At 45.6% G+C, this 144142-nt stretch overlaps 3 protein-coding genes across 14 annotated transcripts in view; 1 reads left to right on the top strand and 2 right to left on the bottom strand.

Moving 5' to 3' along the window:
- Positions 1–22653: 22653 nt before the first annotated feature.
- PECAM1 (platelet and endothelial cell adhesion molecule 1) lies at positions 22654–93156 on the bottom strand. Of its 9 annotated transcripts, none has more exons than XM_008693619.2 (17): positions 92896–93155; positions 78020–78175; positions 77907–77933; positions 67895–68188; positions 63893–64204; positions 60588–60863; positions 55681–55941; positions 54120–54395; positions 50315–50602; positions 49547–49654; positions 48381–48408; positions 47064–47140; positions 45010–45063; positions 43211–43273; positions 37381–37437; positions 28205–28227; positions 22654–23704 (listed from the first exon to the last, which is right to left on the bottom strand). In XM_008693619.2, exons 2-17 carry the CDS (start codon positions 78081–78083, stop codon positions 23675–23677), a joined length of 2238 nt encoding a protein of 745 aa, XP_008691841.2. In that variant the 5' UTR covers positions 78084–78175; positions 92896–93155; the 3' UTR covers positions 22654–23674. The 9 variants fall into 9 exon arrangements, with proteins under 9 accessions (XP_008691841.2, XP_040496327.1, XP_040496325.1 ...); XM_040640393.1 differs by having other exon boundaries at positions 78020–78170; XM_040640391.1 differs by lacking the exon at positions 92896–93155 and adding an exon at positions 87322–87382.
- Positions 93157–105475: 12319 nt separating this feature from the next.
- MILR1 (mast cell immunoglobulin like receptor 1) lies at positions 105476–126582 on the top strand. Of its 2 annotated transcripts, XM_008693625.2 has the most exons (10): positions 105476–105607; positions 105699–105740; positions 109690–109965; positions 115100–115387; positions 117225–117335; positions 119215–119304; positions 119856–119912; positions 120040–120108; positions 120535–120611; positions 126212–126582. In XM_008693625.2, the coding sequence occupies exons 1-9, from the start codon at positions 105553–105555 to the stop codon at positions 120582–120584; spliced, it is 1038 nt and encodes a 345-aa protein (XP_008691847.1). In that variant the 5' UTR covers positions 105476–105552; the 3' UTR covers positions 120585–120611; positions 126212–126582. The 2 variants fall into 2 exon arrangements, with proteins under 2 accessions (XP_008691847.1, XP_008691848.1); XM_008693626.2 differs by lacking the exon at positions 115100–115387 and having other exon boundaries at positions 105478–105607.
- A 6750-nt stretch (positions 126583–133332) lies between these two features.
- Positions 133333–144142, bottom strand: part of POLG2 (DNA polymerase gamma 2, accessory subunit) — an 18165-nt gene continuing 7355 nt past the window's right edge. For 2 of the 3 annotated variants that reach the window (XM_008693627.2, XM_040640390.1), the window contains 4 exons: positions 140716–140856; positions 137876–137956; positions 135525–135625; positions 133333–133536 (listed from right to left, as the gene is read on the bottom strand). In XM_008693627.2, the coding sequence (XP_008691849.1) occupies positions 133371–133536; positions 135525–135625; positions 137876–137956; positions 140716–140856 (489 nt within the window). In that variant the 3' untranslated portion in view covers positions 133333–133370. The remainder of the gene's footprint in view (positions 133537–135524; positions 135626–137875; positions 137957–140715; positions 140857–144142) is intronic. The other variant, XM_008693628.2, reaches the window with a different exon arrangement.

The following is a 144142-nucleotide window of genomic DNA, read 5'->3' as shown; positions in this document are numbered from 1 at the left end:
TGCCCCAGGGTTTACTGCCAGTGTAGAGAAAACCCAGCTGATACCTGCCCACCAGAGAATTACCTGAGAGGGGAGCTGCCCGGGAGGAACCTCCCCCTTGGTCACCATGGCTCCGCCCACACCAGATCCTTCCCGGGTCGCCTCTGTTTCGTAAGGAGCTAAACCAGCTGCCAAGCGTCCCCTCCTGTGAAGTGGAGGAAGTAGACCTGAGGCTCCCTGAGGTTGGTTGGTGCCTGGATCAGCTGCATTTAAGTCTTTTGGGGAACTTTGACATAATGAGTTTTGTTGCTTTCGCCCAGAAATTCTGACGCAGGCAGTCTGCAGGGGGAGCCTGGAAATTTGTAATTCCCAAAACCTCAGCAGGTTTGGGGATCTGAGAGTCTCCAGATGATGTCCCTTCCGGAATTGCCAGTCTCTCTCTTCTTCCTGCAAAGTCTGGAAAACTTCCTCCGGAGTACGGTGTTGTTTCAAATACATCCAAAAGGAACACACGTCATCGCGGTTAAAAGCAGGGCTCTGGAGGCGGATAGAAGATTTCCTCCTGGATCTGTCCCTTAACCTTGCTCACCCTTAGTTTCATCTGTGAAATGAAGATAATAATGTTATACCTACCTCACAGGGTCATCAGGCAGTGAAGATTAAATTATTTATTATAATCATTTAATTATCCTTATGTTTAAATTTAATTACAATTCGTTTATGTTTGCAAAGCCCGAAGCCCTTAAAACAGTATCTAATACACAAGAGCTATTATTAGCAGTGATTATTTTAACTATTATCATTACTACTATTATATACAGATGGGTATCTTTAAGTAATGATACTTTTAAAGAGATACAGCCCTTAAATCTTGAAAAAGAACCTGTGAGGTGTAGTTAAAATACAGGGTTCAAACCATCCCCCTACTTCCCTCCCCAAGTGAATCCAGGTGGAATACCCAGGACAAGGAGAAGCTTCACCATCTCCAGAGGTGATGATCTCTGGGGGAAGGATGAGTAGTGGGGGCCTGAGGGTCTTGGGGGCCAGACAAGGCCAGTTGTGGGGACGGGGCCCTGAGGCTAGTACATGATGATACAAATCACGGTTTCCTGAAGTGGGCATTCCTGCAGGCACCCTAGATGTTTCTGGTGGTCCAGGGGCCACTTGGTCATTAAGATCATGAACCACACCACTGTTCTGACCCTGTCCTTGATGGGTCAGCAGACACCAGTGCTCAGTGCTCTGGCTGTTCTGTGTCTTGTTTGAAAGCAATTAAAAAAAAATTATTTATTTATTTATTTATTTTTTGATGTAAAGTTCGATGATTCATTAGTTGCATATAACACCCAGTGCACCATGCAATACGTGCCCTCCTTACTACCATCACCAGCCTATCCCATCCCCCCACCCCCTCCCCTCTGAAGCCCTCAGTTTGTTTCTGAGCTCATAGTCTCTCATGCTTCATTCCCCCTTCTGATTACCCCCCCTTTCTTTATCCCTTTCTTCTCCTACTGATCTTCCTAGTTCTTATGTTCCATAGATGAGAGAAACCATATAATTGTCTTTCTCTGCTTGACTTATTCACTTAGCAGTATCTCCTCCAGTGCCGTCCATGTTGCAGCAAATGTTGAGAACTCGTTCTTTCTGATAGCTGAGTAATATTCCATTGTATATATGGACCACAGCTTCTCAATCCAGTCATCTGTTGAAGGGCATCTCGGCTCCTTCCACGATTTAGCTATAGTGGACAATGCTGCTGTGAACATTGGGGTGCATATGGCCCTTCCCTTCACTACGTCTGTTTGTTTGAAAGCAATTAACTGCAAATGAATGCACTGGACTGTATGTCGTCCTGCAAGGGTGGGAACTTTGTGTCTCTCATCACCATGTGCCTGGCTCCGAGAACAGTGCCTGGCAAACAAAATGTGCTAGTAAATAATATGTTGAATGAATGAGTGACTAGAAGTGGCTTCCTGGATTACTTATCCAGCTCTCGAGGGCTTGATGGGTAAGCCTGATGAAGTAAGCTGATAGAGATGTTTTGGCGAAGGTAAAAGGCTAGAGCACTGCCCGGAAAGACCCTACTGATGAGTGAGGAAGACCCCCTCCCCGCCCTGCCCCTGACGCCTGGGCTTCACAGTGCTGTGCTGGGGGCAGTCAAGGCTGGTAAGCGGGGCCCCTGCCTCCATCCCTGCTGGCTGAGTTCAAGTGCTCCTCTGATGCATGCAGGAAGGCTCACCTCCAGGGCTGTCGGTGAACTCAAGGCCAGCAAGGTGAAGTCTGAATGCGGTTCCATCACAGAAAGAAGCAACATCTCTGAGACATGGATGAGTGACTCATGGGAAGCAGGATCTGATTTTCAAAAGATGGCCCCCAGCCCCCATCAGGAGCACGTAGCTGTTCTCAAAGGGCAGGGCTCAGAACAGAGACTGCCGCTATTTCCTTCTCTGACAATCAACACATTAGAAGAGTCAGTCACCCAGGGGCACCGCAGCAGCCCACTGGAGATCTGGGGAAGTGAGAGCACCATCCTGGACCTTCACACAGTCAGGATCTGCCACTGTCCTAGCGTCCCAGCATGTGTGAGGAAGGAAGTTCTCCTGTCTTGGAGGAAGCAGCATGAGGCAGTAGAAAGAGCACTGTCCTGGGAGTCCAGGCAGAGGCCATCCCTGCTGTGAGCACAAGGTGAGCCATGATGGAATCACTCATCAGGGGAAGTTTCCAGAGCAGCCGATCAATGGATGGACCTCTCCCCTGGCTGACAGAAGGTTTCAAGGTCTTCCCACCCCAAGGGGACATCATGAATCCTAGGGGCCACCACAAGAACCAGCAGGACCCTTCTTCACAGCCCCAGGCTCTGGGCACGTCAGACTCCTCCTGGGACTTTGCTGGGGACCTGTCTCTGTGCAAAGAACCCCCTCAGCCTCCCTTCATGTTGGAGATTTAAGGGAACCCCCATCTGAATTGGACCCTCTTTCAAACAAAGCAACCATAAATAACAATAAGTAACATTTTTGAAATAATGGGAGAAATTTGAATATGAACTGGGTATTAAGGCTATTAAAGGAATATTATGACTTATGCTTGGTGTGATAAGAGTATTGTATACAGGAAAGTATCCTCACTTAAGAAAACTGTACTGAAGTATTTAGGGGTGAACTGTCACTGTGTCTGAAATTTACCTAAAAAATTATTCAGAAAAAGAATCCGGCAAGATGTTAACAGTCCTTAAACCCAGGTAAGTAGCATGTAAGGCTTTCTGTAGGTTTAGACATTTGTAGAGTATAATGTGGGAAGCACAGAAGTCACCCCCTCTGAGAAGCCTTCCCTGATCTCCCAGAACTGGACTGGGTGCCTCTCTCATGGGCTACTATTGTTCCAGGGCAAGAACTCTTGTCACCAGGGCACTTACTATCCTGAAGTCAAGCATCTGCTTCTCCTGCTAGGTAAAGACCCTTGGGCGCACATCCTGGAGTCTGGCAGAGAGCAGAAGCTAATAAGGGGAGGAGAAGGGAGGCAGGAGGCTACAGCCCAGCACCCATCTCAGTGCCTGGCAAAAAGCAAGTCTTTGACTCTCATTTATTAAGGTGAATTTTCTAAGAAGCAGCCTGCGCTCCTGTCTTCTTTCTCCTTGAAGTCTCCATCGGTGCGGCAGTCAGGACACAGGCTGGCTTTTGTGGCCACCTCCACTGACGTCTCATCCTGAACCGAAGTGTTGATGGAAATTGACATTAAGCATTTATGTCTACCACCCAAAACCTTGTGCGTGGATGTGCCTGACAGCGTTATTCGTAAGAGCCCAGACAACCCAAATGTCCATCAACGGGTGAATAGACAAACAAATGACCTAGGGCCCAGGGCATTAAGGGAAATAGGAGTGACTATCAGGGGGTATGGGGATTCTTTTGGGGGTGACAAAAATGTCCTAAGATTGATGGTGGTGATGGTGGTGCAACTCTGTGAACATACTAAAAGCCACCGAATTGTACACTTTAAAGGGATGAGTTTTATGACGTGTGAATTATATCTCAATCAAGCTGTTATTAAATATATATGCATAAATATTTATGGCCATTACCCAGTCTGTACCCCCTGGGCAGTATGGCAGAAGAAGATGGATGTGGCATTGGCTATCTCCCCAATTTAAAATGGAATAATAAAAGATGAACTTGGCAGCGAAGGGGGGTGGCTTAGTATGTAACAGGGCCCATAAATAAGACCTTGGCTTTTAGCTGTCAGATGCAAGGTGCTGATTAGGGTTGGTTATCTGTGACCCCACCAGGGGCAAGGTTTGATCTTAATCTATTTACTAAAGAGCAAGTGTGATGCTCTGGAGATAGGAAGGAAGAAAACTCCTTCCATCATGCTAAAAAGATCTCATTAAAAACGTAAATTATACTTTCTAGGCTTTGGAGGTATTCATCATACTGCTTTCCACGGGCATGCACAGATAGAGCTGTTTGAAGAATTCTATTAATTATCTTGGGAAAGAAAAGGAGGGGCCATCTCTGGAGCTGCGGGCACTGTGACTAACTGGAGGAGGGAAGGAAAGAGGACAGAGCTACAGTTCAGTACAGCTCAGGGACGGGGAGATCAGGAGGGGGCCGCGCAGCCTGGTGGTCCATGCCAGAACATGTTTTGTGGGCTCACACAGCATTAGAGATTTTCTTAATCAGTTGCTGTGAGAATGTAAGCTCAGGGACAGCAGAGATTTTTGTGTGTTTTGTTCATTGATGCATCCAGATGGCTGGTGCTCAGTGTTTTCTGTGCATGCAATGAATACATGAATATTTTAAAATTAGGAGATTTGGCTTCTGGGTCTGACCAAGACAGAGTACCAGGGACCATTAGACGAAATATATGAGACAATGGTTGTGAAAACATTGGACATTGGGCAGCAGAGGAGAGTGACCCTTGAGAGATGGGACACAGAGGAAGTGAGCCCTGCGATTGCCCCAGCTAACTGCCTGGAGGGTTTGCAGACCATGGAATTTGGCAGCCTCCCTGAATTGAGGAGGTGGAGCTGGGTGGCCAGGGCAGCTATTTTGCAAGGTAGAGACCTGGAGGAGAAAGCTTCAGAAAGAGAAAGTTCCAGAAATCTCCACAGGGTCCTGCTCAAGTCATCAGTTAACTGCTGATCAGCACAAACATGTGAAGAAACTACTAGAAGCCAGAGAAAGGACCACCCGAAAGGAACAGAGAGAACAATCTTTGGAGTTCATATGGGACCAGGAATAGTCCATGTTGCTACCAGCCAGAGTAGAAAACCTTGCAATTCATGGGGCTGCTAAAATTTGATGGGGGTGGGCCCCCTGGATGTCCCCATACTCTACTGGCAGCCGTACAATAGGAGCAAAGGGCCAACAGACGCACATTGGAGTAGAGAAGCCCTTTTGCCTACGGCGTCCCTCTAACGCCCCCTACTGACAAAGCTTAATATGGTGCCAGATGTAAAGAAGAAATGCTGAGTCCAGGACAGACCATGAAGAATCCATTTGTTTTTGCGAGGGAATAAATTGGTAACTGGTACAGCCACAGTCTGATATCCAATAAAAAATTATCAGGTATTCAAAAAAGGAAAAAATATGACCCCCAATGAGGAAAAAAAGTCAATCAATAGAAATAGATACAAAAATTGCGGATAGTACAATTGGTAGACAGGACATAAAAACATCTACAATACACCCTATGTCCAAGAAGGTAGAGGAGAAAGAGCATGTTTAGTAAAGCTATAGAAAATAGGAAAAAAGATCCCAGCTAAACTCCTAGAGATAAACAATGCAGTGTCTGGGGGGGAAAAATACACTGGATGGTATTAATTTCAGATTAGACACTGCGGGAGAAAATAGGAGTAAACTGGAAGACACAGCATTAGCGACTACCCAACATGACACACAGAGGGAAAAAAGACGGGGGAAAAGAGGATCAGAGAGTCATTTCCCTGTTTCTCTTAGCTCCCAGTGCAGGGACTGGGATCATTTTTCTTGAAGGGCAGATAGTGTTAGGCTTATGGGCCATATGGTTTCTGTTGCAACCACTCAACTCTGCCTATGTGTTCAAAAGCAATGGCAGACAATATGGAACAAATGGGCATGTCTGTGTTCCAATAAAACTTTATAAAAACAGGCAGCCAGCAGTGGCCTATAGTTTGCTGACTCTATCCCGAGAGCATCCGGTCGGCACCCGGACTGCTCATTCAGCAGCACTAAAACTCAGAGGGGCTGTCTGGCTCACTAGATGAGAGCCCAGCCCAGGCTTCTGCACTGTCTCCTTCTCTTCCTTCCTTTCTCTCCCCGTCTGACCTCCTCCTTCCAGCTCCCATCCCCCAGGGCTTCAAGTCTAGCTAGCAGATAAGTGAATTGTGGTTTGTTGAAAAATAGCCCTCCAAAAGATAGCCACATACAAATCCCTGGAACCTGTGGATGTTACCTTATATGGGAAAAGCATCTTTGCAGATGTGATTAACTTAAGGACCCTGAAATGGGGAAGTCCTCCTGCTTTACACCGGTGGGCCCTCTATGCCATCACAGGTGTCCTTATGAGAGAGAAGCAGAAGGAGAAGCAGAAGCCACACAGAGGGGAAGGCAATGTGAAGACAGAACAGAGGGAGACGTGAACGTGAAGATGTTGGCCCTGCAGTGCGGTGGCCACAGTGAAGGAACCAGCTGCCCCTGGAAGCTGCGAGAGGCAAGGAACAGAGTCTTCTCTAGAGTCTGCAGAGGGACCGCAGCCCTGATCATGCCTTGACTTCTGCCCAGTGATACTGATTTTGGGCTTCTGGGCTCCAGAACCGTGACAGAGAAAAAAAACCAAAAACAAAAAAAGGGAGCGTTGCTTGAAGCCACCGTGCGCGCCCATTTGTGACAGCAGCTAGCTAACAGATACGGCTGTCTCTAATTATCTGCAATCATGATCTGGGTGGGGCGCCTGGGGGGCTCAGTCCGTTGGGCATCTGACTCTGGATTTCGGCTCCGGTCATGATCTCAGGGTCGTGAGACTGAGCCCCGCGCTGGGCTCTGTGCTCAGCATGGCGTCTACTGGAGATTTTCTCTCTTCTTCTCCCTCCCTTTCTGCCCCTCCCCTCTCTAAATAGTAATAATAATAACCTGTGATCATCGATACAATTAAATGGCCTCCCCCCATCCCGGTTGATAGGTTTAAAGCCAAGTTAAAGGAGGCTTTCTGGAGGCTTTGCCTTAGTCCACAGCAGGCCTCTTGGGAATGGGGAGGCAGCCCAGTCAGGGAAGTGGCTGGCGTCCCAGGCAAGGAGTCAAGAGATCTGAGCTCAGGTCCCCCTCCGTCCTCCTCACTGCCTGAGGCCCAGGCAAGTCCCAGCTTTTGGTTTCCTTGCCTGTAAAACTCCCACACTGGGGTAGAGGAAGAGGTTTTCCTCCAGCTCCAAGTGCCATTAAGCTTGAAGGAAATGCCGATGAGAACACTCAGCACAAACATGGGGCTGGGGGGGCGGACACAGTAGTTCTCAGATTCTGCGCCTGGCAGCCACCCTGCTCCAAGTTTGAGGAATAACAATACTGGTAATTCCTCTTTACCGCATGTCTACTACGTGCTGGGCACTGCCAAGCATTTTATTTGTGCCCTTCTGCAAAGACAGGAGGACACGGGACGGCAGAGTTTGCACTTTTGGAAGCAGGAAGACCTGAGCTGGAATCTCGGATCTGCCACAATTAGCTGTATGGCCTTGAGCAAGTGGCTTAGCCTCAGGAAGCATCAGTATCCTCACCTGCAAAATGGGGCTGCGTTGAGTTATCTTCCTGGGAGGTCTCGAGGATCGGCTTTGCGTTCTGCAACATGTCTGGCGCAGTCCTCTTATTACGATTTGTCTTTTTTTTTTTAAGATTTTTTTTTTTATTTGATGGAGAGAGAGACAGCCAGGGAGGGAGGGAACACAAGCAGGGGGAGTGGGAGAGGAAGAAGCAGGCTCCTAGCGGAGGAGCCTGATGTGGGGCTCGATCCCAGAACGCCGGGATCACGCCCTGAGCCGAAGGCAGACGCTCAACGACTGAGCCACCCAGGCGCCCCTACCATTTGTCTTTTCTAACGAGCAGTGGATTCCTGGTGAACACACAGGTCCATCAGGGGAGATGTCTCTTGTGGTGGGAACATCTAAGTGCCACCGGCATCCATTCAAAAGGCAGCACTTCCAGCCCCCTGGCCCCCACAGCCGCAGTACTACAGAACCCTTCAACGACAGCACCCGGACACCCGCGTTGGTGGCAATCTTCAGGCAAGAGCTGAGCAACTAATTCCCCCACCTAAAATTTATTCTCCCTTCTTTTGTTATTAGAGGCTGGGGAAAAGACGTAATAAAAACCCTTTAAGTCTGGCAAAGAGAAACAACATGAAATGTGATTTGAAACTGGGAGTAATCGCTGTGTCTACAATTCTAAAAAAAATTAATAAATCAAAGAGAAGCTTTCAGAGGCAGGCTTAAGTCATACAGAAGGGCCTGAGTTCAACAGAGGGGTCTTCACACACCCAACAATTCAGGTTTTTTTTTTTCCCTAAAGTGCCGCTCTGCCTGGACTTTCTGTCCTGGTTACAATTCCCACCAAGCCCCAGACCCACTGGAGTAGATTCAGGGGCGCCCTCCACAGTCCATTCTGGCTCCATCAGGCCGCCCAGTCCTGCGATTTCCTGCCTCTCACAGCTGCGGGATATTCCCCCGGCCTCACCACCCACCTCCCCCAGAGCAGCAAAGAGAGTTCCCTTGCCTGCAGGCCTGGACTTGGCTGAGCACCTCCAGGCTGGCTCTGAGGGATCTTTCTGAAACCAGATAGAAAGATCTTAACGGGGACCGTCAACTACTTAGACCCTATTGTGTGTCCGCCATGTTGCTTGTACTTTCATTTCCTCTCCAAAAGCCCACCAGGTAGTTTTTATTGGTCCTACTCTACTGATGAGGCACCTTGCTTTGATGACTTGGCAGGGTCGCTGAGCTGGTAAACAGGGGAACTGGGATTTGAACCCAGGTGGGACTCTTAAGTGTGTACTGCTCTCATTTCACTGGTTTCCCTCATGGGCTTCCTAATGACCACAGCTGATTTTCCCAAACTCTGAAATTAGGGACACCACTGTGTAAGATGTTAATAATGAGTTTTCTTTAAAAAACAATATCAACAGCAACGAAGTGTGTATATGTGGGGTCTATAGTTAAATAAATTGGAGTCATTCCCTATGCTGCCTTGTCTTGGAAAATCCCTGAAATATTAGTCTATTAAAGGCTTTGATGTGTCCTACAAATGAAAAAAAAAATCAAAGAACACAATAACCTAGAGTTTTCCAAAGGCATTTTGCCAGGGGACCCCTTCGCACTGAGCATCTATCTGTCAATCTGAAGGAGGACTGGTGTTCCTTGGCACACAGTTTGGGAACCACTGGCCTTCCAGCTCAAACTGCAGGTCCTTAACCATTGCACAAGCCCCAGAGCTGGCCCTACTTGCCTCTCCCAAGCTCACCTCTTCCTGTGCCTGGTGCAGAGTTCTGCTCCAGCCACCCCTTGCTGCTCACATTTCTCAAATATGCGAGGGTGTTCATGCCTCCGTGTGTTTGCATGGGCTAGTTCCTCAATCCGGAATGCTGTTCCCCTTCCTTCCCTTCTCTATGCACCTCAAGGACTGGCTGAAATATCTCCCGCTCCAGAAGTGGTTTCCAAGGGCTTGTAACCAGAGTTAATTACTCCCTTGATTGCGGTGTACCCGCACTTACCTAGTACATCGTGTTTCTCCACGTACATTGAAGAATATTTGTTTTCCCATGGCTGTCTCCCGTGGAAGCCTGCGAACTTCATGAAGGGCCAGATGGTGCTTTCTTTATTTCCGAACCAATGCCTGGACGGGGCCCGGTACACAATCGGTGTTGGCCAGCTGACCTTCCTATTGTCTTCTGGTCTGTTTTCGTAATATATTTTTCTGATTATGAAAGAAATTCATGCCCATTGTGAGATTAATAATCATAAAAAAAACAAATTTAAAGAAAAACCTGCAAGAGGGACCAGGTGAAGAATTCTCAAACTGGTGTTAGCATAAGTATGAGCTGCGTGAGCTTGTTAAAAATAGAGATGCCCCACCTGGAGCTAGGCCACCTGGCTTCTGCCCCGGTGTGTGTGTGTGTGTGTGTGTGTGTGTGTGTGTGTGTGTACATGGGTTTAGTAAACTTCCAGTTGATTCTAATATGCAGCCCTCATTAAAGGTCACTGCTTCAATGATTTCCAATATTTTTGTACTATAAACAAGGCTATGACAAACAACTTCATAGATAAATATTGTCTGTGGGTCTATTTATTGCCTCAGGATAGATGCCCAGAAATGGACTCACTGAGGGTGGGAAGGTTTTTAAAGCTCTTGGAAGGAGTTATTCTTCAGAAAGACCGTGCTACTCCCCTCTCCCAGCAACAGCTAATGAGGGTGCCTGTCTATCACAACCCATAATTATGGCCACTTTGGACGAGAACGAATACAAGAATAGTTGCTATTAAATGTGAAAGAAAAATTGCCTCGCTGGGTTGTTCTTTACGAGAGACATTTAGCAAGCTTTTGAGGGGCAATTACTGTTCCCCCGGGCCTAGGAACACACGGACTCCTTTTCTTTTTGCTCACATTGGTGATTTTGCCCACATCGTGAGCGCCCATCACTTCCTCCGTCCTCCCGGGACTCACACTGCTGGTGTGTTTTCCTAGAAAAGCTTCTCTCTCTCTGTGAGGGGTGAGTTTCCTCCTCCCCAGAGGCTCAGCGAAGGGGCAGGTCCCCCGACCTGAGACGCTCATCCCCACCGTGCAGGCAAGGAGGGGGCTGCCCACCACCTAAGCTCAAAGCTCAGTGTGCTTGGCTGTCCTGTTTCACGCCTTTCCCCTTTCTGCTTCCAGAAACTCTGGTGAGGAAGGGAGCCCGTGGCAGAGCTTCTCAAAGTCTGGGCCTACCTGCACCAGAAGCTTCTCTGGGCCAGCTCATTCCTGCCTTAGGATGGAAAAGGCCCCCACTGCCTCCCTGTGCTCGAGGAGCCGAGGGTCTCCGTGGGCTCCAGTGCCGTAGAGAAGTTTGCAGGAGGAGAGAACCACCTGTGACTGAGTCCGAAGGAGGACAAGAGCCGTCTGAACACTACATGTGCTCATCCTCTGACCCGCCGTTCCCAGTCCAGAAATTTATCCCAGAGAATGCGCGCGTACGTGCATGAGGGTATTTGCAGGTTTTCCTGCTGTCTGCAATGGGGGGAAGTGCCCTTTAATGAGCCAGCTGGTTAACCAGTGAAGGTCCTTCCTTATTATGGGATACCAGGCAGTTGCACCAGGCAGTTAAAAATAATGAGGCAAAAGAGACGATGAGGCAGAGCCGTGCAGACGCCAGGAGACGATCTACTTAAAATGAACACAGCAGGCAGAGGAAAAATACGTTCAAAATGATCCCATTTAGTAAAAGAAAATACTTATTTTACTCAGCCAGCATTTAATGAGAACCTATTCCAGGCCGGGCACCATGGATAAAAAGGCAAGCGACACAAAGCCCCTGCCCTGGTGACTTGTGCACAGCCAGGGTCTATAAATGAACACAAACAAGACGGGAAGGACCTGTTCACATCGGTCATTTCTAGGTAGGGAGTACGGGAGCAGGGAAATGGTTTTAATGAGGGTTTTTCTATTTTACTCGCTGTGCTTCCATATTGTTTGAGTTTTTCCACAATAAATACACATCGGATTTATAATTTAAAATAATACAAAGTAAGGAATTGAAACGAATGAGAGATGCAGAAATGGAACTATCGGGCTGGAGCCCGATGTCTCACTTCTACTCTTCCTGTGGCCCAGAGAGGTGGGAAACCCATCGCTTCAGCCTTCCGTGGGCTCTTGGGCTTGACCTTCAAGTTGACCCCAGCTCTTACTACCTGATGCACAGGTCGCTGCTCTCCTTAAGGAGTTTCTTTCTTTTTTTTTTTTTAAGTTGAGAGACAGAGAGGGGGAGGGGCAGAGGGAGGGAGAGAGAGAATCTCAAACAGACTTCACGCTGAGCCCAACAAGGGGCACGATCCCGTGACCCTGAGATCATGACCTGAGCCGAAATCAAGAGTCTGATGGTTAACTAACTGAGCCACCCAGGGACCCAAGTAGTTTATCGCAACTTAAAGTGGGTCCAAAGATACTATTTTCCTTTTCTTATTCTGAAAGATTTTAAGCCTTCAGAAAAGTGATAAGAAATAGTACAATGAACATATCCTTTGCCTAGATTCACACTAATTGTTAACATTTTGCCCATTTGCTCCTCTGTGTGTTTATATAATTTCCATTTTTGCAGAATCATTTGAAAATTAGGTACAGACATCATGATGTTTTATTCCTAATATTTCAGTATGTATCCCCTAAGAACAGGGACATCCTCCATAACCACAGTATATTATCAGGCTTGGGAATCCTAATGTTTAATAATATCCTAGTGCTAATACACATTCCAAATTCAGATTTTCCAAATTGGCCCCATAATATTCCTTAATAGCTTGTTTTTTTCCTTTCCTTTCTTTCTTTCTTTTTCCTCCTCTCCCCCTCCCTCGCCTTCTCCTTCCCCTTCCCCTTCCCTTCCTTCTCCTTCTTCTTCAAGGCCTGGGATCCCATCCAGGATCATGTACATGTTGCATTCAGTTACCTGAAACTAAAGAGTTCCCTTTAATCTAGAACAGTTCTCAGCACATTTTGTCTTTTCTGGCATGGAGACTTTAAAAGGCCAAGCCAATTGTTAAAACTACAATTACTTTAACTATGATACCGTATTTGGATCCTAAACGTGATCTTTGTCCTGGAAATGTAAATTTGCCGAAGCCACCACTAGGTGGCGCTCTCAGCAGCCCTTGGACCACAAAAGCCCATGTGGAAAGGCAATGGAAGGCAAGCAAACCTACTTTGTCTCGATCAGATAAGGCTCTGATTTGGTAAAGCATATGATGTTAAAAATGCCCACATATTTATAAAGATGCTATTCTTTGGGCATGACTGCTCACATACGATTCATAATCCCCAAGGGATATTGCGCATCAGGGCTCTGATTCAGTGGGACTGTGGTGGGTCCCTAGAGCCTGCATTTCTCAAAAGCTCTGGCATGACTACGCCGGTCTGTGGGGCACACTTTGAGGAGCAGGGGTTTAGAACAAGCACGTGAACAAACATACCTACTTACAGTTAGGCAACTTTTACTTTTATACCATAATCAGCAAGGAAGCTGCTCCCATGTTCTCCTGCCTAGACCCCAGCCCTTTGGCCTCCTTGCTTCAACAGCAGGGATTTTGCTCTAGCTGTTCTCCCGGCCTAGAATGCTCTCCCCCCAGATGTCCTTCTGCTTGTGAAACTCTCTTGGTTCCCTTCAGCTTTTGCACAAATCTCACTTCTTAAGGAGGCTTGCCCAGACCACCTTACTGAATACCATCACCTGCCCCCAACTGTGCCTCCATTCCCCTTCACTCCGCTTGATCCCTTTTCCCGTGGCGCTCACCACCTTCTCCCGTACCCCATAATCTGCTTATTGTGTTTATTGCTTATTTCTGTGTCCCCCTTCTAGAATCTAAGTTCCACGAGGGTAGGAATCGTTGTCTATTTTCTTCACCAATATAGCCCAACCCCCTAGAGCAGTGTCTAGCACATAGTAGGTGCCCAAGAAAATATCTGTGCGTCCTCATGGGACCTTCATGATACCAGACCCCCATCCCCTCATTCTGCTGGTGAAGAAATGAGCTGCAGGTCTTTAGGCAAGATAAAGACTTGCCCAAGGTCACACAGACCGGAGGGGTATTGTCCCTATTCTTCTAAGTGAATCTAATTTAAAAACAGGACTTGTTTCTATCAGTTAAATTTGAAGCCACCTTTTAAATTTTTATTATTTGTCTTAGGCCTTTTCCAAAAAGATCTGAAGCAGCGGACAAGATTAAAGGTCATATAAAATGGAACAGTTAGGAATCAAAATGCAGGAGATATCATCTAGAGGAAGAGGGAGTCCACGTAACAGGCACTTGACGGCAGTTAATTACTCTAATGGGTGCAGGATTTGGCTCTAACTTCTTTGGCAGCTGAGCTCAACGGGAAGCACGTGGGACTACATAGTGTTCATTGTCTGACCTAAGAAAGCCTGAGCACTCAGTAGGGACTCACTTCCAGGAGGAACTGGTACAGGAGAACTTTGTGTAACACGCACTGGGCTCCAAGTTGGCCAATGTTCACAAAATATCCGAAGTCACGGTTTGAAGAATGCAATCCCCTGATCTGCAAAGACTGAGGGTATGGCATTAAGCTCTTAACGGTTCAAGTGAATTCTATTCTGATGTTCTAACTGAAAATAAAGATGGAAACTGGAGAATCTAGGAGAATGCAGAGTTCAGCACATCCGAGAACATGTTTTACAAATATCTGATGTCTTAAATCTTTGATAAACATTGAACCTCAGGCAATTCATGGATTGGATTTTCTTACGTTCAACAAATATTTATTGAGTTTCTGCCACAAACCATCTATTTTTCTCACTTCCCTGCGGGGAATTCCCGAGGCCCAGTATCTCTACGGCAGAGAGGACAGGAGAGGAACCACATCTGTTTCTCCAAGTCGCATAACATATTTGCTAGGGTTTGTTGTGGGTCCAAAAGAGAGAGACGGCACATAGGGCAAATTCACCTCTTCTGGCAACGGGGAAGTTGTGTCCGACCACCAAGCGAAGACAATGCTCTGTTTGCCGCTGATGCGTTTTCAAAACCCAGTTCTTTTACAAAGCCTCTGAATACTCTGTGAATGAATTCTAACCAACATATTTGAACAAATGAACCAATGACAATATAAACGTTTTCTTATAGACCCTTCGTCTTTTTTTTTTTTTTTTAATTTAAAGATATCCCGGGGCACCTGGGTGGCTCAGTCGGTCAAACATCTGCCTTCGGCTCGGGTGATGATCCCAGAGTCCCAGGATCAAGCCCCGCATTGGGCTACCTGCTCAGCAGGGAGTCTGCTTCTCCCTCTGCCTGCTGCTCCCCCTGCTTGTGCTCTGTCTCTCACTCTCTCTCACTTAAATAAACAAATAAAATCTTAAAAAAAAAAAAAGGTTTCCCAAGGCACTTTTTTTCTGCCTGGTACACCCAAAAATTTGTGTGTGTATGCGTGTGTGTGTGTGTGTGTGTGTGCATCATGTGTGATAAAATACACATAACATAAAATTTACCACTTAAACCATTTTTTTAATGTACAGTTCAGTGGTATTAAGCACATTCATAATGTTGTACAGCCATCACCACCATCCATCTCCAGAACACTTTTCATCTTATAAAACTGAAACTCTCTACCCATTAATAACCCCCCACTCCCCCCCAAGCCCTTGGTGACCACCCTTCTACTTTCTGCCTCTACAACTGTGACTACTCCAACTACCTCATATAAGTGGAATCCTACAGTATTTGTCTTCTTGTGACTGGTTTATTTCACATAATGTCCTCAAGTTTCATCTATGTTGTCACATATTGCAGAATCTCCCACCTTTTCAAGGCTGAATAATATCACACTGTGTGCATATGCCACGTTTTGTTTATTCATTCATCCATCAGTGGACACTTGGGTTGCTTCCATATTTTAGTTATTGGACTTGCGGCTATGAATACAGGTGTACAGATATCTCTTCGAACCCTGCTTTCAATTCTTTTGGGTAAATATCCAGAAGTGGAAATACTAGACCACATGGTAATTCTAATTTTAATTTTTTTTTTCGGAATAACCATCTTGTCAGAGTGGTTGCACCCTTTTAAGTTCCTACCAACAGGGCACAAATACTCCAATTTCTCCACATCTTCGCCAGCACTTTATCTTCTGGTTTTTTTGATAGAAGCCATCCTAATGAGTGTGAGGTGGTATCTCACTGTGATTTCGATTTGCATTCCCTAATGATCAGTGATGTTGAGCATTTTTTCATGTGCTTATTGGCCATTTGTAGATCTTCTTAGGAGAACTGTCAGTCCAAGTCCTTTGCCCATTTTGAATCAGGTTGTTTGGTTTTTGTTATTATTGAGTTTTAGGAGTTTTCTGTATATTCTGGATATGAATCCCCTATAAGATATATGATTTACAAATATTTTGATATACTTAATATATTTCCCAAGGCATTTTTTTCTGTCTGGTCCTTTTTAAAATAAAAGTCACTGTGACCACGTCTTCAACTGAGTCCCCACCGCACTGTGCTCTGCCCATCATAGATGCACTCACAGACACACACACACACAGACACACAGACACACACACACTATTCTTTCTCCACTTGGCATTGGTTGCACCATGTTAACAATCCTTGGATGTGAGAAGGCCCAGAGTTTGCCCCTGCAATGTGTCAAGTAGCCTTAGCCATCACTTGGTGCTAGGCTCTGCACTGATCAAACCCTGGGCTTTTGCCTGAATGGCCTGGTTCCCTCTGTTTCAGTTACAGAGATCAGCTGCTTCCATCTTGAACGAGAAGACCTGGTTGGGTTTGTCAGGAGCCTGCTGGGTACAAGGCATCGTGGTAACGGGTGCCATCTTTGAGGGCTGGGGAGGCCTGTGACAGGCTTCTGTTCTGTGCTGGCTATTTGTGGGCTCCTGTTTCTTTGGGGCGTCTGCTTACCTTGGCACCTTCCGCACAGCCATGGAACACGTAGAGCCTCGCACAAGCCAGATGCTCAGTGTTTGCTGAATAAAACTTGATAAGCACAAGCGATACGTGGGCTTTTTGGAGTCAGGCTGACTTGATTTTCACTTTTTGACTTAAATATCACATATCCATATGCCAACACCTTCCCACAAAACAGAGAGAAGCACCTGTGTTGGTCTTGGCACAGGATCTGTTCGGGGCAGGGCTGAGGCGTCCTTGTTCTCTAGTGTGCTGCGCATGTGCGTGTGTGCATACGGGTGAGCACATGCGTGTGTGTTCACACGCACACGTACTTACCTTGACCCAGGGCTGAACAAGCACATCACCTCAAGACAGCAATGGAACTCGGACAAACTCAGAGATGAGTGCAGTAGACCAACAGCTCCCACTCTGTTCAGGTGCAAGGATGCTTTGTTAATACAGAAAAGTTTGCAAAAGCTCCCACATGAGTTTGATCTTTTAGCATCTGTAGTTTGATTTAAAAAAATATGTCCCTATGCATTTGAGGACCTTTTGCAATGACTCCAAAGCTCTCCAGATCTGGGCATCCACTTCCTGAGTAGACACTAACACTGGAAAGGGATAATTACCGTGAACATTTGACATTTTAACATCTTTCCCCCTAAAAAGCATGACTGAAAAGCATGACTTCTCTAGGCAAAGTATCACAAGTACCAGAGACCATGTCTATCTGGTTCTCTGATGCATCTTTTTGCTTTTCCTAGGACCCAGTGCCAGGATCCTTCAAAGTCCCAACAGTGGGAGGTCCTCCTGTCTTGCAGATTCTGGCCCGAGCAACCCTGAGAAGGAGAGTGTTAGTTGTACCAGAAACTAATGGAATAGTTTCTGGCACTAAACCAGATCTTCCTGTGCCAAGAGGTTCCAGGAAAACTAGCACATCCCAGGACCAGGAGGAAGTAAGGCAGCAACTGGGGACTTTTTCCTAATGAATCCAATAAACCCTTGGAAAAATAATCCACCAATGGTTCAAATACAGACAGAAACCAAAAACAACTTTGCAGGCTTTTGGGGGCATTTTTTTTTCCTAAAGAGAGAGAAAAATAGAAAATATTCCATATGTTGACTCTTAAAATAAATGAGAATATAAAACTCATCTATAAATACAAGAAATATATAAAAGGGGCACCTGGATGGCTCAGTTGGTTAAGCATCTGACTCTTGATCTCAGCTCAGGTCTTGATCTCAGGGTCGTGAGTTCAAGCCCCACATCAGGCTCCACACCCAGTGTGGAAAAAAAAAAGAAATATATATATATATAATTAAAAATAGAAATTCCACTACTGGGTATTTATCCAAAGGGAAAAAAAGCACTAATTTGAAAAGATATATGCACCCCTATGTTTATTGCAACATTATTTACAGCAGGCAAGATATGGAAGCAACCCAAGTGTTGGATAGATGGATGGACAGATGAATGGATAAAGAAGATGTGGTGTGTATCTACAGTGGAACATTACTCAGCCTTAAAAAATGAGATCTTGCCATTTGCAGCAATATGGATGGACCTAAGGGGTGTTATGCTAAGCGAAATAAGTCAGACAAATACCATATGATTTCACTTAAATATAGAATCTAAAAAAACAAACAAAGCAGAAACAGACCCATAAATAGAATAAACTGATGATGGTCGCCAGAAGGGAAGAGGATGGGGGTCAGGCAAAATGGGTGTGTGGGAGTGGGAGGCACAGGCTTACAGTTATGGAGTGAATAAGTCACAGGGATGAAAGGCACAGCACAGGGAATACAGTCAATGGTAATAGTGCTGTATGGTGACAGATGGTAGCTACCTCGCTGTGAGTACGGCGTAATATACAGAATTGTTCAACCACTATGTTGTACACCTGAAACTCAACGTAATACTGTGTGTCTATTTCAGTTTTTTTAAAAGGAAAACTTTCACAGTGAAATAAAGAAATAAGAAAGGAAAAAAAAAGAAATATATAAACTTTGATTCAGTGTTATGGCCAAGTAATCGCAGATGGGGGAGAAAGGAAAAAGACGAAATGGGGCGGGGGAGGCAAGAAGAGGCAGGGAAAGGATGAGAGATGAGAGGGAGGACATGAAGAAGGTTAGAGACAGAAACACAGTGATAATTTCAGAGGCGGAAACACCAAACACAAGAGAGCAAAGCACAGTGAGCAAACACCAGACTGAGATGGCTCCAAAGATTATGCTATTTTCAGGTAAATCACTGGCGCCGCACCTTTCTATTTATAGGAGCGTCTTAGAAACATGGAAAGTCAGAGCTGCAAGGACTTGAGCTCATCTTGTCTAATTCCTTCTGTACTGGGTTGAATAGTGTCTCCCCAAAATTTATTTCTACCTCTAAGAACCTCAGAAATTGAGTTTCTTTATAAATGGTCATTAGTAAAGATGGGGTCATACCAGATTAGGATGGGTTCTAAATCCAATGACTGGTGTCTTTACGAGGAGGCCATGTGAAGACACAGACACAGATACAGATACATATGGAAAAATGCCTTATGTGACAGAGGCAGGGATTAGCGGTGTAGCTGCAAGCCCAGGGTCACCATCCATTACCAACCACCACCAAAAGCTAGAAGAGGCAAGGAAGGAGTCTTCCCTAGAGTCTTTGGAGGGAGTATGTGGACAACTTGACTGGAGACTTCTGGCCTTCAGAGCAGTGGGAGAATAATTTTTCCTTGTTTTAAGTCAGAGTTTGTGGTAATTTGCCATGGGATCCCTAGAAAATGAATACACCTTCTTTTGTAGGCAAAGAACCTGAAGATGTGTGACATCTCCAAGGTCACAGAGTCAACTGGTAGCCAGTCTCCTACTGCAACTTGCCTTTTCCTTCATCTTCTGTAAACATGGAAATCATTTTTTTCTTCTAGTCTCAAAGTTCATGATGAAATACAAATTTTTTCCCACTGAATTTTGAAATCTGTATGAAGGGACAATGCAGGCTTTAGAAATACTTTGGACTATTAAGTTTTTAAATTAATTTACTGCCTATTCCTTTGCTTTTACCAAAATAGTCCAATAGCTTATTACTCCTGAGAGATGAGGGCTGTCTCTTTTTAACACTGAAATCATCATTTGCTTCTTTATTTTGAGCAATTATCTCAAGGCAAGCCAACTTCCTTTGGGGATATTGCACTTAAAACTGTCCACAAAGTAGACTCTTTGAGAAGAAACGGGTTACCCACTCTTTTGGCTTTTCTTTCTTTCTTTTCTTTTTTTCTTTTTTTGAAGATTTTTAAATTTATTCATTTGAGAGAGAGAGTGCGAGAACACAAGCAGGGGCCAGGGTCAGAGGGAGAGGGAGAGGCAGGCTCCCCGCTGAGCAGGGAGCCTGACCCAGGTCTCTATCCCAGGACTCTGGGATCATGACCTGAGCCTAAACCAAAGCGGACATTTAACTGACTGAGCCATCCAGGCGCCCCTCCTTCGGGGTTTTTAACAGACATCAAATCATATGGAATGTACATGAGTTTTTAATTATTTTGTAGTTCTTACCCTTGTTTTGGACCTTGTCTCTGAGAAACTGATAAAAGCTGTGACTCTCTTCCGGCAAACTGCATACTCTCATAACTTTTTGTCCCTACTCTCAGGGTGTTCATAGCCGCCATATCCTACCGACCCCCACCCTGTGGGCCCCGGCTGTGGGGACGATCCTCAAATAGCTGGCCTTCCATTTCCCTGCAGCCCACATTTTCATTTGAGCCACACAGTGGTGAGCAAGGGCAGAATCTGGCCATGGCAGAGATTTTCTCTCCAACAGGCTAATGACACACATGGAGGCTCTTAAAAACAACTGGGCTCGGGAGCTGAGTTCTGGCCGAGCAACTTTCAGAAAGCTTGTCCTGAAGACTCTCCAACATTGGGTCAGGCCAATGTGGTGCCCGGCAGAGATTTCAGAGGACAATGGTGGCTTTTTGAAGAGGACTGATAGATCCTCAGGCTGGAAAGGCCCTGGCGCCAACAGGCTGTCCTCCCGCTATTCCTTGGGGACGCCACCCTCTCCCTCGCCTCAGGGCCTTAGCACACTCTCCCCGTGTCAGACATGCTCGCCCCGCTTCTTCCACTCAGTACCCTCTACCTGTCCTCAGGTCTTTGGTTAGACGCAACTTCCTCTTGGACACTTTGTCCAATTCCCTAAAGTCAGTGTCAGAAGCCCTTTCTCTGTGTCCCCATTGGCTCTGAATTCCTCCATTGCTGTCTTTGTCCAGTCTGTTGTAACTGGGGCTCTATTCGTCTCTATCTCTACTGGATTGTGTGTTCCAGGAAGAGCAGGGGCCAAGTGATTCTTATAATCTGGCCTATTTCCAACAGTGTCGGGAAAACAGAGCATGACGGAGACAAAGTAAATGAATGACTGGCTGGTTCAATGCAGGCATTACTGGCATTTTCGACTTGATGATTCTTTGCGATGGCAGACTGTCCTGCGCATTGTAGGGCATTCAGCAGCATCCCTGGCTTCTCCTCACCAGATGCCAGTGGCACCCCCACCCAGCTGTGACAACTAAACACGTCTCCAGACACTGCCCAGTGGCACTGGCAGGCAAAATCACCCTGGTAGAAAACCACTGCTTTGATGGATGAACGCTGACTGGAGTCACCTTGCATCTGTCAGGGGGTGAGAATACAGTTTATCAGTTCATGCTGATGGAGTGCTCAGTGTATGCTCCTGCAACGGGTGGCTGACCTCTTATGGATCCTCAGAAGAGGGGAAAAAATTCCACTACGTGTTTGCAAAGGAGTGGTAAGTCCTTTAATGACCTATTACAATGTGAGGACACGAGAGGGAGCTCTGACCGCCCAGGAGAACCAGACTCTTCTGGGAAGGGTGACGGATGCTCTTCTTCAGTGAGGAGCTCTGGCTCAGACGCTTGGTTACGCCACCGGGTTAGGACAACTGAACCGGGATCTTGGACTTAGATTTTTAGCTACTGAATCCACTGTGAAAGATCCCTGTGTGTGTGGTTTCCCTCTCAGAAGTGTAGAAAAGAGGGGAAAAACAAAAACCCACTTGCGCTCCATAAATAAGTCATAAGCAATAGGAACAGGGTCGTCCCAGCTTCCATGGCAGTGGCTCTGGTGGCAGCAGGGACTGAGGAGTTGACACGGTGGCTCTGGGCTCTCCCCAGATCATCAACACACCAACTGTCAGACTTGAAGTTCATCCTTTGCCTCCAACCTGAGTCTACAGTCCTGGAACCGGGGAAATTATGTCACATTTTTGTGATACGACTTTGTGTGTGTGTGTGCACGAGTGTGTGTGTGAGAGTGAGTCCACAGCTTTCATCTTATTCTCAAAGGAGTCTAAACCCTCCAGATGTTAAGAGCCATTAGTCCACTCTCCTCACTGTGGAGACGAAGACCGTGAAGCTTAGAGGTTACGAGGCTCCTTCACATCTCTGCGGCCGTCACATGGCAGAGCAGGACACACACTCCGCAGGCTCCCTCTGCCTTCAGGCCCAGTAGGGTGGTGCTGTGATGGGGGCCCGGCCTGTGGGCCAGTGAGGTCTGGTCTGAGGCCACTGAGGCTGGCTTAGAGGGATAGGAGGGTGCTTTGCCAGTAGGGTTACCAGATAAAATATGAGATGCCTGGTTAAATCTGAATCTCAGATAAATGAATACTTTTACAGTATAAGTACATCCCACAAGTTACATGGGAAATACTTACACTCAAAATATATTCAGTTTACCTGAAATTCAAATCTAACTGAACATCCTGAATGTTTTGGGTTTTTGTTGTTTTTTGCTCAACCTGGCAACTCCATCTGCCAGGGACAGCCTGGCAGGCTTTGGCTTGGGAAGCAAACACTGAAGCACCAGCCAATAGATGGTAATGACTCACCGTTTGACACTCAGACTACCTCTAGCCCTGCCTCCGACGAAGACCAGAGTCCCTGGGCCCGTGTGAGATGACCAGCTGATAAGGCCTGCTTGGTTCTTTGTGACTTCAGAAGGCCTGGAGTCCTCGAACACTACAGATATCCTATGTGCGTGTGGCTTCTTAGAAGATAACATTTCACAGGTCCGTGAAGAGTAAAGATCAAATTTATTTAATACAAAACCTTGCAGCTGTGTCACTGAGGTGGTTGGGGGAAACGGGTTCAGTTAGGTCTGCTCCCTAGTGAAATCCCGCCACAAAATGGCCGCAGCTACTCGTCCACCCGCTCGAGGCACCATCAGTCTCTATCTTAGACCAAGAGACCATAAGTCTCTATCTTAAGACCTCAGGAGACCATTTCTTTAGCAAGGAATAAATAAAAAAAAATTAGTAAGAAAAATACGCATTTCGTTTTTCTATTAGAAACAATATCTGCTGTAGGCCAACACCCTTCTGTCTTGCAGCCTTCAGCATGGTAGAGGAAAAGAAAGAAAGGGTATAGAAAATCAGCTTAAGAACATCTGTGCTCTGTCCAATGTCATTTTCTATTTTGTGCATTGCCCGGAATGAACCATAGCTTCACGCTGGCATCTCAAAGGGTCGCTCCCAGGCAGCTCTGGTTTCGCATTTGTGGCAGGCGAGGTCACGGAGGGAACAGGGTGCAGCTGCTGGCCGGTGCTGTGTACCTTCCAAGGAACAAGGACTACCCAGAACCACAGGCCTTTGAAGGACCAAAGGCAAAGAGAAAAACTAGCCCCTAAGCCAGGCCATTCGCTGGAAGTGATCGACTACAAAACAAAAATGGTTTGTGTGTGTGAAGATACTGGGAAAAGTTCTTTATCTCTGTACAAGATAAAATATTCAAGTTTCAAAATATCCCAATGGCCTGTTTACCCTGAACCTCCTTCTGCAGCTCTCCACTCCTGAGGATGCTCCAGCTTGGTGAGGGGGGGCCGGGTGGGAATTCACCAGCCCCTCTGGATCTCTCCACGCCCCACAGAAAGGTCGGAAGACGCCTGGAGAACGGGTGACTCGGCCTGAGGGGCTGCTGTGTTCGGCGGGAGCAGGGCGGGTTCATAAATACATGCACAGAGCTCTTGGAATACAGGGATGTCTGCTCTTCTGGGAACGTGGATGTCCCCCCCGGGGGGCGCGTCCGCTCCCGCGGCCTTAAGTTCCGTCAAGGGAGCCTTCCGTTCTCTGTAGAGACGAGAGAGAAGACAAGCTACGGTCACGCCCTTCCGGACGGAAGACGGGCCTGGTGGAAAGGACTGCAGCCGGCCCTTCACAAAGGAACTCCAAAGCAGCACTCGCTCTTCCCGTCCGCCCGCGCCAGCTCGGCAGGGCTGCGGCCTCGGCTCCCCGGGGACGCGGCGCACGTGAGCACACCCCGCGCCTCCGCCAAGCACCCGCCGCACGCACACCCGGGGCTGTGTCCCGCGGGGGCTGCCCTTCCCCGCAGAGCAAGACCAGGAGAGTTAAGGGAGACCTGGCTTCTTGCGCCAGCTCTGCCTCTCCCGGGAGATGAACCTTCTCTAGGTCTGTTTTTTAATTGCAGAGTCGACACGGGTCAACGCTGAAGACATTACACTACTAAGGGAAAGCAGCCAGAGACAAAAGACTGCACTTACATGAGGGACCCAGAGCAGTCGCACTGATAGGGATGGAAAGGAAAACTCTGGTTTCCAGGGCAAGTGGGGAGTTACTGTTGAATGGGTAGACCCTTGGTTTGGAATGATGAAAAAGTTCTGTGGCTGGATGGTGGTCGCGTCTGCACAGCCATGTGAATGTAACCTCATGTCACTGAACTGGACACTTAAAAATGGTTAAAGCGGTCAATTTTGTTGTGTATGTTTTGCACAATAAACTTAAAAAAAAAAAAGATTCCACCTGCCATACTGTCGTGTTCTCTAACTGCTTTGTATGGTACTTTTGACACCTACACATCCACCAGGGACCGGACCCCTCTCTGACCCAAGCACTGTTATCCATACCGAGGACACACGAATTGTATATCCCATCCACCACTGCCAAACGGTACGACCACATGGAAGAGGTCCTAACAATCTGCGGGAGTTCACCGGGGACTCACAGAAGGTGTCATGGAGCCAGCCTCCAAGGTGGGGCAGACTTAGACGAATGGATGTAGCAAGGGGGTGAGAGTGGAGCAGATGGGAAATGCTGGAGTAGAGGCGCCCTGGGCCCCGAAGGGCAGGCAGCAAGTAAGTCGCTGACTCTGGCCCCTCTGTGAGCACAGGGCACCCTGCTGCGGGGGGACCTCAAGGAGGCAAGTGTGGGGGCAGTTGTGGGGATTAGCCAGGGTCTTGGGCGCCCCATGGCCAGGTTGGTGGGGTCCTGGAGGCGGGGGTGGAGGTCAAGTCCCTGTTTTGTTCTGGCCCTGCCATGTCTGAGGAGCGTCTCAGACAGGATGCAGCTCCAAAGGGCTCCAGCTGGCAGGCCCAGGCTCTGTCTCCTCCTTTGCCAGCAGAGACCCTGGCAAGCGGGCCAAGACAGCAGTGTTGGCCCCAGGGGGCTGGAGGCCTGCCAGCCCTGGCAGCTCCCTTCATTTCATTTCTTCCGCTTTGCCCAGAGGGGTGACCCTGGTGTCCAGCCTTCCTGCAGGCCCCAGACCAAGTCCCTCCCTAGACGCCTCTGTTCTCCTTCGCCAGGCGAGGCGAGGACTGCGGATGGAAAGGGCTGGGCCACTATCAACCGGACCTCGAAGTAAAGGTTAACATGCTCACATCCAAGACCTGTCCTTCCCGGTACTTCAGTCAGAGGCCAGCTGTCAGCCATCCAAGTACGGCCATGAAATCACCGCACTTCTGCCCAGAACATGGTGTGAACGCTCTCAAAGGTCATTTTGCTTCTAACACCCCTGGGATTTCTACTTCCTGCTTCTAGAATGTGCCCCTTAGAGAGCACTTCCAATAAACCAAGTCTGTGCTAGATCCTCATTTAATCCTTGCAACAACCAGGGGTGGGGGGTGGTTATTTCTTCCAATTTACAGATGAAGAAACCAAGGCCTCAAGAGATTAAGAAATCTGCCCAAAGTGACGTGGCTACTGAACAGCCCATCAGGAAAAGGTTAGGTCAGGGGACGGGGGTGGGGCAGGGGGTCTCTGTTCCTAAGTCAGAGCCCGGCTTTGGTTGAATCCTGTGAAGAGGCATTTCAGGGCTAAGTGATGTAAATCCCCATCCATACCTCCTACGGCCAGAGTGATGAAAAGCACTTTAAAGGATAACCAAGCCGCATTTATATGGCAGTTTGCAAAACACTTGGCACACGTTTCTCATTTTACCCATAAGACCCTTCTAACGGGTGGCTGGCAGTGTTTTTTGTCGGTCTCATCATCAACGTTTTACAGATTGGGAGGCTTAGGTTGAGGAGGACAGGATCACCCCAAAGACGTCTGGAGAGCTGCACTCATAGTCCAGTTCCCACCTCGGCCCAGGGGCCAGCTGGCTCCCCGGAGGGAAGGAGGTCAGTTGTGACTGGGAGCCACCTTTTTGCTATAAGAAGGCAAGGCTGTCTGCAAGATCCCGAGCCCCAGGAAGGTCCAGATTCACTCCTTTAAGTACAAGGTGTTCTCTTTCACGTTATCTGTCTGCCTGGGCCACAAACACAATTTATAAACAAGGCAAAAATGGCAGAGGAAAAATGAAGTCAGAATGTGCCATTGAAGCAAGTCAAACAATACTAAATTAGTATTTGGCTAAGTGGCTATCTCATTGTTAAGATATTTCCTCCAATGTGTTTTCAGAAGCAACGGCCATTAAACAACTGGGAATGATCGCCAGGTTTGATTTCAGGAAGGAAATCCCCTCCCATTTCCCTGCTGGGCAATTCAATTAATTTTCTCCTGACCCTCACTAGCTGATTATTAGCAAAACTATACCTGCTGCTTTTATAAACAAAATGCATTCCCTTAAAGATTCAAAATCTCTCTCCCAATGCCTGGGCACCCCAGAGCTCCCGCCAAAAGGCTTTATTATTTGGGTGGGCAGGCCTGGTGGCGGGTGAGCTCTCAGGGGCATCCTGGGAGCAGACTTCTGGACCCACGGGCCAACTTCTGGGGAAAAGGAAAGTTCTATCTGTCCTGGAGCTCAGGGCTTTTGTCCAGAGAGACCACTTGGATTGAAGACAAAGTAAATAAGTTGGTCCCGCGGGTCCCGCAGACCTGCCTTGGGTGGACACATTTCTGGATATGTAGCAGAAGAGCATCGCTTTATCTGGGTGGCACACTGCCTGCGGAGCAAAGTTCTTACTTTCCATTCTCTCAAGGCCATGACGGCTGGAACAGTGATGTCACTTCTTCAAGGGAGTCTTGTGTCGGGGACTGACCAGAGAGTCTCGGAACCTACGTTCTAGTCCAGCTCTGCTATGACCTAGCTGGGTGACCCTGGCCAGGCTGTTCAGCCCATTCAGTCTTCAGTTTTCTCACCTATAAGTTGGGCCCCCTGTCCTTCCAATGCAAGTCTCTGGTTTCAGGAGTCTGGGTGGGTTCAGGCTAGAAAAAGACATTCATTTCATTCCTCTTTTCCTCAAATTGATAGCTTTCCTCCGTAAAAAGAATGTCAGTGGTTTCCTGCCCGTCAAAGGCATAATGAGTTCCCTATTTTATAAGAATTCAGACTCCAGCAAAACAAAGGAAGCCAGGGGGCCCATTGGAAGGGCTACCAGCAATTTCGCAGAGAGTTCTTCCCAGATCTTAAAGAAGCAGTTCCTCATTTCTCAAGGTACTGGCTGCCCAGTTCGTTAACCCCTGCACTGCTGAGTAGTTCATAGAGAGGTCGGGAGCGGGAAGACGGGAGGAGACAGGTCTTGGCAAAAGTTGAACTTGGACCTCTATATTTTTAAAAAATATAACCCGCTGCCAAGTAGCAGCTTCCTAAATCCTCAATTTCCTACAGAGCGAAACCTCGTAACGAGGTGTTGGAGTCCTTTGCATGCAAGCCCTAACTGACCTCTTCCTAGCACCTGCCACCCACGCCCTTTCTCCTCCCATTCTGAGCTGCTTGGCCTGCTGTAGTCAGACTCATTCCTCATGGCCGGCCTGTCCCAGCGACCCCCTCCTTGGAGGAGACCACTAACCAGGCCAGCCTCTCTTCCGCCTTTCCATAGTGTCTCGTGAGTTATGACTGGCTTGCTTTCTCAGCAGTGTTAACTTATCTAATTCCCTCATTGGGTCAAGGACCTTGACAGCAGAGAGCCTGGTGTACTAGGGTGACTGGCAGAGGCTCTCAGAGTTCAAAGTTTAAGTGAGCTGTTGGACCCTCGCCTCCTCAAGCATACTCCCCCCACCCCAGGCTGCCTCGCTTCCAAAGCCTGAACGTGGACTAGGGGGAAACGTACACTTCACTTGTGGGGAGCTAAGGGCCCTAGATTCCCAGTCCTGTCAGGGTGGTGATGGTGGTGGTGGTGGTGGGGATGTCTCCCTCCTTAGGAGGGCTGAGAAGTAATGATGGAGCAGTGGGAGAGAATATTTGAAATCACAACAGGCCCAGAACACAGGGCCAGGCTGACGACCAAGCCTTCACTGTTCCAGGCTAGTTCCGAGTTGCCAGGGGCTCCTGGTCTAAAACAGATGAGGCCGGTGTAGGGGTGTAATTAGTGGGAATGCAGAATCTGGGTGAGTCTGGAAATATTACACTGTTCAGTGGGCTATTTAAAAAATATTTATGAAATGTGTACTTACAGAATATCTGTTTTCCATGAAATCTGCAAAACAAAGGATAACGTGGAAGTGAGAGGGATGCAGAGAGGGCCTTAGGCTCCCTCCCTCCCACAACATATCAGGAGCTCCAAGGGTAGACTAGGGGTGCAGAAGGAGATCCTGGAGCCACAGGCTTACTGGGTACTCAGCTGGATGGCTCCTTTGCCCACAGACAGCTTCCTCTGGACCCTGTTGCCCCATGTGACAAGCATATAAAATCCTTGGCAGCTCAGTGGACATTTAAAACAGTTTAAAGATATTTTTTTAAAGTAATCTCTACACCCATGGTGGGGCTTGAACATGACCCTGAGATTAAGAGTCAGAGCCTCTACTGAGCCAGCCAGGTGTCCCTTAAATAGCTAAAAATAATAATAATAATACTGCATGTTATTTCAGGAAAAAAACCTGAAAACTACAGAGAAGTAGAAAGTAGCAGATAAACATGATCTCTGGTTCCACTCTTCAAACCCTGTGGACGCTTTTGTCCTCCAGTGATTTTCTCCTCTCAGGAGGCTTTTCTCTTGAGTTCTGATATACAGTATAGGCCATTTTATAGCCTATCCTTTTTACATAACACGATTTTACAAACATTTTCTAGCACCTTCTTAAACATAATTGGTAGTAGCTGTGTAATTATCATTAAATAGACGTGCAATTGTTTACTTATCCAGTTCCTTACTTTAAAAATTTAGGTTCTTTCCCAGTTTTTGCTATTTTCAATAGTGCTGCCATATCCTCTCTGGGAATAAAGCTATTTCCATATTTCCTACTAGTTTGTCCATTCCCAGGAGTGGGATCAAGGGAGCAGAAGGTATAAACGTTGCCTCCTGCTCTTGGGATATATGGCCCAAGAGCCCAAGGGCTGCCTGGAATGGCAGGGCCTCCCCTTCCCCTGGACAGCCTCATCTCAACACTGTCTTCTTGCCAGAGTGCCCGGGGTCTGGCTGCCCCTGCCTGGCTGCAGTGAGGAAGATGGGCCTGGCCAAATGTCAGGAAGATCAGAGTGAGGTGAAGAAAGGCCAACGAGAACAGGAGACATTGTGCTAAGGGTGAGCCACCCCCGCCTGTGTTAGTTAGAGATGGTTTTCACTACCACAGGCAAGAGAGAGCTGTGGTTTGCCCCTTTGGAAAGGACCAGGTCCCCACTAAGAGCAGTTTCTAAATGGGCAGGAGTCCACATGGTTGAGGCTGATCCCCAAACAGCCCCTTATGGACACAGACCTGAAGACAGAGGAAGCAGGGGGACTTCTGGTCTGGGGAAGGGAGGAGATGTGGGTATGGGGGATGCTTGCCATTCTTGCAGGTGGTGGAGGTAATGGCAGGAGGGCCATCCCCCATCCCCTCCGAGTCCTCAGTGTTACTACAGGGTTGTGCTCCAAGGGGCCTCAGTTTCTGCTCAGCTGCCTGACCTCAAACCCAGTCCCTTCTGAGTTTGGGGAAGTCTCAGGGCCCACCTGTCACAACGGGAGTCACAACCCTTCTGTTTCTTTCTCTAATTTAAAAATATCCTGTTTCCAAAAGTCCACTTCCCCCTCAAACCCTGTCTTATCACAGCTCTATTGTGCGTCCCCATGAGAGGGAACAGGGCCAGAAGTTCCTAAGGGGCCCCCTTCTGTCCTGGCTGGGCCAGAGGCAGACGTCAACGGCCAAATGGATGAATCAGCCTGACCGCGAAGTCAAGCCATTGTGTAAACTTCCACGCATTGAGTGAGGCCTGGGCAGCACTCCCACCTCCTACCCAAACCTGACCTGGAAGGACCCGAAGGACCCCATGCTTCCCACTCCCCCAAAGCCCCAGGGGCTCTGCAATCAGACGCAAGAAAGAAAGAGCCTTAAGCTGTGTTTCCTAAAGCAATACGAATATAAAATACCAAAACCTTGAATATGCTGGTAAATACTGAAGGAACCCTAGGTCTATGCACACTTGTAGTTTCTGCTTCTTTTTGGTCATAGAGCAATCACCATAAAAATAAAACCTCGTGGGGGCCCCTGGGTGGCTCAGTCAGTTAAGCTAAGTGTCTGCCTTCAGCTCAGGTCGAAATCCTGGTGTCCTGGGATCAAGCCCCATGTCAGGCTCCCTGCTCAGTGGGGAGTCTGCTTCCTCCTCTCCCTCTGCCCCTCCCCCTGCTTGCTCTATCTCTCTCTCTCCTCTCAAATAAATAAATAAAATCTTAAAAAAAAAATCTGGTGGGTAGTACCATTTTTTTTTCAGAGTACTTCTTTACCCTCTTGGATTCTGAAGTAGGAAACAGCCCCGTGGGGGCAGGGTTGGCAGTGCCCGCTGGCCTGGCTGGCTCTGGACCACACAGGATGGGTGGGGACTGACCCCCAAGTACTCTTCTCTCCCTCCTAGAGGGGTTGCAACAGAGAGGCCCTCTGTTCTATAGTTTTTTCTTGACGACAGCTACTCTTAGAATATTAAATTTCTAACCACTTTGGAAACATCTGGAACACCAGCAAAAGAGAGACCAGAAGATGAAGGCTTGAGTGAGCAGATACTCGGATTAGTGCCTGACCCAAAAGGCGCAGGTTAGTGTCTGGAGCAGGATGTGGCATCTCTTCCCAGTGCCTGGAGTTGTCAGGTGGGATGTGCCCAGGACAGCTTTTGAGGCGGACACGGGCATCTAGAGAGGAAAACCAGCTCTCCTGTTGGAAGACTCACAGGAGGTAAATTCCTATAATTTCTTAACACTGGCATTATTGACATTTTGGGCTGGATCATTCTTTTTTGAGTTTACTTGCTGTTTTTTAGTAATCTCTATGCCCAATGTGGGGCTCGAACTCATGACTGAGATCAAGGGTCTCATGCTCTTCCAACTGAGGCAGCCAGGCGCCCCTGGGCTGGATCATTGTGTGCTGTGGGGGCTGTGCTGTACGTTGTAAGACGTTTAGCAGTATTTCTGGCCTCCACACGTTAGATGCTATAGTACTGCTTCTACCCCCCCTCCCCCAAATGTCTCCTGTCTTGAGAACCAGTGCTCCAAGCTGCGGATGTCATCCTAGACCCGAGTTCTTTCCTAGGGAAGAACCTGACTGCGTCGCTGATTGTAGGAAACCACTTGGCTCTTCTGCTTTAATATCCAGTGTAAATATACATTAATAGGCTTTGCTTTGGGTGAGCTGCAAGCTATTTTATGAAGTGCCTTTAGAATGAGCTGGAGCACTAGAAAATGTCAAGCACTGAATCAGAGTAAGGAGACAAACTTTCCTGGTGAGTCAGAAACTGCAGATCACACCAGGCTCAGCCAGGCTGAGAGCGAAGTTGTGGGGAAAGCCGGAGGGAGTCGCGCCTTAATGGAGAGGCTCCTGCCCAGCTAGAACGTCTCCCTTTTAGTTCTTCTCACTAGGAGAGCAAGGGGAAGAAAAGAAACTCAAAACTTTCCCTGGATTAGTCAGAGAAGGAGGAAGTTGATGACAGGTGAAAAGAAAGATTTGGGGGGGGTGGTATTTGGGGGAAGGGTGGGGGGCTTTTGATGCTAGGTCACCCTGCACCTCACAGCACCAAAGTTATGAACGAGCCCCCCACCGGGGGGACACCACCATCTACATCGAGAGAACTCAGATGCGTGACAATTATCCTGCGTCAAGTCCAAGGTTATAGGGGATGGGAGTAAAATTTGGTTCCAGTTAAGTGTTAACAGAGAAAGGTACCAAACTGTAACCTGTATGACTTTCTTTAAACACTCACTTCTTCGGACTACCTACATTACTGCTTAATAAGAGACATAAAGACAGACTTCGTTCCCGTTTCTGGAAAGCCAGATCAGAAGCCATAACCAGAGCCACCATTGCTGACTGGGATTTGCAACCTGACCTTAGGCAAATCGTTGAAAAATGAATAAGTACTTTAAAAAAAACCTCAAGTGCTAGCCTTGCAGATCTAAATTATGAGAAATTATCTGCATGGTCTCCATTACCTAGCCAGCTGATCTTGCATAGATGTAAAAGCTCTTTCTCAACCCTGTTCTGGCTGTTTTCCAAGGCTTGCTTTCCCTTCTCCTTAGGCTTCTCTCAGTTTGGTCTCTCAGAAATAAATTTCCTAGTACTGAGAACCCCTCTCCTTCTTTCCCTAACGTGTTATCATGAATCACCAAACAGTTGGAAAGGGGAAAGCTGCAGGATCAGGGGTTTCCTTGCCCCAACTGAGTTAATGGTAGGGACAAGATGTCCCCAGCAGGGGACACTGAGTTGGAAGAGATGCCCCCTCCTATGAATTTTATTGAACCCACCTGCCCACCCCAGCGCTTACTCCCCCCCCCTCCACGCACACACACTCCTGAGAACATTGAGTGTTCCGTAGCCGTTCCACATCGGGGAGGGGCATTTGTTGAAAATTAATGAGAAAACTAACACCCGAGGGAGAACTGAGGGGCGGGAGCCAAGTCATATAACTGGATAAGTGCAGGGCTGAGACCCAACCCCCAGCCTCTATCTCCCACTTAGGGTGTTCCCCTCAGGACTACAGTGCAGAGACCTATCCAGGTGGACTCCAGCCAACACAAATGTGGCAGAAGCACAGTAAGCTGGCCCCTGAGATCCATGACTTAATTCAGATTTGAAGGGAAAACTCAGGCTTAGAAGCAAACACCTATAGGGAGTCAAGGGTGAGTAAAGGATTAGGATTGGCTTCAAGGGACCTAGGAAGTAACTCTCAGAAGTTACTTAGAACCAACACGTACAGGGGAATGGTTCAGGACGGACCAAATGACACTACTTCCAACTGCCAGGACGGAGACTCTCTGAACATTCTAACTGGACGGCGCTTCAGACCATCCATTCAACCACCTCACTTGACATAAAAACGCTGAGCTTCACAGCTCAGACATTCGCAGACATGCAAAGTAGAACGGCTGCGGCCAGCGGCCGGGGAGAGTCGCGAGTTATTGTTTACTGGGTGTGAAGTTTCACTTTGGGAAGATGGAAACTTTCTGGAGATGATGGTGATGATGGTTGTACAACTATGTGAATGTATTTAATGCCACCAAAATATACACTTAAAAGTGATTAAAATGCCAAGTGCGATATATATTTTGTCACAGTTAACACACACACACACACACACACACACACACACACACAAAGCTGAGCTTAGAGCCTAAAGCCAAGATTGCAGACCTGGCTCCTCCCCCGGCCTACAGACGCCCGCCACCCCTCAGCCCGCAGTCCACAGCCCTCTCCCCAGGGCGCTGGTCCTACCCAGAGCTCCGCCCTGGGGCTGCTCCTTGGAGGCAGGCCTGCCCGATGCCCTTTAGCTTATCTAGAGGGGCAGTTTCCTTTGTATCACTCAGGGGAAAAAAGGGGGTTTAAGAGCCAGAACTACGCCCTGTGAGCCATTTCCCAAAATAGCCAGCCCTGAAGGGCTGCCGCTGATCGGAAGGTGGTGAGGACTGAAAAATTACGGTGGGGAAAATAAAACCCCAAGAAGGAAAGGTTAGAGAAGACTTAGCTCTGCACGCAGCCCGTTCACTGGCCTGTCCAGGGACCCACCCTCACCAGAGCCTTTATGTTATTAGGTGTCACCCTTCCCTCCCCCTGCCCCCCGTGCCCCCACATACACGCCCGCACGCAGGTACCCGTGTTGGAGGATTCCCTCTGCTGGCCAACCCTGAGTGATCCTCCCAAGACTGCCGAGGAATGAGAAAGACCCTATTCAAACAAGAAGCAGAACATAACTGGAGTGGTATAATCAGAAGGGAACTCGGAAGCACCTAGAAGAGGCTTCTAAAAGTGTGGTCCCCAGACCAATAGCCGTGATATGTGAGAATTTGTGAGGAAGGCAAATTAGCCTCACTCCAGACCTACTGAGTCAGAAATTCAGGGGGTGGTGCCATACCACCTGTGTTTTAACAGACCTGGAGAACACTCCATCTAGGTTTGGACTCATCCCCTTCCTTTCACAGAGATGGTGACCAGGGTCCTAAGCGCCTCCACGACTCACCCAGGGTCACCCAGACCATACAGGCTGTTACTCTTAACAGATGTGAATATTCTAATGAAACCGATGATAATGGGAAGCCCAACAGAGCACCGGAAAATGTAGCAGCATGCTGTCCATGGGTTTGGCAGAGGAAACGCGAGGTGCACCCCTCTGCAGCCAGGCTCCCTGCCTCCGAATCCCTGCTCTGCCAACCACTGGCCTTGGGATCATGACTGGGACACGTTCTTTAACCCCTGGGCCCATTTCCCCATGTGCAGAACAGGAACAGTAGCACAGCCTCCGTCAGCCCTGGGGTGGTTTTGAGGACCGAGCACAGAGCGGCATCTGACAGTAAGAGGAAAGGACAGGGAAGAGAATTGACCAGAGGCCAGCAGCAAACCACCACCCCCCTCCAGGGGAGCAGCAGCTGAGCAGGAAATGCTCCAAAACAGCAGCTCCTGAGGTTTCTTGGACGGAGCCTCTTCAGTGAGGGGCCAGCGCACTTCCAAGGCAGCATTGGCTGCGAGACCCAGGGCTCTCTCTACCCTCAAAACGCTGGGCAGGAGCCGGCTGCCTGGCCAGAGACCAGATTACAGAGGCACCCAAGCCCCAGCAGACTCCTGACGCCCAGGTGGGGCACAGGGAGTGCCCTGGGGTGGGGGGAGTCGGGACACGGCTCCAGGCTCTGCCTGGGCTCAAGTTTCTCTGGCATCTTTTGGCTAAAGGGCTTGGATGCCCACTGTAGGATACGGATACTACCAGGACCAGTGCTTGGGGGTAGTTAGCACCATCTCCCCCCTTCCCCATTTAAGCTCAGTGGAAGAAACTGGAGTCTCAGAGAGGTTAGTCATCTTGGTCAAAGTCACACAGCTGCCAAGTGGCAGCACTGGGACTGGGGCTCAGATGTCTGTCAGCAAAATAGGGCCCTTTACCACCCTGAAACCCTAAAGGGTTGGGTCCTGCGGTCCATTCCCGCCTTAGGCCAGAGGGAGCAGTCGGGTTCCCACAGCAGGGGACTGAGGACTCGGGCCTGGAGAACCAGCCCAGGGCCCCCGAGGGAACCCATCAGAATGGCTGCCCTAAAGCAGGTGTGGGAAATCACAATATGCCACCTCCATACATGCCATGTTGGCATGGGGTTATTTCAAGCTGGGGGCAAATGACATTCATCAGATGCAGAAAGCAGCCTTCCGGAGCTTCCCTTATGTGACCAGCAGCAGACACTCCTGAGTAATGAGGACAGCCATAAATCCCCTCTCGTGGGGAAGTTTCTGGTTGCAAAGACGACAAAGTCAGGGCTGGGATGGACCTACATAAACAAACCTGACTCCATTCGTTTCCTCCATGTATTTTCCTTCCCACTTTGTCACCTCTCTACAAATATTATTCTCAGTTAACTTGGAAATAAGCCCCCACTTCTAACCATTCTGCAGTTTCTCATCACTTTCTTTTTCTCCTGTTAATCTGTCTTTCGTCAGTTTAATTTGCGGGGCACCTAACACAGACCCTTTGGGATACACACTGGAAATGGCCTCTTCCAGTTGTAAAGAGCCTCCAGCAGCAGGCTCAGGCCACAGCAGACCCGGAGACTTCCTGTGGGTCTCCTGTGGGGGAATACCTGTGGGGGAATCCCTGCGGGCCCCACACATCACCAGCTTCCTTTCCCCAAAACCAAAGGCAGTGCAGTTCCATGAGCCATGATCAGGAGTGTGGAGACCAGCTCCAGGGTGGGTCAGTTTGGGGACCTGCTTCCTGCGTGAACCTGGGCAAGTGTTTTCACCACTCTATGCCTCAGTATCCTTATCTGTAAAATGGTACTTACTGTGAGGATTCAAAGAGATACTGTAACATAGTAAGCGCTCAATCTGTTTGCATAACCAAAGTAACTAAAAGTGAACAATCTCGGGGACCTCGAGGAGAGCAGAAGGGGTGTTTTCACACAATTACCAACAGGACCCAGCATGGACCCTACTGGAGCTCTAGCTTTTGTTACACTGGAAAGATAGAGAAGGTCTATCTATTTATTTCTCAATTTGCATTTTGCTAGCTCTGAACCTACTGAGAGTACAAAATGAGATACTGAAACCGAAAATTGCCCCAGGAGATGGTTTCTGAGAATCAGTGTCAAGTTTCACAAGGGGTTGAGCTTCTGCTCTACCCATGAAAATACCATTTATAAAAATATATTAACTAAGGGGAGTTTCCTCTTTCAGATAAAAAGTGGGTTTCTTCCTATTAAGGCAGCGCTTCTCCAATGTTGGTAGTGTCACCAATATCTGGGAGCCTGCTAGAGGTCACATTCTGGTTCTCGTGGGTCTGGGCTGGTCGTGAGACCGCCATGGGCACCGGTCTGTGGACCGCGCTCCAAGTAGCCGGGCTGTACCGAAGCTTCCCGGCCACTTGTAATGCTCCCCAGAGAATCCACTTAAATACAGTCTTGTTGTACAAAGCAAGATATCCACGTAGTGACTATTTCCCCCAGAATTATGCCTTTGGGTTGTGACTTATTTTCAGAATTTAGAAAGGAGTGTTTGTATTCCATTCATTTCCCCAGAATGGGATAGAATAATTATACAAAAAATGACAGAGCTGGGAGCTTCCCCAGTTCCATGTCTGGTTGGGCACTGTGCTCAGTCCTGGGGGAAGCTCTTCATGGGGAAGTGGTGGAGATGGGGACTGAACTGCGGTCCAGCCTCAAAGAAAGGGAGAATCAAAGGAGCAGATCCATACCCCACCCCCAGGCAGCGTGTTCTCAGAAAGACCGAAGCTACCCAATGTCTTCAAAGCAAAGCATTGACTGTCTATGAACTCTGGGCGCCCACTGTGCACCAGGCCCCGTGCAGGGGTGGGGGGCAGAGAGGGAGGGCAGGTGAGGCGACCTGGCTGGCACCTGAGAACAGGTGGGGCCATGCTGCTTCTCCTGAGGTCACGTGAGCACACAGTGGTGCCAGGACACACTCCAGCCCAGCTGCCCATTAGCTGGGTACGAACGTGTGAGGTTCTGTTTCCCTGGCATGCAATAGGCACTTAATAAGCATTCATGAACTAAATTACAACACACGTAACATGTGGCTACTTTTTAAGGGTGAGAGGAGAGAGGCCGTCAACAGCTTCAGTGTAAGGGGCAATACCCCTTTTTGTCTTCCTTTGCTCCTTCTTCTCCCTGCCCACTTCCAAGGCCCCACGGATGATTCAGGGGGAAGCATCCCCCAGGCTGGGGGAGTCAGGGGCCCTCACTCACCAGGGTTAGCCTTCCGGATTTCACTGTACACCGTCTCTGTGCCCTTGGTTTCCAGACCTGGAAAGTGACCAGGCACAGGTCAACAGCCGCCTCTGGGCACCAGGTCAGCCCACTGTTGAAGCAGGAGAATGTCCGAGGCTCCCTGCGTGCCCATTACCCCACCCCACGAGCGCCCATCTCCAGCAGGGCCTGGAGACCTTGCTGCCACTAAGCTCAAACCATTTCCTGGCTTTAGAAGATCCTGGTCTAACTAGCATCACTCTCAGCCTGGCAGGATGAGGTCAACAGGCCATTACGGGGGCAGGTCCACCTGCTCCAGGGAAATCCTGGACCTGAGGGGCCACTGATGGAGGGGTCCCCAGTATTGGCCTGCAGCCTCCAGCTCGGGGGCCCCATCCTTCCTTCCCTGCCAGGGTGTCCCCGTGTCCAGCTGCTCTGCTAGCCCCTCCCAGGGGGCAGGGCTGTGGCCTCCTAACCACCTGAGGCCTGGCTTAGAGGCTGTGCATCGTTGTGACTTCAAGGATCAGCTGGGACTGAGAACCACTTAAAATCTCGACAGCTGGGCTAGTTGATTTCAAATGCCAACACCGGGGCCCCATTCTGGTTCTGACTGGTCTGGGGTGGCCCTGGCACTGGGGTTTTTTAAGAGCTTCCAGGGGATTCTACTAGGCAGACAGGGTTGAGATCCTCTGGTCTGGACTCTTTCTCGGAACAGCAGACAGATGACCGACCAGGATATGGATGATGCCCAGAGGAGACTCAGGGTTTGGGGGACAAACACCCATACAGGCATCTGTTTAAGTTGAAGTCTATGTATAGGCTGTGTATACATACACGCGCTTGTACACACACCATACTGTGTCTACATACATCGTACACATACATCCAATGCGTACACACACAGCATGTCCATACATACACACCCACAAACCTCAGGAAACAGGGCCCAGCCACTTCCCCTGCCTCCTCTCACCTGCACAAAGAACCAGGAAGCCTCATTGTGGGAAGGTAGCGTTCTACACGTGGCCAACATTCCCCTTCTACAGATCCGGAAAGGAAGCCCCAGACCGGGTAAGATGCTTCCTGCCACCATGCTCAGGACCATGTGGGTGTTATTTTCCTTGGTGGCAGATGGCTGGGGCAAGTCCGAGGATTCTAACTGCATCAAAATACTCTTGACTCGCTAGGCTCCAGGGACGCGCCCTGACCCTGAACATACCCCTTCGCTGCCCGCGTGGCCGTTTCTCTTTGCCCCATTCCCCCTCGTCCTTCAAGTCGCAGGACAAGCTTTGTTCCTACGCTTGGGTTCATACACCCTCACACACCTACCTACTCCCTAACTCACTCACCCCTTCCCTGTGCCCAGGGCAGTTACGTAGGGCCCCTGTGCTCCCACAGCACCTTGGGGACACTTGCCCACGACCACACTGACATTATTTGTCCCCACGCCTGTCTCCCTGCTGGACCCGGAGCTCCTCCAGAGCAGCAGCTGAGGGCCCGTGCACGGCTCCCTGGAGGCAGCCATAGAGGTCGCATAGGACAGTGAAGGCACCAGTCAATGTCCTTGCACGTGTCTCTAGCTCAGAGCCCCTGAGCTGCAGGAAGGCCTTGGCATAATCAGCCTGTTCCCTGAGGTTTTAGATCTTAGGATTAAAACCATGGTCATTCATTAGACACTGAATGGTGAATGGTGGTGGTTCCCAGGACCTGAACATCAGGAGGAAGCCTGGGGGGTGGTTCAGATACCCCAACAGGTGAACCTGGGACATCTGGGGTGGTCAGGGCCTTGCAGAAGGTTCATATGACTCCCCCAAGGCGCCAAACAGGAGTTGGTACTCACTGGAGTGACTGAGATCCCAAGCACGCCTCTGCTGGGACACCTGCTTTTCTGTAAGAGGCCAGAAGAGAGGCCTACGCCACTCCCCATGCTCCCTCCACGGCACCAGATTTGGGGGCATACAGGGAGGCTCCAAGGATTCCAGCATCTCCTGGGGATCTACCATATCCCCAAGGGATTCTGCTCCTCATTAGGCCTGGGTGAGTCACTCATTCAGGATGACCCTAACACCTGTGGTGTGCTGGGCACTGTGGAAGAGGAAGGGAGAAGGTGACTGGGACCTGGAGCTTTCGGGAGCTCCATGCTGTGGGGCAGACAATGCTGGGAGAAGCGACGTAGGACGCTGTATACCGGGTGCACTGGGGTCCCTGCCAGCTCATCCTCAGACCCTGTCCCACAATGGGAGTGGGGGCCAAGGGGGAAGGAATGGAGGGACGGGGTGAGGTGGCCAAGCCTGGGGGCTGGATACCCTTGTAAGATCCACAGCCCCCAGGAACATAAGGGGTGCTGGTAGACTTCTCTGGTCACCTTGGGGACACTCTAACACCCTCTGGACTCAAGAGCCACACTTGACCCCCTTCCTCCTTATAACTGTGGATCAGCCCGCGCAGCAAGGTGGTTTCCACTTCTTGGCACAGCGGCTACACTTGAAGCTGCCGCAGCGATTCCTCCTGCTGCCCGCCGCCTCCCTGTGATGGGCGGCGGCTGGCAGCTCATCACACCCACCCCTGCTTCGCTCCGCAGCTGCTTGCTAATGAGTAACCCAGGCCAGCAGGCTGTTTGTCTCTGCTGTCAGGGATGTTTCCGGATGGGGCTTTATTTTGGCTTCTGTTTTTCTCTGTTAACAGAGAAAGAGATGGCTTCAACGTCATGGGGTTTTCCCAGCAATTAGCCTCAGAGCAAACAAGCAACAGACCGGGTTTAACAAGTTCCTTCCCACCCCGCCTCCATCCCCCAGTGATTCCTTGGTCAGCTGCCAGTCAGAGGCAGAGCTGGAGGCGGGGGGGGGGGCCCTCATCCCTTCCCCCACCCCAGCTATGGAAGAGGGAACCTTGAGGACAGGGAACTGGATTGGCCAAGACCAGATCAAGTTTACTCATCGCTGGCCTTGAAACCACAAAGCCCTTTCCTCATCCTAGTAAGGCCCCACCCGCCACCCATGAGAAAGCAAGGGGACAGCATCCTAGGTCAGGCCTGCCCTACCCTGCTGTCCCTTAGCACCCAGGAGGCTGGGTCCAGAAAACTCAACTTGAATCTTCTAGAAACTCTCCATTTCCACCCACATGGCAGCTCATTCTAGCTCTCCCAAGACCCTCACAGCAACGTGGGGAAAGGTGACTGCAGCCATGCACAGCATGACAAGGAAAGCACCCCTCCTCATCCTGTCCCAGGATTGCTTTTCTCTGCAGAGCCCACCCCACCTTCACGCAAGAAAAAGAAAACCAGGGGCTCCTGGGTGGCTCAGTCGTTAAGCATCTGCCTTCGGCTCAGGGCGTGATCCCAGGGTCCTGGGATGGAGCCCCACATCAGGCTCCCTGCTCCACTGGGAAGCCTGCTTCTTCCTCTCCCACTCCCCCTGCTTGTGTTCCCTCTCTTGCTGGCTGTCTCTCTCTCTGTCAAATAAATAAATAAAATCTTAAAAAAAAAAAAAGAAAAAAGAAAAGACAAGAAAACCAGACCCTGTAACATGGAAACATTCCCAAAAGAATGGAAAATGGACCCTTTTCCAAGGACAAAACCCTACATCCTTTCTCCTTCAGCTTCCTTCAGTCCAAACCCTCTGAGGCATCAGGCACAGCACTCATAATGCCACCTGGTCCTCACCCAGCCGGCAGCAGAGAGGGGCAGGACCTGGCCCTCTGCCGGGGGAGCATCAGAACCTCAAGGCCAGAGTGGGGGCAATCCCTGTCTGCTGGAGCGCCCAGTGGAGTCTGGAGAGTCAGGGGACAGCAGGGTTTTTCTACACATACTCAAAATCTTTGGGCAGCTTTGCCCTCTTGTTATGCTTCCCCTTCCCTTCCCGGCCTGAAGTCCCCTTAAGAGGAAGGAAGCCGTTACCGACAGGACTGAACCCATGACGCACAGTGACGGAGGGGCATTTGTGGCAGGCTCTGGCAGGACCAGAGAAGGCTGGAGGGGAGCCCCCTAAAGACTCGGTTCTGAGCACCGGCCCCCTGTGCTGTCTCCTCTTGGGCATCTCATGCTTAACCTAACTGGACCTGTTCCTCCCAATCTCAGACATCATGACCATCCATCCGGTTAGTCAGTCATGCAACCTGTAGTGATTCGGTCTCCCCCATCCTTACCATAAAATTTCATCCAGTGTTGTCATGTCTCTGAAATATATCTGGAATCCTTTCACTGCCAGCACTTTGGCCCCACCCTCATCCTGGTCTGGCCCGGTGATAACACACTGATCTCTCTGTCTCCTTCCAGATCCTCAAATGAGTCAAGCTCTGGGCCACCTCACTCTGTCCTTCCCATTTCCTGGATTCTCTTAACCCTCCCTCCTCTTAGTGGGGCCACCTTCTTTGTGCCTTTCAGGCCCCAGCTTAAATGCCAGCCCCCAAACCCGCCTTTCATGCCTTCTCTTTGCTCCCCATTCCTTTCCTTCCGAGCACTAAGCATAACCTGACGTTATCCATGTATTCTTCGGTTCCTTGTTTTCCTTGTGCCCTCATAGGCTCTACCTCCATGGGGGGAGGCGGGGGGCAGACCATACACGTACTTTTGCTGTTTGCACAGAGGATGGTCCATGAAGGACCCTTAATTTGTTAACAAGCGAAGCTCTTTCCAACGGAATAAAGAGGAAGAGAACTCCAGACCTGCCATGCCCCCACCCTTCCCAGGTCCAGTCCAGTCTTAGAAGTGGAGGCCCAATGTAGTCATGCAGACGGGGTGGCATCAACTCTGGGGGCCATTCCGATTGCAGACTGTGGGAATGATGTCCCAATGGGCAACACACAGCTTAGGAGCCGTAGGGGACAGCCTTGCCTAAAGATTCCGTGCACATACATGCTGACATGGTACCCAGAACCCAAGCAAGGAAGAAGGAAGGAACCCAACGCTCCTCCCAACTCATGAAGCCAGAGATGACAAAGGGATGCCATTGCCCTGTGACTCTGGCTAATGCTCTGCACGCCCGGTCTGGAAAATGGCCCTCAGCTTGCCAGGCTGAGTGGCCACAGCCACGGCTCTCAGCCTCAGTGGGAAGGGGGATGCGTGGAAATAGCCCTACTGAGTTTCCCAGCAGGGCAAGGAGGCTGGGTGGCTCCTCTGAGTGCAGCAGCCTATGGGAGAGCTAGGGTGAAGGAGACCTAAGAGGAGATGCATGGTTTTTTGTGGGGCCAAAAGCAACTGGCAATGATGTTCTCGAGTTCGCTATGGAGCAGCCCACACTGAGCCAGTGTCCCCAGCCCAGCACCAGCACTAGGGACCTCCAGGCCAGCCTGCCCCTGAGAGAACCACACACAGAAAAACAAAACCTGAAGTGGGAAGCTGGTGTCACTGTTCACACAGAGGGGGACTCTGCGTTTTCAGAAGCATTTACTCAGGAGTCCCTTTAAAGAGCCAAACCCTCACTACCTTTAAACATGCGTGTCCTTTCCCCAAGCTCAGTGTGCAAGCAACTCTTTAAGGAAGATGCTAGGTGTGGGCAAGGAACGTAGCTCTGGAAGAAAGCCCGAACACCCAGGAGTGAGGCGGCACTCAAAAACTCTCTCCACAAACACATTTCTTAGCACCTAGTAATTGCTCAGTAAAACCTACTCATTATTAATAGTAAGATAAATAATAATGAAATTTAATGCCTCAAAATCCCAGGCAGGGGTCCCTGCTCCTGCCAGAGGCATGCCCAGCAGGTCTGTCTACTGACCGCCTCCCTTCTGACCGACCAAGGGGACCCTTGTCCTTGGTTCATAGCACACCTCACCCTGGTGTCTACACCCGAGCAGAGAACAAAGCGTGGGGGATCGCTCCAGTGATGGCGTTTACCTTGGTAAGGCTCCGGTGAGGTAACTTCCACTTCTGTGTATTCCACATCCAAGGTCAGAGGCTCTGCTCAAAAGAACCATAGCACCCCATAGTTAGACAAAACCTCCTTTGGGGGGCCTCAGCCTGTATTAGAGATTTCCACTCAAATGACTCAAGGAGTCCCTATTTCGAGGAGGAAGCCAGACATAGACACTGAGCAGAATGCCATTCGAAGGCAGCAGGACAGCCCAGTCTGGGGAAGACAGTGATGAGTCCTGCTCTCCCCAGGATGTGGAGGGCCCCTCCTGCCCAGGTCCCCATTGTTTCTACAGGGGAAGGATTTAGAAAAGCTCTGTAGACGTGGAAAACAGCCAGGATCAGCCATGGCATTTAACCCTGGAAGCCTACTTCACGGCCACAGGCATAGAAAGCTATCTCCGAGATGGAAAGAATCTCAGGAAATGGGGAGCAGGTTTTCCCAGCTTAAACATGCTCTGAGAGTATAAGCCGCTCTGAGAGTATAAGCCGTGTGCATAGAAAAACAAGTTAATGAAAGCAGTCGGGCTGCTATGGTGAAATCTGGTAAAGTAGTTGGTCCTTAACTCAAAGTAGCATTATTGTTTTATTTTTGAAGTCTCAGAGTCAGTCTTTCTCACCAGCACCAAAAACTGATGTGTGGTCAGGGACACCGGTGTTTACTTCTTTAGATCTCTCGCTCCCATGATAGCAGCGCCGAGGGACAGGGAATTTTGAAAAATGAGTTAGGCCGACCCTTCTGAGCTTTAGCTGTAGCAAGGAATCTATTGTTCACTGTCTAAAAATTAGCAGCAATGCTATTTTGTATTTTTTATAGTGTATGTTTTATTTTTGTTAAACACTTAGATATCAAAGAATATTTGTAAGTTAGGTATAAAATACAGATAATAATAATAAATAATGGTGTGCCCATCACCTTTTTAAAGAAAAAGAACGGGGAGCCTGGGTGGCACAGCGGTTAAGGGTCTGCCTTCGGCTCAGGGCGTGATCCCGGTGTTATGGGATCGAGTCCCACATCAGGCTCCTCCGCTAGGAGCCTGCTTCTTTCTCTCCCACTCCCCCTGCTTGTGTTCCCTCTTTCACTGGCTGTTTCTATCTCTGTCGAATGAATAAATAAAATCTTTAAAAAAAAAAAAGAAAGAAAGAAAAAGAACATTTTTATTACCCCTGGAATACTTTCCTTCCAGCCTTTCTGAGGTATAAAGGACATGTAACCTCGTGGAAGTGTAAGGTGTACAACCCGATATTTACCACAATGCTACTTTAGAAAACACCCCCACCACTACTGTCCAAGAGAAAGGAGATCCTGCTACAGTACCCAGTACCCAGTTCCCTGTCTGGTATAACCCAGCTCTTTCCTACTGGAATTTAGGTTACTTTCTTTCTTTTTTAAGAGATTTATTTATTTATTTTAGAGAAAAAGCGAGTGAGCAAGTTGGGGGGAAGGGCAGAGGGAGAGAGAGAATCTCAAGCAGACTCCATGCTGAGCATGGAGCCCAATGTGGGGCTCGATCTCACAACCCAGAGATCATGACCGGAGCCGAAACCAAGAGTCAGACACTCAACCGACTGAGCCACCCAGGGGCTCCTAGGTTACTTACCAGTAAGGACACGGGATAGGATCTTTGGAGCAAGTGGCCAGCCACCTCCATTTTACACAGCAGCCGGGGACGGGGTCACTGGGCAGGGGGAGGGGCAATATCCCCAGGTCTTAACAGTTTTAGTTCTTTCCTAGGGGTCTTTTTTTCTGTAAATGTTTCTAATAATAAAAAAAACTTAATTACCTTTATTTTCATTTATCGGTTTCATTGCATGGTTTCCAACATCTTCATTGTAACCTAGTTGAAAAATAACAAAGAGGATGAGTGGCAATGGAAATCCTACTTTCCTGTATAACTTGTAAAAAACTCAGTGCCACTAACACACGAAGTCAAGTCTAACCTCTTCAGTGCAGTGGGCCACCAGCAGTGTGAAGATTCTGGATTCCCTCCTGGTCCCCCCTACACCTCCATCTGACCCCCGTGTGGTTGCTTTCTAACACCAGTGATGCCCACCATTCCACGGGAGGGATACTTCTGCTTATGAATTGTTCAAGATTCAGAACTGCTCACTTTGAGCAAACTCATTAGAAATTAAGCTTAATTCTAAAGGGATGGGCTTGTAACCAGAAATACAAAGAACACTAGCAGGCTAACCCTCTCCAACCGGAGAGCTGGATGCAGGAGAACATGGTTTAAAGAAATCGTGGTACCTCCAGGCTGCCACCTCAGTGGGCAAAAAGAACTTCTTAACTTTTATTTTTATCAAGTTGTTCTTTATTAAAAATAATTCTATGGATTATAAATAATAAAATACTTCTGAAGAACACCTGATTTTCCATTATGCATTTAAGCGAATTTTCTTATTGTGATGGCTAAAATATTTTATAAAGTGAAAGAATCCACAAAGAGACAATCTAAGAATTAGACTATTTCTTATATTTTGGAAACTTGGGGGGAAATCCTATTTTAATATAAGTCTATATTAGCATTCAATTTAAAGTGTTTATGTACTTATATATAATACAAGTAACAAAAGAAACCCCCCTTATACCACAAAAAGGTATTTCCCCTGTAACACTTTTTGCTAAATATTCACCAAATATTTCTGAATGTAGTTTCTTAAATGATACACTTGCTCTTGTTTCTCTATTGGTCCATTACTTTTGTTATTACAGATGTTTTATTCACTTTTTAGTAAAGATCGCACCACATTGTGTGTTTTCTTTAGTTCCTGTTCCATTTGGTGGACTTCAGGAATCCATAGCTTCCCAGGTTGTTCTATCTATCTGTTTATTATTTATTTATTATTGTTTGTTTGTTTTTATGTTTATTTTTTAAAGTAGGCTCCATGCCCAGTGTGGGGCTTGAACTCACCACCCTGAGTCTCATGCTCTGCCGACTGAGCCAGCCAGGCACTGTTTTATTCACTTTTTAAAGGTTGATGATTTGGTAGTTATAAGAATTGCTCAATTCTTAAAACGTATTTCTCAAGTACGCCCTGCAAGAGGCATATCCTAAAATTCTCCTTTAGTGGAACACTTACACAATTAGAAAAGAACATGAGCGTTCTATTCCCAGACCTGCTGATAAAGAAAACTGCCCCCCAACCTGGTCAGGGACAGGACACTGCGTGTGATAGAATTCTCCGCCCCGCTGGGAGCAGGTGGCACCCCCCTCCAAGGCTGCAGCAATTTTCTCCTAGACCTAATGGGATTAAGAAGTCCGGGGACTGGCTACCCACCCTACGGAGTGGACTTCCAAACTTGCACTAAGCCTTATAACCAGGTACTCTTTGACGGTACCACTTTTTTCTTTTAAATGCCTCCACTAACAGAGAAGTATTTAAATCAGTTGTGGCAAAAGCTGAAAGCAAACTGTCTCGTGCTTGTAATAAATAATTCCATCTGAGATCTTTTACTAATGCCTTGATTTGATAACTGGTCTCTTGCTCTCTCCTTAACAAAAGGATAATGACTATACCCCGGCAATGTTCAAAGTCTGGAAACTAACCAGGATAGGTACCCACAGGATTACCATTATTCTCCACCTTTCATTCCCCAGGATGTTCAGGAGGTGGTGAAAGTAGGGTACAACGTTCTGCCTTTCTTCCTGAGCTGTTGGTTTCGCTTATCAGCTCACCCTTCCATGACTGATTAGATAAAGTGCCCCTTTATCTGCGTGAGGACAGGGCTTCCCTTCTAACTTGAACCTCGTCACCTACAGATTCTGCTTCTAAGAGGGGTGAGGGTGTGTGTAGCCAGCTGGGGAAAGCACTTAGCAGGAAACCATGACTCTACCGTAATGTCTGTTGGCTTCGGTATTGGGATCTGACAACATCTTCTCATTGCTGGAGTTCAGAAGTGGTGCTGCTGGCCTTAAATGAAATTTCAAAAGGAAAGAAAGAATATGACTTTTTTTTGGCTCTAACTTCAAAGTAAGAAAACAATCATGGAAAGATCATGAGAAAACCAGGAGTTTTCCGAAGTTAGGAAAACTTTACCCTCTCATGTGGAAAACTAACATTTTTTCCAAGATGTTGACAAAACTCTTTGCTGTTAAAGTAAGTGTGAGGGCCCTCCCTTGCTATAGCAAGCTTTGAAGAACTAGCGTTTTCTTGTCCTCCTTTGGGCGGTCTTCATTCATTTCCAGAATTGCTTCCAGAATTATTCCATTCATTAAAGAGTCTATCATCTCATAAATATTTGGCATACCAAAATTATCCTATATTAATCAAATATACACACACATATATCCTTGTTACTTTCACCTACATATAAATTGCCTGTTAGGAATGTATTCTGGTACGTATTTATAGAAATCATTTCAGATAAAGACTACATCTGCCAAATTGAATATTATTATATGTTATAGTTACTATAAATACAAAATATTTTGCCTCAAGTAGTATGTATGATTTCATTATTGTTTAGCAAGAGTTTTATTTGTTATCACACAGTTTCTCATACATGTCAATATTAGCATCAAATTAGAAATGAAAATGACACTTTTTAATATTTTGCACAGGACTCTGCATAACTCACTTTAATTTATACATAATATGTGAAGCTTTTTTATGTATTTTATTGAGAAATAAAAATTGGATATTTGGCTTTTGTAAAAAAAAAAAAAAGTGTCAGGGCCGAGGTGAATCCCACCCCTCTGAATTCTTCATCCTGTGTTACTGTTTTTCTCCAGAACAGGGCTATCCTTTCCATACTTTTGAATTTTGGATTTTGGATTTCGAGAACAGTAAAAATATTACCACCTTTTTTTTAGGCCAACTTTATTTTGCCAAGTAAGCAAATTTAAAAAAGTCCATCTACTCCCAGTATAATTTCATAAGGAAAGGGGATTTCACAAGGAGCAGTATAGGAAGGACATGACTTCAGAATAAAGCCATTCTTTCCCATGGAAGGATAGCTGGCAATCTCCCAAGGAGCCAAAGATACACACACACACGTGCACACACACATATCCCTACACTACTCATACCTAAGACCCTTATTTTTCCGAGTTTTCCAAGAGACACTGAAAACTCTCTAATGACCAGAATTTCCCTATAGTTGATGCATGTCTACAGAGCAGTCACCTCTCTCCCAACTACGCACACTGACCTGGACATCTCCACTGGCGTCTGCTTGGCTTTAAAAGAGAAAGAGGAAATTCAAAGTCAGTATAAAGTATCCACATCTGTACCAGATAGGAACATTTCTTGAAGATTGAATACCCACAAAAAAAGAAAAGAAAACCAAATATATCCCTGCTTTAAAAAAAGAAGAAAAAAACAAACAAAAAAACAAACAAAGTAGGTCCTCTCTTGGTCTTATACCGAGAGATTTCACATCATTTTCTTCAGAAATATGGACATTTTGACTGTTTTAGCCAGGAGAGATTTTCCTTAGTGGAATGTGATAGAGATGAAGTCAATAGGAGAGGTACCAGGTAAGCCGGATAAACAGGCAGCTAGCTCTTTGATTCAAGATGATTCCGAGAGGTAAAGGCTACATACGTCCCTATGCTTTTAATTCTAAGCTGGCCTGAGACCAGGTCCAGGGTCAGCCTTAGGAAGGGGCTGGTTCTGGAGCCTGTCTTCCCAAAAGGGTTGCAGCCTTTTTTTTCCTAGAAAAAGCCCAGGGCCCCTCCTCATCCCACCTGCCCCCACCCATCCCAGGCAGCAGCACTGGAGCTCCAAAAGACCCTGTCCTACTCCACAGAAATTTTTGCAGAATTTAGTGGGGCTTTGCCCTTTTCCTTAAGTTCATGCTAGCTGACTCTGATGCCTGAATGTCAGTGGGTGATCCTGGCTTCCCTTCCATGCATGGTTAACCTCAAGCAGAGGGTAGAAATCATGGCACAAATGGCAGATCAATTGGGAGGCATTCAGGGGATGGGGGGGGGGCAGGGAGGCAGGTCTCCATAGCACTCTACCAACTGCAGGACTCGGTGCGGCCAAATCCACAGAAACAGCATCTTCTGACCACATGTAGAAGCAACCTCCCCCCAGATGCATCTTTTCTGGCTTGCCCAACAAGGAAAGCAATTGCTTTCATTTGTGCCTAACTAAATCCAAGGCGCAATAAAAGCTTTATGCCCACCAAAGCCAAAATCTTTGGTTGTCAAGGTGACACCCCATGGAGAAAAACAATTGTCATCAGTTATATCTCCTCGGTCCCCAGTAGGGCAGAGCACCAGCCCTCCATGAGGCTGAAGCCCCTCATGCTCATGGCCAGTTTCCCGGCCTGGGCAACCTACCAGAACAGAATGAAAGAACTGTACTTACCCTTGGCTTTCTTCAGAACATAACATCTGGCCCCAAGTACCAAGATGGCGATTATCACTCCAATGACAAATACTGCAATAAGTCCTTTTATCCATGGGGCAAGAAAGACTGGAAACGAAGAAAAAAAAAATACACACACACAAATACACATAGGTTTTTCCTCTGCCAGCAAGAAATAATATCAGGTTTGAGCAACAAATAAGACTAATTTTTACAGTCCCTGGAACCAGCATCCCACATGAGCACCTACCTCTGAAGGACGCTGCTCATAGCTGGTGCAGAAATGTTTCGGTGTGTTTGTTTTTTGTTTGTTTGTTTGCTCAGACTCAGCTATGGTCTTAAAGGACCACTGGGTTGAAGTTGACTCTTTTTTGGGGTCTATTCAGCCCTTCTCCTTCACTAGGAAACCACCTTCTACCCACTTGGGTGGGCTCCCATAACTGTGTCCCTTCTGCATGACCCCAGTCCCCTTGGCCATAGGTAGTCCGTGGGTGGACATCTGACCCAAGATCAGCCACTTGGTATCTCTTCACCAAGAATTTGGAATTATGACTATGTGAGAAATTTCTAATTTTTTATAATAACCAATTCCACTTTTATATTTAATTTGGATGTGTGTCTGTCACTTGCCACAAAAGAGCCTGGAGGACATTGGTCTCTTAATCCTCAGTGAGATGAGCTAAACAGCTGCCCACTTCCTCTTACAAGGGATGAGGCTTTGGCCTCGCTTTTGGAGGCCGCACTACAGCCCACGAGACCCTGACTCACCTCTGACTGTCAGTATGTTGCTTTGGGGACTGCTTTTAACACGGTTGGCTCTGTTCGAGGCTGTGCAGTAATACTGTCCCTCATGCTCCTTGCTAGCCTTCGACTTGTGCCAAATGGCCTGGGTGTCATTCGAGGTGATCTGGTAGAAGGGGCTGGTCTCTTTTTCTCTGTAAAACCTGAAGGTGATTGGACCAGACGCTTCATTCACGGAGCACCGAAGCACGACGGCCTTCCCAGACTCCACATCCTCATTCAGCAGGATGGAGAGCTTGACCTCATCCACCGGGGCTGAAAGGCAGCAAAGCAGACAGCGCTGAGAAAAGGGGGAGGCGCAAGAGATGGAACACGACACAGCGCTGCTCAGGGCCAGCCAACCGGGACTGTGTCCTCTACTCAATTCACCACCCCCATCCCACGTCCTTCACATCTCCCCTGCTCTCAGCCCGAAGGGCAGCAACCAATGCCTCCTGTGCCCACGTGCTGTTTATATACAAGATGCTACGGACACCTCCCTTCGCTCAGCACCTCAGATATTACCGACCACACACCCTGACGATACAATTCATCTCTGTGCCCTGTTGAGAGTGTGTGTGTGTGTGTGTGTGTGTGTGAGTGTACGAGTGTGTATGATTTCCCTCCCTGTGCTTACAAAGATGCATGGCACTTCCGGATCTTATGAATAACCTTGACCCACTATCTTTACCTATGCCTGTTCTTCTCCCTTTTCCTTTATGAATGTTCTTTTTTTTTTTTTTTTTAAGATTTTATTTATTTATTTATTCGACAGAGATAGAGACAGCCAGCGAGAGAGGGAACACAGGCAGGGGGAGTGGGAGAGGAAGAAGCAGGCTCATAGCGGAGGAGCCTGATGTGGGGCTCGATCCCAGAACGCCGGGATCACGCCCTGAGCCGAAGGCTGATGCTTAACCGCTGTGCCACCCAGGCGCCCCTCCTTTATGAATGTTCTAAACCAACCGCTCTCGCATCCTCATTTCCCACCTTCTTGTTACCCCTGTCGCCTGACTTCTATCCCTCTGCTTTGGAAACTGCTCGCCATCTCTGGTTTTGAAGAAACGCCAAAGGTCACCCGATCCCCTGACTATCCCATCCCTGAGTCCGCATCAGATTAATTCTAGTCCTTAATAGGAGTCCTTCCAGTCTTCCCATCTGCGGCCTTCCCGAACCAGTGCGGCTGCCTCTGCGGCTTCTCCGATGCCTCCCAGTTGATTCTCCAACCTCCTCACCCGTCACTCCCTCTTTATTCACTAGTTTTTCTTCCTTTTGCCCCTTAAATACGGACTTTCTGCAAAATTCAGTCCTCAGCTTTCCATCTCCATTCTCCTCTTTGGTGATTTCACCTACATCATAGCTTCTGTTTGTGCATTTAACACATAAACATAGAGCATTTAATGCCGAAATAGATAGCTCTAGTCCAATTACTCCCCCAAATTTCAGGTCTTGATTCTGACCTGGGCATTTCCACCGGGAAGCCCTGCCAGCCTCGCATTCCCAGCAGATCCAAGCAGAACTCAATTTCCTCCCATATACCTTTCCCAAGTTTAATTACCAAAATTCTGACCCTCGACTGTCTTCCCAAGTAGACCTTCCTATCAGTGTGAGAATGGACTGTCAGCAGACTGGCATCTGCCTTTTTTTTTTTTTTAAGATTTATTCATTCATTTTAGAGAGAGAGAGAGCAGGTAGAGGGGCAGAGAAAGAGGGAGAATCCCAAGCAGACTTCCCTCTGAGCCAGATGTGGGGCTCAATCTCACAACCCCGAGATCATGACCTGAGCTAAAAAAAAGAATTGGATGCTCAACTGACTGAGCCACCCCGGCACCCCAGGCATCTGACATGAATCACCTCCGTGAGGGTGCAGCAGGTGGCCAGACCACGGAGATGCTGGTCCCACAAAAGGGAGCACCAGGCCCGAGTTGAGAGGGTGGAATTCAACCACAAGGGCAGACTCCTGGAGGGTACAGCCTAATTGGACAGCCTCTCTCCTGCTGAAGCAGGGGGGGGGGGGAGGGGGGGGGCGGCAAGCCAGCTTCAGGAGCCAGGCTGCCCAACCCCACTGCCCACCAGCTGTTCATCTTAAGCTTTTCCTGCATCATCATAAAATAAGGATAATATTTTCATGCATCTTACAAGGCTATTGTAAGTATTAATGGGCATAGTTTACTAGAATACTTTACACCAGGGTGCCCACATGGCCAGGGCTCAGTAAATGTTAGCCACTAGTACTGACCCAATTTTAACCAATTTAAACAACTTCACATGGGCTTCTGCATTGGCTTCTTAAGGTACTGTGAGGTCTGAGGCCTCCACTTCTAACCAATAGAGCCCCCAGTTAATCTCCCCCAAGCTCCATTCTCCTCATGACCTCCTTTCCTCTTCTGGCTCTTGTATACAGGACAAATTCCCAACTCTGAAGATTGCAATTCAGTGGCCTTCACAGTTGAGCTCAGTCACTTTTTCAGTTTATATCCAAAGATTTTCCAGTCTAGTCTTTTGTTTCCAGCCATCTGATCTACCCAGTCTTTTGAACTGCTCCCTGGAGACATTTTGCTCATGTATTTAACTGGTAGGCCATCTCCAGCCCTTTCTTGACCCATTGTCAAGACCTGGCTCCTAACCCAGCTCTTCCGACTCAAGCTAGATGATATCTTTCATGCCCTGAATTCCTATCACCATCATTGTAAGGATAGCTCATGTGACAATCATGGGTTCCCTAGTAACATTTTTTTCCATCCTTGCTTGTACTGTTATTCAAATATACTAAAATATTTCTCCATTATTTAATCAGGACATCCTGTGTTTCTTGTTATATAGCATTAGATGTTTTATACATATTGATATTAATTCGAAAAGTATGGCTCAGGGCACCTGGGTGGCTCAGTCGGTTAAGTATCTGCCCTTGGCTCAGGTCATGATCCCAGGGTCCTGGGACTGAGCCCTGCACTGGGCTCCCTGCTCAGTGAGAAGCCTGCTTCTCCCTCTCCTCCCTGCTCCTGCTCTTTCTCGTTAGCTCTGTCGCTATCTCTGTCTCTTTCTCTCAAATAAATAAATAAAATCTTTAAAAGAGAAAAGAAAAGAAACGTATGGCTCCTGTAAGACCAAACATTAATAGAAGCAGGAATCTCTATCCTACTTAAGAGGTCTGCAGTGGTACCTGCAGATAGGCCATTATTAAACAAGAAAGAGGAAGAAGGAGAAGCATATTAAGCTTTTTACAAGAGGATGTGGAAAATCTCAGCAAAGCAAGCAGTGGCACTCCTGAGCCCTTCCGAGAGGCACAAGACAGAGGCTCAAGGAAAAATATCCACCCCAGGACAACGGTGTATTTTTCCTGAGTCTGACAGCGCCAGTCCCATGAGCCTGCAGCCCTGATGGCTGCGGGTTCTGCACATGATGCAATCTGCCTCCCCAAGGGTCCATAGTGGAGAAAAACTCGGGTCTACAATTCTCAGAGATAGCTGTCAGTTCATTTTAAAAGGAGCAAATGTTAAGAGAGCCCCAAAACACAACTTTCGTGCTTCTTGACGTTGGGACACTTTGCTCTGATATTTTAGCAGTTCGCTTAAAAGGGTCTGGAAAGAGATGTCACTGGCCACACCAATAGCCACCAGATATCTTCTGGCCCCATTTACCTGGGCCTTGGTCCCGCTTTGCCACTTGGATGTTTATGGCCTTTGCACAAGTACCACCCGCTTGTGCGTACAAGCCCCGGGCAACCCCAAACCTCTGAAAATGTGAAGTAAAGCCCCCAAACCACAGGATTTCTTCCCACAGCACGGCAACTCACCTATCACCTTGACCCGCAGAACTTCACTGACCATTTCGGTATGGGAATGGCAATTATCCACAATACACTGGTACTCTACGTCCTTTGTTGGGTTGTCTTTGAACACTGCAGGCTCATTCGAGTCCATGTCACGGCTCTCCAAAATGTTATTTGCTTTTAAAAGGTGATAAGAAATAGGTGGAGTTCCATTTATGGATTGGCAACTGACTGCAATGGTCTGTCCTTTTATCACCTCGGAGCTGGAGTCATAAAAAATCCTGGGCTTGGAGAGCATTTCTAGAACAACAGAGAAACAACCTGAACAACACTGAAGGCAGAAACAAAACATCCAGCCCAAGAGGGTCCTTTTCCAAACTCTGCTCTTTGCTTCTCTGGCATTTCCATAATTACCTGTCTGTCTTACCTACCTTCTAGGACTATTTTAAGATGGACAGGTAGTGTGTGTGTGTGTGTGTGTGTGTGTGTGTGTGTGCATGTGGTGACAAGGAGAGGGGAAGCGAATGCTATAAACAAAAAAACGTCACGCAAATTCAAGAAAACCACTACATCCCCCTAAATACGTGTTTATATGTCCATACATCTCACCTACACATGCTCACACACCCGAATGTTGCTGTTGTGTAGAGAATAGACACAAGAAAAGCATAAGAAATATAACTAGTACCCAAACGGATTTGATTTGAAAATTCTCAGTGCCTCAGCCTCTCTTGAGAGTAAACTGCAGGCCTCGAGAAGCAAGAATTCTACTAGGTCCTTATTTAGAAGTTCGCTTATTTATAAAGCTTATAAAATGTTAATGGCCCACAATTGTCTCTTGCATTATTTCCTTTGGAATTCCACGACGAGAGAGTTGACAAGAGACTATGACCCTGGTTGAGTTGAGACTAAAATCCTGGCTGCAGAAACCACAGCCACAGGTTAAACTGAAGGATGGTGACGGAGCCGCAGCAGAGCCCGTGACAGCCTGCCCAGAGCTCCACATTCACTTAGACCCTCCACTCTGAGCGCGGTCCAGGGCCCAGCATCCCCAAGCAGACACTAGTCAGAGATGTGGACTCTGCCTCCATCTTGACCTGTGTTCCTAGCCAGGTTTTTCACACACTGTCAGCTCTGGGAAGCATGGCTTTAGGTGGTTCCAGTACCTACATTCTGCCTACCAGAAGACCTAGGCTTGCTGGTCAGCCAGCATATGGATAAAAACCAGGAACTTAGATCCTAAAGTTTAGTGTTGAATAAGGAGTGTTTCTTCCCTGACCTTTGGAGTGGGTGCCGGTTCCAGCAGACAGAATCTTGACAGCTCGGCCACATCACCAGCATGCAGCCACAATAAAGCCATGAACTTGACTTTTGTCTACGCTTTCCTTGTATGGCCTCTTTCCTATACTCTGAGCAGGAATACCCACTTGTTTGGTCTCTTGAGTTCACCGCTCTCTCTTTCCCCCAAGTTCTTCCCCTGCCTCCGTCTGATCTGTCTTCAGCCTGGAGAGGATGGCAGCTTGTGATAAACCTCCTCTGTCTCATCCCACCCCAAGACTCTCTGAGCCAGTGAGGATGTACCCACCACACACGGTTATCTGGACTCCGCTGCTTCTCTTGACCACCTTGCCCATGCTTGCGTTGCAGATATATATCCCACTGTCCCTCGCTGAGGCGATCCTGGTGAAATTTTGAGATTCTGACACAATTGTGTTTTCCTTCTGGATGGTGAAGTTGGCTGGTGGTGCTCCTGGTGGTGCTCCTGGAATGGAGCACCACAGGTTTAGGCTTTCTCCCTGGTCCAGACGGGTGGCGGAAGATTCCAGCTTTGGCTTGGAAAATAGCTCTGAAAAACCAGTGAGTGAAAGGGGGTGAGATGTTTCTGGGCACCACTCCCACAGCCCCCTTCCAGAAACGGGAAAAAAAGAGAATCAGGAAAGGACTCTCACAGGAAGCTATCCAGGCAAACAGGGAGTGTTCTAAGCAAAGGAACAGGCCTGGCAGGAAGGAGCACCTGAAAGTTCAGGCATCCTGGAACATAGCGGGAGCAGAAGCAGCCAGAGGAAGACCTACAGATCTTGAAGGACCTTGGGAACCACCTAAAGAAGGTAAATTGTATCCTAGGGCCAATGGGAACCATGAAGAGTTTGGGTCAGGGGAATGGCATCAGACGTATGTTAAAGGGAGATATCTGGAAGGAGAAGGGATGGAGTTGAAGGGGCCCAGACCGGAAGCAGGAGGGATGTAATGCAGGCTTGAAGCAGAGTGAGAGTGTGAGGTTGGGGAGAAGTGGCAGCTGGCCCCCATCCCTCCCGCACTTCCCACAGAGAAAGATGAAGATGACACCTGAAGCCTCCCGAGGTTGAGTGTTTTGTAAGCCAGAACATTCTATGCCACTTTAAGGAGTCACTAGTACCGTAATTGAGGTTGAATGTCAACAGCAGTAAAGACAGAAGTTGACTTTTCTGGCATCTCCTTATTTAAATATTCCCTGAAATACATCAAGATTTTGTAGTTATGGAATATGTCTTTATTTTCAGCTGCTGGGAAATTACTAATTAACTACTTAACCACTGCAAAGACTTGGTCCTTCGTGTATGCATGTGCACTCTGGCTTCAAGATTATGGCCTTTGATGCAGAAGGAAGAAGGGAGTCAGTAATTTTTAAAGATTTTATTTATTTATTTGAGAAAGAGAGCACACATGCAAGCAAGCATGAGCAGTGGGGGCATGAGGGGGGCAAAGGGAGAAGTAGACTCCCCGCTGAGCAGGGAGCCCAACATGGGGCCCAATCCCAGGATCCTGAGATCAAACCCAAACCAAAGGCAGAAGCTCAACTAACTGAGCCACCCAGGCGCCCCAGGAGTCAGTAATTTTTTTTTTTAAGATTTTATTTATTTATTTGACAGAGAGACAGACAGCCAGCGAGAGAGGGAACACAAGCAGAGGAAGTGGGAGAGGAAGAAGCAGGCTCCCAGCGGAGCAGGGAGCCCGATGCGGGGCTCGATCCCAGGACCCTGGGATCATGCCCTGAGCCAAAGGCAGACGCTTAACGACTGAGCCACCCAGGCGCCCCAGGAGTCAGTAATTTTTGAGACTATCTGCATATTGAGAAAGGAACAGAGACCCAAACTTCCTCTTAGGAAAGCTTCTTAGACTAGAGGTTTGAGAATGCAGCCAGGAGTCAGGGAATCAAATTCTACCTTTGGTTCTAAATTTACCTGCCACACAGTTTTGGGGATACCGATCAACACTGTCATTGTCATTGATGTTACATAGCTATGGAAGTCATTTCCATCATAATCAGTTCCCAATGCTTTCCTAGTTTCCTCAATAAAATCAAATAAAACTTCAAGTAAGGTGGTAGCCCTATAATTAATTCATATTTTATTAAGACACATTCCATCCTTCCTTCCACATAAGCATTGACTTATCTGATTTCGGAGCACCATCAAAAGCTCTAGATTAGGAGTGGGGAAAAGGAACCAAAGAGAGACATCCTAAAATGCCTTACAATTTCATTGGATGGATACCAAAAATTGTGAAAAATTGACTTAGCAAGAATCCCAAAGAAATGACTCTCTGTTTGAAAATATGTGAACAAAAATGTAAAAAGTAGAAACCATCCTGCAAAAGTAGGTGCAAGATGGTTTAGAATTAGGAATGAAATGTTAGGGAACAAAGTCCATTTCTAAAGGGCGTAATATAACAGACTGGCAGGACCATCATGAAGACTAATAAGGATTATCTTTTATTTGCTCATTGAATGAATATTTATTGAGTCCCTACAATGTGCCAGGCTCTGTTTTTTTTTTTTTTAAGATTTTATTTATTTATTCGACAGAGATAGAGACAGCCAGTGAGAGAGGGAACACAAGCAGGGGGAGTGGGAGAGGAAGAAGCAGGCTCATAGCGGAGGAGCCTGACGTGGGGCTCGATCCCATAACGCCGGGATCACGCCCTGAGCCGAAGGCAGACACTCAACCGCTGTGCCACCCAGGCGCCCCCAGGCTCTGTTTTAAATATCAACAATGTAAGGTGAATTGAACCCCAGACTTGGTCTTTCGAGATCTTACTCAGAGTGGTGGTGGCAGATGCTAGATCTTTGCAGGGACTGCTGACATAAAGAAGGGAAGAGAGTGTGGTGGGAACTGAGGTGTGACGATGGGACTCTCCTGGGGGAGCCTGGAGGGAGATCTGGGGCTTGGTACTTAAGGACAGCATAAGTTTTTCAGTGGCCAAGGGGAAAGTGTGGTCTAGGTAGAGTGGGATGGATATTGGGAAGGGGATGGGGCCAAAGTGAAGGATCATGACCATGCAGGAGTTTAAGCCCATGAATAGTGAAGTCCATATTAGAAGGGCTTCTCCTACAGATGGTTGAAGAATAAACTGGAACAGAGATTCTCCAGGACATGCCTGCAACAGATAATCCTGGTATGAGGGCCAGTGCTAGGATGTGATTACAGAGATAAGAAGACAAGACAGAGTTGAGAGACCTGGCAACACCGGGTGACAGATTGGATCTGAAAAGGTGGACAGTGGGGGGCAGGGTGAAGGTATCTTTTCTATCCGAAGACAAAGGACTAATTCAATGATTTCTATCTTCATAAAAGTATTGTGAGCTGCTAACTTCACTATATAGAGCCGTTGACAGTGAGACTTGACAGGGGTGTGGATAACCAGATGTATAAGTGGGCCTGGAGACATTTCCAAAGGCGTGATAGGACTTGAACATGAGGATGCTTGCCTGCCAGCCCTGGTGTGGCTCAGTTAGCTCTGTGTGGAAAAGGCACAACTCGGGATCACAGAGCACTCAGGCTGAAGGGATGGGAAGGGCAGGGTGAGTGTTAACACTCTGCTATCTTGGGCCAGGGAGATTGATCTACTGAATCAGGGAAGTGATTGCATCCCCGACAAAATACAGACTTCTGGGTGTGGGTGATCACCTACAACAGTAGTACCTTAGGGACCAATGATGCTCTATGCTTTCCTAAAGTAGCCTGGCCCGAGGGGTAAGGATGCTGCTCTGACTGATGCAAGAGTCAGTTGGTTCACCACTTGGTCCCTGTTGCTCTCACAGCAGTATGCCCGTCCTTTATTGTACTTGCTCATGACATGGCATGCGAATGGTCTATTTATGTCTGTGAATTCTTCAAGGGCAAAGCCTGACCTTAGACAACTGTCTATCCCCAATAAGTTGCCCACCATAAAGAAGGTACTCAATGTATGTTGAATTGAATACTTTTCTCTAATGAGATAGTATGTCTTATCAGTGAAAAACATCGTGTACCATCAAGATATTTGTCATTATCAATGACAAATTGCTAGTACACACTAGAGACCAGCAGGATCCAGCACATATGCCAGTCACCCAGTTGGGAAGTTGGCAGCCGACCTGTGATCCTGTGGATTGTCCCTGTGACTCCACACTCAATGTTAGACACTTAGACTTTCAGAAAATGACGGAATGAATGAACACCTTCATTTGGCAACCAAGAAGTGCTGACTCTCTCTGCCCTCGGAAACCCTGTCACCCAATGTTCATTCATTCATCCAACAAATATGTATTGAAGTCCTACTATGTGCCAGGCACATAGGTGTTAAGGACATAGCACTGAATAAAATAGGAAATGTCCCTGCTCTCATCAGCTTGCATTCTAGTGCCTAGATACATGCAACATACAGGAAGAGGGAGGGTATATTTCTTTTGGCAATAGGTACTATGGAGAGAAGTAAATCCAGGAAAGGGGGAAAAGAGTCCAATAGAACTTTTAAGTGCATAGGTTTGGAAGTCAAATGGACCTGGGGATGACTCTTGTTCTGCCTTCTGGTAACCCTGTGATCGCTGGGTGAGTGACCTAACATCGGAGCCTCAGTTTCCATATCCATAAATGCAGAATCACAATACCTATCTCATAGCATTGTTATGAGCATGAACTGAAAATGTAGGTAAACCAGTCATATAGTGTTCAACAAAAGGAATTATTACTATTGTTTTTGAATTTATTAGTCCTTTTTCACTCCTGACCCTGTCTTAGGACCCATGTCTGGGATCTAGCCTGGTGCTTGGCACAGAGGAAAGATAAACGTGGTATGATAATAGACATACCAGCTAACATTCACAGAGTGCTTCTTCTGTATGAAGTTCTTTATAGCAAGTCATGTCACTTAGTCATTGTAATAGTCCTACAGACTGAGTGCTGTCATTTTCCCCAGCTCATAGAGTTGTGCCACAGAGAAGCTCGGTAGCTCGCCTAAGGTCACTGAAGTAGTGAGTGACAGTGTTAGGATTTGATGCCAGAGCTTGCACACTCAACCACCACAGCTAACTGCTTACCGGCTCTGCACTGGCTTTTCCCCTTGAGCACCACACCCCCACCATCATTCAGACAAGAAGGAGTAGAAGTATCGGCCCTCACTGGCCATTCTGGATTCCAGCATGGTGGCTGCTTGAGCCGGCCCTATTCCCACAGCCTCCAGCAGCAGCCCTACCTGTTATGTTGACCACGATGCTGCTGACCTTGGATATCCGGCTGGCTTCCACTTTGCACGTGTAGTTGCCATTGTGCTCCACCATGGCCATCACCGAGTAGGTGGCCTCGTTGCCATGCCTCTTGTAGGCTACAATTGCCTTGTCCTTCTGGATTATGATTTCCGGAAACGCTTGCACCAGATGCGTCACTTGAATGGTGCACCTAATGTGAAGCTGATCTCCTTCTGTGATCACTCCTTCGGGGCTGACGTGGAATTTGGGATTAGAGAAGGATTCTACAAGAAGAGGACAAACTGGTTGGACTCAGGTTCAAACCTGGGCGGGGTGGGGGGTGGGGTGGGAAGAGGCACTTCTGTCCTCCCTTTTTTTGCTTTTTGTTGCCAACCACTGTTCTTCCTTATTAACTAAAAAAATTCAATCTTTCCTCCCCAAAGCCTTCTCCTAAATTGCTCTGATAACTTCTCACTTCTCCCTTCTCATTCATTCTCACATCTTCAGCCTTCTTAACTGCAATCCTCCCTTGAGCTTCCCCAAGGCAAAACCAGGTTCTCTAGATCTCATCTGCAGAATCTTCTTCAAATGACCTCAAAAATAATCAGAGCATTAGAAACAGACTCTCGCCCCAGCCCACAAAGAATTGTCTAGGTTCTTCTCACACCCTTTCACGGAACTATGGCATTTCAGTATAAATATTCCATAGCTTTCAAAAGTGGCAATGATGTCGACTGTGCCACTTCAAGGAAATGCACATTTAAATAACAATATGCCCCCACCCAAAAGTGATTTCTAGTCTATTCTATTGTTTTTTTAATGCTGGCCTTGACTGACTAAATTTCATGACTCATGCAGTTTGAAAAACACTGCTTTCATAAAGTATGGGTCAAATGCTAGGGCATGGGATCTTCAGGAGATGGTTAAGAGAAGTAGGGACAAACCTTTGCTTCTGCAAAACAAACAAATTTCAGAGCATTAGAGTACACACACAGATTGCCAACTATGCAAAATCAGATGGGACTTTTAAAAATGCCAAAAGTGGATTTAGAGTCCTATTCTTTAATTCATTAGTTTTTGGTTTTGTTTTTTTTTACTGCAAAGTCATTTAACTTCACAAGAAATAGCTATCATTAAAAAAAAAGTCTGTTTTCCTGAACAAAAAAGAGAGGATATTTTTTAGGACACTTAACAACTGCTCTCTGGAGAAGCATAATAATCACGAAAGTGTTTTTTTCTTATCTCTTAATTAACTCCAGATGCACCAGAGATCTAAATGCGGAAAAACACACAAACTCATTGAAAACAGTAAGAGGAAACATAGGTGTGTTCTTACTTTACTAATTTTTTAAAGATTTGTTTATTTGAGAGAGAGAGAGAGAGAGAGAGAGAGCACCGCGCAAGTGGGAGGGGCAGAGGGAGAGAGAGGGGCTCAACCTCATGACCCTGAGATCACGACCCTGAGATCATGACCTGAGCTGAAACCAAGAGTCAGTCGCTTAACCGAGTAAGTCGCCCAGGTGCCCCTACTTTAAAAATCCTTAGTAAGTTTTAGGTGTGAATCATGAAACTGAGATGCCGGAAAGAAAAAGATGGATAGATTCGATTAAATAAAGATGAAACACTTCTGCCTGAAAAGCTCATCATAAAGACAAACAATGATCTTGGGGAAATATTTGCATAGTACTCCACAAAGAGCCAATGCCTTTAATTTATAAAAGACTCAAACAAATCAATCAGAAACAGTAAAAATGGGCCAAGTGTATATGAACAGGCAGTTTATGGGGGGAAAGGTAAGAGGCCAATAAACACAAAGAGCATACTCAACCTCAGTAAAGACCAAAGAAATAGAAATCATAAGAACAATGATATCAGACTGGCAAAAATAAAGAAAGTGGATAATACTCTGTGAGAGTAAGGATGTGGGCAAATAAACACCAGCAACCCCTTTGACGGAAATGTTCAACCATTCTGAGGAGTGCTCTGGCCATAGACATCAATATTAAAAGTGCACAAAACATTTGAATCAACAATTTGACTGCCAGGAATCAACCTCAAAAATAGTAATGAAGCAAAATACTTGCAAAACTACACAAATACTAAGTGTGTGTATTCCAGGATTGTTTTAATAGCAAAAAACTGGGAAAATACCTAAATGTCTATCACTGGAAAAATGAGGTAAATCATGGTACGTCCCTCCAGTAGGATTCTGAGAGGCCACCAAAAGGACCGAGGTCTGTATGTCTTGATATGGACAAAAGTCCATAACATACTGTTAAGGAAAAGTTATAAAATAGTACGTTTGACAGGTTGTATTTTTGTCAGAACAAAGAAAAATAAAACAAAAATTGTGTGTGTATGTGAGCATATAAGCAGAACAAGTCTGGGACCATACAAGTGACTTTCTCTGAGTAGTGGTGCTATGATGATTGTCACTTCATCCTTTATATTGTACCGTATTTTCTGAAAACTGAACCCACACCACGTATTATCATCATAAAAATATTATAGATGCATATTATCATCCCTGTAGATATGTGTACGTATATCCATACACAACGGGTGGGGGTGAAATAGGTACCACAAGCAGAAGGGTATTTATGACAAACCTTGGGGCGCCTACAGATAAGACCTGAGGCTATCTGCACTACAGTGTGCCTTCCCTTGACTCTTCCTGGCTCATGAGTCCTGTCCCGTCCTGCGGGCTGCGTGTCCCGGAGCTCCCTTCATCCCGGACACACACACACCCAGGCTTCCCTCTGCTATGGCCTTTCTCTCTGGAGAGCACGCCTCAGGCCACCTCATTGGTTTCTTATTTGTCCAACGTCTCGGTGATGAGGGGTGGGTAGAAGAGGGGAGTCCTTTATCACATGTGGGAGGCAAAGGCTGAGGACCTGGACCCCCTTCCCTCCCGATTCCTCCAGACTCTACCTCCTGGCGTCTGTCTGACCCACACTGGCTTAAAGCTATAGTTTCCACAATGCATCGCTTCCCTGAGTCATGGCCAGTGGTTTAAAAAACTGTAGTAGAATAGAACAGAAAATTCCAAAATGTCCCATATATTAAGATGATTTGTGAAACTTTTGTTTGGGAAATTCTACACACACACACCAACACACACACACACACACACACACACACACACACATTTTAAACGATGAACATAGGCCTTTAAGTGGTTAAGAACGGTCTTGAGAAAAGCAGCCCAGCCAGAAGATCCCAGCCCCCCTTTCCGAATTCGGGGCTCTTTCTCTCCATCCCCAACCAGCAAACCAGAAAGAGCGATTTTTAGAAAGGAGGGTAGGACTCTGACCCGTCACGGTGACCAGTTCACTCTTGATGGCTCTCGAGTACTCCATGCGGTTCTCAGAAAAGATCGTGGCTTGGCACTGGAAGTATATAACATGGTCCTGTTCCTCCACTGAGAATTCCAGCATCACAAAATTCTGGTTGTATGAACTTTTTTTTTTCTCTCTTTTTTGCTTGAAACCGTTTGCGTGTAGTTTGAGTTTTTCGACTGTGAAATGTATTGGGGGCTTTTCCTCGGGGACCGAACAATTGACCATCACGACCCCGCCTTCTATTGCCTCTCTCTTGTCCAGTGTCACTCTGGGATCAGACACTCCTTGGGGGAAGAGAAAGTCCATTAGTATCAGGTTGCTATAGCTATGCAAGCCTCCCTCAGCCGTGTCACTGTGCTGGACCCACCTGAGGGTCTTCTGTTTGTTCCCAGACCTCAGAGCTACCTACCAGGTAATTATTGAGCCTGTACGTGCCTAGAGCTGTACCAGCTACTCTGAAAAATACAAAGTACGTTTAAGAGGCAGTTGATGCTTTCAAAGTTTATAAACCCATAGGGAAGACTTCCCAGCTGATACAATTAAAGACAAAACCAAACAGCCCGTATCTATTAGCATTACTGTGGTTGTTGTTATAATTTATTGACTGCCAACCTCAGCTAGGATTGACTTTATATCCATGACCTCATGTTCATTCTCATAATAAATCTCCTGGGTGGGCATGAAAGATAAAATTGTGCCTATTTTACAGATGAAGGTGAAGCTCAGAGAGGTGCAAGATTCACCCAAAAGCTCATAGCCATCAAGCCCCAGAACTGAGATTCAACTCCAGGTCTGTCTGACCCCAAAGCCAGAAGTTGGGGTGGGTGTGGGAGGTGGGAGAGAGGAAGGATACATTGCCACCCGGTTCAAAAAAGTAAAGCTGAAAATACGTAAGCATCAGAATGTGTTGCAGAGATAATGAGTGATGGAACAGTCAGGAAAAAAAGAAGGCCCTCTTTGCCTGGGGGATCAAAGAAGATTCTAGAAGGAACAGGGCCTGAGGGCAATCTTGGAGGAAGGGTGTTATTTGGACAGACAAGATAGGATGGGGGCTAAGGACAGGCATTTCAGGGTGCACATGCATGGGGACATTCCTTGTGTCAAGAAATGTGAGGGACTTTTCCGGATGGCCATCTAGAGCAAAGAAAAGGGTAAGGGGGGAAGGTATATTAGATGGTGAGCCAGGGTCAGATAAGGGGGTATTAGGAGGGTCTGGCTGAGACTAGATGTCTTGTCCAGGCTCTTGGCTCTGGTGATCACGAGCTCCACCTTAAGAGTCAAACAGACTAGCTTATATTGTAAACCTGCCACCTCACTCAGTTGCTTGTGACTCTTACGAATCTTTGTTTCGACACACCCAGTTTGGAGATAACAGGCGTCCTCTTGGGAAGGTGACCTATATTGTATTCATACCACTATTGTCATCTATGGTGACAGCTGTTTATGAAAGAATTCCCGTTTCACGCTGATCTCCCCAAAGGAAGGGATCCTCTCTTCCTCATTGTTGGGTCCTCAGCCTGGCTCAGAGTGGGACTCAATAAATGTTTAATGAATGAATGAATGGCCTTTTGTCTACCTTAAAGACCTTAATAATGCTTAAGAGTTAGGCCAATTTTGGGGGCACCTGGGTGGCACAGCGGTTAAGCGTCTGCCTTCGGCTCAGGGAGTGATCCCAGCATTCTGGGATCGAGCCCCACGTCAGGCTCTTCTGCTGGGAGCCTGCTTCTTCCTCTCCCACTCCCCCTGCTTGTGTTCCCTCTCTCGCTGGCTGTCTCTCTGTCAAATAAATAAATAAAATCTTTAAAAAAAAAAAAGAGTTAGGCCAATTTTGGAGTCCAAGAGACCTTGGTTCTAACCAGCTTTGCATTGGAGCAACTCCGAGGCACGAACATGCCGCTCAAACTTTCTGAGCCTGTGTCTGCCCCTGGAAATGGGGAGAACCACGTTTGGCTCCCAGTGCTACTGCAGCAGTTCAATGAAATGTGTGTAAAGCACGTCCAACTGTTGACTTCATGAGGGCCTAATAAGGGGGGCAGTTCTTACCACTGGAAGTGACAATAATGCGAATGACTGCTCTGATGACCAACATGAGCACAAAAATGAAGAAATGACAGTCATGGCGGCCACTGGAAGTGGAAGTACAGGGAACTTCAAGGAAGTACAGGGCTCACCTTCCTAACACTAGCCATTCAATCATCCAAGTTTGAAGAAAAATTACCCTGAGTGTCAAAAGCCTGCCAGCATATTTCTTTTCAACAACATTCCCCAATTCAGCCTGTCAATCTTTCCTCGTCACTCAAGTCAATACCAAGACCTGTTGGTTCGGGAGGCCCCATCCTCAGTGGGGACAGAGAAGGGCTGGTCTTCATCCCTGTGGCTATTGCCCCTGGTGACACTAAGGGATGTCCAGCCAGCGATGCCCCTGATTGTCCATAGGATACCCACGGAGGAATTGGCCTGAAGGAGGAGGATGTCATGCTCCCCCATGGGAGCCTCAAGGACTGACAAAGAAGTGGCCAGAGATTGTATGCTCATGAAAGGAAAATGCCCCTGAACACTTGCCCATGGGTTCTTCCTGCTTCTTGCATGCTGGAAGGGTTATCCCTTTCTAAGGATGGCCTGGCAGAGCACCTCGCACATTCATTCATTCAGTTCTTGGTTACTGTTATCACAGTGAATCCTCAAAACAAAACAATCTTTAGGGGTCCGTGTAACTACCTAGTGATCTCTATTTTAGAGACGGGAATGAAGACTCCGAAGGTTGGGGGATCTGACTGAGGGAATACGGCGCTTTCTCAGCCTCTGTTCTTCTATCCTTGCTACACTCCACTTCTCTGCCTTTGCTCCACGTCACCAGCAAGCAAACTCCTACACGATCCTCTGTATCTGGACCCAATGTCCCTTCCTCCAGGAAGCCAGCCTAACTTCCCCAGGAGGAATTGTTCCCTTTCACTTTTGTGCTCCCTAAGACACTCAGATCATATGACTATTAGACTGTAATTATTTTTGTAAACGTTTCTCTTCCCCACCAGACAGCAACGGCCTCCAGAGCCAGCCCTGACCTGATGCATTGTCACGTCTTGCACCTGGTTTTCTTCTGACTTGCAGCCTTGGGAAATGCTTCTTGAGGGAGTAAATCCCTGACTGGACGGATGGAATCCTATATCTCTGAACCCAAATTCCCCACGATTTCCCTCGTTTCTCCACTTGTACTTCCCTTTTTCATCTGTTTAAGTTATTCCATGATCATTTATGGTGTGCCTACTATGAGCCAGATTCTTTGTTCAAGATACAAAAGTGGACAAAACCCCATCTCTTTCCTTGTGATCGCACATTCCAGAACAGCAGACGCGTGTGCAAGAAACACTTCCAATACAGTGGAATAGTAACTGCCATTTATTGGGAACTTATTATGTGCTGGAAATTACACTAAGCACTTTACCTAAGAGATGTCTTCTAATCCTACCAATAACTCCCCGAGCTGGGCATTACTATTATCTTCATTTCACGGATGAGAATTTTAAAGTTTAGAGAGGCTGAGGGACTTGCCCAAACTGGACTCCAGGCAGCAGCCAATGTCAACACTCAGCCTATGGCCTTTCTACAAATACCACTAAATGTGGAGATTGCATAAGAGCTGTGAGCACCAGGACCCTGGGGCTGATCTATTTTGCTTGGGAAAGTGTCAGAGAAAAGATCGAGTTGAGTCTTAAAGGAGGAAAAGCAGTTCATAAGGAGAGAGGAGGAAGAAGGGTATTCCCAGGAGAGGCAATAGCATATGCAAAGGCAAGGAGACGAGGAGAGATAGCCTGGCATATTGGGAGCAGTCTAACGCCTACATTTTCAGGTTAGGAAAATGCCAGGCGGGGGAGCGAGAAGGGCGGGGCCAGTATTACCAGCCATTCCATGACTGTTCTTGCTACCGCGTCCGCTATCGCACATCTGCTTGAGCTCGTTCAGATGCAGGGACTCACCTTTCACCCACACCTGGTACTCCGAGGTGGTTTTCTCCTTGTTGTTCAGAATCACGGTGCATTTATATGTCCCCGCATCATAGACCCGGGCTTGGGGAATGAAATAACTCTCGGTGGTCTCCATGGAGGAGACATTGTGAAACAGCACGTCATCCTTATAGAAGAGCACCCAGTGCTGAGGCTTGATGTATGAGGTGGTGCTGATGTCCACGACGCACTGCAGGGTCAGGTTCTCCCCGTTCTGCACCTCCTGTCCGGGCAGGATCTCCATGTAGACGTGGTTGATGGTGAAAGCTAGATGCCAAGGGAAGGAGAGCAGACGCAACTGTTATCTCAGAAACATCACCCCGCTGTCCTTTACCACATCGGATCGGTATGATCACATCCTCTGCAGTGGAGCGTCCAGGGGTCCCCAGGCCCCCAGGGACCACGCAGGCGATGACTGTGTGTGTGCCCACTCTTGAGGAGGCGCTCTCTCCAACGTTGGGAGCTGGGGTTGGGAACTACTGCGTCTGGTGTGCTCCGCGAGCCTCCTGTCTCATCAACTTCCATGAAGTGTGAATAGAACAATCACGAGATTAGAAGCATTTTACTGAAATCTGTGAATGGCTAGTACAGTCAAATATGTCCAAACTCCCAAAGGCAGAGGATATGATGTCTATGTGAAAACCCCAAGGAGCCTACAGAGAGGTCATTTGAAATAATGCAAGTTGAGAAAGGTGGATGGGGAGCATTAATATTAAAAAAATCAGGATAGTGGTCACTTCGGAAGGGAAGAGGGGGATAGGATTAGGAATACACAGAAAGATAGAGTGTTGGTGAAGTTATCATTTTAGCGTTGGGTGCTGGGCTCACGTGAACTCATTATGTTACTAAAAGCATGCACAGATAAATAAAACAAAAGGCAACTGTGCACAGATCAAGGATGAGTGTGTGTTATGAACCAGGGATTATAATCGATCCAATTCTGTGCACCTGCGACCCCAAAAAGACAATGTATTTTCTGCATGAGAAAAAGATACTGTGTAAAGTCTCTTTCCCATTCTTTTCCCATCCACCCAGTTCCCACCTCCCCTTGCAGAAGTAACCACTGATGATGGTTTCTTCCAGCTTGTCTTTACACATCTATAAGCAAATACAAAGATGAAGTCTTACTTATCCCCCCCCCCCATCTTTTACACATCCTACCTAAAGGTTTATATGGCCCATGAGGACCTCAGGGGCCAGAGAGAGTGTGGGACTGTGGGCACCTGGCGTTTCTCAAGCAAAACAGGGCCCTGTGGCTTAAGTAAGGCTCCTAAAGATCAGTTCTTCTCAGACACTTTGATAACAGAAAAATATTCATGGGCCATGTTTGATGAATGTATATTTATTGAGTTTCCTACGTATCCTGAATCTCCTTAACCCCAGACAGAGGAAGATCTTGCAGAAACCTGCATGCTTGGACCACTCTGCTATGGTCCCTCGTGGACTCATATGAACCAAATTAAATTTGGCACTCTATCAAAGGATGCTGTTAGGTAGGGACTGGATTGTGTCCCATCTCCCCACCCCCACACACACAATATATTTCATATATTGAAAACCTAACCCCTAGTACTTCGGAATGTGACTGTACTTGAACATAAGGCCTATAAGAAGGTGATTAAGTTAAAATGGGTCCTAATCCAATCTGACTGGTGTCCTTATGAGAAGAAATCTGAACAAAGAGAGACCAGGGACATGTGTACAGAGGGATGACCATATCAGGACACAGCAAGAAAGCAGCTGTCTGCGAGCCAAGGAGAGAGGCCCTGGAAGGAACCAAACCTGCTGACGTCTTAGTCTTGGACTTACAGCCTCCAGAACTATGAGAAAATGAATTTCTGTTGTTTTAGCCACCCAGTCTGTGGGATTCTGTTGTGGTAGTCCTAGTAAACTCATGGATGCTGTTAAGAAATTGTCTTATGGAACCTGATATTGTCCAGCCGAGGATGCCACTAGGATGTTGTTCATGATTTCACTGTGTTTCAACTGATGCTGTGTTTAGGGCACCCAGGTGGCTCAGCTGGTTAAGCGTCTGCCTTCAGCTCAGGTCATGATCTCCGGGTCCTGGGATCGAGTCCTGCATCAGGCTCCCTACTCAGTGGGGAGTCTGCTTCTTCCTCTGCCCCTCACCCCCACCTGCTCATCCTCTCTCTCTCTTTCTCTCTCTTTCAAATAAATAAATAAAATCTTAAAAAATAAAGCTGTGCTTATTCATTTCTATCTTGTAGATTCTGAAATTTTTCTAATGGATCTTGTTTTCCTTTTTGCTTTGACTGCTAAGAAGTATAAACCCAAAATTTCATCTCTGCATCTAGCACACTTTGGGATGAATTTCTATGTGCTCAAAGACCCCCCAGTTTTATTTGCCTGCCTTTACTTTCTTCCCACGCTGATTTCCTCCTTTATTTTCTCCTGTTGAACAATAATATGTAATTTTTATAAGTGGTCCCAAATCATTTTTCAAATAAGAAAATGTATAGCTAGCTAGCTGGCCAGAGATACTGGCAAAGATTGTCTTTCTTTCTCTCTCTTTTAATAAAGTCAAATCTTTCTGAACAATTTAGAATTTGGTTTGACTACAATATGTCTGAGGTTTTAAAATGAATACGAGAGTCCACACCTGTCCCTTTGTTCTGAACAATTAAATGAACAAAAAAATGGCATCTGATTGGTCTATAAGACGAAACAAGGTGATTGTTTAAATGCAAGTTATCTCCTGCAGCATTAATCTTTAGAACTCCCTTCTTTGTCTCTGTCTATTCCTTACTAGTTCCTGGTCTGAGGAGCCTACTCAGTGCTCTCAGAACGAAATCTCTTTGGACCATATTTAATTTCCCATCAATTAATATGGTCCCTTCCCAGGTAGGGACAGGCAATCTCACTCCCCCTTCAGTACCTCCTCTGCATTTTAAACCGCGCTGTCTAGCACAGTGATTCTAACAGAAGGTAAGTGCAGAGCCAGATTGCCTAGGTCACATCCCACTTCCATTCAGAAACAGTGTGGCTTTGGCAGGTTCCTGAACTTTGAGCCTCAGTTTGCTCATCAGTACAATGGACATAATGATAGTAAGTATAAATGGGAACTAGAAACACAGTTCCTGGCACAGAGGAAGTGCTTGAGATGTGTTAGCCAGTTTAAGTCAGTCACGGATACAAAGCCAAACTTGAGTCTTAAGGGCGCCAAAACTCTATATCCACTCCCTATTTCTAGCAAAATTTTTATTAACCAAGTTATTAACAGTGACTTCTCCAGACTCCCGGGGTTCGTCACCCTGCTGTGTTAGGCTCCTTTCCTGTCATCGTCCTGGATGAAGTGCACACCCGTGGGTGGTCAGGCCCCAGACGGGGACCCAGACTTGCGTACAGGAAGAAAGCCAGTCAGGCATGCCTGGGTCCACAGCCATTAGCTGGGTGATGCTGGGAGTTACTTAAACCCTCTAAGCTAGCACTTCTCCTCCTACAGAACAGGAACACTAGTACCTGCCTTCCCTCGTAGTTCAATCTTGAAAAATGACTGAGCCAAGGTGGCCGAGAACACTGAGGGGCAGAGCCTGGCCCCTGGCTGACATTCCCTTCCCTCTTCCTCAGCACCCTTCAGCCCACATTCCAGGGGCCTTCTCTGTGCCAGGCACTGCATCTAATACTGGGGGTTCACAAAAGAGTGAGATCAGCACAGTGTTTGCTTCCCCTGGAGCTCACCGTCCGCAGTCCCAAGTCCTCTCTATTCCAGACCCTCCAGCCTCAGCATCATCCCTGCCTGGGCCTCCTACTGACCAGACCTAATTCATATCCTTCTTACAGGAGCCCTGGAGCAAACCTGGCTAAAGCATCAGGTGGTGGCTCTTTAGAGAGGATGATGTCCACTAGACGGGGCACCTCTGCCAACTGGCTTTTCTAAGCAACGAACACACAACTGCTTAATAAATCTACTCGGCCAACTCACTAGAAGAAACATCACACTCCCACGGCCAGCGGCAACAGACAAGGGAGGAGAAAGGAAGGCAAAAGGGAAGAAGGAAAAGCATTTTCTAAAATGTATCAATAACTTTACGGTGAATTTATGAAACCCAGCTCTTCGACTAACACAAAACCTCATTGATGTGACACAACAAAAGCAGCACCCCCGCTTTCAACACCCTACCACCTCCGTCTCCACACGCGTGGTAGGCAGCCTTCAGATGGCCCCGGGGAGGCTCGCCTTCCGCTACTCACACCTGCACCTCCCCACCTCAGACCAGGGTCAGTCTTGTGACCAAAAATACTGAAGTGTTCATTTGTTGCTTCGGAAATCAGTCTGTAAAAGGCGTTGCAGCTTTTGTCTTGAGCTCATTTTCCTTTGTTAGGATCACTCACTCTGTGCCAAGTCATAAGCATCCCTCTGGAGAGGCCCTCACCCTGTGAGGAGCTTAAAAGCAAATCCCCCAACCCCAAACAAGCCCTCTGTTCCCTGTAATCCTGACCAGCCTTCTATGGGCAATTTCCCAACAGGCCCTGAGCCAGAACTCCCAGATTCCTGACCCTCAGAAGCTGTGAGGTAATAAACTTGTTATCTCAAGCCACTAAATTTGGGGGTAATTTGTTCAGCAGCAATACACTACCCAACTGATCTTCAAAACTCTCTACCCGGTTATTGAGATAGTATAGAAAACCTTGTCGTCTTTGTGAATCAACTGTTCAGAAACAGCCGAGCTGGATTACTGGGCCCCCAGGAGGTTCACAGATGGGTGGTAGGGGGCCCACGGACCACCTTCAAGTATAGGCAAGTGTGTGTGTTTTTGAGGGGGATGGGAGGAGAGGAACCACAGCTTTCTTTACTGAACCCAAAAGGTTCAGAACCATTGTGATGAAAGTTTGGGGTTAGGCAGCAGCCTAAAGAGGTCAGATCTTTTCAACCTGGACAGAGGAAGGCTACTGGAGGGGGATCCAGATAATAAAGTCACCAGAGCACAGAGAAGGCACCCGTGGACCATTGTGCCAAATCCCCAAACCCTAAAAGAAGCGCCTGCTTCCCTGTGCCTCGAGCCACCAGGGAGCGGACGCTGATGCTCCTTGGGAAGATGAGGCATCATGACTCAGCCAGCCTCTTGGGCAACCTGGAAATGACTCAGAAAGGGTCGGAGGAGAGCCCCCCCCCCACCATTGTCAGGAAAATTACAGGGAGCCAGCTAGCACGGAGCCCCTGATGAACTCTGGTGCTCGGCAGAGAATGTGCTGAGCCATCTCATCTGAATCTTAAGCATCTCCGAGTTCGGTTTGGGTCCCCTTCAGTGAAACATTTACTGAGCACCTGCGTCGGACGCTGGGATTACAAGGTGAATAAGAAATCATCCCTGCTGGGGCGCCTGGGTAGCACAGTCGTTAAGCGTCTGCCTTCGGCTCAGGGCGTGATCCCAGAGTTCTGGGATCGAGCCCCACATCAGGCTTCTCCACTAGGAGCCTGCTGCTTCCTCTCCCACTCCCCCTGCTTGTGTTCCCTCTCTCGCTGGCTGTCTCTATGTCAAATAAATAAATTAAATTAAAATCTTAAAAAAAAAAAAGAAAGAAATCATCCCTGCTGTCCTAGACCCTACAGGCTGCTGGGGACCCAGAGAGCTGAAGTACAATGCTATATGCACCGAGAGGAAGGGTGGCCCAGGAGAGGCCAAGGGAAATCTGAAGGAAGTGCCCCCTGAACCAGCCTCGGACCAGGTGGGGCGCTCCGGGGAGGAGATCAGCATGTACCAGGGCACAGGGGCATGAGAAATCACGGGTTTGGTATTTCCACGGGGAGCGCCTTTGCTGCAAGCATTTTCACCACGTAACTATTTGCTGTAAAGCCACTTTGTCGTAAAAGATAAAATCACAAAATATAAAAGAGGGACATTCAGTAAAGAGGACATAACAAAGCATGAGGAATGAATAACAAAACTAGAAAGCTATTGTAAAACACAAAATAATTGAATACATTTCAAATGTGTGGAGATTCATGGCAATTCTATGCAAATAACTAATTGTATTTCATGGATTGTACCTAAGCACGTGTCTCCAAAGTCTTTCATTTATAGAATTATACTTTTTTTTTTCTTGTTGATGGGTCTCCTCATTCTTTTTTTACTAGTTTCTTTCTCAATAAGAGAGGTAGAGTTCTAGGGCGACTGGGTGGCTCAGTCGGTGGAGCTTTCGACTCTTGATCTCAGGGCCATGAGTTCAAGCCCCACGTTAGGTGTACAGATGACTTAAAAATAAAATCTTAGGGGCGTCTGAGTGGCGCAGTGGTTAAGCGTCTGCCTTCGGCTCAGGGCGTGATCCCAGCGTTATGGGATCGAGCCCCACATCGGGCTCCTCCGCTATGAGCCTGCTTCTTCCTCTCCCACTCCCCCTGTTTGTGTTCCCTCTCTCACTGGCTGTCTCTATCTCTGTCGAATAAATAAATAAAATCTTTTAAAAAAATAAAATAAAATCTTAAAAACAAATAAATAAATAAAATAAAAATAAAAGAGAGGTATAGCTTCCAAATACCATGATGCGTATTTGTAACAGGACTTTTGTACTGCACGGGGAAGGCATATTGCCTCCTACATTGTTTGTTCCTGGTGTATAGTCACAGTTCCATTGATAGCTGTTCCCGAGTTCTATGGGAAATGTCAGTTCAAAACTCTGCACCACTGTATAGACCATCATGAGGGCTAAGATTCATATAACACAAAAATGGAGCACATGTCAATGGAGAAATGAAACCAAACTCAACCAGCTGATGAAACCAACAAACTGCCAAGCTGTTATTTAATCTTTTATGGCAAAATTGCCTTATGGCCTATTAGTTATGCAGCGAAAATGCTCACAGCAAAGATGTTTGTGGCAAAACTACGTAGAACCAAGAAATCAGTGCATTCTGGGCAAGTGCAGTTACAGGACCCAGACTGTGGGGCCTGAGGGGCCAGGCGGGCCAGGCAGGAGGTGCCAGAAACAGAGGGCCTTGCCTGGGGTGCTGACAAGCTGGGCCTGCCTGAGGGTATTTGGGTGGGGGAGCGGTGACAGGATGACACCTGAACTTCAGAAAGATCACTATGGGCTGGAGGGAGAGACCAGAGGCCTGTAAACATCCTGGACCATGGTTCAGGTGATAGCCCAGGAGGCCTGTGGCAGGGCAGGCACAGAGGGACTGGGGGAAGGAGTGGACTTCAGAATATTTAGTGGATAAGAAAGGACTTGTTTTCTGGGGTGATGAAAATGTTCTGGAACTAGACAGTGGAGATGTTTGCACAACATTATGAATGTACTGTCATTAGTAGCAAAATATGTTATATGTATTTCACTACAATAAAGAAAAGACTTGTGTGATTGAATGTGGGGGTTGAGGCAAAGAGAGGAAGTTTCCTGGGTTAGGTACCCAGGAAGGTCTGGGTGCTGCCAACCGAAATAGAGAACGCCAGAAAAAGATAAAGGATGGGGACAAGGTCCCCGTGATGCCACTGGGTGTGAGGGGCCCAAGGGATGGCTAGCAGATGTCGGCCATTGGCTCCCCTATGAAGCCTGATGCTCAGGGGAGAGGACCAGGGCAGGCATGTGGAGGTGTAGAGGGGTGTGTTGAACTCCGGAGACATTAAGACCACAGAGCCTGCAGAGACCAGGCAGAGGGGTAGGAGAACACCAAGGAAGAGACTCCAGAAGGTCAAGGAAGGAAACTTTGTGCAGAGGCAGCACAGGGATCCAGAAAGCTAAGGGCTGGGAGTGTTCACGGCATTTGCTATTACAAGGTCCTTGCTGACCCCTCGGTGAGAGGATTCCGACGGCAGTGAGGTGTGGGGGCCAAGTACCAAGTGAAGGCAGACCGAGAGCAGGGGAAGCAGAGACAGCGGCCATAAACCAGCCTTGAGAAAAGTTTGAGGAAGGGAGTGGATGCATAGGGGGACACAAGATAATGGAGGGAGGTGGGTTGTTTGTGATTTTTCTTTTTCCTAAAAGAACAAGACCTACCAATTGTGTTTGTAGACTGAGGAGAAACAGCCAGAAGGGGGTGGGGGATCGAGATACTAAGAGTGGGGTAGGTGCTGAATAAGTGATAGAGCAAGATGGGGGTGGGGGAGGGAGTGCAGTGAGAGATGGGCTCAGAGCCCAGGTGGACAGGCTGGCCCCCATCAGCCACGAGGGCCGACAGCGCTGAAGCTGGAAGGGAAGCCGGGAGGATGGGTGGGGAGGCAGATAAGCCCATAGCTGGGGCAGGGCGGGAAGTAGAGGGAGTTCCCTCCAGACAGCGGTGTTTTCTAGGTGAAGATGAAGCTTAGGTCATCTCCTGAGGTGGGTGGGCTGGTGTGGGGTACGGGAGCCCGGGATAAAAGAAAGAGAAAGGGCCAAGGCTGACCAAGGACCTCAACCACAGAGCCGGCCATGTGGAGTCGTGCATGTCACTGGGTGGGTCGTGCCTGTCACACATGCATCAGCACGGTCATGGGTGACCGCAGGAATGGGAGACCTGGTCCTGGCCCCATGCTGCTAACACCCAGTTGATGATACACAAGTACCTCATGGCTTCTGCGCCTCAGTTTCCTCAAGTGTAAAACAAGGTGGAGGCCTGAGGAAGCAGTGGGAGAGTCTCCCTGCTCCAATGCTCCAAGTCCTGCAGCTCTGAGGTCTTCCCTGAACATACAGAGGCTTTTCTCCAGGAACCCCGGGAAGGGAGCGATTTATTGCCACATGAGGTGGGGAAGGTGGGAGAGACTGGAGGTCCTGGGAAGCAGCCTGCGTGTTTGCAGGGTGTGGTGCAGACCAGAGTGGAATATGCGGGCAGCAGGGGAGAGACAGGGTGCAAAGGAGGGCTAGGACCAGATGGTAAACAACTGCTAGTCATCGCTTGCCGCACAGGCGAGCCACCTCCTCTTATCTCATCCTCAGACACACTCTCTGGGATCAATTCTCTTATCATCCCCATTTTACACAGTGGGGAAAAAGGCTCAAAGAGGCCAGGTGAAAGCGGCTTTAAAGATCTGAGTTGGGCTTCTGGCTCCAGACAGAGAGCCATATACTAGACAGTGGCGGCCCTAGTGCTGATGCCCAGCTAACTGGCTCTCACTTAGTCCAGACGGTTATTTCTGAGGCACAGAGACATCATCGGTCCATTAGGATGGTAGGAAGATAACAGATATCCTGCCTGCACCGGTTACTGTGGGGGTCAAATGCCCACCAAAGCACATGGACACTGGGGCAGGAGACCAGTAGACTGGCTTTGCTAGTAGCCACACTAGCCTTCCCAATCCTGGAGCCGCTGCTCAGAGCCTGGGCTCAGCAAACCAGCATCATCCACGTACATCAGCTCCCAAGAGCTGTACAACTATCCACAACCTGGTCACCCCCATTCTTTTGTGGAGTGAAGTGACCTCTGATAAGGGGAGCCTGTTCTGTGGGCTCTCCCTCCAGTTAGCCCCTGGACGTAGCCAAGCATCTTACTTTTATCTCAAAGATTCAAAACTCGCTCTAGAGTGGATGATAAACCAAACTTTAAAGATAGGCAGAAGCCCCCTTCCTGTGCACAAGCACAGCTTCTCAGGTCAATGGCAAATGAAATCCAATATCTGTTTTAGACCACTTAGAAGAAAAAGTCATAGCAACAATTTAAAGTATGGTCTGTCCTCATGAATCTAATAAATTAATTACATCTCATTTGTGATTAAAAACAATAGGGGATGGGGAGAATACGAAAATAAGAAATTTATGGTAAAACAACAAAAAATAAAATATGGAATCACTCCTTTTGTATCACCTTCCAATCCAAACAGATAGCAATTCACTAGTTTCTAGAAAAAATGTATGCGACTTCTAGAACATGCTGATTAGAACTTGTCTTAGAACGAGTGTTTTATTCTAAAAGCGTTCTAAAAATGCCAGAAGGGAATAAACGTTAGCTCTTAATTAGAATATTTTTCTCAGTTCTTATAAACATTAAATCTGATGTGAGTTTTAAGAATCCTGAAAAGACACAGCAAAACTAGATAGAAACTTTACAACTTACAGTTTTCTTGTCCCTCAAGGCTTGGACCTGGAAGAGACAGAAGAAATATGTTGATTCCATTAGCTTCGATTCTCATGAAGTTTAAGAAATGTGGGAAGAGAATAAAAACTCACAAAGCAGAAGCATCAGCAGAAGTCCTAGCCACATCTTGCCCTCTTGGGCCCACTCCAGCTGCATCTTGAGAGCCAAGACTTCGGGCAGTTAGTTCTGCCTTTGGGCCATGCCCCTGGGGCAGAAGACGCTTTCCACGTGGCCCAGATAAATCTGCCCTGTGAAAGTAGAGAAACCACTCTGGTAACTTCTGGCGCTGCAGAGAGACTGGCTGTAGTGCTGGTCAAGTAATGGCGGCCATTGCTGGAAATTGGAAACAATGAAGCATGGGCCGGGCTGATATCTCCTCAGGAAATGACTGGCCTTCCTGAGGGGCCACTGAACGCAGACTGTTTTAAAGGTACAAGTGACATTTGCCTCTAGTGCCCCTGACTCTCCTGTCTCACCTGGGTTTGGAGCCCCTTCTCATGGTAGGGTGAGAGGGTTCTTCCCTCTTCCAACCTCTACCCAAAGGGCTTCTCTCTTTGGACACCCAACAAGATCTGCCGATTTTTCCTGAGCTCATCTCTCCCACCCCCACTGCCCAGGGGCCTCTTTCCATGCAGCATAAGTCTGGACCTCCTGCCTTTCCTAGCAATGCTATGGGACAGGGCTGACTTTTCTGGAAAATTGCAGGTTCATCAGACAGACCAGCTGCCTTGGGGCAAACTCAGCTCGAACTTGCTGTACCTAGGAGACTCTCCCTGGCTTCTGCAGTTGGTTTCAGTGTGGATAAAGGCAGCTCTGTGAGGTATGCGTTCCTTCTGGCCACCCCCTACAGCCTGTACCTTTATTTTATTTTTTATTTTTTAAGTAGGCTCCATGATCAACTCACGACCCTGGGATCAAGAGTCGCATGCTCTACCCCTTAAGCCAACCAGGCACCCCCAGCCTCTCCCTTTAAATATACACAGAGTACATCAGGCCATAGGGAGCTTTCTAAGATACGAATCAGTTCCTTTCACTCCCCGGTTTGAAACCTTGTGATGGCTCCCCACTGCCCTCCAGAGAAAGTCACTTTACAATCCTCCACAATCCAGCCCTTGCTTACCTCTCCAGCCAAGTCTCTCACCAATTCTCTCCTGGCCCCTACATTCTGATTGCTAGAATTTATAGTTCCCAGGACACATCACGTGTCTGCACCTTTGTCGAGGCTGTTCCCCTGCCTGGAGGACTCTTGTCCTTCTCCTTTTCTGGCCCATTCCTACCCATGCATCATAACTCAGTTTAGGCATCCACTCTTCCAGAATTCTCTCCCGTCTCCCCCACACCGAGCTGCCCTTCCTCAGCATCCCCCTCTGTAGTCCTCATGTCCCTAGTCTTCTCTCTGTGAGACACTTTCTATAGTGTGCCATAATGCCCTGTCCTCCCCCAAGTGGACTGCTGGCTGCATGATGACAGGGACAGTGCCTGGTACCTAGTAGGTGATCAAAAAACATTAGTAGAGGGGCGCCTGGGTGGCGATTTTGGCTCAGGTCATGGTCTCAGGATCGTGAGATCAAACCCCCCGCATCGGCTCAAGCTGGGGGTGGTGCCTGCTTGGGATTCTCTCTCTCCCTCTCCCTCTGACCTTCCTCCCCCCACGAGTGTGTGCCCCCCCTCTCTCTCTCTCAAAAAAACAAAAACAAAAATACATTAGTAGAGTGGATGATTGGGTGAATGAGATTATTACTGCCTTGAGGTCGGAGGGCAGTGTTGTTTCTGAAATGCTACCCTCTGATGCTGCCACTAGTAAAGCTAAGTCAGCTTGGAAATGGGACAAATAGAAACCAAAGACTTCTCTGCCCCAGGGCAAATACCAGCTAGAGAACAACTCCTCTCTCTGATGTATGGTTCAGTGGAAGTTATGAGAAGAGCTATTAAAGAGCCACGCAGAATAAAAGAATATTTTCTATTGTGTCAATTACTTTTGGTGTTTGGTATTCTCTATTCCCCACTGTAAACTCTCTTCTTTAGCAACCTACTGGAAATCACCCCCACTCACCCACCAAATTTTTATTTGGCGAGAAAAAAGAAACACCAGGAGTCCTAAAATAGATGTTGGTTTCAAAGATAACTTTTGCCTACGGTAGAGTAACCAACTTTTGCTTCTCAAAGTAACGTTCAAGCAATGGTGGTAAATGCCCCACCCAATGCCCCTAAGTCCCAAAGTAAACTTCTAAGACTTAGTCATTGTTTCATACACAATGCTAACAGTTTTAGAACACACGAGAAAATAAAACTTCATTTCAAAATAAGTCTTGATATTTTAAAAGAAAAGCAGAAAAAACCGTATCCCACCACTCACACCATGCCCCAGAATAAATTCCAAATGGGCCAACTATCTGAAAGGACAAATGAAACCATAGGAGTTCTAGAAGAAAACATGAAAGAATTCCTCATGACCGTTGAATGGCAAAGGCTGGTTTAACTCTGACTTAAAATCCAGAAATTATAAAAGACTGACAAATTATACTCCATGAAAAAAGAGTTCTCCACCCCCCCGCCAAAAAAAAAAGTTCAGTCAAGAGAAAAAAATACAAACTGGAAAAAAATATTTGCAGTTTACATCATAGACAAAGAGCTAACCTCTCTAACATGTAAATTAATATGTAACCTCTCTAATATCCACCCCACAGCCACCATCCCTCATTGCAAACACTTATCTGCTTTCTGTCCTTATGGGTAAAGTTTGCATTCCTAGAATTTTATAAAAAATGGAATTATACAGTACATACTTTGGGGGAGTCTATCTTCTTTCAATCAGCGTCGTCAAATATTAATTTCTTTTTATTGCCGAGTGGTATTTCATTGCATGAATATATCACAGTTTGCTTATCATTGTTTACTAATGAACATTTGGGTCGTTCCGATTTTGAGCTAACAGAGAGAGCTGCTAGGCCCATGCCTTTGTATGGACATACACTTTCATTTCTCTTGGGTAAAAAGCCAGGAGGAGAATGCCTGGATTGTATGTTTAACATTTCAAGAAACTGCCACTCTTCTCCAAAGTGGCTACACCATCTTACACTCCTGCCAGCCATGTATGGGAGTTCCGGTGGCTCCACACGTTACCAGCTCGGGTGCTGGGGCTCTCCAAGAACGGAGAGGCCAAACTCGAAGCTCCAGACAAGGCTGTTACTGGGGTTTCCGTTGGAGCTCAAGGGAGACAGCACAAAGGGAAGGTTCCCTCAGGCCGGCTCTCTGAACAAAGGCCAAGGAAAGCCTGTAGAGGCTGAGGCGGGAAAGGAGCGCCTGGAACAGGTAAAGGCGGGGTGGGGGGGCGGGATGCAGGAAGCGGGGCGCCCAGGCGCACTGGACAGGACGTGCTTCGTCATGCATCGCTCGTCTCACTGGCATGTTAAGTCTCCAGCCAGGGAGTGATTTTTAGTTGATGAAAGGTCAGCGCTGGGGCCCACCTTAGTGCAGACTGGTTTGCTTCAGTCTTCCCCAGTCTCGGTAGTGGAGCCCCTCCTCTGGTGGGCAGCCGGCATCCACGTTCCGGCAGGATTCGCACAGGGCACTCTCTCTCTCTGACAAATAAATAAATAAAATCCTTTAAAAAAATAAATAAGAGGAACGCTGGACTTCTGCGGTCTGGGTTGAGGGCGTCCTCTCCCTTGCTCTGTCTCAATTTGAGCTATTCTAGTCCCCTTGACCTTTCCTTATGAATTTTAAAATCAACTTCTCAGTTTCTACCAAAAAAAAAAAAAAAAAAAGGCCAAGCCTTCTGAGATTTTTACTGAAATTGCACTGAATCTGTAAACCAGTTTGGGGAGAAGTGACATTTTAGCCCGACCGAGAGTATTCTAGCCCAGGAACACAGCATCTCTCTCCACAAACAGGAATGTTCTATGGTTCTCAGTATACTTTTCCTCATAAACCTTGTGTCTCTTAGTGTTTTAAGTCATGTTAATGTATTACCTAATAAAAATCGAATTAGGAAATTCAAGTCTAAAATAAAGCTGTGCCTCGGGTGTTAGAAATCATTTGGCATGGCTGTTGTATCTACCCTAGGCCCCGGGAGCCAAGTCCACATGAGTCTGATCCTTCACGGGAGAGCCTCCCCCACCACTCTCTGTGGGGCTGTCTCCCTCTCTCTTCCTGCGGGAACCCCTCTTTCTAGCTCCCAAGGCAATCTCTTCCTCCTCTCTCAGCCCTGGCTGTGATGTAAGAACTGAAGTGTATATTCTCCCTCATTTATTTTATTCATGGAAAAGATGATCAGGCTCCTTATTCTTTGTGAAATATGAGTGTCTTACTAAAAATTAAAAATGTATAAATGGAAGGTTTTCTAGTTCACCTTTTTAAAAAAAAATCATAAATTGAGTGGCTTTTTATGTGTGTGTGGCCCTCACATAGCTCTCCCCTTCCTGCCCTTTGTCCTTAGTGGACTCCTTAATCAGAAAAAAAAAAAAAAACACCAAAAACCAAGAAGCTCCTCAAATAATTTTGCTCCCTTCTTCCTCTTCTTGGTGAAAGGGAGTTGAAGGAGAACAGAGTGGTTTCTGCATGCTGTGCTTCTGCCTTCCAACGCCGGGAAGTCACACAAATCTGGAACACAGCAATTCATTAACCTCAGGAAAAAACTGTCTGCCGTAATAAACCTCAGGAAGTGCTTTTTCTGAGAAGCCAGGGGTAGGGTCGGGAAAGAGTGGGGGAGGAGGCGGCAGGCCAGAGAGCCACAGCGCCGGGCATGGTGACCATCCATCTATTTCATGACCACAGAGACAGGAAAGAAGGTGCTGACCATCCCCCCAGCCTGTGGCTGCAGCTCAGTAACCTTGGCGAGTCCATGAGCAGGACTAAGCCCTGTTCGCTGAATTTGGAAGTCACCGCAATGGAAGACTAAGCCTGGGGTTCCAGTCCCTTCTCTGCAGTTTAACAAGCTTCCGTGTTTTGAGGTTTGCTTTCCTTGCCTGTCAAATGCGGATAATATACCCATTCTACCCATTTCACAGGCTTGTTATGAAGATCAAAGGAGAGTTAGCATTGGAAAGCACAGGTAACCAGCAGGGCACAATAAGAACAGAACAACAATGGTTAGAGGTCTGGTTTGGGCCCCAGCTTTAGCAACTCATCTCGACTTAACTTAATAAGCTCAAGGGGAGGGACCCAAAGGCCTAATTCAATGCCCACCCAGGTGCTGTCCTCACAACCCCAGCCGCCTCACAGAGATGGGTAGCTAGGCAAAAGGGAGGCAGGGGGAAATCTTGTGGGGTGGGGGTGGGGGGAGGAGATGATCAGTGCTGTTTCATCCCCTGCTGGAGGCCCCCCTCCAGTGACAGGGCATAAGATTGTATTTTAACTCATGGCTGTAGGCATTTTTGTCTTCAGGGGAACCTCCCTCCATGAAAAAAAAATTAATTATATTTTACAACTGCATTGGTATAAGCAAGAATGTATTAGAGTTACAATCATATTAAAACATTTCTTTGACCTAAAGTTCTTTTTTATTCTTCTGATTACAAAATAACTTCCTTCATGAGCCCCTAAAAGTATCGTGGACCCTGGCACTATGCTTCTGGGGCCTAGTGGACAAGTGGGCCCTGATACCAATCAGCCACACAACAGCCTCAGGGGCCAAGGAGCCTGCTGTGAGTTGCCCAGGCACTGGCCTGGGAATGGGGCCAAGAGCACCATCATGTCTCAGGCGCCAAAATGAAAACACTCTACAGGTATTTGAGCATTCTGTTTCCCAAAGCGCAACCAACAAAAGGAAAAATAGAGGAATTGGACTTCATTGAAATTACAAACTTCTGTGGCAAAGGACACCTTCGAGAAATGGAAAGGCAATTCACAGAATGGGAGGAAATATTTGGAAATCATCTACCTGATGAGGATCCAGGATATATAAAGAGCTCTTATGACTCAACAACAAAAAGACAACCAGTTAAAAAAAAAATAGGCAAAGGACTTGAATAAATATTTGGCCAATAAGCACATGAAAAGATGCTCAACTTTGTTAGTCATTTGGGGATTGTAAATCAAAACCACAATGAAATATTACTTCATACCAGTAGAATAACTATAATTAAAAAGACAGACGATTATAAGTGTTGGTGACCATGTGGAGAAGCTGGAACCCTCATACATGGCCGGTGGGATTGCAAAATGATGCAGCCACTTTGGAAAGCAGTCCGGCAATTCCTCAAAAGGTTAAAAATAGAATTGCCATGTGACCCAGCAGCAATTCCATTCTTAGGTATAGACCCAAAGGAAATGAAAACATGTTTACACACTTATATGCAAATGTTTATAGCAGCATTTTAAACAATATCCAAAAAGTAGAAGGAATGCAAATGTCTACCAACTGATGAATGGATAAACAAAAGTGGTGTATCCATACAATAGAATATTATTTGGCAGAAAAAGAATGAAGTATGGATGAAACTTGCTACCGTATGGATGAACCTTGAAAATGTCATGCTAAGTGAAAGAAATATGAAAGGCCACATATTATATGATTCTATATATATATATGAAATGTCCCCAATAGGCAAATCTTTAGAGACAGAAGTAGATGAGTAGTTTCCGAGGGCTGGGGGAGTTGGAGGAAATAGAGTGACTGCTAATGGGTAGGGAGTTTCTTTGTAGGGGTGCTTAAAAACTTTCAGAAGTTGGGGAGCCTGGGTGGCACAGTCTGTTGAGCATCTGACCCCTGGTTTCAGCTCAGGTCATGATCTCAGGGTCGTGAGATCAAGGTGCCTGTCTGGCTCCATGCTCAGCAGGGAGTCTGCTTAAGAGTCTCTCTCCCGGGGCCCCTGGGTGGCTCTGTCATTAAGCGTCTGCCTTCGGCTCAGGGTGTGATCCCAGGGTCCTGGGATCGAGCCCTGCATCGAACTCCCTGCTCCGCTGGGAGCCTGCTTCCTCTCCCACTCCCCCTGCTTGTGTTCCCTCTCTCCCTGGCTGTCTCTCTCTCCATCAAATAAATAAAATCTTAAAAAAAAAAAAAAAAAAGAGTCTCTCTCCTCCTCTTCCCCTGCCCCTCCCACTTGTGCGTGATCTCTCTCTCAAATAAGTAAATAAATCTTTTTTTAAAAAGCATTGGGAAAAAAGTTCTAAAAATTGGTTTGATGATAGTTGCACAATTCTGTCAGTAGACTAAAGACCACCGAATTGTGCACTTTAAATAGTTGAATGGTACAGTGTGTGAAATACGTCTCCATAAAGCTGTTATTTTAAAAACCCTAGGAGGCAGGTGTTTTAGTTTCTTGTGGCTACTGTAACAAATCCCCACAAACTTGGGCGCTTTAGACAACACAGACTTATCCTCTCACGGTTCTGGAGGGCAGAAATACAAAATCAGTACCACCGAACCAAAACCAAGGTGTCCTCAGGGCCACACTCCCTCCAGAGGCTCCAGCTCCAGCCTCTCCAGCTTCTGGGGGGCTGCTGGCAACCGTGGCCATGGCCGCATCACACCCATCTGCAAGGCCAGCATCTTCAAAGGTCTCTCTGTTTCATCTTCTCATTGCCTGTCCCCTGTATGTCAAATCTCCCTCTCTCTTTTAAGGACACTTATGATGGCATTTAGGGCCCACCCAGATAATTCAGGATAATCTCTCCATCTCAAGATCTCTGTCTGATCACATTCGCAAAGACCTTTTTTTTCCCCGTATTAGGTAACATTCACAGGTTCCAGGGAATAGGACCTGATTATCTGTGGGGGCCACTATCAGCCCTCTACATGTGGGGTCAGGATCCCTGTGAGGGATGGGGAAACGGAGGCAGAAGTTTCTCAGGGTCACGTCTACCAGGCTGTGTCTGTCTGTCTGGCTTGCTCTGAGGCCTCCAGTCACAGACCTTGAAGAATACTTTCCTGATAGAAAACTCAGATCCAGCCTCTGACCTGACACACATGAGTCACGAGACCAGGACCAGCTTCCCAGGTGTGTAATCTGGGCAGTCACACAGGGCCTGTGCTCAGAAGGGGTTGTGTTTGGTTTTATGCTCTGCTGTCACCAACTTGAAATTTTTTGTTTTATTTTATTTTATTATTTTATTTTATTTATTTAGAGAACACACGAACAGGGGAGGGGCAGAGGGAGAAGGAGAGAGAAAATCTGAAGCAGACTCCATGCTGAGCGCAGAAGGGACACAGGGCTCCATCTCACAACCCTGAGATCATGACCTGAGCTGAAATCAAAAAGTCAGATGCTTAACCCACTGAGCCACCCAGGCGCCCCTGCCCCGGGCTGATCTTAATAAAAATCTTTTTGATATAAATGTTTAGCAAGCTACAAATTCCCTTCCTCTGCTGTCATGTATCCCACACCATTTCCATGAGGCTATGAGGCTTCCTCATGAGGATGTCAAAGGTGCCTTGATCGAATCCAGAAGTACTAGCGAACTATACATCCCTTAGATGGCCGCCACTCTCGATACTATCCTAGCAGCGGTGGTAGCAGATAACAATAATAAATGATGGACTTTTTTTTTTTGTCTTCACTCTCTTTTTTCTGTCCTTTTATCCAAGACGAAGTAAACTTTGCTAAAATAAGAGGAAACCTTCATTGGTTTATCATAAGTTCAAGGAGGAATTACCCTGCCAGGAACAACTCTTGGTGGGGGGAGGGGGGGAAACAGTTATGGTTTATCTAGAAATCACCAAAATGAATTTTGGATACAAAAAAGGACTTTGGTTTAAAGTACAAGCCGTTTCCAGCTTCTCATGGGATGGTTTTGATCCAGAAGTTTGTTTTTACGTTGGCTGTTGAGCAAATGCTAAATGTACTCAGAAAACAGTCTGACAAACACTGATTAGGTTCTCTGCTCAGCCCCCACAAGCCATTTAACTACGAGGCTGAAATCATAACTGGGCCCCAAGTCTCTTCAAGCTCCCAGCTTTCAGCCCCTTAATCCCAGGGGAAGATCTGGTCGTTTCCCTTCCCTGCAGGTGGCACCCAGCAAGCAGCTGCCTGCATGCAGGGATTACTTTTAAGTCCACTGTCTATAACTTAAAGATGTTTTTAATGGAGCATTATCCCCTCGTTTGGGGGACTTCCAGCAGCAACAGTGTCCCCATCCCACATGTCACCCCATCAGTGCCTGTAGACTCCCACCACCATGAGTTCCAGAGCCTCACCTGGCCTGGGAAAAGATGGCAGCCATTTCTCTCACCTGTTTTCTTAAGCCTAAAGCATTGGACTTTAGAAATCCGTCCTGCTCCTAGTATTTTAATATTAGAGATTAAGCAGAAGTAGCAGAAAACACAGAAGCTAAGAGACCAGGGATGTTGGCTGATGGCCGCTGTTCATATCATCCCTGCATGGTTTGCCCTCTTCTGCACATAGGCTCTGGGAATTTAAGAGAGAAAAATACTTTAAAATATGTAAAACGTTACCGGGGCGCCTGGGTGGCTCAGTCAGTTAAGCGTCTGCCTTTGGCTCAGGTCATGCTCTCCGGGTCCTGGGCTCTCTGCTCAGCGGAGCCTGCTTCTCCTTCTGCCTGCCACTCCCCCTGCTTGTGGGCTCTCTCTCTCTCTCCCACTCTCTGTCAAATAAATAAAATCTTTTTAGAAAAAAAATTAAAACATTACCAACCAGAGTGGTTCTTAGTCCAATATATGTGTTGCTTCGTCCCTTTTCATGGGGTCAGCAGAAGTGTATGTCAACTTCTTACAATGAGCAACTCTCACCTCAGCTGAAACAAGATGCCTGGTTGGGGAGCTGCGGAGAAAGCAGGACCTGGGAGCCCATGAGCTGTGGGTGCTCTCTCCTCGGTTCCCAGCCAATCCTTCCATCTCCCAGCCAACCCCTCCATCACCTGCTTTAAAAGGAGGTAATGGCTCCTGCCTCCGAGGCTTCTCCTCCTCCGCACTTTTTTTGGCCAGGCAGGTTGATGTTATTTCTGGGCTGGGCCTCCAAGTGTTGGAAGCGTGGGGGCAGCCTGGATCCCTTCTAGTATCTAGCCTGAGACCCCAAAAGTGTCCTGACTTTAAAAGTTGGAGACAGGGAATCCCAAAACCACAGATCCCAGGGGCCTGGATACCTACCCTCTACAAAACTCCAGCAGATTATTTATTAGGTATGTGAAAACTTCCTGGTGTGTCTAAGCATCCCCTAAAATCTTCTCCTAGCGAGTGATGTTGGCTTATGGTGTGCAGAACCCCCATAAAGGCTGTTGAAACAAACAAAATTATGGAAGGAGCCCAGACCTCTGCTGTTGGGAGTTTAGGGACGGGTGGAGAACGGGGAGTCTGGGCCAGGTCCTGACAGAGCTGCCCTTGAGGGTCACGCCCAGGAAAGGTCAGGCCAGGTGTTAAGGACGAGACACTGCCTGGGTCATGAAGTAGGGAGTAGAGGAGGAGTGCTCAGTGCAGGGACTGAGGGCGGGGGTGCCTAGCACCCAACAGACAGGTGCAGATCAGAGCAGAACTCTCCCAGGTGTTGGCAGAGGGCACCTGCAGCTTCCAGGCAGGAGGTGGAAATGACCAGAAACCAGCAGGATCTTCTAAAAATAAGTCAGGACAAGTTAACCTGGTTTCTTTGTTGTCAGGGTTACTAGATTTGTTGAAACAGTAATATACTGCAGGTACAGGGTTTCTGAATTTCAGCAAGACATCTGACCAGGTCTGTCCTCGAGTCCTCGTGGAGAAGTGTGTGATATCTGCAGTGTATGGGACAACTAAATCAAAAGAGCTTTGACCAAGGGCAATTCAAAGGGCATCTCTAATGGAGTGGAGATGCCACTCTGTCCTCCGCCCGCTGCTGGTCATTTTTATGGCCGGCTCACACCCGACGCTCGAGAGCATGCTGAGTGGATGACACAGCACTGGGAGAGATAGCTAAGAGGCCAACCGACAGACTCAGCAGTCAAAAGGGTGTCACTGGGAGGGGGCGACGGGCCAAGCGATGGTCCACCATAGGAAGTTAAGCTCCTGATCTTAGTTCCCAGAGACCACTTCTCCACACGAATATTCTGTTTTGCTGCCTGAAGTATGTGACTAAGTTAATTGAATTTTATTTTCTTTCTAAGTTAATGATAAGTTTTTGTTTCATGCTGAATAACTAAAATAAATAGTTAATTTTAATGTAAAAAGAAAAAACAAAAAAGCAGACCGTTTACAAACACAGGATGAGGGAGATGTCGATTAACAGTACAACGTGTGGGAAAGACTGATGAGTTGGAAGGCGCCTGGCCACCATCATCGCAGGCCACATGAACAGAGGTAAGGAGTTCAGAAGAGGGGAGGAGACAGCCCTGCGTGTTGTCATGCAAGCTCAGTTACGTGGGCGACACCCAGACACATGTAGACACGTGACAAAAATGCTAAGGCAGGAGCTTCACACCACATCCTGAGAGGAGCATTTGAAGGAAGTGGGAATGTTAAGATTAAGAAAGATCTGGGGAGCATCTGATAATTATCTTTAAATAATTGCATTGTTTTTATGTGAAAGAAAAATTGGACTTTTTTTCTGCCTCCAGGTAGAAATTACAGGGAGGTGTATTTCAGTTAGAACGGTGCAACCAGCCAGTGAGGACAAGTTTCACGAAGGTTTTTAAAGACAGCTGAGAGAGGGGGGAAAACATTTGTAGACAGCTGCGGAAACTCCCCTGGGCCGATGTTGGGCAAATACAGCCTCCAGCAAGGGGCAAGTGTTACTGCCAGTTCCTGAGGACTCCGGCAGCCGCGTAGGCCACTCCTCCTCTCTCTAGGGGGAGATTGTGCCTGCCGAACACCTCTTCATCTTACTGATAAATACACCACTAAGAAGGCAGATATTTGTCAAAACAAATGCGATGGGTCAGAGCGGTGTTCCTACTGATTGCCAGGATTAAAGACAGAGGAAAAGGAAAGAAGAAAGTTGTTATCGCAAAGGTGGTCAAGGGGCCTCTGTTGCTTGTGGGCTGGGATCACAGTTCTGGCTCGATGCTAGAAAGGACCATGATGTTGTTCATGGAGCTTGGGGATGACCAGCCAGACAGCAAGAAAATGCATGTGTCCCTGTTGTGGAAACTTGAGCAGATCAGTCTGACCACTTGAACAGCAAGCACGACAGGAACCAAAACAAAAAGGAAAACCAAATGTAGCCGAAGAGCTCCCAGTCTTCATTCCCTGGAGGGGCGGGGGGGAGGCAGAATGACAAAGGCCCCAGACGAGACACACAGAACTGAGGAAGAAAGGGGTCCATCTGGGAGTGAGGGACACAGAGCAAGTGGCTGACCTGGAAGTGCTGGCCTGGACTTGATTTTGAGGGAGACACCTCCGTACTGGGATTTTCTCTGCGAAGTGAGATACAACTCTCCCCTCAAAGTCCCCTTCAAACAAACTTCAGTGAAGCCCTGCATTATTTTAAATAGATTTGGAGAGAGGGGTTCCTGCTAAAATGGTACAGAGCATTTAGCAGGTCTCATCGACTGTCTCACTGGATCCTGTGACTCAGAGGCCAGTAATAGCCTCATGTTACAGGAGAAAAACGAGACTCTCAGAGAGGCTAGTACACTTGCCCAAGATCCCACAGCGAGTTTAAGTGGTAAAGCCTGTTGGAATATCGGATGCCTGACTCTAAGGCCTGAACTCCTTGCACAAACACCTCTAGAGGAAAAACATTTCAGGGTTTCTTGAAATGCCCCCCCAATAGGAAACTCTTCGGTTTTGAACAAAGACCAAAGGGGTCAAAGTCTGAAAAAGGTGAAAAACTCCGAGTATGAAGTATTTATTCACCAAGGTTATTCTAGGATGTAATCCTTCAATTTGTTCTATACAACTGTCTTCATGTTTCCTGTTTCTTTATAGCTTCATTACCTGATTAAACAAAATTAAAATAAATAGATACATACAAATAAAAAAAGGCAGCCAAGTTGGAGTATGAGAATATGCACAGGAAACAGTGCTTCTAGACAGACATGAGATTCATGTGATTTAGGACCAAGCTGGGAGCCTGTGTAAACATTTCTAATATTGAGAATGTGAGGACACATTGGCTTTCCAAATGGATCCCCCACAAACCTCAAGGATCTGCTTTAATTCGAGCTGTTTAAAAAGTCACCAGTTGGGGGCGCCTGGGTGGCACAGTGGTTAAGCGTCTACCTTCCGCTCAGGGCGTGATCCCGGCGATGTGGGATCGAGTCCCACATCAGGCTCCTCCGCTGGGAGCCTGCTTCTTCCTCTCCCACTCCCCCTGCTTGTGTTCCCTCTCTCGCTGGCTGTCTCTATCTCTGTCAAATGAATAAATAAAACCTTAAAAAAAAAAAAGGCGCCAGTTGCCCGGAGAAATAAAAAGCATGTGTTCACACAAAAGTCTGCACGTGGATGTTCGCAGCAGCTTTATTCGTAATTCCAGTTTTCCCAGAAAAGCTGGGCTCAGTCCAGATGTCCTTCAGTGGGTGAAGGGTTAGATGAATGGTGGTACATCCAGACTATGGAATATTCCTCAGCACTAAAAAGAAACAAACTGAAGGTGTGTGGGTGGCTCAGTTGGTTAAGCGGCCAGCTCTGGATTTCAGCTCAGGTTGTGATCCCGGGGTCCTGGGACGGAGCCTTGCGTCTGACTCTGCATTCGGTGGGGAGTCTGCTTGAGGGTTCTCTCTCTCCCTCTGCCCCTCCCCCCACCCTGTGTGTGACCGCGCTCGCTTGCTCTCTGTCTCTCTAAAATAAATAAATAAATACATCTTTTTAAAAAAAGGAACAAACTATTTGCAACAAATTGAATGAATCTCCAGGAAAATATGCTGAGCAAAAAAAGCCAATCCCCCCAAATATGATTCTATTTCCCTAACTTTTTTAAAGTAACAACATTTTATAAATGGAGGACAGATTCAAGGTTTCCAGGAATGGGGAATGGGGACTGGGAAGGAAGTGGGTACAGCTATGAAAGGTTAACAGGTGGGATCCCTGCTGTGCCAGGACTGTATCTGGACTGTGGCCGCAGATACGGGAACCCACAGACGTGTTGAAGCTGCACACGCGCACACACACACACACACACACACTCCAAGTAAAAATGGGGAGATTAAATGGGATCATGGGTTGTATCAATGCCAGTGTCCTGGGTGTGCTATTATCCTATAGTTTTGCAAAACGGAAACCAGGCAAAGTGCGCAGGGATCACTCTATATTGTTACAAATGATGTGAATCTACTGTTACATCAATCAAAATCTCTGTTTTTTAAAAAATGGACCAGGTCCCCGTCCCTGAAGGATTCAAGCTCTGGTTGACTGCTCTGACACAGTCATTGGGGGATGACTGCATTCGGTGATACCCTCTGGCCTCCAACTCTCCAATTCTCCTGAGGTCTTACGGGGAGTGACACCCTTCAAGGTGGTGTGGGGGGAGTCCTTTGCTCGAAAGTCCTCTCTTTCTGCTGGTCCCACAGGCACAGAGTGAATCAGGGAGAATCAGAATGCCCTCCTCAAAGAGGCTCATTCTCTTGTTCCGAGAGGAAGAGGTGATCTGAGCTGTTCTGAAGGCATTTGGCAAGACCACGTCTATCACCATCTGCTTCTCCCTAATGCCGGGGCTCCCCTGGGACCTAGAGGCTCAGGCCACTCCACCGACAGAAACAAACCAGAATTTTCACACTGCTACTTAGAACCTGGAAAAAAACCTCGGAAGTCCTCCCCCAGGGTGACAAGGAGCAAACATGCTCCAAGTAAAGGGACATTCTAGGTGGAAAGTGAACGGAAACATTTTGAGACCTGGGAAGGATCCTGGATATTCAAGGAAGTAAAGGAGGATTTTTGAACATTATTCTAGAGATGCATTGAAATGCCCCAGGTCCTCAGGGAACATTTTCCTCCCAGATAATTTCATGTTCAGTTGCACCAGAAAATTATCCCCATATGGACCTCTAGAACAGTGAGCTGGAAAAATGTGAGGTGTCCTTAGTCCCCTCTTTCCCCATAGGATGAGGCCAAAGAGCCACCCCTTAGGCTGGCTTACAGAGACAGTCCCTGAGGTTGGCCGTGACTTACCCGTGCAGCCAGAGAGGGGCCTGCTGAGCCTGGCAGTGTCTCAAGACTTCCTGGCCAGGGAGCTTCCTTCACTGTCTCTGGGATCCCCACTCACCACTTGCCCTGTGTCCTCACATCCAGGACCTGGCACAGTGTGTGTGATGGCAGGCCCAGGTGCCCTGACCCAGGCACTGGCTTCTAAAGAGTGGCCTGAGTGTTGGGCCAACCCCAGCAGAGCCAGCTCTCACGAGGCCCCAGCTGACAACCCCTGAAACTCCCATGAATGTGGAAGTGACATGATGACGACACAGTGTATCTGCCCCCTGCATGCCAATCCCGGGGCATTTGCATCTCCCTTCTCCCCTATCCACCTCTGCCCTCCATCCGCAAGCCGTACCCTTGGAGGAACAGATTTCTCTTGGGGTTTCCACAAGCGGTGGGCTCTGCCCTGCCCCTGTAGGAGGCTTTGCCCGCACAAAGGGACTTGGAGTTGAAGTCTTTGGCCCCCCTCACACAATACTACCTATGACTGCCTGAAAAAATCCATTTTTAAAACTTTCCTAGCTCAGAAAGCTGAAGGAAGGGGAAAAGCTGGGCCCCAGTTCAGCCCCGGAGGCTGCATTGTTCTCTGGCCGCCACTTACCCAGAAGGCCCCCCCAGCCCCTGGGGAATCAAATGAGATTGTTTTTCCCAAGATCCAGCTCTTCAGGTGTGAGCTGCAGTTCTTGGACAACAGTTACTGTGGCATTTCTGCAACAGGAAAGAGGAAGGAACTTCTGAACCGTGAGCCGTGGCATCAACAATGTGCGCCCCCAACCAGCCGCAGCAAAGAGGAAAAGAGTTCAGTTTCCATAGTGATAAATCACGAGGAAGCATGTGAGGGATAGTCGGCAGGAGGATTTTTCCCTTCCTCTGGTTCCCTGCAAACACATTCCCAACTCCGGAGTTGGTTAGATGCCTGGCACCTCTCCAACCTGAGCCTCCAGAACCACACAGGTAGAGGAAGAAAGAGGAGGCTTCTGCCAGATGGAAAGTCACACCGGAAGTCCTCTGTTCCCGAGACCCCGGGGAAGGGGTTTGGGCTCTTCTTAAAGGCCTACATGGGGCATAGGTGTGCAGACTATCCAGCAGGCCCAGCACTACACCACACCTGGGTGGCCCTGCACCATCTTGAGAGCTCTTCAATATATGCCACGTCCATCATTCTCTTTCAGGACCTTACACTATGCCCAGCACGATACCATGCTCTATGACGAGAGCCCCACAGCGCGGGGACGGTTGGCCTTTTCACAACAGAAGGACAGGGCCGGTGAGGGAGAGATGTGCCAGAGACAACTCATCCCGTTAAAACAGCGGCCGAAATTCCAACTTAACTGAATGTCCCGTTTTTGGTTTTTTGCTGAATTTCAGCTATATTTATATTTATACTTAATGTAAATATTTGCTATATTTTGTAAATAGGTAGAGTTGTGCAACTGCCACCCCAATCTGGTCTTAGGACACTCCTGTAACTCCGTAAGTTTCCTCTTGCCCATTTTCAGTCAGTCCCCAATCCATCCCCAAGTCCCAGGCAACCCCTGGTCTGCATTCTGGCTCTATAGATTTAAGGGAGGCTGTTTTTAAGTGGAGGGCCTCAGCCGCTCCACAACTTAGTTTGAAATCTAAGTATTTGCATGAAGAGTTTGGTTTCATTTTTCAAGTGAAGCTGCAGGAGAGACTGGCTGCCCAACATGGAGTTTGGTTTGTCTTTTGTCAACTGAGCAGCCTGTGGGTTACAGGTGTATGTGTTACTTGAATCCGTCACTGTTTACAGATTGCATGGGTCATGCAGCTCTGGTAAGGCTGAGGGCCTCCTGGCCTGGCTCGGAGAGCGGAGACACCTTCTAGGCCTAGTCAGGGCAGGGCAGGGGGTTGGGAGGGGCTCTCAGGCATTCAGAGGGAGCTATTCAGGGACACTGCCTGCTACAATGGCCAAACGCTGGTCCTTGGCCACCTGGGCCCAGTGTGGAGTGACCTGACTAAACTGTTAGATGTCAAGGTGCCTAACCTTGACGCCTGGTGCGTAAATGGCAGCTGGAAAACAGCCTTCTGTGAACTCAGCATTCGTTTAACACACAGGGCTGAAGCACCCTAATCTGAGGGTATGCGTGAAGGACGGCCCTGCTTTCAGAAAGTTAGTTCTTGGGGGGCGCCTGGGTGGCGCAGTCGTTAAGCGTCTGCCTTCGGCTCAGGGCGTGATCCCGGCGTTCTGGGATCGAGCCCCACATCAGGCTCCTCCGCTATGAGCCTGCTTCTTCCTCTCCCACTCCCCCTGCTTGTGTTCCCTCTCTCGCTGGCTGTCTCTGTCAAATAAATATATTAATTAAAAAAAAAATCTTAGAAAGTTAGTTCTTGGGACACCTGGGTGGCTCAGTTGGTTAAGCTGCTGCCTTTGGTCATGATCCGAGGGTCCTGGGGCTGAATCCCGCACCAGACTCCTTGCTCACCAGGGAGCCCTTTTCTCCCTCTGCCTGCTCTGCCTTCCGCTCCCCCTGCTTGTGCTCTCCATTTCTGACAAATAAATAAATAAAGTCTTAAAAAAAAAAGTTAATTCTTTAACAGCTAACATTTACTGAGCACTAATTGTGTGCCAGCATTTTCTAAGTGCTTTATTTGTGTTAACGTCTGATCATCACAAATACTACAAGGCCTATACTATTATTCTCCCTAACTTGGATATGAGGAAGGGGAGGCTCAGAGAGGTTAAGTAAGTCCTCCAAGGTCACACAGCTAGTCTGGGCCTAGAAGAGCCTTTTCTTACCACTACTGTGTTGCCCCCATGATATGGTGTAGTAAGTTCTGTGGGAGCCCAGAAAGCAAGGTTTCTGAACCACTGAGAAGGAGGGGTCAGGCATCTCTATTGGGAAGTCAGCTGACCAAAGAATCAGGGAACAGCATTCCAAGCAGAGGGAATAGCATATGTAAAGGTAAGAGGCAAGAGAACACGGCACGATGAAGAGTGACTAATGAGGCTTAGGACAAATGACATTTCAAAAAAACTGGAATTTTCCTTGGGAAAAACAGTCTGATTTTGGCAAGGGAAAGAGTCTCCAATGAGAGCCCTGAAGACCTTAAATTCGAATTTCAGGTAAGTAACAAATAATGTTTTTTAGTGTAAGTATGCCCAGATACTGCATGGGACACCTTCTACTAAAAAAGTAAATTAATTAATTAAATAAAATTTTAAAAAATTGCTGTTCACCTGGAATTCAGATTTAACAAGGCATCCCATATTTTATCTGGCAATCCTAACTAAAAGTCATTAAAGTGTCCACTTCTAATGGGTGAATTTTATGGTATGTAAATTATACTTCATTGTAAACTTAGCACAAGGCCTAGAATAATATTATTGCTTAAAGAAAAATAAAGTTTTTCCTTCTGTACACCCTCTCCACTCTCTCCATGCCCACGCCTGGCAAAATACAACTATAAAAACCATCAGCAACCCAGGCCCCCATAAAAGTCACCCGTGTAAATTTAAAGAGTTGCCATAGGTTTGTTTTCCTGGGGCTCAGGACCTGGAGAGGCAAGACCTCAAGGTCAAAACGCCCCAATGCAAACCAGGGAGTTTGGAGCAGGCCTCGGCTTGCTGAGTGCTCCCAACACTGAAGTCTCCCCCACATGACCCTTTGCTAATCGCTGCCCATCAAGTCAATCCTTACGGGCTGGGAGGGCTACAGATATGAGTACGTAGCACTTCCCTCTGAAGGAGGTACCATCCTAAGAAATGCACACCTAGTCCACACCTACCTGCCAACACACACACACACACACACACACACACGCATACACGCATACACGCACGCGCACACACCATCAGCATCAAAAACAAAGAGAAAAATTCCTGCTCTGTCCCTTCTATGGGAAAGAAGCTTTTTCACTTCCTCCAATAAAATGAACTTTCCTATTTGTGGAATTTGCTTGCAGAATTGCATTTTCTCATCAATGATAGAATATTACCTTTTTAGAATTAGCAGAGTGGCACTCTTCGTGGTAAACACAAAACCACCTGCTGGGAGGTATGGCTTCAAGCCATCCAGGTACCAAATTCTGACCCACTGTCAAAATTCTGATAATCTGTTCATTAAATGCGCCCCATCTGAGATCTGCAAACTAAGTCCTTTCTTGAATAGGACTTCTTAACATTCCACTCCATACTCTTTTCTTTCGTGGTACCATTTCAGTCCCAGAGGATTTCACAAAACTGCCCCCAAACAGTGGGGCAGTGGCAATTTGTAAACCCAAGGATCCTGTTCCTTAGCTCACCAACTATATAAACAGGTTGATAGGCATTTTGAATAGGGGAGGGAAGCTCTCATGGGCATTCTCCTCGTTAGCCCAAAGGTCAACCTAGACCAAGGGTTCCCAGCTTGGAAGCTCTCAGGGTGAGTGGCTAAGTGGTTTTTTAGGCACTATGGCTCAGTCCTATGTCAGCACAGCTACAGTAACTCGCCCACGGTGCCATGGCTGGTCATGGGCCAACCCCAGGACCTTTGTTCTTACCACCCAGTTCAAGTTCCCTCTGCTTTTAGTTGGAGTTATATCGACTTAGCAAGGTTGTCCCTTGTCCATTAGGAACTTTAATCAGTCAAATCCATACACATATACATACAAAATAGAAAAATCATTAACTACTTAGTTAATGCCATTTTGGGTAAAATTATCCCTATAATGAGATTTGAGAAATAAAAATAATGGGAGGGGTTGTTGACAGTGAAAAGGTAGGAATCCCAGCCTGCTCAGAATTAAGGAAAATTCCAAAGTAGCAAACGGTATTTTGCACTTCTGATAATCAGGGTATCAGTGGTGAATTTTTACAGGACTGGGGGAGAGTAACTAGTTCCCTGTTGTCGGTCTTTACACCCCTTTGACTGTATTTTTCTGCTAATGACTAAATAAATCCCTTTACTAAGCATTCATTTAATTTACCCCAGGGCCTTGAAATAGTAGGGTATTTCTGAAGGGAGATTAAACTCGTTCCCCCCATCCCCAACCCCACTTCATGACTTAAAAGAAAAGCGAGCAGTGATAAAAACAAGTCCTTACAGGCAGAAACAGTTAATGCGGTCCACCTGTCCATTCCCGCCCCTCTCTCCGCCCATTTGAAAGTACAGAACTTTGACAATGGCGCCATCTAATGGAAGATTTGGCTACATACAAAAATTGTTTCTTTTACTTTGAAATTTAGCAGCAGCCCCTTCTCCTAGGCACCTCTGTATCAGCTTTGGACACCCCCGTCTCTTATTTCACTTTTGGTTGTTATTTCTAGTAAAAACATATCATTGATGTAAAAAAATTATATAAAATATGTAGCGTAAAAATAGTATATAGAGGCGCTTGGCTGACTCAGTTGGAGGAGCACAAGGCTCTTGATCTCTGGGTGGTGATTTTGAGCTTCCCCCACCCCGTGGGTTACAGAGATTACTTAAATAAAATTTTTTAAAAATAGTCTATAAAAACATATTTAAAATAAAACTCCCGTAGTACTCTATGCATATACAAATAAGTTTAAAAAATACATAAACACAAATATGTATATAGATATATGTATGTGCATAGTATTATAAATAGGTTAATATGTTACATATTTCTGCAACGTGCTTTTTTGCACCTTTTGACCATCATGAATATATTTCTATTTATATGGAACTACCTCATTTAAAAAAATTTTAAGATTTTATTTATTTATTTATTTAGAACAGGGGGAGGGGCAGAGGGAGAGGGAGAGAGAATCTCAAGCAGACTCCATGTGGAGCATGGAGCCTGACGCGGGGCTCCATCTCTCAACCCCGAGAACATGACCTGAGCTGAAATCAAGAGTCGGATGCTCAGCCAGCTGAGACACCCAGGCGCCCCTAGAACTACCTCATTTTTAAAAAAATGTCTCCAAAAGAATCTCATTGTGTATGGGAATTCTTTTTGGGGTAATAAAAATGTTCTAAAGTTAGATTGTGGTGATGGTTGCAGAGCTTTGTGATTATACTAAAAATGAGCTAGCTGCGTACTTTTAATTTTATGGTATGTACATCTCAATAAAACTGTTTAATAAAAGAACAAGAATTCAAAAAAAAACCATTATAAGGAATGCCTGTAATTCAAATAACTAGTTTCCAATCGATGAGCATGTATTTGCAGTTTTTCATGAACAGCAAAACTGCAGGGATGCCCTGTGCCTCTCTTTGCACACTTGTAGATCTAAAGGGATAATTCTAGGTCTATACGACACAGCTCTGGATGCAGGGATTCTGACGTTAGCCGGTGTGGTAGAAGCCACTTCAAAATTCTCCCAAGAACTATAAACGTTTTAACACGTGCTAAAGAAAATTTTCTCTTGAGGGTGGGCCTGTGTTCCCTAGTGATCATAAGTAGGGGAGGAGGGAGATGTGGTTTCGTCTTCTCACGACAATCTCCCACAGCTAGGTAGGGCTAGGCATCCTGGTTAGTGTCCCAGATATACCTCTACCAGCTGGAGATTTAGCTCTGTCTGTTCCTGAGCAGTTTTTCCCTCTGTGAAACAGAACAGCTCATGAGGTTATCATGCAGAGTGGGGAGCTGGCCCATCTCATGCACTGACCGCTGGCATGCTAGATCCTTCCCATTGGTTTTCTCGAGACTCTAATTGTGCAGCAAACTCCTAGAGGCAGGACAGACCCTGGTGCATTCAGTCACACGATGCAGTTCCTGAGTGGTGAGCCCCACAAGTGGGAGGTCACCAGCCCCGTCCAGGCATGGACACAGAGCTCACTTATTCCTAGCTGTGGACAGATGGAGCAAGGCCCAAGAAGAATCAGGAGGAGGAGGGCAGCTGACCATGTGAACTGACCCTATCCCCCCTCCAGAATCCTCAGCAGTCCCTTCCCAGAAAGGAGCTAAGGGGTCAGCTGACATCACTCGAGGGCCCAGAGAGGGAGCTGCCTCTTCAGCAGAGCCCAGGCCACCCTGGATACAGGAGAACCAGACAACAGGCAAAATGCCCGGAGCCCCTGCCAGACCCCCCCTCTACAAGGAATCACAAAGCCGCCCTCTCAGGAGGACACCAGTCTGACTTAATCTTAACTTACTCTATCTGCAAAGCCCTCACTTCCAAATAAGCCCATTTTCTAAGGTTCTGGATGGGTATGAAGTCTGGGGAGCACTATTCAACCAAATACAATCCGTGGGAACAAATAAGGGATGAAACGAACCCTGAATTACAGGCCAGAACCTCTGCTATGGGGCCCAAGTCAGAACAGCCCAGAATGTCTTTTTACACGTGCAAGGAAAGTACAAAATCAAGTAAGTGATTTCTATCTCTGCCATGAAAAACAATTTGATTATCGTAACAAAAAATGACCAGCACTTAGAGGTTGTGAATAAATGGGGCTCAGAAGTTATATTATGAGAAGCTGAAAATACTAAATACATTTAATCAGAATGGTAATCATATGCAGACGAAGTCCATTGCTCTAATAAGTCCTACAATCTCAGTGAGCAAGATAATGAAAAGAATACCTTAAATCTGTTTCACACAGATTATCTGAAATAATAAAAATTCTGGAAATTTTCAAATCAAAATTGTACCTACAGAGCAAGTGAGGATATTCACAAAATGCTACCAGAATTTTAAAAATTCGATGTGTAGTTTTAAATAATTATTTTTAGACATAAAATTAATACCATTTCAAAAAAGAATAAAAAACAGGGGTGTATCATTGTGAGCATATCAATGGCCCTGCTTGTAAAACGTAACTATCGAAATAAGAAAACTAATTTTGGAAAATTTATAAATTAAGGCAATAAAATTTCCATCATTTTCCCCAAAGCTCCAACTATTTCCATAATATATATTTTTAGATTACTTAAAATGTAAAATTCAAGACTTTGAAAATAGTTTGTTGGTTTTGTTCACCTCTTCAAGGGGAAGGAACTGCAATACTATATCCAAATATTATGGTCCGGGCTTGCAAATACGGTTTCGAGGGTGTTTCATGAAAACCTTACTGGCTTTTTGTACCATGTAGGAGTACTGGAGCAGGATAGAGAGGAAATCTGGTAGATCTAGCCAAGATTTTAGAAGCTGTTTCTAGACCCTTTAGTTTGGCGGCGGGTATGGGCTGTTGAGCAAGCCCGGCTCCGCTCCTGCGTACTGGGTAGAGTGGCTCATCCCCTCTGGAGGACAGCATGTCCAGAGACACCAGGGTGCTTCAATGCACATCCTCCCCATGCCCTCCAGGCCCACAACCAACGTTTGAATGATCAGCAGGGAGTGTAAAAACGCAGCTCCCTGTCATAAGGATCAAACCTGGTGATGCAACTCAAACCCCATGTCTCCCTGTGGGAGCAGGCTTCAGCTGAACCCCTCTTTTTCCTTCATTTCTTCCCTTGTCCTGCCCTACTCCCCAGTCTCTTCCCCTTCTCCTTCTGTCACTCCCATACTCATGCATCCCATCTCAGGCTCTGTGGCTCAGGAACCCATCCTCGGGCAGGTGGGGGTATCTAACTCTTTAGAGTCATTTCTGGGTGATGTCATTAAAGATGTGAATCACTCTGATAACTTAATGTGTGTGCCCGATGAACTTTGTTTTTACCACCTTTCATCAAATAAACATCAGAGACAGTTAAGTAATTATCTCAAGACTTGGGAATGAAGATGGTAAAAACTGGAAGTTTCTTGGACCTGTGCACGCTGGTAGTGCCTGCAGCACAAACGGTTTGGGAACTATGGAGTCTTGCATGTTCATGTGAACAGAGATGGCCAAATCTTTGGAAAATGAGACATTGTGGGGGAGCTCTATCCTTAGTGATACTCGAAGCAAGATATTACCTTTAGATTTACAAGATTAATTTGATGAAAGACAAATAGAAGATACTAGAAAAATGTAGAAAACGGGGACACCTGGGTGGCTCAGTCGGTTAAGCGTCTGCCTTTGGCTCAGGTCATGATCCCAGGGTCCTGGGACTGAGTCCCACATCAGGCTCCCTGCTCAGCGGGGAGCCTGCTTCTCTCTCTGCCTGCCGCTCCCCCTGCTTGTGCTGCTCTCTGTCTCTCTTCTGACAAATAAATAAACAAAATCTTAAAAAAAAAAAACGTAGAAAACATGGCACACCACTTGTAACAATACAAAGCATCAATTCCCAGAGGAAAACTGCGGTATTTAAAAATAATTATTATATGAAAATGCATTTGCTGTCTGGGGGCAAAAGTGAAAATAAGTGAATTCTACAGTCACTTAAATTTATTGAATCCTGTTAGTTTACCAAATGGTATTTGTAAAGTTCTGTGGAAGGATAAATATTATACCAACAGAGTAAATGAAATATAAGATGATAGAAATAACAGATTTAGAAAGATTACAAACATCATTATAAGGGCTGGAACATTTTAAAATTTTCAATTATTATGGCTTATCAGGGGTTGAAGATTTAACACCATGAACAATATTCTTTTTTAAAATTTTTTATTTAAATTCAATTGGTAAACATATAATGTATTATTAGTTTCAGAGTTAGAGGTCAGCGATTCATCAGTCTTATATAACACCCAGTGCTCATTACATCACGTGCCCTCCTTAACGTCCATCACCCAGTTACCCCACACCCCCCACTCCCCTCCAGCAACCCTCAGTTTGTTTCCTATGATTCAGAGTCTCTTTTTGTCTCCCTGATTTCATCTTGTTTTGTTTTTTCCTCTCTTCCCCTATGATCCTGTTTCATTTCTTAAATTCCACATTTGAGTGAAGTCATATGATAACTGCCTTTCTCTGATTGGTTTATTTCACTTAGCATAATATCCTCTAGTTCCATCCATGTCGTTGCAAATGTCAAGATTTCATTTTTTGGTGGCTGAGTAGTATTCCATTGTATGTGCATACACCACATCCTCTGTATCCATTCATCTGTCAATGGACGTCCGAGCCTTTTCCATAGTTTGGCTATTGTGGACATTGCTGCTATAAACACTGGGGTGCAGGTGCCCCTGCGGATTACCACATTTGTATCTTTGGGGTAAATCCCTAGTAGTGCAATTGCTACGTCGTAGGGTAGCTCTATTTTCAACTTTTTGAGGAACCTCCATACTGTTTTCCAGAGTGGCTGCACCAGCTTGCATTCAAACCAACAGTGTTAAGAGGGCTCCCCTTTCTCTGAATCCCCACCAACATCTGTCATTTCCTGACTTATTAATTTTAGCCATTCTGACTGACTGGTAGTATCTCGTTGTAGTTTTGATTTGTATTTCCCAGATGCCAAGTGATGTTGAGCATTTTTTCATGTGTCTGTTGGCCATTTGTACGTCTTCTTTGGAGAAATGTCTACCATGAGCAATATTCTTTTTTTTTTTTTTTTTTTTTTTAAGATTTTATTTATTTATTCGACAGAGAGAGAAACAGCCAGCGAGAGAGGGAACACAAGCAGGGGGAGAGGGAGAGGAAGAAGCAGCCTCCCAGTGGAGGAGCCTGATGTGGGGCTCGATCCCAGAACGCCGGGATCACGCCCTGAGCCGAAGGCAGACGCTTAACTGCTGTGCCACCCAGGCGCCCCTACCATGAGCAATATTCTTGATGTGAAGAGAAATTCTCTATTTATTTGAGACTACACATTATCCAATGGCCATCTATTTTGAGGAATTCATTGGAAAAGTTCAAGGTAGTACCCCATATCAAATCATCCCAGACAGTGAGCCCTATATCAAAAGACTGCACCAACCATTTTTAAATATCAACAAAATTTTGGAAATTATGAGAACGCTTTAACAATTTGCGTACAAACTTATATCCCTTGTTAAGTAGCTTTAGAACACGGCTTAGTTTACTTAGAGATAAAACAGGGGTGGTAGTGGGGTACATTTTAAATTTTTGATCTGTGCATTGAGTTATATGTATTTACATCACTCTGTTGGTTGTTTAATTTTTTTGTTCATTTTTTTTTTCTGTGGGTTTTGTTTTGTTTCGTTTTCTGGTTGTTAAATATTTTTAATACCTCTGCATACCTCATAGAGATTTTATAAGGATTAAATGAGATTTTCGGTGTAAAGCTCTTAGACAACAGAAAGGAATATACTCACTTTATTATTAGTAAACGTGACAGGTCCATGGATAAGCTTTTTCTTTTTCCATTTGAGACTTCACTCTTGATTTATTCTGTAACCCTAGAAAATGATTTTCCTTTTCTGGGGCCTCACTAAAGCACTCCGAGCAACCAGTTTTGCTAACAGCTGTAAGTAACACTTCCTCTGGTTTCCTCTGCTGTCATTTTGTCCAAGCTGTGGTCTGCAAGTTTCCTGGCCCAGCTGAGTTTCACATGGGCGAAATGCCCCAGACACATCAGCTTTTCTCAAAGTATCACCCCCTTCCCAGTTCCTCCTGGGAAGTTCCCAGAACTAGCCCCACCCCCCTCCCCCTCAGGCAAGGATGCATGAGATGTTGGTGGGAAAAGCGTCAAAACAGTAATGCCTGCAAAACTTCCAATTTCCTTTGGCAAAAATTCTGACATGAAGGATCATCACACCAGAGATTAAACTTGTGAGGTTCTTTCCCGCCCTCTCTTTAGTGGGAGAAATGACCACTGCTATCCCTATGTGAAAAGTCACTGTCAATACTGAGGGTCATGTTTTTTAGAAGAGTAGGAGCCGAAACAGTAACTTTTACTGCCAGAAGGGAATAAAGGCCTTCCAGGCACTCAGAGTTAGCTCATGATTTGTTTCCAGATGATGGTGGCCAGGTGGCAGACCCTGGCTTTACTCAGTCCCCTGTGGTGGCCAGGTGTGGGACCTGGAATTACTGACCATCCCAGGATGGGACCTGGGGAGCCCAAGCAAGGAGCACCTGGAGTGAGTGAATACAGGAGTTTGGATAATGTCCCAGGAGAACGTGTACCTGGGCAGGGAACCGGCTTCACCACAGAGAGGGCGGCTGTCCACAGGAAAGTGCCAGACCTGTGGGGTAGGCCCGACAGTGGCGACAGAAATCACTACCAAAGTGGCCTGGCCAGGTCACAGCTCCCTCCACTTGGGAAGCCCCTCAACAGGTCCCCCGCTCCACCTCAGACTGGTGACACTGGAATATGGGGTTTTACTCCTGCGTCCAGTTCACAGAGCCAGAAGAATTCTAGATCGAGTTGAAGTGAATCACAGGCTCCTCTGGGTTGTAATGTAGAGACTCTGAGACTGTTGGGGCCCTTCTTATAATTCACAGTCCCAGGTTTGATCCCCAGGAAGTCTGGAGAGGGGCCTAGGAATCAGCATGTAACACAATCGGGCATTTCTGATGCCTTGTTTGTGTGTATCTACTCCAGACCGTCACTACTTGCTTCCCAAGACTAAACCAAACTTCCATCAAATTCCTTTTGATATAGGCTGAATCCAGAGAGGGCTGATCAGGTGGGTTCTCGCAAAGACAAAATCACGGTCATGTTTTTCCCTCTTCTTCCCACTGTCCAGCGTCCCAGGCAGCCAGAGTTAGGGCGACCTACCACATCTCTCTCTTCTTACAAGAACTCATTGGGGGAACACACATTGGTCAAACCAACCAGTCATATCTTTTCGAGCTTGCCCCAGCAACTCCAATTTCTTTAACTCGGTCAAAAAAGGAGAAGTCCCTAAATGACTCACCACCCTGGGGGCACCACGCCTCCTTTGCCCTCCTTTCTGATTTCTTCTGAGAGATGTGGAGACCTTTGAACAAACTGTTCTTTTGGGGCATTTTTTCTTCTCTCACACGTAAGGCTCATTTGCCATTTTGAAGCTTCGCATCTCCAAACCCAAACGTGATGTGGAAAAAGTTTTCTCACATTCCTTTTCTCTCTTTCAGTACAAAAAGCTGCCTTGGATTGTGACACGACAAGAACAAACAGTAAGTTTCATTTACTTCCTTCTTTTACCAAAACTGTTTTCACCGACACAGTGGGGATGGTCAGCTTTCAACGCAACCGTTCATGATTAAGTCTTTCCATGCTTTTAGACGAGCAACCAGAGTCAAGTCTTTTCCATCACCTACAGTTTAAAATGAAGCGATGTGAGGCAGGGAGTAGAAGCCTCTTTCCTGAGACTTAGAGATAAAATATTGAGACTGTTTTTACAATGAAATATTTTTCCTGTTATTTTTAAAATATATTATTTGTTATTTTTTAAAGATTTATTTATTTATTTTAGAGAGAGAGTATGAACAGGGAGAGGGGCAGAAGGAGAGGGAGGGAGAGAATCTCAAGCACACTCCCCGTTGAACGTGGAGCCAGCTGCAAGGCTCCATCCCAGGACCCTGAGATCCTGACCTGAACCAAAATCAAGAGTTGGCAGCTTAACTGACTGAGCCACCCAGGCGTCCCTCTTGGTTTATTTTTGTTTTTAAAGTAGAAAATCATTTACATAATCATTGTAAAATAATTTAAGCAACAAAATAAAAAATATATATTGGGAGGCAGGTTCTCATCCTAGAGCCAGACCCGCTAGCGTCATGGTCCTAACCCTGGTCCCACCATTTTGCAGCAGGCAGCCTGGGTACATGATGCAACCAGCTGGCACTTAATCTCTTTCCTCCGTTACGTGGGGATAATAAAAGCACCTCCCAGGGAGGGTTCTTCTGAGGAGGGCTGAGTGACACAAGCCATGTCCCTCAGCACAGCACCTGGCACATGGTGAACCGTCAGTAGATGCTAGGCCAGGTGGCTGTTACTGTATGAAATATGAAAGTGCTGTTATGCCCTCCAATTCTCTTCCACTTCCAGAAGCAACCACTATTAACAGCCATTCTCTGTTCATCACTGTAGTAAACAAACTCTTCCATAACTTGTCCTTTTTTTAGATAACAGTAATCACAGACATCCTTGTAGCAGATGTAGACTTGGCTCTCTTTTTTTAACAGCTGCATGGTGTTTCGGAACATGACTCAGCCATAGTTCATGTAACTATCCCCCTTACTGACTGTTCCATTTTTTTCTTCGTAATGTAAACAACGCTACAATAAACGTCCTCGTACAAAACATCCTTTGTGGATGCATGAGAGGGTGAGAGCATCTCTGGAGGATAAAACCCTAGAGGTGAGGGGTGCCTGGGTGGCTCAGTCGGTCAAGCATCTAACTTTGGCTCAGGTCCTGATCCCAGGGTCCTGGGATCGAGCCCCGCACTGGGCTCCCTGCTCAGCTGGGAGTCTGCTTCTCCCTCTGCCCCCAACCCTGGCTCGTGCACTCGCACTCTCTCTTTTTTCTCTCTCACAAAAATAAATAAATAAAATCTTTTAAAAAAATAAATAAAATAAAATTCTAGAGGTGAAATTGCTGGGTCAAAGGTCATGTACATTTGAATCGTTAAGCTGCCCTCCCAACAACACCCTGAACCTGTCACCAACAGTGACCACTCACATGGGCCAGTGTTTCCCACCCCTCTCCAACAGCAGAGACAATCCATTTGTAAATTGCCAATCTGATGAGTAAAAACCAGTATCTCAGTGTTGTTGTAATTTGCAGTTGCCTCATTACTTGTGAGGACGAGCGTCTTTTTCATGTTTCTTGGTCATGAACACTCAGTTCCATGGAAAGGAAATTTAGGTATGGCTATCTGGTTGGGAAGTGAGGAGACGCTTTGTCTTGAAGCTGAGTTTATATGTAAGACTGAGAAAATGTTAGTTGTCCAGACCAAAGGGTGGAAGGGAGGCTGCTGGCATTTTTGAGGGGCCTAAACCCCTCCTCCACCAAAGCTATCCCTTGCCCCTAGCATATCTAATGGCCCTCTGCATTCATTCTTCTGGGAATTATCTATTCATATTATTTGTCCATTTATTTGTCTTTTTCTTATTCATTTGCCATTGACTTATATGTATAAAAAGAATCCTTTGCTTTCATTTATGTGTTAAGTATTTCTTTTTAGGCTGTCACTTGTCTTCATTTTGCCATAGAAAAGCTTTAAGTTCTTTTCTCTGTGGCTCTCAATTTTTGTGCCTTACTTGGAAGAACTTTTCTTCCAGGTGATATAAAACATTTTCTAATATTTCTCTTCTTTAATAATTTTATTCTTTTACATTAGATTTTCTGATGAGGCTTTTTTTTTTCCTTTGCCACTTTAAAATAATAAAATACAAACATACAAGCTATCAAAGACTGCTGGGTAGTGTCAAAAGGACTCAGGAGGGGTGCCCGCTGGCTCAGTTGGTAGAGCATATGACTCTTGATCTCAGGGTGGTGAGTTCGAGCCCCACATTGAGCATAGAGCTAACTTAAAAACAAACAAACCCTCTCCCTCTGCTTCTCCCCCCGATCATGCTTTCTTGTGCTTGCTCGCTCTCTCTCTCAAATAAATAAAACCTTAAAACAAAAACAAAACAAAAAAAGGACTTAGGAGCTGGTTTAGAGGTACTTCCCATGGTCAAAAAATGGGACAATAAAAATAATGATTCCAATGGATTGAAATACATCAAATATGTTTAAACCATGCATTCATAATGATTCTTAAACAGAAAATAACAACACTGAAAGAAAAATATCCCACTGTTAGAAGATGCTAGGAAACCAACTCATTATTTTCAGAACTGGTCAATAAAGGGAGAGAACTAAGCATTTATCCTGCCTTTTCTATGCAAACCATACCTCAGTATAACTAAAGAGTTGATGGGGGCAAGTTTCTCTTTATAGAATTATTTCAGATAATAAACGAAAAAGGAAGGATAGCATTAGTATATCACCATTTTGCAACCTCTAATGAAATAATGCTTCCAAGTGGTTATTGTCAAAGCCTACTAAGAAACAAAAAGAGGGATGATCAGACATTATGTGCCTCCTAATGGAAGTGCATACTACCCCCATGCATTCTTGCTAAATAAGAGCTAATCTGACTTTCATTAAGCCTCCTGGCAGGGGACAGAGGAACATGGTAAAGTATACCATGGGAATGTGATCAACAAAATCCAGACCATGGAAAATACTATAGAACAAACAGCTTGCTATCTTCAACAGATAAATTGCAGGGGGAGAAAAAAACGAGATGGAAATGTCTATAGATTTAAAAAGACACAAGAAACATAACAACTAATTACAGTGGGCCATTCTGGGTCCAAAAACAACAACGACAACAAAACCAACAGACAATTAGGGAAATTTGAACACTTATTAGATGTTTGATGACACTTTATTTTATTCTATTTTTAAAGATTTTATTTATTTATTTGAGAGAGAGGGAGAGCATGAGCAGAGGGGAGGGGTAGAGGGGAGAGGGAGAAGCAGGCTCCCCGCTGAGCAGGGAGCCTGATGCGGGGTTCCGTCCCAGGACCCTGAGATCATGACCTGAGCCGAAGGCAGTCGCTTAACTGACTGAGCTACCCAGGTGCCCTGTTTGATGACATTTTAAAAACCCTATTAATTTTTAGTTGTGATAATGGTACTGTTATGTTTACCAAAAAAGTCCTTATCTTTTAGAGACACAAACAATCAATTAATATTTCTAAGTCAGCAGAGCCAGTGTTAAGAGTACACTTCACTAAACTGTACCCGTCTGAAACCAGTATTACACTATGTGTCAATTAACTGGAATTTAAATTCAAAAAAGAGAAAAAAAAATCAGAGTGTCTACTTCAAGCTCTCACTGGCAGAAGAGGTGGCAAGCATGAGAGAGCTTGGCAAGGCCCCCATGCATCACTGGAAGGAGCTTCTATAGGTGCTGAGGCTTCCTCACACACTGGTCAGTCTGGCTGTGCAGCTAGAAAGTTCTCCAGGAACCAGTGTCTCTACTACCTTGACCCACAAAATGTGACCAAATTACCAGTTAGTTATTAAGGGACATTAACAAAGATTTTTTCTTGTGTTACTGTTTTCCAGAACTCCTTTCTCCAAGTTTGGACTCAGAAACAAAAGTGGTATCAAGGGGTCAAAATGTATCGCTGATTTGTTCCAACCAGAACAAATCACTACGGATCACCTATGCTTTGTTTCGGCATGAGAAACACCTGAGAACCCATGATGGAAAAGGTGAACCCATGATTTTTAACCTAAGCATCTCAGAAGCCCATGAGTTGGGCCCCTACAAATGCAAAGCCCAAGTTCCTAACTGTTCGGTGATCAAATACAGTCGTGAGTTCAACTTCACATTTGTCGGTAAGTGGAGCACTCATTCCTGGGGGGCCTTGTGATTTGTGGGATTCTTTCCTGTTCTACAATGGGCTCTCTGCTCCCCTGCAAATACTCATGAGCCTGGGAAGTATGCCACTGAGGTCTTTATTCTTAATAATTCTGTTTTACTTTCTCTTCTAAAGACTTTTTAAAAATGGTTAATAGAAGATTTATTTAAACAATAATAGAGTTGTCATTGCCAGACTTAATATGAAACATTAAACGTCTGATCCAATTTTCCTTCCTGGATAAGTTTTTTCTTTCCCTCTCTCTATCAGTTTTGAAAACATAATACCAGAAGAAGAGGAGCCCAATTTCAAGCGGAGCTCCTAAGAGTGAGGTCCTGGGAGAGGGTTTGAAATTGGGATAGATATTTGCTGATCTTGCATAGGTCTACCAAATCAAGATAGTATCTTCGTGGAGCCCCCTGTGGCTGGGGTTGTTGACTGAAGCAAGTACTCCCGTTTAAGGGGATGGGATCATATGACCAACCACTCGGCTTGTGCCTTCCCGGCTTCCAGAGATACGTCACATTCAGCTGGATGCAGGGTAGCTGGTAGAAGGGCCAAACACAATGGCTGGTACTTGGGGAACAACATCTTGGCAGTCCCACATACCTCTTCCAAAGACTTCTAGCTATCTCAGATAATAACAGCCTGATTGCCTTACACAAAAAGTCTTATATGAACAATTTGGGAAGTTGTCGAGATCTTTTCTAGATTCTTTACTCTAGGATTCCCATCACATAGGCAAAAGTTACTTTTTCTCTGAAGATTCAAGAAGTCTTCGAATCAGCAGTGGACACTGCGGCAAGGGTCTTCAAAGCCCCAGGCCTTTCCCACCTTCTCCCCTTTGCAGTGACCACCCACCAGGTGCCCCATCAGCCAGCACTCTTCTTTCCTAACCACATCTTATTACTGCTATATTTTTCTCTCCCACCTTCCCACCCCAAGTCTCTTACGACCTAGCATTAATGGTCTCATTTATAAAGGTGACCTTGATAATGACTCCTGGGAGAGGGAGAGAGGGTTTCCAGCTAATATGTGTGCATTGTACTTGGAGGCTTCTAAACATGGGAGCTCTCACTTACTGATCAAATCTTTGAGTGATCCCTAGGTCTGTGCTCTCTAGCATAGTAGCCACTAGCCACATGTGGTTATTTACATTTAAATCCAAATTAATTAAAATTAAATGAAAAAAAAAGCGCAGTTCCTTAGTCCTATATGTCACGTTTCAAGTATTCAATAGCCACAGCCAGCCAGTAGCTGCTGTATTAGACAATGCAAACAGAGAACATTGCCATCAGTACAGAAAGTTCTATTGGGCACCGCTGCTCTAGCTCAATGATTCTTAGCTTTTTAGGTTATAACCGTCTTAACAATCAATGATAGGGGTACCTGGGTGGTTCAGTCAGTTAAGCATCTGCCATTGGCTCAGGTCATGATCGAGCCCCACATCAGGCTCCCTGCTCAGTGGGGAGCCTGCTTCTCCCTTTCCCCCCTGCCCGTACTTTCTCTCTCTCTTCAAATAAATTAATAAAATCTTAAAAAAAAAAAAAACAGTCAATGATAGGGCACCTGGGTGGCTCAGTCAGTTAAGCGTCTGACTATCCCCCAGCTGATAATATTCTCTGGTGGTCAGTGTAGGCCACCAGACTGGACTGGACAGCCTGGTATTGCAGAAAGAGCAATGGGATGAGCACTAGCGGACCTGTGTACCACAGGCTTCCTGTGCCACTTTAGATACTCCCTTTGGCTACCTTTGAGATATCTCCAGGCCTCAGTCAATAAAATATGAGTTGCCAAGATAGGCGGTACAATCCTAACATTGGCTTTAACTCTAAGTGAGGGTCTCAGTCTATTGTGGGCAGAATGGGGTGAGGAGAGGAGGCACTCATTTGCAGGGAAAGCATCCGAATGCCCTTCAAGTCACTGAGGTTCAGTGTGAGAACGGATGGCAAGACCCACCACTGGTGTGGGTTTCCTCTGTTTGAATAACAGGGGCCTACACTCCTGCAAGGAATAAGCCCCATTTTAGAAGTTTATGAACTTGATGGCTGGAGCCTCAAATTGATTAAAAAACCCCGAGTTGTCATTTGCTGAGCTTCTGTCACACAGATATGTATAAAAGCTTCCCACATCCTGCCTTCCAAGTAAATGCACGTTTCTTGCAATTTGTTACAGTAATTACACTGTCCTGTAGAACTGTCTTGATAGATTATAAAACTGTTTCCTCTTCATTTAGATCAGACTGGTAGATATCTACTGAGTGCTTAACTTGTGCAAGTAACTGTGTTGGGTGTTGCTAGGGTTTCAGTGATACCTAAGACAAGTTAGTGTCCCCAGCGCAGTAGGGATATGAGCCATGAACACAAATTCATTGATCACTGATTCACTCAACAAATATTAATGATATCCCAAATGTGCCAAGCCCCGGCTATACATTCGTTTCTGCCCTGGTGGAGCTTAACAGTCTAGTTGGGGAGATACAAAACCCAAGTACCCAAACCAATTCATAATCACAAACTTAGTGGATTGTTATGAAGGAAGAACAAACTGGCACGGTGATGGAGAGAAGCAGGGGAAGGTGGAGCAATCTACTTAGATAGGGTAGTTAGGTGAAGCTTTTCGAAGGGGAGGACATTTAAGTAGAGCCCTGAAGAATGAGAAGGAATTGGCTCGGTGAAGAGACAGGGAAAGAGGGCTCTAATCAAGGGTCAATAGCTTGTGCAGGGGCTTCAACTTGGGAAAGAACTTGGCTGGTTGGGAAGTACCCAACAGGAGGCTGGTATGGCTGAAGGTCAGATGAGGGGACTGGAGCCCCAGGTGAGCCTGGAGAGGAAGGGGCCAAGTCAGGCAGGGCCTGTGACCCAACTTATCATCTTCAAAGTTATTCCATTCTAGGTGAGGTGGAGAAGGAGTAGAAGTTGGGGATTGGTTGGGAGGCTCTTGTAGTCATCCAGGAGACAGGGGTGAGGATGGATAGAAGTGAGCAGATTCAAGATATATTTTGGAGGAAGAAACAGCAGGACTTGTTAGATGATTAGATTTGGATTCACAGGTCGTGAAGGTGAGGAAAGAGTCTAGAATGACTTCCAGATATCTAAGGTGATCAACTGATGAGGAGTGGTGCATTTACTGAGATGGGGAAACCTGGAGGAATGGGGAGCTGGGGAAAATGAAGAGTTATTTAATGGTATAAGTTTGGGGTAGGCAAGATGAGTAAGCTCTCCAGATCTTGCTGTACAACATTGTGTTTATGGTCAATAATACTGTATTGAGCACTTAAAAATTTAAGAAAATAGATCTCATGTTAACTCTTCTTACCATGATAAAACAAGTGAATGAATGGATGGATGGATGGATGAATATATGAATAAAAACATTTCTTAAACAATGGTATTTTAATATATGTTTATCTACCACTGGTTATTCAATAATTAACAGATTAGCTAGAGTTCAGTTTCGGACAGGTTCCATTTGAGGGGACCATAAGACATCCAAGTGGATCATATAATAAGAGGATAGAAAGCAGAAGAGGAAGTACTTCAGCCTGGAGGATTTAGGAAAGGTCTGACGAGAAAGGTGGCAGCTGAATGAGTCTTAAAAGGGCTCCCTGAAATTTGTAAAAATATAACTGGTTTAGTGAAGAGTAGCGACTCCCTTACTCTGATCACCGTGATGCCCTTTGCCAGTCTTTTTACAAACTCTCAGGGAAGTGTACATTTTTCCAGTCACTTAAGATACCAATCCTTGGTCTAGTTTGGATCATCCCATCTCAGAGAGGAGTCCGTGCTCTCTGCTTCCTCATGAATGTTTCAACTGCCCCTTCCTGAAAATTATAGGATATAGACTTCCGTTCCATAGGAAGAATGTCCTGTTGGTGCTATTCCCCAAGTTGCTTCCCAAGGCCACCATTACTATTTCCAAAGTCGTTCTTGGAGGCCACTGTTACCAGGTGCTGCTCTGTCAAGGATGCTTCCCCAGAGATTCCTGCTCAGGGGAGGGGTGGAGTAAGGAGACTCTAAATTATTTTCTTTGATTTTACTTACACTTTGGTCCCTGTATTTCACTGTTTCTGTGCCCAACTGATATTGTTTAAAGAAAGAATCTGCTGGGGAGTTGGCTCAAGGCAACTGGATCTGCTGTTTACTAGCTGAGAGACCTTGGGCAAGTTTCTTAACCTCTCTGAATTACAGTTTGTTCATCTGTGGAGTGGGCATGAAACTATCTTCCTTGTAGTACTATTGTGAAGTGAAATGAGGTAATGTGAATAGCAAGCCTGGCACATGATGGAATCTCAACAATTATCCTTCCTTTCCTACAACACTGCTTCATTAATGAATTAGCTCTTTTTTTATTTGAGGGAGAGTGAGTGAGAGGAAGAGCATGGGCAGGGGGAGGGGCAGAGGGAGAGGGAGGAGCAGACTCGATCCCAGGACCCCAGGATCATGACCTGAGCCAAAGGCAGACGCTTAACTGAACCACCCAGGTGCCCCATTAATGAATTATAAAATAAATACTATAGCTGAATTCTCCCACAAAATAGGGTATGACCTGACAGAATCTAGCAGACCCACATACTTCCTGTTGAAAAGTTCCCTTGAATCTATTTACCAAGGTTACTTCCTGCTTGTGGGAGGAAGTAGAAGATAATTGTACCTGAATTCTATAAATAAAAATATAGTTAGAAAAGATGATATTTTTAGACTTCTTTGATTAAAAAAAAACCCCACTGTAACCTTATAAAGATTAGGAATAAAAGCACCTCTCAACTTCATACTTGGAACTAGATCTTTGGCAAAATTATACTCATTCTCAACAATGAACAGATTGAGACTTCTGATGAAAGGCAAGTTTTGTGTTCTGATTCCTCCAAGCAGACAGACACCCTCCACCCTCTGGCGTTCTCAGCACCTGGCTTGTGCCACACTGAGTGGAGCTTACCACATACCATCGGTCTTTCTTACTGGGCTTCCAGCTTCTTGATACTTCAGGAAGGGTGTCATTCACCTTTGGGTCCACGGTTGGGAACAGAGTAGGGGTTCAATCCATGTTTGTGGACTGAGTGAGTGAATTCAATCTGCTTATCCCTTTAACACACACTTTCATTTTTCTAGACCCAGTGATCACACCAGTGTTGAACATTCATGTTATTAACATCAAAACAGACCGACATATAATACTACGTTGTATCTCATTCAATGGCTCTCTGCCCATCACTTATACTTTCTTTGAGAAAGATATTGCCATATCACAACCTATTTCCAAGCATGTAAGAGAGCCTGCAGAACTCAACATAACCAAGAACAATGCCAGAGAAGGGGAAGAGTATAGGTGCAAAGCTAAAAACAAGTTGCCTGACCACGAAAGATACAGCCAGCCAGTCTTCATCAATCCCCCACCAGGTAAGAGCTACCTGAGCTCTGTCCACAGGGTCTGGATTTGCTTCCAGAAACTGCAGCTACTCCTCTGCCCACCCACTTCCCCTGTTGGCCATCTGCATCCAAATGCCTTTCCTTTGGGAGGTTCCACACAAACCCTGATGGGGTTTCTTTCTGCCAATAAAAGGAAGAGGAACAGCCTAGAAGCTAGGTCAGGAAGCAACCTTGCAGGGAGACTCCCTCACCTGACCCTGCTTCCTGCCTTGATCTTCCGCTGTGCAGGTTCTAAGCAATCACATCAGTATTTGCATCTCTTGGAGCTGCCGGGTGTTGATTCTTTTTTGCTTTTCCATTGACTGCTAACACCTCCTGCTTGGCTGTTTACTACCCACTGCCAAGGGCTGGAGGGTGTAGACCTCCAGGACCCCGCCTTGGGCTGAGAAGGGCTCCTGTCCCAGTGCTGTGTTTTGGAGGGCACTGCTCTGGTGCTTCTTGGCCATGCATCTTCCCATAGGCTGAGGAGTCCAGGGGGACATGAGAATGTGCCCACCTGGAGCCTGCATCCCCACTTGCCTAAACCATATTCTGGGTACCTGGATCTGAATTCCCCACCCACTCACATCAGAACCCACCTTCCAGGACCTACACAAGTCTCATTCCCGGCTTATCCTCCCAAGGCTGTACCACAGAAAGGAAGTGAGCATCCCCGGCCCTGAGTGAAGGGGGCTGTTTGTGGAGGGCATGGACAACATTTGTACATGCAGGCTGGAGGGTCCATGTCCACATGAGACCCCTTAGGGCGCAGGTCAGAGCCTGGGAGGAAAAGTGGGCTGGGCTGGGTTGGGGCTGGCTCTCTCCATGCTGCCATGTTCTCATGCAGAACTCTGAGGAGTTTGAGAAGTCTAGATTCAAACCTGGCTTTCCAGGTGCTTACAAAGGGACACTTGTTGAGGTAGGAGAAGGATAGAACAAAAAAGAGGTTAGCTAAGGCAGATAGGCACGCTTGGGTATTGAACACTTCACCCAGCCTCATCCTCAGAACAGAGCCCATGCCCTGGTGTTCAGTAGGTTCTAACAAATGAGGCAGCCCGTTGGACCCAGAGTCAGGCTTTGCCTACAGTCACCGCCCTTCCATTTACTAGCTGTGTGACCATAGGAAAGTCATTTAACCCTTCTGAGCCTTACTCATTTGTAAAATGGGAGTGATAGCAATGAGATAAATAAGGCAATACATGTAAAGTGCTTAACACAGTGCCTGGGGTATAGTTAATAATGAACGGTAGCTGTTTAGGTGACATAAATCATGCCAACATGACTAAGGGCTTTGCCCAGTAAATGACCAGGCTCTTCTGAGCCTTATGATCCTAACAATGTTGCCAGGAATCCATCTGTTAAATGCTGTGCTGTTTTTCTCTTCCTTGTATGACCCAATGTGGAAGATGTACTTGGTCATGACTTTCAGAACTTCACTGACTAACAAGTTAACTCTCAAGAGTTGCAGGTGTCTTGGGGCGCCTGGGTGGCACAGCGGTTGAGCGTCTGCCTTCAGCTCAGGGCATGATCCCGGCGTTATGGGATCGAGCCCCACATCAGGCTCCTCCGCTATGAGCCTGCTTCTTCCTCTCCCACTCCCCCTGCTTGTGTTCCCTCTCTCGCTGGCTGTCTCTATCTCTGTCAAATAAAAAAAACTTAAAAAAATAAAAAAGAGTTGCAGGTGTCCATAGTAGTCTAGGGACCGAGGTGCACAGTACATTAGTTAGCTTGGGAGACAGTGGTGACTGCCCTTACCAGAACATTCCACAGTTCGATATCATTGGAAAAGAAAGCTATGCGGTGACCAGTGAATACTGTCTTCTTCCAGGTGGAGACAGCTGTCCTTTCTGCCTGCAGCTACTGCTTCCGGGGTTATTGCTGGTGCTAATCGTAATAATCCCAATTCTGGCATTTTGGATACTACCAAAGTACAAAGCAAGTAAGTTCTTCAGCGGCTTTTGCATGGTTTGCCATTGGAGTTGGGTACTGAAAGCAGACGAAAAGGTGAAGAAGAGGAAGAGAAAGGGAAATACAAAATGGGATATGAGGAAAACCAAGAGAGAAGGGAAAGATGCAGAAGGGGAAGGTAAATGAAGCCGACTTCCTACACTGCTCACACCTAGGCTGGTTCTCATTTCTCTGGTGAAAGCCCTTCTTGTTTCGATCGCTTGGAGGTACGTGACACGTGCGGTCACACAAGGCCCCCGCACTGAGAAGAGCCGCACACTAGGTTTCATGCTCTGCTGTCACTGTCTTGAAATTCTACTTTTTTTTTTTTTACTATTTTAAAAATTATTTTCTAATTCGTAAAATTTACATACCAATACAATTCACCATCTTAACCACTCTTAAGTACACAGGTCAATGGCTTTAGGTGCGTTGTCATTGCTGGGCAACTATCGCCACTGTCCACGCATGGAACTTTTCTCACCTTGCGTAACTGAAACTCTGTCCCCATTACGCCCTCCCCATTCAGTCCCCCTCCCCCAGCCCTTGGCAACCACTACTCTCCCCTCTGTCTCTATGCCTTTGGCTACTCTGGGGACCTCATATGATGGACTCCTACGGTATCTCTCCCTCTGTGACTGGCTCATCTCCCTCAGCAGCATGTCCTCGAGACTCATCCACGTTGTGCCTGTGTCAGAATCTCCTCCATTTCTAAAGCTGAAGAATCTTCCATTACAGACAGAGCCATAGATACATATGTGTATATACACGAAGTTTATCCACTCATCCGTCAACGGGCCTTTGGGTGCCCTCCCCCTTTTGGCTACTGTGAATACTGCTGCCATGAACATAGGTGCCCAGATCTTCATACTTTTTTTAACAAGAGGCCCTGCATTTTCGCTGTGCCCCGGGGCCTACAAACAAGGTAGTGGGTTCTGACAGCCAGCTCTGCAAAGGTAAGAGCCTTGCCTCATATTTGTCAGCATGCTGGCTGGCTCTGCCACTCCGAGGAAGCTCAGTCAATGAAGACTGACAAGAGCGTCCTTGCCCTCCGCCCACCTTCAGTGCTGCATCAAGCCCCAGTCACTGCTTTCCACTCTACACCTCTTATGATCACTTCTACCTAAGATTTCAAAATGGCCTTTTTCACTTGGCATGCAAGTGTGGAGGAATACCAAGGTATGCACAAAGAACAGCATGTTTCAGCACCAGCACCCAGCAGCGAGCTGAGGGGCATCGGGCAGCCTCCTGTACTTGCCTGAGCCTCAGCGTTCTCACCTGTAGAACGGGGAGATACTGTCATAGCTAGGGAGAGAATCTTGCTAGCCTCCTGTGCCTCCTCCAGAGTGTTATCGTTCAGACGGGTCAGAAACTCAGTTGACACGAGACTTGAAAAGAGATGTCAAAATGTATACATCTTATACATTTTTTAAAAACCTGTCTTCCCTTCCTACAAAAAGTCTTGCAAAAGTACAACTAGTATTCTTGGTTACTGGCCAGGGCTAAATAGAACTAAGCTGGGTAATTTACTGTCTCTTGCAGATATTACAAAGCTTTTTACAGACTGTTCTTTTCAGTGAAGGAAAGAAAATGCGTCTCTGGCCACCTCAAGCGTAATCTGATAAGCAAAGGATGTTCCTCGCAAACCCAGAAAATAAATCAGAAGGGCTTCTGGCTTGGAGAAGCGGATGCTATGGGCTCCTTGCTGAGTCCATGGTTTTCCTTCAATAGACAATAGTTTAGGCCATATGAGCAGGTTATTCTTTGTTTCAGAACTTTGGGGGATTCTGCTCCTTGGCAGAGGAAATGAGAAAAATGTGGCTGAACTGGTTTAATTTAATGATTCTACATAAATGATTCAATTTATGTAGGAAAAGCTATGAGAGAGAAGGCACCCAGAAACTATGGAAATACGGCCATGGAAGTTGGAATATATGCAAATATCTGTGAAAATCAAGCAGGTAAGAGAACTTTGTTGGGTATTTTGATTGGTGTGGTTGGTTGGTTTCAGGTTTTTTGTCTTTTTAATTTTTTTTTATAGTTATACAGACACATGGGTGAAAAAAAAAAAAAAGAAAAGGAAGAAAAGGAATTAGAATACAATGTTTTCCTCCCACCCCTGACGTCCAGTTCCACTTTATAGGGGTAACAACCAGTTTTTAAAATCCTCACACAGATCTTCTATGTGGATGCTAGCATCTACACAAAGGGTAGCAGGTCATAGATATGCTCTTCTACACCTTGCTTTTTTTCACTTAACGTATCTTGGAGATTTTTTAATGTCAGTTCGAAATGATCCACATTGTTCCAGAGCCTCTTACGATCCCCTCTTAAGGCAGGCATCATTTGCTGCTTTATGGTAAATAGACTTAGGGCCTTGGTAACAATGAGAACCCACCCAGCCAACACTGACTGAGGGCCGGCCCTGGTCCAGGCACGGTGCTGAGCAATTTACCTGCCCTGCCTACGAAAACACCACTAACTCCCAATTTGTGTTGTTCCCATTTTACAGTTAAGGAATCTGTGCCAGGCTCGGAACCAAGGCAGTGTGTTCCCACAGCCCAAGATGGTGAGTGTTCTCTGCAAAGTCCAGAAGCTGCACACCATTTTGACGGGGGCTGGCTAAACCACTGCCCTCAAGTGATCAGAGATTCGGATTATAGGCCCAATAACTCTGTTCCTTGTCTTCTGCCCAGGAACCGGACACTCCCAGGAGATACATTATGCTACCCCTGTGTTCCAGGAGGTGGCACCAGGAGTTCACGGTGAGCCACAGTTTGGGATAAGACATCCTATCAAAATGAGACTATGGTCCCTATAAGGCCACCATACTCTGGAGCTTTAGAAGCCCAAGGATGGGGTAGTTGGAGGCACCATGCACAGCCCAGGAAGCCAATAACAACCAGTGCCAGAGCTCCTAACAAATTTCATCAGGAGATTGGGGGGGGGGTGACACTGAGAGTATCATATAAAAAAATCCAGAGGATGATGCAGGGGTACTTACAAACCATTTTTAAGAATAAATTATTCTTATATAGTCCAGGGAGAAAAAAAACAACAGTCAATACATGGTTCTTTCAGACCACTCAGCTACTAAAATGTGGTTTTTTTGAGGGGGGGGTGTTGGTTTGTAGAGTCTCTATGGATATATATCCTAATTTTACTGAATTATTTTCTCTCTTATATTTCAGAAGTCTATGATTATAAAACTGGATATGTCTATTCTGAACTCATCTTGTGAAATTTAAAGATAAAGCTACATCTCAGAGTAAGATCCTTTTTATAAAGCTGATTTACATGAAGAAAAAGCAAATGTGATCGATACTTAAAAATATCTCACTGGCGACCTAACGTGAATTACTATTTTCATGATTAAACACTGTTCCTTTGGCCTATTAGGGTACACTCAATCCTGTCATCAGACAAGTTTTGTCAGGTGGGATCCTGACTAGTGACAATTTTTAAATGCTTCTGCTATTTTTAGGCATGGATCATTCTCCCCATTGCGACATCATTTTAAAAAAAGAGTAATTGTTAGACCACTGTGGTCTTCATAAGTGCATCCTGGAAGCAGTATAGCGATCACCTTTCCAGTGTCCCCACTACCATGCCCACCAAAGGTCCAGAAGAAAAAAAACATGTCTAAATTCTAAAACAAAAACTGGTGACCTTGAAAATGTGTTTGAAGAGTCCCTATAGTTACCACGAAAGGAAAGTGAGATTATTAGCCAAGTACACATTTATTATCCATCACTGTTTCAATTTGCTCTCAGATTTTGGAAGGCTACAAAAATATTTATACTGATTTTCATGGACATTCTCAGTCCTCAAGATTTAGCTAATGTCAAAGGCATGCCTTTATCTGCTGCATTTCCCATCAGCATTGTGTAGAGAGAATAGTGTTCTGTGGGAGACAGGAGAGTGGATTACTTTGACTGTCTTAACAAATCACAAACTGGTGGCTTAAGACGACAGAGATTTATTTCCTCATAGTTCTGGTGCCCAGAAATCCAAAATCAAGATGTCAGCAGAACTGTGCTCCCTCCAGACTCTAGGGGAGAATCCTTGCTTGTCTCTCAATTTCTTATGGTTCCTGGTGTTCCTTGGCTAGTGGCAACATCTCTCCAATCTCTGCCTCTGTCCTCGTATGGCCTTCTCTTCCTTTGCTTTCTTTTATAAGGACACTCGTCATTGGATTTAGGACTCCCCAGGATGACCTCATCTCAAGATCCTTAATTATATCTACAAAGACCCTTTTTTGTTTTTTTTAAAGATTTTATTTATTTGAGAGAGAGTGGGGAGAAGCAGAGGGAGAGGGAGTGGGACAAGCAGACTCATGCTGAGCATGGAGCCCAACACAGGGCTCGATCCCAGGACCCCAAGATCATGACCTGAGCCAAAATCAAGAGTCAGACACCCAACAGACTGAGCCACCCAGGTGCACCCTTTTTCTTTTTCTTAAGATTTATTTATGAGAGAGAGAGCACGCGCGCATGCGCACGTGTGTGCTGGGGGAGGGGCAGAGAGAGAGAATCCTCAAGCAGACTCCCTGCTGAGTGCGGAGCCTGACACCGGGCTCCATCCCAGGACCCTGAGATCATGACCTGAGCCGAAATCAAGAGTCAGCCACTTAACGAACTGAGTCACTCAGGAGCACCTGTGAAGACCTTTTTTTTTCAAATAAGGTGACATTCACAGGTTGCAGGAGTTAGGACAAGGACTTATCTTTTGGGCAGCCACCATTCAGACCACTACAGGGGTGGGTCAATATGATATCTAGTTTAAATCTCCCAGCTTAGGCATTATTAATAAAGCCCAATAAAAGCCAAGAGGCATTTGTAGGGTTCTAGACAAACAACTTGGCCAAAATTTTTCTGCTCTGCTCTTCTTCTGGACGTTGCTTGAAACTCAGTCTTAATTGTTCCCAACAGTGGACCTCTGACTAGAAAAATCATAGCTACCAGTTATTAGACACTAACTGTCTAGCATCCTACAAGGATATTTTTAATTTGCTTTTTACAGGTAAGGAAACTTAGACTCAGATGGGGTAAGTGATTTTACAACGTCACTCATAGCTTACTGGTGGTTGAACTGGGAGTTAAATTCTAGCAAAGATCGGCAGCAGCACTGACCATAGGAATGCCTCTTCCGGGTGGGAAGGGAAACTGTGCACACAGGTCCAGATTAATTCGAGGATTTTGTTGCCATAAAGCAGCATTCAGGAACATAATTTCTGCCCTCTCTCTGTTGACATTTTTATTTGGGGGGAAATCAGTGTGTCAGAGAGGCTAAGAAAGTAAGGGTTCCAGAGTCAGACAGACTGAGCTTAATTCAGGCACAGTCATGTCCTAACTATGTGACTCTGGATAAGTTATGGGCTTCAGTTTTATTCATTTGGGGGGGACAGAGAAAGGGAGGGGGCAAATAAGGCCCCTATTATGGAGCTGCCATAAGAATTAACTCAGGTAATGAATATAAAGGGCTTGGAACAGAGCCAGGCATATAACTCAAAAAAAGTCTAGCTATTTGAGATATGATGCTTAATCTGAGTCATACTAATTGGCTGCTCCCTGTAGAAATCTTTCAGTCTTCGAGGCCTTAAACTTGGTAACTTGGTCACCATTGGCTGCTGCTTCTGTCTTGAGTTCCCTCCTGAAGCAGAGCCTGAGACAAGGACTTGGATGCAGGTAACCTATATGGCAAGTGACCTCAGACAGCAGGACTGAGGGAACAGGGCAGTGAAACAGAAGAACAGAGTCAACACAGGGGTGGGGAGGGGCTAGCAAGCTCCAGACCATAATGGTAATTAGATCTGATCCAGTTAAGACCTTCTGAAGTTTTGAAGTCCAGAATGCCTCTGGGTTTCACAGCATGCCCTGAATCAATAGTCTCTCATTTTCTCCTTGCAAAGCTTTTAAAGCAGTTACTAGAAGCCAACCAACTGCACAATCCATATAATTACCATTGCCCTTTGCCTTTCAAGTGCTAAAACCATTGCATAGCCTAGTGCTTCACTTTCTACCTCTGCCTCCTTCCCCACTGCAGAGTAAGGTCTTAGTAATTGTAAAGTAATTGTGAAGCTATGGCATGTAAGGGTTATCACCACCCTCCTTACCACCACCCCCTTACAACATCGCCTGTTGCTATCCATCCGAGGAGTAATCCCGTTTCCTAGGGCTGCTTTCTAGGGCCTTCTGATACCGTCTTATCCTGGACTGGCCCTGAAAGCAGAGCCTGAGATAAGGATTCAGTGCAATTAAGTTATCTGGGAGGTGACCCGAGGGAAGAAGCATAAGGGACTGGAGGAAAAGCCAGTACCAGGGCGTACTGTTGAGTTGGACACTTCTATGGGCATCTGGGGCTTGATCCCATTGGAACCTTCTGAGCAACAAGAAAATGTCTCTCAGCATTGTCGGCTTGGGGTCCATTGGCTTCCATCCCAATTGGCTGAGGGCTGTCCCAGGAGGTGATTCCTCCCCCACTTCTAGGCTGTGCATGTGGACATTCCAAGAGGGCTTCCACTGGCATCACACCCAGGGTGCTGCAAAGCACCAGGGCAGAAAATGGGGGCATGTGTTGTACAGTTGAAGCAAAACGCTGTTGACACAAAGTGAATGAAGTCTCAGCGGCGCTGGCATCGGAGGTGAGGCCCAGTGGATGTGATGTGAGATACAGAGGTGGCGGGTACACCATCTCCCAAGAATTCCTCTGTGACAACAACGATAACTGCCAGGTGTGCAGCACGTACCAAGGTGCAGGTGCTGTGAAGTGCTTTGTGTACTTAGGCTCGTGTAGTCCTCACGACTCCATCCTCACCCAGCTGTGACTTCCTGTGGCTTCCCACTCTACCTGATCCCCCCTGCACAGATGTTCAGGCTTTTGGACTGAATTGCTCAGAAAGAGAAGCGGAGGAAAATGAAAGGGAAAAGGTCTACTGAGTTTTCATTTCAATAGCTACATTTTTGTCATGTCTATTTCAGCTTCACTTTGGGTCTTTTTCAAATCCATAGATTCTTTACATTTTTTGTTGTTGTGAAATAGAGCACACTTCATAAGAAAATGCATTAAAATGGATATGTACAGCTTCGTAAGTTATATCAAGTGAACACTGCCAGCAGCCCAGACACGCTCTGCGTGCCTCTTCCCACTCACGAACCCACCTCCCCGCCTTCGCTACTCATTTAGGGGAATCAATTTTTTGCTTGTCTTTATAGTTTTACCACCAAGTATGCATTCCTAAACACCATCTTTAGTTTTGCCTGCTTTTGAATTTCACATAATCAGATAGCATGTACTCTTGTGTCGGGCTTCTTTGGTTCAACGGTATATTTGTGAGATTTACCCATGTTGCTGCATGTAGCTGTAATTACGTCTTCTATTACTAAATAGTATTCCATTGTCTGAATATACGGTAATTTGTCTATTCTATAGCTGACAGACATTTGGGCTGTTGTCAGTTTGGGGCTATTACAATTATGCAGCTATGACCACTCTTACGCTATGAACGTGTCTGCTACTTCCAAAGTGCATGCGATTATGTTGAGTATGTGCAGGGATACAATGACTGTGTCATGGGGTTTATCCCCCATCTAAGCAGACGATGCTGTAATATTCTTCCAAGCCGTCCTATCAACCTCTTCACTCCCTTGAGCAGTATGTGAGTTTTCATCCCCCTACATCTTTACCAGCACTGGCACTGTCATTTTAATTGAACAATTCTTGTGGGCATATAGTGATATCACATTGTGATTTTGATTTGCATTTCCCTGAGGCTAGTAAGGTTGAACTCATTTTCCTACATTTATAGAGCATTTGGATTTCTTTTTTAATGAAATATCTGTTTGAGGCTCTTTGCCTGTTTTTCTAGGAGGTGGTTTGATTTTTCTTATTTTTTAATAATTGTTCTACTCTGATGCTTAATTTTCCCCTCTCTTAATGTTGCCTTTTGATGAAAAGAAGTTTTAATTTTAAGAACTTAATTTGTCTACCTCTTCCTTTACAGTGTTTTTTGTGTATGTGTGTCCAGGTGGAGAAATATTTCCTCAACTTGAGGTCACACAAGGATTATCCTATATTACTATCTACTAAAGGCTCTTCTCGTTTACTTACGTATTTCGGCTCACACCCACGCAGAATCGTTTCTGCGTGTGGTACGAAATGAGTATCCTATTTCTCCCTTAGCCCGCGCATGAGCATAACCAACTCTAGCACTGGCCACTGAAAAGCTGTTCTTTCCCCCACTAAACTGCTGTGTCATCTTTGTCACAAATCAAATGTCCATATATATGTGGGTTTCCTTCTGGGCTTTAGATTTTGTTTCATTGTTCTATTTATCTCTCCTGTGTCAGTACCAGTTTCCAGTTTTGATAACTGGAAAAGCAGATTTTTCCATCTTGTTATTTTTAAGAATGTCTTAGCTATTCTTGACCTTTTTGCATTTCCAGTTAAATTTTAGAGTCAGCTTAAAAAAAAAAAAAGTCAGCTTATTTTCTTAAAGAGAAAAAAAAAAAAAAAAAAAAAAAAACAAGCCCTGAACATGATAGGGATTTTGATTGACACTGCATTGAATTTACAGATCAATTTGGGGAGGGGGAGTATTAACATTTTTAGAATAGTGAGCGTTCCCAACTATAAATATCTCACTCTCTGTGTCTTCTTCAATTGTCTCAAGAGTGTTTTATCATTTCCTGCATAAAGATCTTACACATCTTTTGTTAGGTTTATTCCTAGGTACTTGATATTGTAATGCTAAGTTGTGTTTTTATCTCATGTTGTCGAAATATGGAAACACAATATTATTGTGTTTGATTCTGTATCCCTTAGCAACCTCGCTAAACTCTCTCTTCAACTTTAATAATTTATCTGTAGATTTTCTTACAATCTGGAGACCAGAGAGCTCCCGCTGCTACTGTTACCATCGCTGCCTCTGAAACCACAGCCTCAGGCCCAGAAACCGGAGGCCAGACACAGAATGTGGAGCTCTGCCACCGCGGACACCTGCTTCTCAGCAACAATCTCCACCTCCCTTCTACTTTCCAGATCCCACACACGCGCATCTAATTGGAAGATATTCACCACCGTACATCCCCTAGCAGTAAGGGAATTATATTTTTAGGTTTCCAACCCCACCAATGGGAGGAGCATTATGATGAGGTTAAAGAGAGCCACTCAAAATATCTTCTACATTAGTCAAAATTTCAATCAAGACTGAGGGTGAAATAAAGACATTTTAGGACAAAGACTGAGAAAGAGGTTTTTCCAATTGCATTCTCACTGAAAGAACTACACCATCAATGTACTTGAAGAAGAAAAGCAAACACAGATAAAGGGTATAGGAATCAAGAAGCATATAGAAAACAAACGACATTTAAGGCAGGGGAGAGGGAGAGGGATGTGTGTATAAGGTTTGAAAACATAAAGCTACCATGATGTTTAAAGTGTGGTATTGGCATATGGCTGAACAAGCAGAACAATGGAATGGGACTGGAAAGTCTAGCTATAAATCTAAACACACGTAGGAATTCAGTATATGAAAAAAACAGCATTTTAAATCAGTGGGGAAAAGATCATTCAATATACTACAAAAACTTGAGAATCACAACAAAAAAAAAGGTGGACTCCCTACTTCATTCTCTACAACAAAATAAAGTCAGATAGGTCAATGTTAAAATACCTAAAAATAAGCCACAGAAGTGCTAGAAGAAAACGGGAGGAATTTAAAAATAATCTTTTCTAGGTATGAGTCACAATTCAGAAGACATAAAGGATTGTTAAATTTAATTAGGTGACTCATTTTAAAATTACATTTAAAAATCATAAGCTAAGCCAAAAAAAATAAGTAGGGGAAATATTTTGAACCCACATCTCAGATAAAGTTTGAAGTTCCATAATACATAATGAGCTCTTACAAATTATTGAAAACGAAACAAAACAAAAAACAACCAATCAATAATCCAATAGAAAACTGGGAAAAGGTGGTACCTGCCGGGAAATACCAGGGGAGCACAAAAGCCTTGCTGGGATGACCAGCTCTCCCTTCTGCTCCCAGGGCTGGTGGATTACAGCCGAAGCAGACTGCCTTCTCTCAGCGATGCTTCTCAGGAAGGATGTAAAGGAGACCTAACCAGAGGAATGATCAATAGTTCTGTGATGGCTGAAGCTCATTGTTTCCTCCTTTCTCCTCTCTACCCTCAAGGGGCATGGACTATGCCCTTGACCCTTCCCCAAAACACCAAACCAGAGGTTGTGACTGATTTACAGGTTAGAAAAATTAGACACCTAAGGACTACAATGATCTCCAAGCATGCCTCCTTGGCCCCTCAAACATCCTGTGGGAAAGGACACAAACGGAGAAGGGCCAGAGCAGGATGCTCAAAAGACAGGGCCCAGTGCAGAGGCTCCTCTTGCCAGGTCTAAAAAGGGTACTGCTCCCTCTCTTGTCCTGGCCGCCACCACCTGTCAGAGCTCCTTAACAGGTCTCCCTGCTTCCCTTCTGCTCCTCTGCATCCCATTCCCACAGTGATCTTTTCAAAATAACAGTATGTCCCTTCTCTACTTAAACCATCCCCTCCTGCCCCAGTGGCTTCCAGAAGACTTGCTGTGGCCACCATGGCTCTAAGTGATGTGGGTCCTGATGACTTCTCTGACCTCATCTTCTACTCATCTCCCCTCTGCTCACCTACTCCAGCCCCCCTGGCCTGCTTTCTGCTCCTTGGTCACTCCTAAGGGCTTTGGCACTTCCTAGTCCCTCTGTCCAGGAGGCTCTGACGCAGATCTTCACACATCTGGCTCCTTTGTACCATTCAGCCTCAATTTGAAGGTCACATCCTCTGAGCTTCCCTGACCACCTACAAAGCACACGATCACAGCCATGACCTAGCACATCATCCTATTCTATTACCTACAACACTATCACTATCTGAAATTACCTGAAATTGTCCATATGCCTACCTGCTTAGTGTCTGTTCCCACCTGCCTACCCCTAGAAAGGCCTATCTTGTTCACCACTACCTCCCCAGTACCTACAGTCCCTGGGACTTAGGTGCTCAAAAAAGCCTTTTTGAATGAACAAAATAAACAAATATATAACACATATAATAACAGGCCAGGAGAAGCACAACTATCTGAGAGAAATTTCTCCCATGCTTCCTTACAGGAAGACATGGTGTAACATAGCAAACAAATGCCTTCACGAACACTCTTATGGTGCGGTACCTGGGTAGCTCAGTCGGTTAAGCCTCAGACCCTTGGCTTCAGCTCAGGTCATGATCTCAGGGTTGTAAGATCGAGCCCAGCAGTGGGCTCTGTGCTCAGTGCTGAGTCTGACTGGGATTCTCTTTCCCCTTTTCCGTCTGCCCCTCTCCCGCTTGCGCTCTCTCTCTCTAAAATAAATAAATTAAAAAAAAAAAAAAGAACAAGAACACTCTTATGGCTAAATCAACAATGAGTTTCATAGAACTATTTCTAACATCTTTCAATATATATTGGTGTTGTGTACTGCCTAAGAAGGAAGGGTATTTGGTAAGAAAATGTATTAAAAACAATTGGATTGGGGCGCCTGGGTAGCGCAGTCGTTAGGCGTCTGCCTTCGGCTCAGGGCGTGATCCCGGCATTCCGGGATCGAGTCCCACATCGGGCTCCTCCGCTGGGAGCCTGCTTCTTCCTCTCCTACTCCCCGGCTGTGTTCCCTCTCTCGCTGGCTATCTCTCTGTCAAATAAATAAATAAAATCTTTAAAAAAAAAAAAAAAAAACAATTGGATTGGAGGGAAAATCCGTAAAAACAAAACCATGGAGGGAAAATCCATAAAAACAATACCATGCAGGTATGCAGCTCTCTGATAAATTTAATGGTGATCACTACTGGGGTGAGCATCAGAAACAACTTCAAAGTTTTAAAAATATACTTGCGTAGGCCCCACTGCCAGAGATTATGATCAGTAAAGAATAGGGCTCAAATATATTTAAAAACCTCCATAGGAGAGGGGTGCCTGGTGGCTCAGTCGGTTGAGCATCTGACACTTGATTTTGGCTCAGGTCTTGGTCTCATGGTGGTGAGACTGAGCCCCGTGCCAGGGAGTCTGCTTGAGATTCTCTCTCCCTCTCTTCCTCCCCCCACTTGTGCACACTCTCTCTCTCAAATAAAGAAAGAAATCTTAAAAAAACAAAACAAAACAAAAAGCTCTAGAGGAGATTCTGAAGTAACTCCAGTTGGATACCTCTAATCTGGATAAACCTCCATAAGTATTTCTAACCTCACCTGCCATGGAAACATTCCATGTTGCCAGTTAGCACAAATGCCTTTGCGGTCGGAGCTGGAGTACAACCCTCCTGTGAAGGCTGAGGCCCCTAAGAGGACAGGGGACCTAAATAAAGGTAGCTGTGGGCAGGACTGAGATTTTCTTTAGAAAAATGTTTTAAGGGACGCTGGGGTGGATCTGTTGGTTAAGCATCTGCCTTTGGCTCGGGTCATGATCTCAGGGTCCTGGGATTGAGTCCTGCGTGGGGCTCCCTGCTCAGCGGGGAGCCTGCTTTTCCCCCTCCCTACCACTCCCCTGCTTGTGTGCACATGCACTCTCTCTCTAATAAATAAATAAAATATTTTAAAAAATTTAAAAAATTTAAAAAATAAATAAAATATTTAAAAAAATTAAAAAAAAAATTTAAGTATTTAACACCAAATTGCAAAAATGAAATTTAAACTTCTTTGAAAAAGATTTTTATGTATTTATTTTAGAGAGAGTGCATGAGTGGGGGTTGAGGGGGGCAGAGGGAAGCAGAGGGAGAGGGACAAGCAGACTCCCCACTGAGCGCGCAGAGCCTGACACGGGGCTCAGTCTCACGACCCTGAGATCATGACCTGAGCTGAAATCAAGAGTGGGCTGCTTAACTGAAATTTAAACTTCTTTGAAAAAGATTTTTATGTATTTATTTTAGAGAGAGTGCATGAGTGGGGGTTGAGGGGGGCAGAGGGAAGCAGAGGGAGAGGGACAAGCAGACTCCCCACTGAGCGCGCAGAGCCTGACACGGGGCTCAGTCTCACGACCCTGAGATCATGACCTGAGCTGAAATCAAGAGTGGGCTGCTTAACTGACTGAGCCACCCAGGCGCCCCTGAAATTTAAACTTTCAAGTAGACATATGGTGGTCACATTGGTATGGCAATTCTGAGACTGCCATAATTAAGGTGAGATCAAGCAAATGAGCAGTTGTGGGGCGTGGCTTTCTAATTATATCATCACCCTCGGTATTCTTTTTTTTTTTTTTTTTAACATTTTATTTATTTGAGAGAGAGAGAGCAAGAGCAAGAGAGAGCACGAGCAGGGGATGGGGAGAGGGAGATTCAGGCTCCCCACTGAGCAGGGAGCCCAATGCGAGGCTCGATCCCAGGACCCTGAGATCATGACCTGAGCCAAAGGCAGAAGCTTAATGGACTGAGCCATCCAGGCGCCCCAGCCCCCTCAGTATTCTTGAGAACTGGGATTTTGGAATGGAAGAGATACAGATGTATGATAAAAGAGATTAAGTAAAAGTCCTACAGTCCTAAAAGGCATGAGGGGACATTTTTAGGGTGATGGAAATTTCTGTACTGTCATTGTGGTGGTAGTTACATATTCGTCAAAACTTGTAATTTGTACATTTAAAATTAAGTAAGTTTACTGAATATCAATTTTATACTGACAAAACTGATTAACACACCCACAGACCACCCCCCCCCACACACACACATACTCTGCAGTGCTGAATCTGAATCTGAAGTATTGATGTGAATTCATGGCTTTTTTAATTCAGGGGGAAATACACACACACACTTACACATTTGCTAGTACTGAACACTGAAAAGTGCTAGAAACAAAGACCACCTTCTAACAATGAGCATCCCCGTACCCAGATACAGCCTCCAAATACGATTTTCCATTAAAAGGAACCAGGGCTTCTTGGAGAAACTCCGAAACATACAATCTCTGTATCACACATTAGATACAAAGGAAGCTATTAACGACTACTGAAGTTGTATCAAAAGGACTCCAGGCCAACTTGAAGAGGCTCCCACTGGCCAAAGATAGGACAATGTGAACATGAAAGAGAACAACTATAAAGGAGACAAATCCACATTTATCCTACCTCTTTCACACCTCTAAGCAAGTAATAGATGAGATGTTTTTTTTTTACATAAGTATTCAAGCTCGTGAATGAGGAAGAAAGAGAATTAGAATATCACCGTTTTGTCACCTCTAATGAACTGACCTAAGCACTGATCAATGATTGCTAGCATCCCCAAAGAGAAACCACCAGACATTACGGGCTCCTGACGGGAGAACACAACAACCTAGGAAAAATCTTGTCCCCCAAAATTAAACTTGAAACTGATTAAGCCTTTGGATTCAACTTCCAAATCCATAGGAAATTATATATAGAGAAGAACAGGTTAAACCATCACGGGGATGCAATAAGCAAAATCCAAACAGTGGCAAACCCCATAATAAGCAGCCCAATTTCTTAAAAAAAAAAGAGAGAGAGAGAGAGCTCAAGACCAAAAGACCTAACAATCAACTTCAATTTTTTGAAATTATGAGACAACTGAAAACTGAGTAGATACCTGACATTAAAGAATTGGTTTTTAAACTTATGAAAATTCTCAAACATGCACAAATATAAGAAGGCAACACTGAACCCTCATGTACCCATCACCCAGCTTCAACAACTCAGAGACACTATTGTTTTTTATCTATATTCCACCACTTTTTTTAAACTGGAGAATCTTAAGGCAAGTCTCAGATCATATAATTTCACTCAAAAATATTTAAGTACATCTCTATCAGATAAGGACATTTTTTAAAAAGCCATAATACCATTATCACACAACCAAGGAACTGTCAATAATTCATTAATATCTTTTAGTGTTAAATTTTTTTAGGTGTGATAATGGTTAACAAAAGACACTTAACTAAAATACTTAACAAATGAAATGAGAGCTGCAATCTGCTTCAAACTGACGTGGAAGGTTGGCTGTTGGGTGGATGAGGCAAGATGATCACAGGTTGATGGTTACTGGTACTGGATGATAGTATTGGGGTTAATTATACTATTCTTTGTGTGTTTGGAATTTTTGTTAGGTGAGTAATGATAGTATAATTAACACAAACATAACTAGCACATAAAAGTTCAAAGATTTCTTTTAAATATATCTATTAGAACCAGACATAAAATATATACTGTAATATTAGATTATGGCATCTAACATTTATTTTATCTTGCTTTTCAAAAATCAATAAATGTTCTAATCTTTTAAGGTTTAGTTTTAGGTTAATCTTCAATATTTGACAGTACACCTGTGACAGTTTCTATAAACTCTCCCTCTTTCCTGATAATAAAACCCATTTCAGAGAGGGTAAGACACTACCAAAGCCCTAAGGCATAAATTGTGTCTGATCCAAATAAATCCTGATATTCTCATTCCCTCGGGCAGTGACTGGCTCAGGGATAACCAGGTGACCCAGTTCTGACCAATGAAATATGAACGAGTCTTCTGATTGGAATGTCTGGGAAAGCTTTTAGTTTCCCAGTTAAAAAGGGAAGAGTTTTGGCCAATTAGCTCTTGTCTCTTTCTTCCTAACTAGAATGTGGACAAGAAGGCTAGACATACAGCAGCCATCTTGTGACCACAAAGCAGCAAGTATAAAAATAAAGGCCAACATACCCAAGATGGTAGAACAGAAAGGTATCAAGAGCCTGGGTCCCTAACTAAAGAGGACACAATTACACTAGCTCTAGACAGTCTACCTCTAGTTTCTTGTTATGAGAAAAACAAACTACAATTTACTTAATCCAATACAGTGGAATTTTTGTTTCTTGTAGCTGAACATACTTCTGACAGAATGGAATCCATTAAGAACCATAAGTAATAAAAACTGAATTAAAAAGATCACCAATAATGTCCACTTCATAAGAGTAAAGGGGCCAAAAACAAATCTAAGTTAATATAAGACAAATTAGGAAAGGAGAATATTTATTACACAAATATTAAAATCTATACATTCTTAGCTGATGATATGTACTTGATTAAGAAGTCTTTTACTTTGGATATATGCATCATTTCCTTCATTGTGGTGTCTCTACTTCTCAGATGTATTAGCCCATTCTCCAAAGTAGCTTCAGTAATCAGAACTGTGAACAGGATACTCATTTCATCATATCTAAGGAACAAGTGGTTAAACAAAATACATAAACACAAATATAAATTGTAAATTCACCATATTACCAGCTTTAATTACTTTAGAATCCAGCCACTTTCCAGAGTCACAATTCAAAAGCAGGGCTTGAGAGTTGGATCAAAAAACACTTTTTTAAAGTTTCTGAACCATATTCGAAGTAAATTTTTCAGAAAGTTTCTCTAACTTATTGTAATAGATGAAAAGTCACCTCAACACATCTGGGGTGAAATTATGGATGAACTTCAGAATAGCCTCAGCCTTTTGGTACTTGTATATAATCCAAGAAAAATTACTCTAGACTAAAGTCTCTTATACTACTATTCTAATAAAGATCTTCTACACAACAAATTATACCAAAATTATGCTTATTGAATATATTACTTAGTATGCTAACTTATAGCTTTTAGTTCAGCAATAACAGTATTTCCACACTGGCATTCTTTCTGCTTACCCAAGATACATGATCTCATTGTTTTCTTTGTAGAACTCCATCAGAAATTATTTATCTGTTTACTTGTTTATTGTCTACTTTGTCCACTAGAATATAAGCCTCATAAGAACAGAAAATTTTTCTTTTGTTTACTGCTGTTATCAAAGTGCATAAAACATAGTAAGTGTAGGGGGCAACTAGGTGGTTCGGTCGGGTGAGCACTGACTCTTGGTTTTGGCTCGGGCCATGACCTCAGGGCCGTGTGACTGAGCCTGCAGCGGGCTCCGCATTCAGTGTGAAGTCTGCTTAGACTGTCTCCCTCTCCCTCCACCTCTTCGTGTGCCTCTGTGTGAGTGTGTGTGTGTGTGTGTGTGTGTGTATGCATGCGTGCGCGCCCTCTCCTTTTCTCTCTCTCTAATAAATAAATAAAATCTTTTTTAAAAAATCCTCTTTAAAAACAACATATTAAGTGTGCTTAATAAATATTTCATTAAAAATATCCTGGGACAATAAAGCCTTTACCATTCAAAAAGACAACTGTACCTTGGTAAGTTCACTCAAAGAATAAGACTCAAAGAATAAGATTTTAGAATTCAGAGGACTGGAGAGTTCAAGAACCACCCCTTTGTTTTACATATAATGAAACCATTAATTGCTTTATCTATAGAAACCTACTTTTTCTCTGACATCATCTGAAAGGTATATTTTAACAAGTTACTAGAGAACTGAAGAGAAAAACATAAAGTTTCTCAACTTTTCACCAAAAGATAGATATTCAACACAAAAAGCTAAAAAGATAACAAACCCAAAGGAGGGAAGAATGGATTACTTAAAAAATGGAATTAATGAAATAGCAGGGGTAAGACCAGAGACAGAAGATCAATCAGATTACTGCAAGAATCCGGCCAAAAGATACTGGTGACTTTAATGTGGGTAGTGCAGTGGGGATGGAGAGAGATGATCTGATACTATTTAGGAGGCAGGCTGACAACATTTAGTGATGAACTGGAGGTGGAGAGTAAGGAAGAGAGGAAGGAGTTAAGGATGATAAATCCAGGTATCAGTCTGGAGGAACTGGGTGAACAGAGGTGCTGATCACTGAAACCAATTTTCTGTCCTTTGTCTGGGATGGAATTATCTTGCATTCAGCCTCAGAATGAACCACAGTGCCAACAAGGAAAAGGCACTCCAATCGTGTTCCCTCAATCCTAATTCAAAAAATGCATCCAATACACATAATTGCATCCCTGATAAAATGATAAACGCAGGTGCACATACTACATGACATTAAGTCTTGAAGTTGCACATAAATATGTGCTCAAATATACCAATGAATATTGGTCCCTGCTGTAGCAATTAGCTAGGGGTATGTGGTTCTATAAACGGGAAAGTTAGGAATAATTTTAAATTGTATTTTATATATATATATATTTATTTACATATATTCAGAAGGATATTTAGAAGAGATTTCTGTTACTCGTAAAGAAATATGGTCAAAAACTCTGAATACATATTTTAGTGACAAGAAAGACAATCTTACCTTGAATAAAGCTGTTCCAATGAGGACTGCACAGTGTCCATATAACCAGGCCACACAGAAATTCCATTTTCTAGTAATTCATTAAATAACCCTTGACAGACCTGAGGAAACAATACAAACAATTCAAGTATGAATGAAGTAAAAGTAGCTAGAATGACTACCCTGTGTTTGTGAAACCACAAATCACTTTTTTCAGTCCTTAACACAGGGCATATATTCTTGTAATTATGTGATAATATTGTTTGCAATTCATACACTGTATATTTATAAATTGCATACGTCCTCTGAAAATGAAGAAATTAAGCACTGCAAAACTATATACTAAATGCAAATCTTCCCTAAGAGAAAATTTTATAACAGATACCAGCATTTTTATCATCATCATTACCCTTCAAAACACTAACAAAACCAAAACAGTCTGTCAGAGAAAACCAGTTAAGTGCAAAGGGCTGTGCGCTCATCTGAGAGCTGGCATCTGAGCCCCAGGGTTACACCACCACAGCAGGAAGAGAAGAGCGAGCCAGTAAAGGAAACAAAGGAGGAGTGGCCAGACAAGTATGAGGAAAATGAGGAGAGTGGTGTTCCTGAAGCCAACTAAAGAAAACGTTTCAAGAAGAGAATGACTGGTTTTAATGGGAATGCTAGACACAAAGCCTGACTGGAAATACAGAATGATGAGTAATATTACATAATAAACTACTATTTTCTTCACAAGCAATGGTGAAGCAAAACAAAGCAAAATTTTAAACACCCTTAACAATCCGGAGCTAAAACTCTAGAGCAGGATTTCTCCCCTTCTGCACTGCTGACTGACGTTCGGCTATTTAGCAGCACCCCTGGCCTCCCTGAGATGCCTACAGCACTCGCCTCCCCACTTGTCACAACCAAAACTGTCTCCAGACAACACCAAATGGCCCAGGAGAGGAGGGCGGCCGTGGTGGGTGAGGGAGGGTATGCCTGGGCTACAGCACTGTTTCTCAAACTTCAGCAAACACTGGAATCCCCTGGAGGGCTTGTCAAACACAGGCTGCTCTGCCTCATTACCAGAGTTTCTGATTCAGCAGCTCTGGGGTGAGGACCAACAATGTGCATTTCTAACAAGTTCCCAGGGAAAGACCAATGGGTGTGAAGGTACTTGACATTCTGGGGATAGGTGAGAATATAAATATTAGTAAGTCTAGGAAGTTAACAGAGAAAAATAAACATCATTGTGAATTTTAGTAAGTTAGTGGTTGACAGCAAAAACATCTGCTCTTCCTGTTGGGAGGTAGAAGAGAAGCAGCTCTGGCCTGAGTAAGGAAATGAGAACCCCCTGCACCATGAGAATACAAACAGGTGCAGCCAATCTGGAGACAATCTCACTGACAATAGTGAAATGAAGGCTATGTGTCCATTTTATCCAGTAATCCCATCCCCATGTGTATAACCAGCAAAAACCCTTGCATAGCCCAGAAAGTTCTGTCCTACTACTGAGGGGAAAAAAAAGTTAAAAACAGAATGAGATTACAACATACTCCCTTTTGGTAAATTACAAACACCCAAGGGACAAAATACTACTATGTTCTGATACATAAACAAACCAAAACAAAACAAGGCCTGCAATTGCAATGACAAAAATTTAGGGAGCAGTTCTTTTTTATCCTTTAAGCAAAACAAAACAAAACAAAACAGCCCCCCAAGGACCTTCTACCTACAAGGGTCTTGGGGAGGCTGCCACAACCCCAGGGGGAAAAGTGGAAATTAAACCACCACCTTCCCTTCCCCTGAATGCACTCTCCCCCCCCTCCCCAGACCTCTCCACAGGAGCCTGAGGAAGAAAGCGGGGTGAATCTTGCTAGTGTCCTAACTCAGGTGCTGGGTGGGTCTGAGTCACCTAGGACCCGGCATGACTGCTGAAGGGGTGTCTGGAAAGAAACTAAAACCCCTCTCGCTTTTCTCAAGAGTGTTTAATTAGACCAGATAGATTAGAAGAACCAAAATAAGGTACAGATCTAGAACATGTGCTTATACCAATAAGTATCAACAGTGTTAGGTTAAAAATGTAAGTGGGCAAGAAATAACTCACTAGACATCTGTACAAATATTTGAATTACCAAAACTATGCATACTCACCTGAAAAAGGCAACTATGACTAAGCACGACTTTAACAGCAAAATCGCTGAACTGTATGCAGCTTCTTTTATATACTATGCTTCAAATTATCTATAATAAACCATAGTATTTATCCACAGCTATTAAATTTTTTAAAAAAGCAAATGAATCAAAATAAAATTTTAAATGGTTAAATTAACTCATTTATTTGAAGTAATGGTTATAATTAAAATCATGACACTAAAACTTATTTAACCCACCTGTCTTAATTCCGCTGTTGGGCCTCTTCCCACATCCAAAGCAACCTTAACAGGGGCTAAACAAGGGTGAAGTTTAAGTACCTAAAGCAATTTAAAGAGAGGGGGGAAAAAGGATAGCACATCTTGTTTAAATCTAACACAAGCACTATCAAACATGCAGCTTCTTAAACAGTAAAAATTTTGTGTGAAGAGGAAGCTAGCTAAGGTCATAAATCATGTAATGATGTATTCAGCTGGCTATATCCAGCTGCTCATTCATTTTGCCACTTAGATGTTCTGCAGAAGTAAGTTCACTTGATACTCTCCTGTTTTCTGACAACTCCATTTTCCCCCAATCCAAATGCCCCTTCCTGGTATCAATGCCTTCGCTACCCAGCCCCAGCCATGGGATTCATCATTTGAACTTTGTCTTGCCAAAACCTACCACTCTTCTTATTCATCCACCCATTCAACAAACATTTGAATAGCTCCTTGGTGCTAGAAATAGTTCTAAGTACTAGGGACTATCCCTCATGGTGGGGATAAAGAGATAATAAAACAAGTAAATAATATACCACCTTCAAGGTGGTAAGTGCTTAAAAAAAGAGGGGGGGGGAGGAGATAGGAAGTGCTGGCCAGGGGTGGGTTGGAGAGGCCTGTTTGCAATTTTAAATAAGGTGGTAAACCTTACGCCAGTTAGAATGGCAAAAACTGACAAGGCAAGAAACAACAATTGTTGGAGAGGATGTGGAGAAAGGGGATCCCTCCTACATTGTTGGTGGGAATGCAAGTTGGTATAGCCACTTTGGAAAACCGTGTAGAGGTCCCTTAAAAAGTTAAAAATTGAGCTACCCTATGACCCAGCAATTGCACTACTGGGTATTTACCCCAAAGATACAGACGTAGTGAAGAGAAGGGCCATTTGCACCCCAATGTTCATAGTAGCATTGTCCACAATAGCTAAATTGTGGAAGGAGCCGAGATGCCCTTCAACAGATGAATGGATTAAGGAGATGTAGTCCATATATACAATGGACTACTGCTCAGCCATCAGAAAGGATGAATACCCAACATTTGCAGCAACATGGACGGGACTGGAGGAGATTATGCTAAGTGAAATAAGTCAAGCAGAGAAAGACAATTATCATATGGTTTCACTCATTTATGGAACATAAGAAATAGCAGGGAGATCGGTAGGAGAAGGAAGGGAAGAATGAAGGGGGGATAAACAGAAGGGGGAATGAACCACGAGAGACTATGGACTCTGCGAAACAAACTGAGGGCTTCAGTTATACGCAAACAATGAATCATGGAACACTACATCAAAAACTAAGGATGTACTGTATGGTGACTAACATAACATAATAAAAAATTATTTTAAAAAATTAAATAAATAAATAAATAAATAAATAAGGTGGTAAGAGGTCTCCTCTCTGATGTGACATTTGAGCATAGACTTAAAGGGTAGTTGTGGATCTTGGAGGAAGAGCATTTCAGACAAAGAGCACAAATGACAGTTCTGAGCTGGAAGCATGACTGACATTTTCTAGAAACAGCAAAGGGGTCTGTGCTGTTGGAGCAGACTGAGTGAGGTGGAGGGTGGAGGAGGAGGTCAAAAGGGGAGGGTTTTGTAAAAACACTTTAGGGGCTGTGCCTTTTCCTCTGAATGAAACGAAGAGCTTAGCTGAGTGTTCTGAGCAGCAGGGCAAAGTAACATATACCTTTTAAAAGGGCCACTCAGTACTAGTTGGAGGGGATGGTGGTGGCTTTGATCAGAGTGGAAGGAGGGCAAGTGATAAGAAATGGTCAGACTCAGGATGTATTTTGAAGACAGAGTCAAGTGGTTTTTGCTGATGGTTTGGATGTGGGGTATAAAAGAAAGGAAGGATCCTCGTTTGCTATATATCCTATCAATCCTAAGCCCTAGAACAGTTCTATAATGTGACTTTCTTTATGGGCATATCAGGCTAAATGAACACTACAAAGTAAATCACTCAGCTATGCAAAGAGATACTACAAACTCATGGTTTCCAAACCCAGTTGAATACTCAGCACGTTGAAAGTTTTGATTTGGGGCAGCTCCCTTTCATATTCAAGGAGAATATGAATACTCTAAATTCTTGCCACTTAAACATCTACTCCTCCACATTTTAAGCTAACAATCCTGCTTCCTAATTCCCTAAGAAAATAGAAGATATGAGGAGAACTTCCTTCAAAGGCTAACCAGTCCTGGTAACCTATTTATATCTTTACCATCTTTTCTCTCCTCCGTGCTTTTTCAAATAACTCCTTTTCAAGACCAATCCCTCCACTGGTGTTCTACACCCTGTCTTAACCTCTCATGTTTCTTCCAAAATCTTGCTCTGTTAGTCATTTATTTTCTTTCCTATAGCTTCAGTCCCTCTTCTCTCTTGATTTTGAGCCCATAAACATGTCCTTGACCCAGGCCTATCGATAGCTCCTGTGATCTAGTGAATAGCCACTTGGAGTCAGACTAGAAGCAAAGAGATCAATACCGTTAAGTCTTGCTAGTCTGACATACTCCTGCTTAACACTCTGATACAAGTGGAAGCCATGAAGGGAAATTTTCAGGGGCTAAGATTCAGAGATTGCTCTCTATCTGTCTGCCAGGATCAAACAGAAATGCCTCTGGGATTACCTAAAAGGAATGCCTGGTTCTATTCTGTGAGAACTTGCTTATTACTCCTGTGGCCAGATTCTAAAAAAATGAAAATGGTAAAATAAGCTGCACTGAAAGAAATTTATTATTCACAGTTTGTGTTAAAAACCAAGCCCACTAACATATGAGGGAAAAACATGTTTTTAGTTTCCCAAGTTTATCTCTAAAATATCAAAAGCACCTTTCTATGAAGATTCTTCTTCCTTGTAAAGGAGTTCTCTGTGAGCTGGAAAGAATCGTAGAGGTAAGCCAGCACACCTCGGTCTAGATTCCCATTAACAGATAAAACATAGGGAACCACATTTTTTCGTCCATCTCGGCCCTTCACAGAAAAGTAGAACAAAAATACAGAATCAGTTAGCAGAGCTCTCTCTTAAAACTAGAGACTTATATTATCAGAACACAAACTTACAAATTCCTTCTACAAAGCATCCACTCCAGGCCAACCCTATGCTAGGCACTGGGACCACAAAAATGGTTATGACATATTCCCCGCTTTTAGGGAGATAGGGTTTAGATCAGTGAGTCTCAACTGGTTATATATTAGAACTGCCTTGAATTTTAAAACATAACGATTTTATGCTTGGACCCCCACTCCCAGGGATTCTGAACTACCTGGATGGGAGTGGGACCTCAGCATCACTATTTTTCCAATGGTCCCTAAGTGAGCATTATAATAAAGAGGATAATATTATAATAAAGTTCAGCAGGGCCCTTAGAGAAAAAAATTGGTATGCTTAGGGATAGGGGTTTGGAGTATAATCTCTGGAAATGTAAAGTTTTTATAATAAGCAAACCTCTTTTATTTTTTATTTTTTTAAAGATTTTATTTATTTATTTAACAGAGATAGAGACAGCCAGCGAGAGAGGAAACACAAGCAGGGGGAGTGGGAGAGGAAGAAGCAGGCTCATAGCAGAGGAGCCTGATGTGGGGCTCGAACCCAGAACGCTGGGATCACGCCCTGAGCCGAAGGCAGACGCTTAACCGCTGTGCCACCCAGGCGCCCCAGCAAACCTCTTTTAAAAACTTGGTTTTGGGTATTTACTTTAAAGCTATATTTAAAAATAAAAAATATACCATAACACATGCTATAAATCAGGGGTTGATCAACAGACTTATTTCCTTTCTTTTAAACTGATAAAGAATCACCGCAAATTTTTTTCAATGTCAATCCTAAAAATTTAAAAGGTTTTGCATATAAACAGTTGTACCTTTATTCTTCTTTTTTTTATTATTATCACAGTCATCTGAACATTCATGTAATTCTCTAATACTTAAAAAAAAAAAAACTTTGTCAATCCTCAACTTCTATAATCCATGATCAAGCACAGTCTTCATTAACACATATGCATTGGCATTTTAAACCCATTTTAATGGCATATGGTCTTATAAAAATTAATGTAAATTTGTCCTCAAAAGGCAGTACTCTTAAAACGAAATCAGAGAGGGAGACAAACCATGAGAGACTCTTAACTATAGGAAACAAACTGAGGGTTGCTGGAGAGGAGATGGGTGGGGGGAATGGTAACTGGGTGATGGGCATTAAGGAGGACACTTGATGTAATGAGCACTGGGTGTTATATGCGACTGATGAGTCACTAATCTCTACCTCCGAAACTAATAATACACTATATGTTAATTAATTGATTTTAAATTTTAAAAAAAGGCAGTACACTTACTGAAATTTGGGATTCTCTACTAACTTTTTAGTTGACATCTTTTACACTTTTATAGAACTGATATTCACTGTAACTCTAGGGCAAGCTTTTGTGGTGCATTTGAATAAAAAAAAGACTAAATCATATTTAAATATTAAGAAGATTTTAATGTTTTTTCTTTTTTTTTTTAAAGATTTTATTTTTAAGTAATCTCTATGCCCAATGTGGGGCTTCGAACTCAGAACCCAGTGATCAATCAAGTCGCACACATGCTCTACGGACTGAGCCAGCCAGGCACCGCTACTGTTTTCTAATTCTTTGAAAATTGGAAATCCAAGGATGCAGAGATATCCAATAGCAACTCTTCTTAGCTAGAATATCTGATTTCTCATACCATCCAGAATGAGTTTCTTTCTATCTTAACTCTGTTTTCAGACTTTACTGATCTGCTTTACCATTCTCTAAAGATCCCTCCAAGAATATATTTAGATGTTAACCGTAAAATTTACTAAAAAAAAAAATACAAAATAGCCTGAGAAGCCTTTCAAAAAAGCATACTAAATGGCAGGAATTCTATTTATTATTTTATAACATGGTCAACTAATGAACAATTTTGAGAACCATGGAAATGGAAGACCAACAATTTAACGGAGAGAAAACTCTGCAAAATAAAGCTTTTCATTGAGATAGTGAAAATTACCATAATAATGAACAAACTAAGAGACTAACAGCCATGACAAAGAGATTGTCTTTAAATTCCTGGTCATGAGATTGGGGCGCCTGGCTGGCTCAGTCTGAAGACCATGAGACTCTTATCTCAGCATCGTGAGTTCAAACCCCACGTTGGGTGTAGATTACTTAAAAAAAAAAAAAAATGAACTTAAAAGAAAATTAAATTGCTAGTCATAAAACTGATTGGTTTTTAATTAAGATAATGATTATTTAACTATAATGACTATGATAACCAAGATAAGTTTCATATGAGAGCTGAGTATCCCAAAATGAAATGTGACGGTGTTGGGGTTATGGGAAAATATTCATAAATAACCTTTTAAATTTTTCATTAGTTATTTATATTTAAAATTAATCTGTTTTCTCTAATTAGATGAGAACCACTATGTTTTAATTATTATATTTTCAAGTTCCAAGTACTTTTTTCACTGATAAGACTGTATTAGTCACCAAATAGCACATAAAATTCCACCTGTGGCCAGTCAGAAAATCTAAACATTCAAATCTGGAACCGCTCAAGAATGGGTCAGCAGAGAAAAGGGCTCAGCCACAATTCTATCCATCCACATGGCTCCTACAACTTTGCATCCACAGGGCACCCTGAAAAATATTCCAGCTATTTACGAAGTGCCCTGTGGGATGCAAAGGCAAAATTCCTTCTCTAAAAAAACTATATCACCTGTTTAAATTTTTGAAAACTATTTTAGGAAGTAAATGAAGCACCTTTTCCCTTTGGCCAGGCCTGAGTTTGGTCAGCTGGCTAGTGCACCCAACCGGGGTTGATCCAGGGCCAAACTTTTGGCCAGTGTGTCTAGTAAAGAAGGGGACACTGAGGTTCAAGGCCAGGCTTTCTAACTTTCCTCCCTCTCCATGTTCTGGTCAGATCACCTAGTGAGGGGGGCTATTAAAGGGAGGGAGCAGCAGCATGTCCATAGTCAAGTTCTCTAACGTCTTTCTTCCTTTTTCCTTCCCCTGGTTCAAATGCTCATCTACAGTGTCTGGTGCCGTGGGACAAGGGGCGTATCACAGCTGATCTTTGCATAAGAATGGCAGGGAGTTTGGTTACATATAAGAAATGAAAAATCAATACACTGAAGATACTGGGAGCCAGGTTTCTCACTGTCAGAGAAGAGAATTATAAATTTGGAAAGAGGTAAAGCTAGAATAAACCCTGTGGCATTAGACTAGAACTTGAAGAACTGGTATGAACTCCTAGT

This window comes from Ursus maritimus, unplaced genomic scaffold (assembly GCF_017311325.1).
Source record: "Ursus maritimus isolate PB19 unplaced genomic scaffold, ASM1731132v1 scaffold_24, whole genome shotgun sequence".
Lineage (NCBI taxonomy): Eukaryota > Metazoa > Chordata > Mammalia > Carnivora > Ursidae > Ursus > Ursus maritimus.
Note: the sequence above shows the minus strand (reverse complement) of the source record. Positions and strands in the feature narration are given on the sequence as shown.

Coding starts and splice junctions, on each gene's coding strand:
- PECAM1 (XM_008693619.2), bottom strand. CDS start 78,083: ATGCAGCTGGAGTGGGCCCAAGAGGGCAAGATGTGGCTAGGACTTCTG. Junction 47,141..48,380: donor ACGCCAGTGGAGATGTCCAG/GTCAGTGTGCGT, acceptor ATTTCATTTAAG/GCCAGCAGCACCACTTCTGA. Junction 28,228..37,380: donor AATCCGGAAGGCTAACCCTG/GTGAGTGAGGGC, acceptor TTTGTTTTGCAG/ATTTCATGGAAAACAGATAT.
- MILR1 (XM_008693625.2), top strand. CDS start 105,553: ATGTGGAGACCTTTGAACAAACTGTTCTTTTGGGGCATTTTTTCTTCT. Junction 105,608..105,698: donor CATTTTTTCTTCTCTCACAC/GTAAGGCTCATT, acceptor TCTCTCTTTCAG/TACAAAAAGCTGCCTTGGAT. Junction 109,966..115,099: donor GTTCAACTTCACATTTGTCG/GTAAGTGGAGCA, acceptor TCATTTTTCTAG/ACCCAGTGATCACACCAGTG.